Consider the following 110,333-nt stretch of genomic DNA (forward strand, 5'->3'; position numbering starts at 1 on the left):
ATCAAATCAAGCCTTTTCAAATGATACCTCACAAGGCATACTCTGTATAAAACATATCATAATCATATAATGGTGGTGAATTTGTGGGTACGGGGGTCCATGCACAGTGGGCACCATTTGAAAGAAGCCAAACATACTGTTCTTTAGCACTGACGTCACCATGGTGTCTCTTGTATTTACAGCATGAGGGGAGCATGTTAAAGCAAGAGCAACTATACAGGTTGGAAGCAGGGCCGTATTCTCCATTAGGCACAATAGGCACAGTGTCTAGGGCCTATGAAACTTTCAAGGCCTACGGAAAAAAATGTATATATAATTTTTAATTTTTATTTTAAAAACTATTTATTAATAGCTTAAAATCAAATTAGTTATTTCGGTCGGGGGGCCTACGAAGGCAAGTGTGCCTATGGCCTACAAAGGTCTTAAAATGGCCCTGATTGGAAGGTGAGAGGGAGAGCAAAAAAGAGAGGGAGACATATGGGTTGCAGAGCAAAGTGAAAATAGCATGCTCTGTATGATTTTGGTCAGGCTGGAGATTGGATAGGAACAACCTAGCCCAGCTAGCATTACATATGTAATTAGAGAAGCAAGCCTAAGAGGGCATGGATAAGGGTTATGATAGTACCAGGAGAAAAAAACACAAAGATGTGTGCAATCTTCAAAAGCTGATGTCTCCATATTTGAGAGATTGGGGCTGGAAAAAAAAAATCACTGGTCAAAAATGGGACCCGGGGGTTAGATTTTTAAAGGTATTTAGGTGCCTAAAGATGCAGGCAGGTGCCTAAAAGCATTTAGGTGCCTAAAGATGCAGGCAGGGGCCTAAAAGCATTTAGGTGCCTAGGCTAGCTCCCTACAATGAATGTTAAGTGTCTAGGTGCATTTGAAAATCCCACTAGGTGCCAGTCTGCACCTTTAGGCACCTGTATACCTTTAAAAATCTGGACTTAGGTGCCTAGTAGTAGCAAATGGTTTTATATTGGTGCCCATCACTATAGTTTCTGGATGTAATATTGATGGGAGCATCAGCGATGGAAAGCAAGGGGCAAAGAGAGAGAAGAAGAAAGAGAATCAGGAGAAGAAAGGGTTACTCTCTTAGTTTTATTCAGTTGAAGGGAGTTGGCTAGATGGTAGAATGAGATGGAGGGTAACATTTTCAAAAGCTCCTAAGTGATTTAGAAGCCTAAAGTCTCATTTTTCAAAAGCATCAAAGCCATTTACGAGCCTAAATCCAACTGAAAATCAATGAATCTTAGACACTGAAGTGGCTTAAGCACTTCTGAAAAAGCAGTTTAGGCTCCTAAGTAAATTAGGCATTTAGGCTTCTAAACATCGGTACCTAGTGGGATTTTCCAAAGAGCCTATGCAAATTAGGGAGAAAGGGATTAGCTAGATTAGTTAGGGTGGGAATGAGGCATGTAACTTGTTTAGGCTTTTTTGAAGATCTCATGAGGTGCCTATCTGCATCTTTAGATGCTTAAATATCTTTGAAAATATGGTGGCTTTGATGATTTTGAAAATGGAGACTTAAGCTCCTAAGTCACTTAAGCGCTTTTGAAAATGTTACCTGGAAAGAAGTTGGGAAAGAAAAAAAACGACAGAGGGGAATGTGTGACACAGAGACCCTTTGGCAAAGGGTTCTCCTGTTCTTTGCAAACAACCCTCACCTCAGACCTGACAAACCCACTATACTAATCACATGTCTTGCAGGGTATTTATGCATAAGGGGTAGCAATAGTCATAAGTGGATCATATGTCACAGTGATGGCCCATTCAAGCACGAGGGAGTTGTCTACCCTAACCTGGTTAGCTGGTGGTGTAATGCCAGGCTCAGTTGTCTAGCTTTGATCCATCCCAAGACTATCAATGGAAAATCATCAAAGGCAAGTGAAAACAATCAAAACTATGAGGAGGTTAAAAAAAGAAACAGACGGAGGTTTGCCCCATCTATGCGCAGAGACAAAAGACTGTTTCAGTGAGGAAAGGCGCTCTGTATCCATTCACTGAGGAAATATCTTATAGCGCAAGTGTGTTTCATGAAAAATAAGATCCTGGTTCCTGTGAAGCCAGTCAGCTCTGCAACAGACTGCACTTTGGGAGGAAAATCTACTTTATTATATAAGTGTAGGCCCTAGTTCGCTTGTTATGATTTTGTTTTGTATTGTAACCATTTGCTTTCATCAGGCTCTCGTTTCTAGTGGAACCTTTATTGTCTCTTAAATAAACCTTTTATTTTATTATCAATGCTCACAAGTGCTGTGTATTATACAGGAGCAGTGATTTAAGATAAAATTAGTACACTGGGGTACACTGCTCCTTTGGGGGCAGAGGATCTGGGATTTTTGTGAATAGCCAATGTCAGGGGCTGGATATCACAGGGAATGCTTCCAAGGTACTCGGGGACTGGGATGCATACACTTATTGTTAGCCTGTAAAGCAAAAAAGGGCTAATATAGCCCATAAGAGAGTGCTTGAGTGGCTAACAGACTGGTGGTCTTAGGGAGATAATGCCCAACCACCATGAGCAAGGCTACCTCTTGCTATAGGCAAACGGTAACAAGGTGACTCCGAGTCCTGGGTACCCAGAAGACTAAGACAGTATGTTAGAGAAGATTAAATCAAGAATACAACTATATTTGTGGGGTGGCATTAGTAGTGGTGGGGAGGGGGAAAAGAGACAGAAGTAATTAAATTAAAGGCAGAATAGTTGTATGCTTTGTTAGGTTTATGTCAGACCTTAATTTGTGATATGATCACCCTTCACTCTTCAGAAAAGTATCAAGTGAAAATGAAAAGTTTTACCATGGAAAATGACAGTTGAATATACTTTATAAAATGTTTTCAGAGGGTCCAATTAATTTAAAATAAACATTTTTGCAAAGGCTTGAAGTGCTGGAAGAACTACAAGTTACTTTGACAGTGATTTTTTTAAAGTTTTAATAATTACAAAAATGTTTTGATTGTATAAATAACATCTTCCTTCAGCTCTTAAAATCTGAACCTTTGGCCTTTTTTCTTCTGTTTTGAAATCCAGACACTGTTAACATCTTTTTAACGTGTTCAGTTCTGTGAAGAATATTTTAGCATCTGTGATGGAGTACACAGGCTTGGCACCTTAGAACTACTATGGGTGATGTCAGTCAGAACATGGTGGGGGGTGTCTCCCCATTGGGCACCCCCTCACCAGGGCAACCACCTCCTGGGTCCAACTTTGGAGCGTTCAGCACCCTGTTCCACCCTGAGTTCCCTGCAGTGGGACACCTGGGAAAGCCTTACATACCCCCAAAAGGGACCATGCACCTCACCTGGCAGTCAGAAGTGATTCTCAGGAGCTTGGAAATCAGAAGGGTTTATTATTCTTCAGGAACACAGCGTAGAAAAGACCTTGTTAGTACAGGAATCAAGAAGTTACAGCAAAGACCATCTTAGGGAGTTCCAGAGCTGCCATTCCTGGGCTCTTCTCCCTGGGATACCCCATTGGGGACTGACCCCTTCCAGCCACACAACATCAGACATACCTCTCCCGGCCCCCACCCTTGATTTTGTCCTTTTTCCACCCGCCAAGGAGGTCAACTTATCACTCCCCCTCTCTCCAACTCCTCCCGCTGGCCCATTGCAGGGGATGGGCTCCGGCCACTGTCTGTGCACAGACAGCTAGAGTCAGCCATAGCTGCCCTCTAGGGTTCACTACAAAGATCACACACCCTTAACCCAGCACCTAAACACTTGAATAATTCATAGACAAAACTGAGGCTCAAACAGTATTCATTAAGAACATTCCCACTTTGTCACATCATCTTAATGTCCCATTTGGGACTGTAGTTTCAAGCTTTTATTTTATTGATATTTTGTCACATATTATGTCATAAAGGTTTCTAAAAAGTTGGGAAAATCCAACCATATATAAGAATGTTAATGTGATGAATATTAAAAATATTTGAAATGATGTGAAATATATTTACTCAAACCTAAATAAATGTTAATGCAGTTTGAGGTTGTATATACTTTTTTTTTAAATTACCACTTTATATGATAAAATTTCTATCCAAATATGGATTATAGTATGTACAAATGATAAACGATACTTATATTACAATTTGACATTGATCAGTTAGCCATAGTATGCAAACTGTTGCAAAAGAGAGAAAATGAATGCATTAAAAAGAGTTTTGATATACACTATTGCTTAATATTATTTTTCCATCCATGCCTGTTTATGTAAAAATGACCAAGAAGTTCATCCACTGATAAGTATAGGAAAACCTTTGAAATTTAAAAAGCTAACAAAAATATAGCTGATTCAGTTGCTATGATATTTGCATTATTTATCCAGACCATAAATTTCTAACTTGACATTTTGCAAGGTCTGCAAGTGCCATTCATCCCCAGGAACAATATGAATTTTGAATGTCCCAATGAATCTCAGGCTTGATATGTTTTTAGGCTCAAATGGTAAAACCTAATAGAAATCTACAACTGTACAACTTTTCTTTTATATTCATTTTAAAGAAAAGCTGTTCCTTTCCATAGAAGCCATTGTCTTTCTGAATTCTCTGACTTCAGTGGCAACAATGTGGTGAGTGTCCTTGACTAAAATTAACTCTCCCCCAACCAGTGTCATACAATGTAATTGGTGCACAGCCCTCCTGTAGTGAAGTCTGTTAAACAATTAAGAATTCTTCAGGAAGAAAGCTGTTATATACATGGAGACCATGGGCCGTACTCATTGGTATGTTCTGGCAGCTTTGTGCCACCATCCGGTTAAGCTGGGCTTATGCTGCATTGTGTTGTCAGAGTGGCACAAAGCAACTGGAGCATTCTGGTGAATCTGATCCTCTATAAAATAATGGGCCTTATTCACAACGGCATTACTCTGGTGTAACTCCCATTGAAATGGGCTGAAATCAATGGCGTTCCCCTTGCATAAAATGTGAGTAAAACAGATGTGAAGCAAGGCTTATGTTTTGAAAAAAGTACGTCTGGTGCCTACAAAAGACACTTAACCAGCAATTCTGGAGAGAGAAGTCCTCCTATTGGGGCAACAAAATAGTTAATTTCTAATGCACTTTCAGCCTCCAGTTCCAGGGTGCCAAATATAGTGTTAGTGACTGTGGACATTTGTTCTCCAAGACATGCATTGAGACCACCAATTTGTTTCATATATGTCATTAAACCACATTTAGATGGTAACAAAAATGCAATCATTACAGATTAGTCCTGGATTTGAGCAGGGAATCTAGAGACAAAAGATTTCAGAACCTGTTAGTATGCCATGCAGTTCTCCAGCTGTTTTTAATTTTAAAAATTTTCAGAAGGCTTAATTAGGATCCTTGAGTGTGAAGAATTCAACTCACACATGAAGGGCCAGATTTGCATATTGTGCAAAGTACGAAGTTGGTGCAAATTGTTGCCCTTTTGATTTAGTAGCATTTTATCTCCACTTTGCATTTACACAAGGTGCAAGTCAATGGAAAATCGGGTGCACATTTTGGCAAGTTCTATGATGTGTGTTTGTGTAAGGACGGTAAGGACACTGAGGTAAGGAGAAGAGGAAGAATTAAACTAAGGGAAAATTTCAACATCTTTATATCATTAAAAATATATTATGTTGATTTTTTTATGGTCCAATCTTGAAGTATTCAGGAAAAACTCCCAAAAAAATCATAGAATCATAGAATATTAGAGTTGGAAGGGACCTCAGGAGGTCATCTAGTCCAACCCCCTGATCAAAGCAGGACTAACCTCAACTATATCATCACAACCAGGGCTTTGTCAAGCCTCAGCTTAAAAACCTCTAAGGATGGAGATTCCAACACCTCCCTAGGTAACCCATTCCAGTGCTTCACCACCCTCCTACTGAAAAACTTTTTCCTAATGTCCAACCTAGACCTCCCGCCCTGCAACTTGAGACCGTTGCTCCTTGTTCTGTCATCTGCCACCACCGAGAACTGCCTAGCCCCATCCTCCCTGGAACCCCCTTTCAGGTAGTTAAAGGCCGCTATCAAATCCCCCTCACTCTTCTCTTTTACAGACTAAACAAGCCCAGTTCCCTCAGCCTCTCCTCATAAGTCCTGTGCTCCAGCCCCTAATCATTTTGGTTGCCCTCCGCTGCACTCTCTCTAACTTGTCCACATCCTTTTTGTAGTGGGGGGCCCAAAACTAGACACAATATTCTAAATGCGGCCTCACCAATGCCGAATAGAGGGGAATAATCACTTCCCGTGACCTGCTGGCAATGCCCCTCCTAATGCAGCCCAATATGCCATTAGCCTTCTTGACAACCAGGGCACACTGCTGACTCATATCCAGCTTTTTATCCACCGTTACCCCCAGGTCCTTTTCTGCAGAGCTGCTGCCCAGCTCGTCGGTCCCCAGTCTATAGCTGTGCATGGGATTCTTCCTTCCTACAAATCCCATTTGTCTATGCAAGGAATGTGGGATTGGACCCTTAATTTGGTCCATTGGAGCTTATTGGGACCTTTAATCAGGATTCTTTGGAGCTTGATGGCTGCTGATCTCACATTACTCTTTATATTCCTCTATTCAGTGGAAAGGTATAGTCGGGGAAGAGGTAGACATTCAGTATTTTTATTTAACTGTTGTGTTATGTCTAATCACTTTGGGGGAAGCCATTAAAATTCATGACCATCTCACAAGATGTGCTGATAACATAGTCAATTGTTGCTCCATCAGACACTTCTCTGATCTCAGCTGGAAAAAGAAAAGTCTATTTAATAGCAAGCAAGGGTAGTGAGGCTGACTTTTTCTATATATATATTTCAGGCTTGCCCCAATTCCTATTGAAGACGGTGGCAAAACTCCTACTGACTTCAGTGGAAGCAGGATTGGGCCCTTGAATAGTTTATTTCCTTGTCCTATATAAGTATATTTTTTAAAATATTGTTATATTTCCGATGATAAATTAACTTTAACCATAAAAGCTGATGAATACTTTAGAAACATGTCATTTTGAAGGGTATTTTGTTACATTTTTATGCACCAAAATGAACATATATGGCATTTAAGTGGCAACATATCACATTAAACATTCCTGAATTTATTGGTTCCTGAAATTAACCAGATTAATACAGCTAAAACTAAATGTTTATTATAGCTTTTGTCATGTAGGACAGAATTATCCTACTATGTTATCAAAATATGAATATATTGTTAAATTCTTATTCAGACATATTTTTCCTCTTCTGGACTTCGGCTCAGAGAGATTATATATCTAAATTTATCAACATGTGTAGGCCCAGAGTTGTTCCACTCTGCTGGCACAAATCAATCCTGCAGATAGTTTAGTCAAACATGGGGGATTATATGTATTGGAATCCTGAGATGGTCTAGAATTAGCTTCTGCATCACCTCTTCATTGCAACAAGTGTAGGAGGCATAGATACAGAATGGTGGGTGTGATCAGGTCTTCCAGCCCATCCCTTGCTGCTGTGGTTCCCCCTTGAGGCCACTGGCAGTGAGGTAATGTAGTGCTAGGGACCAGCCTGGTACATAGCTGCCCCTGGAACGTGGGAAGCAAAGATGGCAACACCTACCCTCATTGCATCACACCCTCCTTGGCTGCAGCTGAGGACCAGGATCAGAATGTTCATCAAATTTTGTCTCTCTTCCCTTTGAAAGATACAATATCTAGTGACAAAATTAAATTAATGTAATAACTAATAACCTGTCCCTTTTCTCTCCCCCACTTATATTTTAAAAGGAAGAGCTATTCATTCTGAAAAGGGTGCAGCTTATTTCTCCACTTGCACCAGCTCAGCTCAGCTCTGCTGGCTGGCATGATGGAGCAGAGACAAGGTTGCATCCCCTCCCTAGTCGATTAGTAAGAGTCAGGAGTGTACCCCTTGCTGTTCCTCCCCTGTGCCCCAGCTGCGATGCAGGGAGCCCTTCTACAGCAATGCAGAAGGGTGGGAGAGTCTTATTACTTGTTACTCTCCAGCATGGCCATATTAGGGCCAGTTACAACCTGGTCCCAAATTCTTTAAGAATCTTTTGTATCCAGAATTGTAACACAAGTTATATACCTGTTTGTTCATCTGCATTTGCAGACTGCTTTCCAACCCAAGCACGCAAGGTACTTCCTCATCCACTATTTCAAATTCGGTTGGGTAATAGCTCTCCTTAGACATGCCAGAGTAACTTGTATCAGGCTGAACACCCAAAAAGAGGCACACCCAAAATTAGATGAAAAATTTGGCTGAAGAAATGTATCCAAGTTCACTCAGGAAGTTTGTGGTAGGGCTCTAGGGACTAGACTCCAGTCCACCCACACGCACTCCTATTCCTTAAACACAAGACTATTAGGCTTTTATACTTTTAAACAATTCTGTGGTAAATCGTGACATAAACACACGTGAATACTGTTTTTCAAAGATGAATTTGATGCTGAGAGATTCTTTATGCAAACTATAGCTTATGTTGAGAAGGTTCATTTATTTTTGAGTGGGTTATACCCCCAATTACATTTTATCTCTTAGCTGGACTGATAGAATTAGGTATGCTATAGGAAATTGCTTAAATGGAAAATTTTAATGTGGACTTAATACAAATGTATTGAATTTATCACAGGAATAATTTTCCTATGTAACTAAGGAGCCTGAATCCTCTGGCTTTCATACCAGTTTTACCCCATTTTAACTCAATTGGCTTCAGTGGAGTGATGCCCGATTTACCTGTAAATTAGTTTTTATCTGTAAAAGAGATCAGAATCAGGTCCAGTCTCTATAATGAGTACATTACATACTTTTTTGTGCTTTTCTTTGCACTTTATTAGCTGAAAATCACTTGAGATTCTGCTGGAAAAAAGCATTAGCAAATCTAGGGTCTGATGTTGCAGTCTTTAGTCAGGAACTTATTTAGTTTCTTCTCCAATGATTATCTAGTGTGTGCACGGATTTGCATCAGAGTCTTTCACAAAACTGTTAGATTTGAGCTGTTCTCCACATCCCCAGACGAAAAACAGTTTGAGAGCATCTAGCAAGAATTCAAGAGAAAAAAACATTACAGAACTATCGTAATTATTCCAGGCCCAAGCATTACAAACCCAGGAAATTCAAAGATAAGTTTACATTTAAAGAAATCCAAATACAGTCACTCAAACAATCTCTGTAGTGATGTCCGGTAGTAACCATTTGATTATGATTGAGGTATATTAGGGTTTGTGGTCCCAGATTCAATTAAACTGGTTTTAAAGAGACATTATATCTTTCCCTTCTTGGGGTGACTACAGGACAGTTAAGGTTGTTTTGGATGGTAGAAGTGCCATGGGGATCCTTTTAAGCACTGATGACCAAGCTAGCATGCAGCCACAGAACCCTTAAAGAGCAGTTGCAGTTGGGCCAAGTAATCTACCAATGAGAAATCTTGAAATGTGGCAGTCTTCCTCATGTCACTAAGTCATTAAAATCAATAGAATTGATGCATTAAAATTAGCTGTAGAGAAAGGTTGGTGACTGGTTAAGTTAAATGTAATGTCACAGTGGCCCGATTTATGAGTTACCTGAGCTGAGCTGTGACATGACCTGTGTATAGCCCATATAATCCTAACAATTAGATCAACAATTGTTAATAATTTAGTTTAATTACAACCTAATTTCTTCAAATAAAAACTATATGCTCAAGATTTCAATGAATTTTAACTATATTGAAATTTTTAAGAGTCTGAGTTGTTCTGTTACTCAGATAATTTGGGACAAGGAAAAGACTGATACAGATGCTAAATTTCTTAAAGGAGTCAGATTTTAATTAATTGTAAATCAGAAAGCAATTAATGGATTTATTTTTAAATTCTCAAAAAATTCAATCTATGTTGAAAGAGTAAGTGCTGTATGTTTGATGAGGAGACATGATATTTTTAGTACATAAGAAAGAGATTGAATCCCCACTTTTAAGAGCAAATGTAAGGATCTCAACATTAACTATGGAATTGTGACTGGGGCCTCCATAATATATGCATACACACGGATGTGACTGGTGGAGCTGATGGACCCAAAGGGACTAAGGTAGAAACACTCAAGTCTAAGGGCTAAATTAAAGCTCCTACAGTCAGAGAAACTAATTTCTGATTTCATAGAAGGCTGATGCAAGAGTGGGCTAATGGTTTGAATGCCAGGTCAAGGGTAACAGATGTTGTGTTCTCTATGTGTTGACAGTGCCACAGAGAGTCTGGTGTAGATCAGTGAGCATGGGGAAAGCTGAGATACTTTGGTATACTATTTGTTTACTTTTTAACGGTGCTTCTTGTGGTTGGCTACTAAGAAAATGATCCTGTCTTTTTCTCTATGCCTGTACACTAGATAACCATAGGGGGAGAAATTCCCTTTGCTTTGTTTCTCACTGTATTTTTGTTTAAGGTATTAAAATGTGGCTTTCATAAAATAAGGTTTGGTTTAATTAGAGCCAAGTGTTGTTATTGGAATAAATAACTTCAGTTTCCAGATTTGTTAATCTTGCAATTTTCATCAGAACTGAATTTGCTTCACTTAATAATATAGGCTATTGTTACATAAAATGCAATCAAACTTTTTGAACAAAAAGAAAGCAGAACATGTCCTTTTAGCTTGCTGACTTAAAGGAAAACAGAAAACATCTTGATTTTAGTGCAACATTTTGAAATCCATAGCAGCATCTCCTACCTTCTGCTGAAAAAAAAACAAACCAAAACCTGATTCCAAAGACAGCATTATTTATTCATTTATTTATTTTGCCCTACTGACATGCTCTTAGCCTTGCTCAGAATCCAGTATCTATAACTCTAATACTTAAGTATCTGTTTTTCTGGAATGCTATTATCTAGTTCTCTTTGCACACTCATTGCAATTATGACTCCAGGGGTTTATTATGAGCAACAGAAAGGCAATAGGAAGTCTCCACAAGAGCACAGTGTTCCAAATTTTAACCCAAAATAAAGACTCGAAGGTGTAAGCCAGCAGTTTCTATCTAGGCTGCAAAGTCATTTCCAAATTCTTATAGCTTGACAAAGCAGATAATCACTAAAAAGGTGAACAGTTCCTATATTAATGCTGATTAGCAGGGAGCTTTAGATCTAATGTTTGACTGGGTGAGTGCAAGGGAAATATCCACATACTCTTAATGAATGAGTGTACCATATTTCAAGATTCTAGCTCATTGGGAACATGGACTTTAATAGTAACAAGAGAGATGAAAGAAACAGGCTTTCAAGCTTACATACAGCTCTTCAGGCCTATATAAGCTCAAAAGCTTGACCCTCCCCTATAGTGTCCAGGAGAAAGCCTCCATTCAAATGTAGAGGTGACAAGAACTGGTTGGGGGGAAGACAAAAGGAGTGTTTGGTTGGTGAGTCTTGCCCACATGCTCAGGGTTTAACTGATCACCATATTTGGGATTGGGAAGGAATTTTTCCCCCAGGCAGATTGGCATAGGCATAGGCCCTGGGGGTTTTTCGCCTTCTTCTGCAGCATGGGGCACGAGTCACTTGCTGGTGGATTCTCTGTACCTTGAAGTCTTTAAATCATTATTTGAGGACTTCAATAACTCAATCTAAGGTTAGGGGTCTATTACAGGAGTGGATGGGTGAAGTCCTGTAGCCTACATTATGTAGGAAGTCAGAATAGATGATCATAATGGTCCCTTCTGACCTTATAGTCTATGAGTCTGGGAGTAGATTAGGACAAGAATCTGGTGAGAATGGGAGTTGTGTGGGGTGGGAAGACTGGGAGTGGTTCAGCAAGAAGACTGGGAGATGGGCAGAGGGCAGACTGGGCAAAGAAACTGGGAGCAGGGGAGGCTGGGATTGGTTAAATAAGGAGACTGGAAGTGGGAGTTGTTGCACAGGGCTGGTATCAGCAAATAGTGGCAATTTGCCAGTGAGACACGGTAACACCCAATTTGCAGATTGATAATGCAATTTAATGAGAACAGGCTCACTATAGCTAATGCAATACTAATATAATACTATTACAATGCTACATTCACAAAACCCATAGAGATAAAGTCTCAGGGAATAGGCTGTGCACAAGAGTGTTCTTTAGGAGTCTTTGTCAGATGGCCAGTCTGGCAGAATTCCTGCTGTATTTGGGCAGAACACACACCTGACAGCCCAAGAGCATTATTTTTATAGCATATTTGTATACACCACTGTGGTTGGTACATAGCAGCTGATGGCATCTTATGGCTGTTCCTTACGAGTATTCCATGTACTTTTCCAGTGTTCTTCAACTCATCCAATTTTTAACTCATCAATCTTTAATTAGTTACTATTATTTACATTATTCATACTATCAAAACTAAACTATTATCATAAGAACAAACAAAACATAACATTCTTTCTTAGGCTAAAACTATTTGGCTATCATATTACTCATGGGGATATTCAGACTCAAGGTTGCATTTCCTAAACGGTTTTTCTTTTTGATTTAGACGGTATGTAAATGACCAATAGTTAAAAGGCTACTAGCATATAGACTGCAAAATATGCACAGTGCTACAGGACCGAACTAGGCCCATGGCCTACAGAAGCCAGGTGGGGAGAGGAGGCTATGACTGATTGGGCAAAGAGCCTGGGAGTGGCAGCTGGGGTGTGTGATGGAATGGGAATCAGTGATGGAAACAGGGGGAGGTAGCTGGGAGGTAGCTGGGAGCTAGCTGGCAGTGGGGGGAACACAAGTAAGATCAAGTAAGGAGATGGGGAGAGGGGAGCCTGGGACTGGAAGCCAGTGCAGAGGGAAAGACCATGGTGCAGGGAAAGAATTGAGACTGGGTGGGTAAAGAGAGTGCCATAAGGAGCTTGGGTGCACGGAGACTGGGATAAGATAACTGTAACTGTAGTGTATAGGAATTGGATGATATCCCTCTAAATAGTTTGTGAGCCCTTGAATGTTCTTCATTGCCTTCTATGTTTCAGAAGCCACCAGAACCCTGTCAGAATGGCAATGTAGCTAGGTCTTATCTGTTTAGCAAACACAGTTATTTGGATCTCACCATACCTCTGTAGCTCTTTTATATTATGTCTATTGTGCAAAGGGCAAAAGCCACAGCAGTCACAGTGTGGACTGGTGCACTCTGCACCAAGTGGGTTTGATTCTCCTTTCCCACCCAACTCCACTGAAGTTAATGGAGCTAAACCAGTAAAAAGCTGGTGTAAGTGACAAGAGAATCAGGCCCACAGAGAGAGAATCAACATCAGAGTTGCAAACTTACCCCATGCATCTTAATAATGTTTTGAACTGAAAGCATAATTACATTCTCAATTATTTCACCACTGATTACCATACCACACTAATTTGCTTGTCTGACGCAGATACATCTTGGCATTGTATTAAACGGAATAGTCCTTTGAAATAAGTATGCAAAAACAGTGCAATTGGCAGGGCTGCTGTCACTTAGAGCAGCCCATCTGCCTAAGAAGGTGTAGTGGAGCTGTTTCAGCCCCAGAAACAACCCTGGAATGAGGAGGCCACAAAGGTGGCTTAAAAACTGAGGTTTCTGCAAGAGGTATGGTAGTTGCCTGTGTGCAGTTTGTGATCACCTCTGTTAGAACCAGGACTCATGTGCATTTTGCAAATAAACAAAAAATAGCCTGACTCTGCATTATCAGTTTCTCTTCTGATGGAATACTTACCTACAAGGCCCAAAATCTGCTATTGCTTGGCAAAGGGATAACAATATTAATGAAATCAGAGATGGGCAAAAAAAATCGGAAGTAATTTGCTGTGCATTGTTTCAGTGGTTCAAATTGATTTGGAGATTAACAATAAAGGAAAATTCGGATTTTGTTGAAATAGAGAAATTGGTATAAATACACTATATTAGGTTACAGGTGTTTAAGAAATAGATTTATTGGAACTCTGAATATTTATTTCTTAGTTGTGCTGTAAGTCGCAGGTCATATTTTTTCTTCTTTTGGTACCAGATTAAAAACAAAACAGAAAACTCTCACATGATCAAAGGGTGGATCTCCTCTTATCACTTACACTACAGGGACTGGAACAGCATGGAGATCATCACTGAGCTGCTATGGAGATAGTGTGTAGACCTTACAACCTGACCCAGGCCTGATCTTTTTACTTAGATCTTTTCCAAATTCAATGTACACTAAACAAACAGAAAACCTCATAGAATGGGTTGAATTTTGAAAGATTTTGTGTTTATGTATGTGTCAATCTTAAATTGAAAATGATAGTTTGGCCAACCTGCTTATTTGTTTAGTAGTGTTTATTTCATACATTGCTGGTTTTAAACTTATCTGGCAGAGGAGAGGCTGGCAATCAGGAAGAAAACCTATCTACTTTGAAATTTTAATATCAGAGAAACAGAGAAAATAAGACTGGACTATAAATAAAAGTACAATCCTAGTTGTGAAGGAACAGTGCTGTGTGTGGTTAGGGAATTCCCATTCTCAGGGACCAACAATTCTCCAGGGAAGCCTTTAAGTGCCAAAAAGAACCTTTTGTCCCCATTCACTCCCAGAGTACAGAAGAAAACTTCAAGGAGATTTCTAAATTGCTGGAATTTTGAAGAGTTAACTCCCCTCAGTTAAAAACCTGCTACCCTAACCCACAATATGGAAAATTGAGGATTGCCTAAGAAAGAACAGTTAGATATAGAAAGGTAGGGGTTCTCAAGCTTTTTTCATAGTATAGATCAATTTCAAGAGAGGAGAGTGTCCCTTGACATAACATCCCTGTAATGATCACAGCAGCTGCTTACATGGAAAACTAACATTTGAAAATATTTGATGTAGGTTAAGCTGACTTTTAATGCAATTTTGCACCTGGAAACAAGGAGAGTCAGCACCAGCATCTGTGTGTGTGATTGCTATTTGTTGTTACAGTTCACAATGTGTGGGAATTGTTGTATTCCCAGCTAGTGTTAGACAATTATAGCATGGCAGTTTCTATGAAGGCTTCTTTCATCTGGCCAGAAATGTGATTTAGGGCATATATATGAGTGTTTTTATTTGTCCGGGATCTTCCACTTAGACTTATTTTCAGAATCCTATGCTATGCTTTTGTGATAAATGTTTTCAACTGTACATTTTACAACACCAAGTCTCATCAAAGACCTCCAGCTATAAAATTTACTTACTGAGATTAATGAATTCTACCAATCAGATCCAGAGGTGCATATAGCATTTAAAAATACAATCAAATTTATCTCCTCAGTAATGATTTGTATTAGTTAATTGATTATTTTTTTTAAAGCTACTGTTCTCAGGAATAGAAAAGGCTTTCTAGTACTCTTCATCTTCAGTTGGTAAGAGGAGGATATATGAACTCTTGTTCCAATTAATGTATCCCTTTTGCTCAGGTACTGGAAGTATTGATCACAGATTATTGCAGGAAAGCGTAAAATACTGGTTTTGCTTGCTTCCCTCCATTCGGTATGAGAGCAATATGAGCAGATTAGATTAAGGCATAATTCAAAGATCCTGGTAATAACTTTTATTCAGTATACTAAATTATAGTTTAGGCCGTTGAGTCTCTATTAACCACAGTACAACTTTTTTTTTACTGCCTACCAACTTTGCTCTAATGCAAATTGCTTCCATCTCCTACAATGACCTGCCCATGTGCTCTCAAGATCTACATTACAATTTGAGGCAAAGGTGATTCTCCTGCATCTTCTGCCTTTGGTACAGACACCACAATTTTCATCTTAAAGTTAGTTGCTGTATGTAAGTGCTCACTTTTTGATTAACTCCATTTGAACAACCTCATCTGTAGGCAATTCTAGTTCCCGTGCACAGGAAAATTATAGCTAAAATGAAGATTATTCTTCACACAATGACACTTTGTTGTATAAGTTAAATTTCCAGATATTCTAAAGTAAGTTTGAATAAACTGTATTCTGCCATTTGGCTGGCTTGGTTTCCTGCCTACTAATCTAAGTGGATTTAGTTTAGTATTGGCTTGTTGCATATTTAGGATGACCAGATAGCAAGTGTGGAAAAATTAGGACAGAGGGTGGGAAGTAATAGGAGACTACATAAGAAAAAGCCCTGAATATCGGGCTGTTCCTATAGAATCGGGACATAGGGTCTCCCTATGCGTATTACAACTGCTGGCCTGACAAACTGAAGTTAATGCAGCTACCCCTGTGCTTAAAGTTAAGCAGGTGAATGTTTGCAAGTTGGGGGCCTAAATTTGTACTTAGTCAGTTCATAGTTGGCTCTAAATTTGTTTTTTTGTTCACAGAGAACATGGTTAATATTTGGTCAGCAACCGTGGCAGGTAATTGTGTTTTGCCGCAGCTAGCAACCTAGTCTAACACAACATTGTCTTTATGTAATCAGTTTTGCACTCTTTTTTGTCCCTGGTATGTGCAGGACCCCCTAATCAGGCCAGTGTAACCAATTTAGCCAGTTCTGCAGCTCTGTGTAGTAGAACATCCAAAAACACGCAGTCCCATGTGCTACTGATGCTGTTTGCAGCACGGGTGAGTCCTCTTAGCACTCTCTCCTCCGCTGAACCAATATGGAACAACCATCTAGATCTTCCCTAACTGCACTGATACAAACACAATTAGTCAGGTAAGTGTGTATGCACAAGCATGCTTGACACATGATTTTTGTAACCAAGTCACATGAGAGTGTCACAAACTACTAACAAAAACAGGATTATACTTTGTCAAGACAGGGCTGAAATGGTCAACTCTGCACCAGGATATACAATTAACAATCTGAAACAGGAAAATGAAATTTACATGCCTGAGAAATTATCCCCTACAAAGCAGCTAAGAGTGTGCAGCTATTCTTGGGTGAACCAATAGCAATACCAAATAATTACACTATGCTGCCAGGAAGGAGAGGACAGAAGCTAAAAAACACTGGAGAAGCAGGTAATCTCTATATATCCTAACATCTTGGTTCCCTTATTTTAAAGAGATATTGATCCATGTGTGTTCATACTGGAGTTGGACCATGTAAATAAAGTAATTTTGAGATGCCTGTAACTAAGGCTCAGATCCGCAAAAGGACTTAGGTGCCTACGTTACACTTCAGCTCCAAAATCCATGTTAGGCATCACTGAGATCCTCAAAACCACTGCTCAGCTCCTGTCTAACTCAAGTGGTGCCCAAAATCCCTCAGTGCCTAAACTGTTGCTGTAAAAATCCCCTAGCTGTTAAGTTTCTGCCACTGGGCATGCACCTTGGTGTAGAGGTCTGGGTCCTATCTCACACCTAAGCCCCAGTGGGATTCTCAAACCATATGAAGATAGGTGTTCCCCTGCTTATCTTGCTTGATCTGGTAGATGTTCTCAAAGCATACTTGCCTAACTCCACACAAAACAACTGATGGGGAAGGAGGAGGCAGCAGCTGCTTTCCTTATAATCTTTAGCTCAGTTGTTAGGGCACTCACCTGGGAGGTGGGAGACCCCAGTTCAAAAATTCCCCCTCTGCCTGATGAAAAGGGATTGAACATAAGTTTCCCACTTCTCAGATGAGTGCCTTTATCACTGGGCTACAGAATCATTATCTTTATTTGACTCAATGTATATTTAATTATTTATCCAAAGTGGAACAGCTTCAACAGGAGAGGTTAAGAGAGTCCCACATCTGAAGATCCCATCTCCCAGTAGCTGGGCACTCTTGTGAGGAGGAAAACCATGTTCAAATCCCTTCTGATCAGATAGAAGGGGAAATTAAACCAAGGTCTCCCACATTAGTACCCTAACTACTGGGATAAAAGTTATAAGGGGTAGGCATGCACCACCACCATTCTTACAATGAATGGTTTAGGTGACTGATTCTAGAAAAGGGTACCCGGCTGTGTATCCCAGAGATATGTGCCTCCCTCTCACCCAGACATAGGTGCCTACCTCCCTGAGAAGGGCAAGGCTTAGGACACACCATCCCTTTCCTTGACATCTACTATTGGACTTCGGCAGTTCCCACCTAACATGATAACTTTTGTGGATCCCATTCTTAGTTGCCATCCAGACAAGGAAACTTGAGAAGTGTGCTGTTTGCCTGGAGCTAGAATTCAGAATGTGATGGAGAGTCTGCTGAGACTCATCAAGCCCTCGGACCACTACCCTTTCCTACTTTTCCACATGGGCACCAATATACTGCCAAGAATGACCTTCAGCAGATCACTGCAGACTATGTGGCTCTGGGAAGAAGGCTAAAGGCGCTAGTTGTGTTCTTGTCCATACTGCCTGTTGAAGGAAAAGGCCCAGGTAGGGATCATCGAATTGTGGAAGTAAATGCGTGGTTCGCAGGTAGTGATGGAGGGAGGGCTTTCGATTCTTTGACCATGGAATGTTGTTCCAAGAAGAAGGATTGCTAGGAAGAGACGGGATCTACCTAACAAAAAGAGGGAAGAACATCTTTGCAGACAGGCTTGCTAACCTAGTGAAAAGGGCTTTAAATTAGGTTTGCCGGGGGATGGAGACCTAAGTTCTGAGGTAAGTGAGGAAGTGGGATACTCGGAGGCACAAGAAGGAGGATGCAACAGGGGAAGCCTCCTGACCCTTGCTTTGGTTATTGGCTTCTGGTTATTGACCTTAGACTTCAACTCTTGGCTCTGACTTTCCCCATAAAGTCAAACTGCACCTCCTGTTGCTGATACCTATCTGCATCTTTAGGTGCCTAAATACCTTTAAAAATTTGGTCCTTACTACAAATGGGCAGGATAAAAAACACCTCGGTGGAGGAGAATGGGTATGTCTAAGGAGAAAAGGGATGAAGAAAAATTCTCATCTTGCTCAAGCAGCACTTATCCACATGTTCCTTTCTTAGGTCCTATACCTTTTACTTAGCAGGTATCTAGCACCAATGAGGGTCCTAGCATGGGAAGGGACTAAATGTCACAGCTAGACTGTGAATGATCCCTGTGTTGGGATGCAAGGTGGTGATGGGGAAGATCCTGAAGCCCTCCCATTCTTTTGCATGCCTGTGCTGAAACTTATATTTCTGTGCTCATCACTTTGTACCTTCATCTAATCTAATAGGGCAGGACTAAGTCCTAAATGACTTTTGTTAAATTACTTGGAAAGGTGTCATGCTAGCAGCTGTCAAGGCTATAGGTGCTGAAAAAATTGTGGAGTACTTCAAATGCTTTGTCATAGCCTCCTGTCTTTTTCCCCCCACAATTAGGTATTTTTCAATTTTGCAGCTGGGGTGGATAACTTGTAAATATTTAGAAAAGTTATGCTCAGAATGGAGTGAATAAGTCATCATCATGCTTGTTAATGCAATATCCTGAATGTGTTCTGGATCATATTATTAATACTGTGATATTAAAAGAGAAAAGATATGTAAAAGTGCCAGATAAAAGAATTATTCCAAATATTACCACTTTTGCTTAAAGCTAAAACCAATGTGGAGAGAGAGGCAGCCAACAAATTGGGCACTTACATCTCTTACTCATGTAAGAAAACAAACTAGGCAAAAAAAGAACATCCCTGTAGTATTTTAACTCTATAAATTAAAAACACAATTTGTATGTAATAATGCAAAATGATGGTATGCATTGTTTTCTTAGAATTTCATCTAACTCATTTTCTTCATGCTGTTTATTTATTATTAGGCTGAGATGTAATGATGGAACAGAGGTAAACCTTCAGAGTAACAGCTTAATTCTCCTTTTCTTCACTGGAACATGGTAGTAATAATGGAAATTTAGGAAATGCTCTGCTAAAGCCTGCCTGATAAAGAACAACACCAAGGAGAGTCAGTCAATATCAAATATATGTTAAGATTTTTTTTTGCAGGGGGGCAAACTATACATTTAGAAAGAATGAGATTGGACTATGTGTGGGTACTCCTTATTGCATATCAGAGGTGTAGCCAGAACTGATTTTTTGGCAAGGCCTGTAGTTGACAGGGGTGGGCACAACTCTTGGGTCACAAGCGAAACAGCCAGTTTTACAGAGGCTGATAAAAATGCGGGATGAATTGCTCAAAATCTGATGTAGTGGGCCTGCTTTCAAAGTGCCGAAGCTATGCCAAGGATAGCAATTTATCAGATTTACTACAGTTTACAGGTACCTAGGACCCAGTCCTGCACTCCTTCTTCTGTCAAAACTCCCTGGACTTCCGGGAAGGATTGTTTGAGTGGTGTTAGGCGAGGGAAGGGAGAGGAAGGCGGTTAATAACACAATTCTACTATTTAAGCCGCTCTGCGGACAAGGCAGCTCAGAGCCACAAAGCCAGAAGGAAGTGAGGGGCGAAGGCAGGGGCCAAGCTTGCTGTGATTGAGGAGATCGGGCTAGGGAGCTGCCTTGCGGAGGAGATAAGGCGAATCCATGCTCGGTGCCCATCGCTGGGAAACACAGCAGCACCTTCCTTTGGGAAAAGGCCTTTCCAGCCAGTGCCTGGCTCCCCCCTGCCACCCCGACCCAAACCATGCATCCCCCGCTCTCAGCCAGGAGCAAGCCCCACCCCTGCAGCAGGGAGACTGGACAGGCTGCCCCGGGCCTTTGCCTCGATTAGCGGCTTGAGCGGCCAGAGACGCTGGGTGGCGCTACGAGCCCTTGGCCAGGCAGAGGCGAGCTGGTGGCCTCAGGCCGCCCGGGCGCAGGGGAGGTCGCCGCTGGACAGAGGTCGGGCGGGGCGAAGGGGAGGCGGTAGCAAGAGCTGACAGCCGCGCTCGCACCCCTGCAGCCCCGCCCTCCCGGTGCCATGGAAACGGGGCCTGTTGACTTGTCCCCTAGCGAGGCAAGCGGCCTCGGCCTGGCGCCGCACGCGAGGCCCCGGCATGTCCGGCGGCAGCGCGGCCGCGAAAGGCGCCGGCCCGCCCCTCCCCGGGGAGAAGTCCTTGCGGGTCCCGCCGCCTTCCCTGGCCTCGGCCGGGCCCCACGGACTCCTCCAAACCCCCGCCGTGTCTTTCCTCTCCTCCTCGGCAGCGACAGCCGTAGCCCGGGCGCAGGCGCAGGCCGAGGCGCAGCTGCTCTCCGCGGTAGCCAGCGAGCGGGCCATGCGCTGGAGCGAGGTGACTCCACGCCGCCCGCCTCTGCCCGGGGGCGGTAGGCGCGGGTCCGGGATGAGGGGGGGACCCCTCCTCTCGGGGGCTAAGCAGGGCCCGGCTGGGCAGGATAGGAGACCCCGCCCTCTTCTGGGCTAAGCAGCGCCTGGCTGGGTGGGAGATGGGAGCCCACTGTGGTGAGAGGGGCCTTATTCACATTACAGTGGCCGAATCAGCTCTCTAGCAAGAAGTGTTCTTCGTCCCAGAGAAAGTAGCTCAGCCCCATTAAAACTTTGCTGTGGCACTAATTTGTTTGCCTTCCCACTCGCATGGATATTTGTGCTCTGTCCTGTGCTCTCATAGGCTTATCCTGTTGAGCCTGAGACCAGCTTTGTGTTTTGCTTCTCCTTCGACTCATACAAAAGCTCACAGAGACTGTTGCCGGCTTTAGACTTTTTTTTGCCGTTTGTGTTTTGCTTTCAGGTTGTTGAACATTATACAGGACTCCTGAAAACTGTGAGCAAAGAGGAACTTCCCAAAGACTTTGAGGCTGGCCCTTACTATTCACAACTGGTAATTTTAAAGCAGTTTCTCAGGTGGCAAGTAGGATTGCAGTTTTATTGCAAGTCTCCTAATAGTTGCTCCTTAAAATCCCAGCTCCTTAAGTGATGTGATTATGTGAAAATCTCAGCTTTCATTTTTTTTTTAAAGTAAGTTTCTAAGTGTTGTGTTTGCAGAGGACATGTGAACTCTATAGGCTGAATAACCAGAAAGCAAATAAAAATAACCCAGTTTAAAAAAAAAACCAAAAAAAACCCATGATTTTTAATTCAGTCACATGATTTTGGGAGACTTTGCTCATGACTTTTAAACACTCGGGATTGTCAGTACTGGACAAATGTTGTTTTACAAAATGATACAATGTCAGGCTCCAATTCAGCGATCAGATCTTTATGGATGGACCTTTGGATCAGTTGGGCTCTGCATGTGTGCAAGGCTTCACCTGGATCTGGTTGCAGGACTGGAGCCTTCATTTGGATAACACCAACATCTGAATTTTGTAAGCACATGTAACTGAATTACATGTTTGAGCCACTTTATCAGACTGGATTCCAGGGAAAACTGAGAACACACTGTTTAGTCAGATGAAAGAGAGAAGCAGAGTTGTTAGCTTACTGATGAATGGTTGTGCTGGAGAGCACAAGATAGTGGTGGAGATCAGTGCTACAGGCGTGTTATCATCCCCCAATGTTGACATGTCTGGTGGGATGGGCACCAGATAGAGTACTTGGGGGAGAGCTGGTTACATCCTTCAAAAGGTGCAGCAATATTCCTTCAAGTGTTCCCTGGCCATCACTGCTAGGTGCTGCACCTCCTCTCCCACTTCCTGTGCAGGTCTTCCTAGGCATAGGATTAAATTCTGAACCCATTGAAGTCAATGGTAAAATGCCTAATGACTTCACTGGGGCCAGAATTTTACCATGATGTAGCTCTATTTGTCTGTAACATTGGCTCCAGTGTGCAGCTGCCATATGTTTCTACATTGCAACTCAAAATACTTGTCTTTAGAACCCTGAAATAAATTAATGCAGATTGGTTATGCTGTTCAGTTGAGGATTAAAACATTTGCTCTGCATTTGCTCATCCAGGCTTTAGAGACAGCTGCATCTGGCAGAATTTTAGGACAGAGGCAGTTTGCACCTGTTCTTACCTCTGCAGTTTTACGACTGTGTCATTTTCTTAACATGGGACCTGCTTAGTTTTGTGTTCAGTTTGCAGTATTTTAAATTAATTTAGGTGATCTACAAAATATCTCTATTGTAGCTTATTAGAGGGACTACTGACTTTGTAATGTGAACTGTTAATGATATTATAGTTCTCTTCTGGGCAATGTATTTTAATATTCCAGATAATCATTGGAGAGCCAGACCTTCGGCTGATGTAAAAAGGCATAACTCCATTTATTTCAATGAAGTTAAACTAATAATCTGGCCTGAAGTAAATAGTACCTAGGGAGTAGTTAAGGGAGAAATGGTAAAAAGCAGTTTCATCGATTTGAAACAAAAAACCAGGCCTAAACATGTTCATAACCTCAGCGATATTAAAACTTCAAAAATAATTTGAGATTCTGGTTGTGTATTTCAGCTATTTGAAACCTATTATCATTTAGCTGTAGCTTTCCAAAAACAGAATCACCATAAGGAAGCGGTAGAAGAGCTTACTAAAGCCATAGAAGTTGCATCTATCCCTAAGGTAAAACTGAAGTAGTATATATAACATGTAAATTGCATAACGGACACCTTTTTCTTATGTGGGAAGAAAGCTATCTTAAGTTTATTGAATTTTTACATTTTCAATCGATGATTAAATCAAAGAAACATACTTTAAGACATACTGTCCTGTTTCTACTTTATAGTTTTATTATGGTATATTTATTCTAAAGTGAATGACAGCTGCATCTTAGAATTACAGCTACTATACATCAAAATGAGATCATACAATATAATAAACACCACTACATTTGGAGACTCAGATCAGACAGAGCCACAAATAATCCATTTCCTGAATATATTAGGTTATCCTATGCTTGCATATTGCATTAAGCGTATTAGGAATTGACCTGTGAGACATCTTTGAATAAAATTAGAGGGTATTTTAGGTAATGGGAGGGAGGAAGAAGCTGAAATTTCCCATTTTCTACCCCACAGCCTCCAATCATTAGTTTAATCCCAGGTGGTCAATATATTTGAAATTATGGGATGGATCTTGACTGCTGCACGTGTTGGGACCTTTTATAATTATGAATCAGGATGTCCTACCCATATCTAATGCCCATTAAGTTAAGGGCTTGATCCTGGGAGGCCTAAGCACTCCTGTGAGGTGCTATGCTGGAATGTGTGTGAGTTGGTGAATGTCCACAACTCCTAGGATTGAGTCCTATAAAGACAAGTAGCTGTTTCCCTAATGTTGATGTCTGAATTCCATTTCCTAATGTCAGTAGGACATTCTGGATAGGGTGACTAATGTGCTTCTGGGCTATTTACTCATCTGGGGCTCAATCATGAGAAGCGCTAAGCATTCTCAGCTCCTGTTAACTTTGATGGAAATTGCAGCTCCTCAGCACCTTGCAGGAGACACTTAGAATTTATCCGGATCTGACCCTAGGTCTTTGACTTTATGATTTATACCACTCTCAGAGTCATGTAATGAGTGCCTGGGAATCTACCACTTGTCAGAGTTTATTAATTCATAATATTTTTCAAGTAGACTGAGTTTAAAATCACTTGGAAAAAGCAGAAACTTTTTCCGTGAAATAGTTGACTAAATTCTGTTCCATCTGAATATATGGGTCAAAGGACAGTATTTAGATTAATATCTGAGATTTCATGAATACCCTAAAGTCTTTCCAATCTAGAAAATTTTGATGGCAGAATAAATTGTATCTAAGGGAATTGGAAACAGTCTTGCCATGCTAGTCATAATTTTTTTTTAACCACTGGCATTCACAGCAATTGAATTATATTTTAAGGAATAATAATAAATGATTTTGTAAATAGCAAACAATATGAGTAGCATGCAGAAAAATAGTTATAAAATTGATGAGCAAACTGAAAATTAGGCCATTAAAATCCTCTGACACAGTAGGCTCTAAGTTCACTTGCTCTTTGTTCATATAATATTGTATACAAATGGATGCCTGCATTTTTGTTTTGTTTTTGTTTTCAGAATTTATCTGTGTGATACATCTGTACTTTTTGATTAAATACACTTAATGGTAACTGCACATTGGCTTTACAGTTCATGTGCAATCTCATTAAATCCCTTCTTCATTTTTTCCTTCCAAGGAAGTAAATTGATATATATGAGCATGCTGCTAATGTTATAGCTCCTTATCTTAGCTCCTTGGGTTCTAATGTTTTTTAAACTCAGTACGATTATGGGAAATGATACACTGGAATGATGACATAAATCATCCCCATAGGAGTCTGAGCAGTCTGAGGAGTAATCTTATAGAGCCCTGCTGAGGTAAATAAGAACAATAATTTGAAATAAATAAAATACCAATGGTGCTAATGTGGATGGCTCAAGAATGTAATTAAGTTCATAATGACAAGGTTTATTTGGGTAACAGTGCTGGATGTACTGTAAAGTTGCTTTTTAGGTCATAATATTATAGTTCATGTACTATTTTCTCCTCTCCAGTGTGCCTGTCAAGTTGGCTGTGTTTCCAAAACTTTCCTTCATACACCACTATTTGCGAGAAGAGCATATGCACATGTAAAATGTGGTAAGACACCCTAGGTCCGTAGCTTAACTTAAATAAACATTGAAAGTCCAAACGGAGAAAGATTTTTCTGGAATACTTTTTCTGTAATTGCTCTGCCTTGCACTTTTGTTATAATTAGCAGCATGTGGGAAATATTGGGTGAGTCTGGAGATAAATATGCATTCATTTAGCTTTGTAGCCTTCCAGGAAAGATTTATGTGCTGACACCAGGATGGACTTTAAGGGACAGCAGGGGTGCTCAGAGAACTTGCAGTCTCCAAGTAGTCTGAGCACAATGTGACTTTGATAGATGGGGATCCTAATGGCCAGCTGCCTATTTGGTGCACTACTGAGTAGTGAGTACAGATGAGGGCTTCTCCTCTAAACTAGTGGTTGTTGATAGGCTAGCCCCTTCATTCCCTGTGGGCCAGTGGAACAAAAATGCAGGTTTAAGAGGTAAAATGAAAACCGTTAATTTATAAAAGAAATACTTTAAACTTTTGTGAGCATTTATGCATTTTATGTATACAAATGTGATTGAGTAATTAGAGAAAGGAGCATATATGAACTATTGAGAAATATTTTATAATTTTTAGGGACAAAGGGAGAAAACTCTGAAAGACCAATTAAACAGCAAATTTAATTCAAGTTTTACATCATCTACAAAATCCTCTCATTAAAATAAAAGTAAAGCATAAAGGAGCTTCTCTGTGTCAAGTCAGGAAGCTACTGGGGAAAAAAAGAGAGAGAGAGAATTTAACTATCTGGGCTCAAAGCATCAAATCAAGACCTGGGTAATACAAAGGGATCCTGACAGAAGGACCTTCCCCGGGGACCCTTGCTTCCAGTGGCAATTGAGGCAGGCATAAGGGTCCACGTGTGAATCCTTTTGTAGCATCTTGTCTCAAAGAAACCTAAATTCAGCAAGATTTAATAGCATTTTTATTGATACATACATAAAAAATTGAATAAAAAGCTTGTTAATATTACAAAATAGATTTAATAAAATACATCTCTGAAGACAACAGCTGTACTTTTTCGTCAGTGGTGTGTGTGGGGAAAGTGCACTTAAAACAAGTTGCATAACTGAAAGTGTACTCCACATATGCAAAAGCTTAGGTTTTAAAAATGTACATGCTAAATTGCAGACACAATTTTAGGGCCACTTCAGAAAATTTGTCTCTAGTACTTTTCTTAATGATTGCTGAACAAATATTAAAACAAGATGTAAACATGTACCATTTGCAACATGGGTTGTCATGCCATTATTAGAAATGACCACACTTTTCAGCAAATTTTGATTTAGAAAAAGGGTTAGAGTAAAAAAAAATTGTAAAATAAATAGTTAAAACAGTTTCTATAAAAATGATGGCGGGCAAATCTTTGATTTATGTTTGATTTAAAATATCAATAGTAGATTATACAAGGAAATTAAAAAGGACTGAAGCAGTTCCAAAAATTTGCATACAGGTTCTCAACTCATCCCTGCTTTCGACCTACATGGTATCTTTCCAGCTTTGCTTCTCTTTCTCTCTCTCTCTGGCCCAATGACTATTTATGTATTTATCCACAGTGGAACATTCATTGTGGGGAAGGAGCGAGACAAACATGCACATGCATTCAGTCTGTAGTTAGGGCCCCACCTGGGAGGTAGGAGACCCAGCACTTGGTCCCCTTGCTCCTGGTGCTTTTTCTTTATTTATCCCCATGGAACAGCTTGAATAGGACAGAGTGAGGGAGCCTCGCATCAGAATATATCATAGCTCAGTGAGTGCTGTCTTGAAATGTGAGATCCTTGTTCAGGTCCTTTCTTCTCCTCAGGCAGAGATGGGAATCAAACCTGTCTCTCACATCCGAGGCAAGTGCTGTACCTAGTGGGCTAAAAGTTATAAGGTGGGTGGCTGCCTTCCTCCTCCTCCAGTGGTCAGATTTTGAACGGGACCCGTTCTGGTAGGTGGCCTCTGAGCATGCCTACTGGATTAGGTAATGCACACGAATTAGGTGGATAAACACCCATGTTCCCTTGGTTTGGGAATTTTTGGAGGTCTTAGGTGGGAGATAAGCATCCAGATGCCTAGAGGGAGGGAGAAGCGCACATGCCCAGAGGCACAGAAAAACAGGCACAGAGGGAACCTTGAAGATGTAGGTGCTGATGAGTTTAGGCACTTACAGGGTTCGGTGAGAATTTTGTGAATTGCACTGGAGCCACACCTGGGAATTAGGTGCCTAAATCTGGGTTTTAAGTACCTTTGTGTATCTAGGCCAAAGCAATTTGTTAGATGGTTAGCACCACCTATTGAAAATATTACAATCCTGTTGCAAGCCCAGTTAGGCTTGTAATTGATTGTTTTTGTTGAGCAGAACATAGACTTCAAAACAGTGCATAACCTTCACTGTATTTTCAGCTCACTGTGAGCACCAGAATGGTATCAAACAAGTTAGCAGTCTCAGTAGGGTTATGGAGTTGCTTTGTTTGCTAAAAGAAAACTATATAGCAACACATTCACATTCAGATACCCACAGTCACATTCATTGGCTAAATACCCCGTTCTCTTTTGATGCAAACCCAGTGATAGTGAATGCTCTCAGAAATACTTTGAGACTATATGGGTAACTGATTGTCGGGTGGGATCCTGATGAAATGTAAAGGCCGTGATGTCTATTGGTTAGGGCACTGGACCCAATGGGACCTAAAACTGGCTATTACTCACCTGATTCAAGACATGGTGAACCAGTAGAATTCTATTTTTAACATTCTTAGATTTTCAGGACTATGAACTGACTTTTGCTGTCTTTTGTTCAGAAGTTCTTAGCATTTCACTGAACTATGCTGGAACCTCACAGAGGCTTGTTCTGGTAATTCTTGTCCTGTAGCCTGTTAAACCTGTATTTCTGTTCTCAGACCTGCAGTTTGAGCACTGACAGCTGACCTATGGGGTGATAACCAGTTGATTGCATTTCTATCACACTTTCACCTTGGTATCAAAGTAATCAAAAGATTTTAGATTCCATTTCAGACTGATTCAGCCACACTGAAATAGAACAAGGATATAGTTTCCTACTTGCTAGATGCCCAGTTTAAGGCCTTTTTATTTAGTTCTGAGATATCCCACGATGGATGTTCGTGCTGGCTTAGCAGCAGACACCAACATGTTCTGAACCCTTCAGTGGCTCTTGGGGAGACACTGGGACATCAGGCTTACTGCAAAGTTGCAGATGTATAGAACTATGATTTTACATACTTAATTGTAAGTCAATAAAGTGTGAACATTGAGGAAGGCTGAAGAGTGGCAGATTGATTCTTTTTATTGTCGTCTTTATCAGTTGCTCCATATTAAGTGTCAGGACAAGATCAGCAATGAGGATATTCATAGCTGAACCCAGAAACTACTCCCATAAGCACTGGTTCAGTTTTGGCATCTTTCTTGATATGGACATATTATTAGGATGGAACACCAGCGAATTATAAAGTGTATACCAAGGAATGATGTTACATGGTGGGTGATCATGTCACCAAAAGCTTTGGTGTGAGGAGATCACCAGTAATAGACATAATCTGAATATCCAGCCAGACAGTCTGAAGAACTGAGCTAGAGATCTCTCTGGATGTGCTCGATCTGCCAAGAGGCTCTGTCCCTTTGGGATTTGCCTTGATGATGATGATGATGATGTATTTTGATGCTGCAATAGCTGCCACCTTGACATGGGTTCAAGGAAAACATGCAGAGAAGCCAAGAATGGACAGCATGCAATAGAAAGAGAGGGCAGAGAAACCGTTAATTAGCAACCTCTAAAGAAAGTCAGAGTGGATACTAAAAGCATGTGGAGTTACTAAGAGAAGATATGGATAGTTTCTTATCTTCCATCTAATGAAATTCAGTGGAAAGGGAATTATCTTTATATGTATTCGAGACCAGTTTGCCACAGGTAGCTCTTGCTGAAGAGAGGTGAAAACAAAATTCTATCAGACACAAATGGAAAAACAAATTTAAATGTTTCTTTGAAACTCTGCTCATCATTGTACAGTGTGAGATTCCATTTAGTATTGTTTAGGCTATCTGAGATGATCGTAGGTGCAGATAGCTTCTGGAGGATTTAGAAAGCCTTATATTTTTAGGATGTAACTAGCCAGTACTTAAGGTTTTACCTTTAAAAAAATTATCTAAGCACTTCTTTCATTTAGAGTTTGATAGACATTTTCTAGTACATACATTATAATTCTTAAATATCACAAATGGTCTAATCTTCCTTCTAAATTTTGCACTCTATCTCTGAAGGAGTTTAGTATCCTATATGCTGTGATTTTAAAATACTGATAAGAGTGTTACTTCATCTCAAAAAACACATGGGTATTTATTTTTTATTAATTTTGCCTTAAAGCCCAGCTGGAATAAGTATACTGAAGCTATGCAAAAATTGAATAACATCCAAATTAACACTTGGTGTTTAATGAAAATTTAGGGCCAATAATAGTCAGAAAATATGGGGGGAGGGAGACTGTTTTTGTTGCATCTTTAGTTTAGTATTGGTAAACTGCTGCATACCTGGTATTTGTCCTTTTTTAAAAAATGAGTTTGTTCAGTTAAATAGAAGTGAATTGGTTTGTGATAGGTGGAATTGACCTATCACTTCAGCTGTTAGACCACTTCTCTTTAATTTCTTTCTATAGCAGAGAAGGTCAGAGCTGTAAAGATGAGTGCTGAAGCCAAGCTCATGCCTTCAAAACCAGTTCATTACTTTTTAATACATTCTCTTTTTTTCTGAAGGCAGACAGCCCTTGTTCATAAGATGCATTGGAGTAATGTAAATGGAAGAGCTTTAAACTCGTCAGAATTGATTTGAAAATGTTAGATCTGTACAATACCAAAGCATCATTTAATTCTTCTATATATTTTTCTCTTCAGTGCATCTCTCAAGCCCTGTCTGCTGTCCCCTGCAGAAGTCTCCTAAATTCTGCTTAATACTCACTGTCACTCCAAATCCTGTCACCCTTCTCTCACACCCCCTCTTCTCAACTGTTGCCTATTTTGAACTGGAGTGGGTAATCCAGCAGACAGTGGCTAGCTGAGTAGAGACCTTCTTCCCCTGTGCCTGTGTAATACACTGGCAGAGTGTGGGTTGTGTCCCTCTCTGCTGGCTGTTCCATTAGAAGATAACAGCCTTTCAGTGCTCCAGATAGTGGAATTACAACTTTAGTTTATTGACCCTGCACAGTTGTGATCATGGGCATCTGTGACTGCGCATGTGTTGAATACCCAACCAGCCCATTTGAAAATCTTGAACATAATGCATTTCTTGTTTGCACCCAGGATACATGTCTATATCAGGATTTATGCCCACACAAGCTTCTTATTCTTATGTATCTTGTTTGTTCTTATTTACCTATCTCATAGGCGTTTTATGAGGCTTACTGGGTAAATATATGAGACACTTGCCGAGCTTCTAATAGAACCCAGGAGTTCTGGCTCCCAGTTCTGTGCTCTAATAGGTATACAACACTGCCTTTCAAGTGTCCATTTGATATGTGGATCATCATTTTGTTAGCTGATATCCCTGTTACACTTTTAAAAATAAATAGGCTGCATCTATGCTCAGTACTAAGACAAATGTTACTCACCAAACTACCATTAAAAGCCAGAGATGTTAGAAAAGTTTTCCTGACAATCATTTTAGTTTTAAGTACTGGATAATCACCATGTCCCATATATAATAGAATCTAGTGTGTCTCAATATAATCTCACAAATCGTGGCCTCAAGGCCAGAATGACAGCTTCATGTTATTGTAATGTAGTTGCCCACAGGGAATCTGAGTTTTTGTCCTGACTGAGTTCACTGTTGAGTGCTCTGGTGGGCAAGGACAAGAAATGTAATGTGGAGGCAGTGTTCTCAGCCCTTGTGGAGGGATAACCGTCTTGTATCACTCGCTGCTGAGTACGTCTGGTCAACCAAAGGGGTAGCTTTGCACAGTTATTGAAGAAGCCACCACATCAAGCTTACTTCAGCTAAGGCAAAGTCAGAGCAATGCAGGGTCTTTGGAAGGGCATAGAAGAGGAATTCCAGAGGCTCCTGTCTAGAAGATGTCATAATCAACAGTATCAGTGTTACATAATGGTTCTGTGTGAATTTAATGCCTTGGTTTCTTTATGAAATATAGCTGATCATAGAAAAATTATTCCTAAACTTTTACTAAGTGCTTTTTTTTATGCATTATTTCTAGGTAATTTGAAAGAAGCAATAGATGATGCTAACAAGGCTGTCGAGTTAGACCCTTTGAACCCTGTAAGTAATAGTGACATGAACTGCATATTCTGGATCCTAACACACATTGTACTCGGTTTTATTCATATATAATTTTACTCTTTTCTGGGAATTGTGCACAAAGCTAGTCTGTGGCTAACCTATCCCATTCCTGTTACCACATTTTTCCTCTTGAGACTTCGTGCTGACCTGCTTGTCTCATCCACTTGTTATAGCTTGTTTCTTAGGCTGTAAGGCCCAGATTAACAAAGATACTTTGGTGCCTAAACCCAAGATTTAGGCACTGAAGTGCCAGTTTTAGGCTCCACTGAGGTCCACAAAACTTCTGCTCAGCTGCCACCTAGCTCTGTAGGGGTCTAAACTCACTCCGTGCCTAAATTTTCTGGGTAAGAGTTGCCTGTGTTTCTGCCTCTGGGCATGTGCCCTGCTGCCTTCCTCTAGGCATCTGGATACCTATCTCCTGCCTAAGCCACAGAGTGATTCATAAACCAGAGGAAGATAGGCACTCCTCTGCCTGTGTCACCCATGGAACCCAATTTGGTAGATGTGCTCAGAGGCTACTTACTGGATCAGGGCCCATTCCAAATTTGGTGTGTGCATGCACCTGCCTTAAAACTTTTAGCCCAGTGATTAGAGCATTCTCCAGGGGTGTGGGAGACCTGTGTTCAATTCCCTTCTCCTCAAGGAAAGAAAGGATTTGAACAGGGGTCTCACACATCTCTCAGGAAAATACCTTAACCACTGAGCTATTTGGTATTGATTTGAGGCTATCTTAGTGTCTCTTGCTGAAGCTGTTTCACTTTGGATAAATACTTAAATCATCACTGAGAGAGAGGGAGAGAGAGACTCAATAGCTTGGTGGTTAGGGCATCCAGCTGGGAGATGGGAGACCTAGGGTCCAGTTACCCTGCTGCAGTGATTAAGTATTTATCCAGAGTGAAACAGTTTCAGCAAGAGAGATTAAAGGAGACCTACATCAGAATATCCCCAGATAATTTTAAGAACATGTTTTGGAGAGGTGTGGAAGAACCCTGTTTAAATACTTTCTCCCCCTCAGGCAGAGAGGAAAATTAAACCTAGGTGAACCCACATCCTATGTGAGTGTTCTAACCACTGTAATAAAAGTTATAAGGTGTAAGGTAAAGGCAGCACAACTGTTGTCATATCTTCTTCCAGCCATTTTGTGCGGAGAGAGGAAGGCATCTAATTAATTCTCACAAGAAAAAACGTGGGCCTCTAAGCATCAGACTCCAGGGGTGGTTTTCCCAGTTGTGGATCACTACACAGAAATGGGTGCCTCTCTGCAGCCTGGACTTAGGTGCCGGTCTCCAAAAGACGGGTGGGCAAACCTCTTTCCTCAGCATCTCCTGTTGGCTAGTTTAGGCAGCTCCATGCCTACTGTACTAGCTTTTATGGATTGCATTCTTAGGCACCTCTCTCCCCCTATTCATTGTACTAGGAGTCTCAGCACCTAATTCAGGCTTTGTGGATTGCCTTATTATTCCTGTGATTTTCTAGGACCCAAAAAGCTAGGCATTGCATGCTTAAGTCTCTGTGGTACTGGGCCCTAGCTTTTTGGTGTAGGAACTGTCATATGTGACATATACAAAAGAGCCTGCATCTTAGTTTGTGCCTCTACGCAGCACTGCTTTTTAAATAGTGACACTACAATTGGGAGGCATTTGTGTAAAATTTTTAGAATATTTTAAGTGACAAATTGAGCTGTATTTTGGAAGATGTCTATGTACAGCTCAATATTTTAAAACTGAGTTGGAGCAACATCATGTTTATTTAAGCAACAATGGGCCCAATGGTGCAGCTGTTCCACGTACTGTTCTCACAGACTCAAAGTTACTTTGAATAGTACAGAATGCTTCTGAAGGAATATTATTATTGGTTATTTAACATTTATGTGACAGTAGAACCTACAGGCTAAGACATTCTGCTCAGGACAGCCAGAACTGTAAGCCTCTATGCTACCCTTCTTCCTCAGCAAGTGAGAGCTTAGTTGCTGCTAAACTGTGTCAGCACTGTGACACATTAGTCTGTCTGCCTTGCCAGCAAACTCTTTGAGACTGTGCCAATCTAAACCTTGCCTTGCAGGTAACAGTCAGTGAAACTCCAGTTCCTAAGTTCCCCAGAGACATCTCCCTGCAATGTCTAGGCCCTCTCATTGGACATTCACAGAATTATTAAGTTTGCTGCCTCTAAAGAGTTGAAGATTCACACTTTACTTTAATACACAGCACTGACATGGTTTTGAAATAAAACAAGAATAAGTTTATTAAATTACAGAAATTTAAGTGATACTAAACAGGAGAAAAAGAGACCAATATGGTTACAATAAAACAAAATAAAAACATGCTTTCTAGTTGCTAAAACTTAATTTTAGTAAGTTTACCATCTTTGCCTAAGCAGTTTTCTTACTCACATCAAGTTACCAGCATCTCCAGCCCACCAGACTAAGGGATCCAACTTTCACAGGCTCAGAGGATGCTATATCCTATGTTGTATAAGTGATGGATAACTAAGGTGTTTTTTCTTTGCTCCTCTTACATTACACAAAGTCCATTGTCTCTGCCTCAAAAGCCAGGAAGGTGCCCTGGGGTGCAGATTGTCTCCTGGTGTGCTCTCTAAGTTGTCTCTTCTGCTCGTTAGCTTGATTGGTTTGTTTATTTTATATGTAAATGTACTTTTGCTGTCCTGTGTCTGTAATCAAGCCAATAAGACAGGCAAATCCACATTCCTTTGTCTAGGCTTGGTGTAGTTATTGCCTTCCAGCACACACATACAACCTGTACATACATAACACCATAATTTTCAGGACCAGTGCATCACCAGTTTACATATGATTCCTTCCAGGACATCTTTTAGGTACATGTTATGACAGCAGTGTGTTGGGGGTAGTGAGTGTGTCAGGCCTCATATGATTTACAGTATGGTGGGCCTTCTGCCAATGGGCATTGATTAATGTCTAGGCCCTCTCATTGGACATTCACAGAATTATTAAGTTTGCTGCCTCTAAAGAGTTGAAGATTCACACTTTACTTTAATACACAGCACTGACATGGTTTTGAAATAAAACAAGAATAAGTTTATTAAATTACAGACCTGCCTTAACCAAATAGGGCCCCTTTGTGCTAGGTTCTGTACAAATAGCAAATGACAACCCCTGCCCCAAAGAGCATGCAGTCTGAAAGACAAATATAACAACATATGGAAGGAACAAACTCCTCCAGGGAGGATATCAAGGGGAGAAATGGGGTGATAAAAACAGGGTGTGTTAACGCAGACTAGCTCTGTGAATAATTCTTAGCCAATCAATAGCAGTAATCACAACTTTTCACCTTTAATTGTTATCAGATGGCAGTTTCCTATATGGTCCGTTGCTTCTGTATAACTGGCACAGCAAAGCCAGAAGTTTTATTTTTAAAACAGGAGACATTGGTCTTGTGAAAATGTTTTATTACAATTACTTTATTTCTGTTATCTACATGAGTCATTTGCTATGTAATTAATGTATCTGATCAGAGGGTACTGCAATGACTATTGCTGTATCATCATCACTGACCAGCTACATTCTGATTGCTTTAGAGAACAGACCCGGTATGTGTTTTAGCCAGAGATCAGCTATTCATACTTCCCATTTTTAAAACTATAACTTGCTGTTAGTGTGATGGTTTCCAACAATTTTTAAAATAAAACTTTTATCAGTAATGAAGGTGGGTTTAGTACACACTGCATAGTAATATTCAAACAATGGTGACATACATGAAGAAGTGTTGATAAGAACTCTCAGGCTATAGTGCAACTTCTATGCAGTAGTCTGAGTTTAGAGGCTGCATACAAAATTATGCTTCATAGAAGCATAGCCATGCAGAGAATGAAAGGAGTAGGTGCTTTACCTAAGCAAGAGTAACTGTGTGAGGCATAATGCATCCAGAGGTGCTGTGGGGAGTATAGCGTGCAGCTGCTTTTACTGCGCTAGTAAAAAAGGTGCTTCTCATGGTGTTAGCAGAGCATTGCTTCATGCTTCCCCATTCTGCCCAGACATTCACTGTCTGCAGGCAATAACTAACTAGCTGTGCTAGCTCAGACCCCTTAATTACAGAGAAATTGGAAAAAGAGGCCCCTGGTGCTCATTCTTTCCTTTAGTGCAACCATAATTTAGTCCTGAGTGCTCTTCCAGGATATAGCAAACTGAACTTACTGTTACACTTTCTATTTTCCAGGATGTGTACTGTGTTCGAGCTCTTGTGTGGAGCACAGTGAAAGAAAAGAAGAGAGCGCTTTTTGATTTAAACTGTAGTCAGAAGCTAAAGTCTTCTCATATTTGCACTTTGATTTTAAAGGGAACTATTAAAAATTCTCTTATGGCAACAGAGGGTCCGCAGTCTTTAGTGAAGAATAAAGAACATGAAAAGGTAAATGACATAGTCACAGAGCTTCTAGTTTAATTTGCCTGTCTCATATTGTGTTTTAAAAAAAGAGAGAGACTGTGGCTCACACACGGGACCAAAATCAGCTGTAGTTTAAGGAGATGCAGTTCCTATTGATGTCAGTGGTAATTCTGAATTTGGCCCCAAGTAGTTTTGGTTACAGATTTTGCTCTTAATCTAACCTTTCCCTGACATCAAGGACTTTTTCATATTGTTGACTGCGTAAAATAGAGCATCGCCTCTCCCACCTTTCAGTCTTGATTCTACATCTTCTCTGCAGTAACTACTAATACTTGGTTCTAGAAACCAAACCTTATCAAAATGAAATGGTCCACTACCCATGCACATTCTCTCCCTAGGGAGAGGATGAAAGAACAAACATATGACAAATATTAATCATGGTTCTTAATTCAGTAGTGGAAGGTGCTCACATACTGCAACGATGAGCCATGGTATAAGAACTGACAGAGAACAGAACAGGTTACATAAAAAGGAAATACATAAGGGGGATATATTGAATTATCTCATTCCTGGCCACACCTCTTTTTGGGCAGCAACATCCACTTTTTGAACTGCACTTTATTTACAATGGTGTTGTAATATGGGGACTTTGTCTGTTAGTGCCCTCTTATGGCAAAATGGGGAGCTACACCAATCTGGCTCCATCCTCCTTATGCCATCATACCCAATTCCATGTTTGTCCAAGTCCCTGTTATAACCCAACCCTTCCTGGGTGAGTTCTCAGTAGTCTTTGTCCCCTTCAGCATAGTAGGGAGTTAGAGAATCCATGGCTCTAGCAGGGGCTATTCAGCCCTAGATCTTCTGGCTTTAACTTTAGGGCCTTCTTTTCCAGAAGTTACTGGCTGGAGTAGGTAGGGGAACCCAGACCCACCCACTACACTGGGTTCCAGCTCAGGGTCCTTGTTTGGAATTTCCAGAACCTGTCTTTCTCCATCCATGCTGCTCCCTGAACTACTTCCTACCTCTCCTCCTTTATAGGTTTCCTCAGCCTCTTGTCCTGCATCTCCCCCTTTGGAGTGTTGGCTTTTCAAGTACTTTCTCCCCTGTCTACTGGAGAGATTCTCCCTGCAATCTCACTGCCTCTGTAACAAGTGCCCTGCCCTCCTGCTTTGCAACCCTTTTATCCTCACAGCTGCTGTGGAGCTGCCAGTCACCTTTGGGTGGGCCAGCAGGCAGGTGCTTCATTACCCTTTGGCTGCTGATCCAGCCTGGGGTGTATAGACACCATAAAAGATGATATCCTAGTAGGCAACACAAAGAGACGAAAGCTTGACTGAGTTTTTTCCAAGGAGTGGTCAAAATATTTTCTGATGTGGAAGTTATTTCAGTGGTGATAGCAGGAATACTTACAGGAAAGTTGGGAGATAAGAGGACTGAGGATGAATCTAGGTTCCTAAGAATTGGGGGTGAGGCTCAATGCCTGGCAATAGAACTGAACATGATATTTGATTTTTGAAAAGGAGTGAAATGACAGAGTATACACTGAGAGTGTTCTTCTAGAGAATCTGTAGGATATATATATATTTGAAATGTTCAACAGAAGTAAATCATAATGGAACAAAGAAATGATAGGGTTAAGACAGGTTGAAGGTAAACAGCCAAACTGGAAAAGGGATCTGCTATTGGATGTTGTCTGCATGGAAGTGATATTCAGAATTCAGAAAACAGGTGAACAATGGAGAGGAAATATTAAAGAGGAGACCAGGAGATGAATGCTGGACTATTTATAAAAGGAGGAAAAAAGGGAAAGCATAGAAAATATAACATATTTTAAACAAGCATTGCACTGAAAATGGCTAACATTTTTAAATGTAGACTTACATTTACTGAGCATGGTATGTGCAGTTTAATTCATTTAGCAAAATAGCATTAGAGGAAGGTTAAAGATCTTGCTCAAGCCCACAAAGTGAAGGAAATGATCAAGTATCAAACCTGAGTCAGTTTCATCACAGCCTGGCATATTAAGAGACATGCTCTTCTTTGACTTTATAGTTGAGGATTAACCCTTTGCTGATTCCCCCTTCCCCCCCCTTTCTTTAGTGTTGTTAGGACAGAAGCATAGTCTCCTTTCAATCTAATTTGTATTAGGTGTAAATTCTTTGGATGGGGCAGTTTGTATATCTGTTTGTTAAACTTTTGAAATTAAAGTTGGGTCTGTATTCAAATCGAAGGATGAAATTTTCAGAAGTGCCGAAGTCACTTATATGCAGTGTTGTTTTAGCAGTGTCACTCACAGTATTGCCAACTTCAAGAGATCAAAAATCACAAGTTGGACCCACCCAAAAATCGTGAGATTGGCACAAAAATCATGACATTTAAAAAAAAAGATTATATTGTGTTTTTTAGGTCAGTCTCTTGATTTTTGAACTCCCCCTGCCCATCTCCGGGGGGGAGGTGTGGGGTGTGTGTGTGTGTGTGGCCATTAGTGTTTCTCACCTCTCCCACATGTACTGGATAAGGTGATTATTTGCATGTGCTGCAGGAGCTGTCACCTCCACATCTGCCCGTCTCCTGCCGAGCAATTAATCCTGTCCCTCAGTCCCCCATTAGTTCTGTTCCACGACCCCCATCATCACCATCCCATCAGTTTAACCCCTCTACCCCCTTGACCCCTCACCGCTCTCAGTTCACCCTCCTGGCACTCACCCATCTGCTCAGAACCCACCATCAATACAGCCTCCCCTCCCCATCAGCCCTCACCCTCCTCACTTCAGTCCCCAGCCTCAGCTCTGCTCCTTAGGGTTCTTCATCCTCCTCAGGCCTGCAGGGGGCCCTCTCCAACTTCCCAGGCATGGGAGCAGCTGCCCATGCTGACAGCTGGAGCCACAGCCACGCCTGGGGCGGCTGACAGTATTTCTAAGTAAAATTAAGTCTCACTTTTAGAACTGTCAAATGTCAGTATTTTTTTTTCCAGTTGATTCAATTACTTGTTTGAGAGTTGGCAATCCCCTCTTCTATCTCAGATGAAGTTTCTCTTCCCTGCTGGAGTGGAGGTGCCCAGTCTCTTGTTAGCTTGGTAGCTTTGTTTATCTGATGTGTAAATGCATTCTCATTGTCTTTCAAAGTACTTTGGAATTAACTGCCCAGTGGAGAAACCACATTCCTTTGTTTAGAATGGGGTAACTCCTGTTTGACTGAAAGCACCTTCCTGTCCTGGCTGAAAATAAAAATCCTGACATTTGAGATTTCTCTCACGACATCATGAGCGAGGCTTAATTTTACCCAGAAATCACGACTCTCATGAGCAATTTGTGAGAGTTGGCATGTCTGCTCCCAGGATATTGGAGAGACGAGGTGGATGGGGTAATATCTTTTATTGGATTGACTTCTTTTAGTGAGAGAGACAAGCGTTTGATCTTACACAGAGCTCTTCTTCAGGTCTGGGAAAGGTACTCAGGGTTTGTCTACACTTAAAAGGCTGCGGCAGCGCCCCGGTGGCACTCCCGTCAGCATAGGTACTCCACCTCCCCAAGAGGTGGTAGCTATGTCAGCGAGGGAAGCCCTCCTGTCAATGTAGAACTAGCTACACTGGGAGTTAGGTTGGTATAACTGCATCACACAGGAGTGTGGCTTTTCCACACCTCTGTGGGACGTAGTTATACTGAAATAAGTTGCTAGTGTACATCAAGCCTCAGATTGTCACAGCTAAATACAAGATGGAACAGATTGTTTAACATATGTAGAGGCGAAGTGGCCCGTTAACACCCCTCCAGTCAGAGGGAGGAAAGTAAGGGGGGCAGGGAAAGCAGCTGGGGGCATCCTTAGATTGTTGGAATCCATAAATCTAGTCTATAACCCACTAACAACCCCCACCAGCTGTTTCTCCACTGCCTTCCTTTTCTCCCTATGACTGGAGGGGTATTAATGGGCCACTTCACATTGAATGTTCTTTGAAATATGTGTTAACTACTTATGTTAAACAATCTGTTCCATGTTGTATTTAGCTTGGAAGCTCTGAGGCTTGGTCTACACTAGCAGCTTACATCAATATAACTATACCTTGTTCAGGGATGTGGAAAATCCACATCCCTGAGCGACACAGTTACACTGACCTAAATCTGGTGAAGACAGCACTGTGTTGTGGGGAGGGCTTCTTCCATTGATAGAGCGGCTGCTGCTCAGGTAGGTGGAGTACCTATGCCGATAGGAGAAGCACTGTAGATAGTGTCTTCACAGAAGTGCTACAGTGGCGTAGCTGCAGCCCTAAGGGCAGGTCTACACTTAAAACAGTGCATTGGTGTGGCTGCAGTGCAGCTGAGCCACTGTAGCACTTCTCTGAAGATGCTGCTATGCCGACCGGAGAGCTTCTCTCACTGGCGTAGTTAATCCACCTCCGTGAGAGGTGGTAGCTATGTTGACGGGAGAATCCTTTCTGCTGACATAACGCTGTCTACACCCGGACTTAGGTTGGTATAACTACGTCACTCAGGGGTGTGGATTTTTCCCAACCCTGAGCGACGCAGTTATATCAATATAGGTCTTGGTAAGTTTCCTAGACCTGAAAGAGAGCTCTGTGTAAGCTTGAAAGCTTGTCTCTCTCCCCAACAGAAGTTGGTCCAATAAAAGATATTACTTCATCCACTTGGTCTCTCAAAGGGCTTGTCTACAAAATTATGTTGACTTAAGTTATGTCGACGTACAGCCATGCAGTAATTAAATGGCTGTTGTGTGTCCTTGTGCACATCCTGACTAGCAGAACTTGCATCGATGCAGAGAGCATTGCAGGGCATTATTTATGATCAGTGTGAAGTTACCAGTGAGACATGGTGCGCCTGATTTGCAGATCAGTAAGGTTTAATGTGCAGGGATTTCTTAGATAGTTAGTTCAATACAAAGCCAAAAGTTAACTGCAACACATCATACTCACTAGACCCAAAGAGTTATGTGTTCACTCAAGAGGCTATATATAGGAATGGCTTGCTTCAGGCGCCCTGCCAGGGGATCAGGCCAAAAGCATCTCCTGCAGAATCAAGTGGTGGTGAAGCGCGCCTCCTTGCCTGGTGGCTTTTAATATTCTTTTGTACACTGCATCCTTTCATTCACTTATGTTGGGTGACATTCCCATATTTTTTAATTCCTATATACTTTTTTATCTATATTTTGTTCTCACCATGATAATTGGGTCAAAACAACATCTGGTTGTGGGAGAGGCAGTGGGAAAGAATGCACTTCATGTAAAATGTGTAAATTTTTGTCCTCATTCATCTTTATCTATGTGCAACTATAAACTAACGAACTATTTGCTGTGGTGCGCAGAAGCTGAGATACCACAAGGTTACTCAGTACTCCATTTGCCTCTGTCAACCATAAAAAGCAGTCAGGCGGCTGAGGCTATGCATCAAACAATGGTCAAGCAACTCACCAGTGGTCAAGCAACTCAGACCATGTTAGGCCTCCAGCAGAGAGCAGTGTACAGTAGATAGCTATCCTACTATGTAACTAGTGCAAGCTGTTTTGAGAGGGTTTTGCAATGCCTCATGGGTGCAAACGAGTCGTGCAGGGGTATCTGGGAACATAATCTCAACACTCCATAATACAGTGTTCTCCATCCCATAATTTCATCCGCATTCCATAATGTTTCATGCCTCTTTTCAAAAGCCCTGCAAACCTGCGCATCCGCCATCTATGTGAGAAGCACAGAACCTGCACAGCTCTGCTCTGTTATGGTGAGCAGTGTGAGCATGTGGTGGCTGATCCTGCATTTGCAGAACTGCCAGAGGATCTGCAGGGAACATGATGATTCTTTAGAGGCTAGATTGCTGTGGGACATAGAAAGAAGCAATTCAAAGTTGTTGGCAGCTGCAGACAGTGGAGTGCCCGTTATAGACCCGGGAAACAAACACTGACTCGTGGGATCACATTGTCATGCAGATTTGGGATGACAAGCAATGACCTTGAGCATCCAAAAGTTCTGCAGCCATATTCCTGGATTTGTGTGCGATGCTCTCCCCAGCTCTCCAGCTCAGTGACATTAAAATGAGCTGCACTGACAGTGGAGTGACAGTAGTGATCATTGTGTGGAAGCTTGCAACGTCAGATTACTACCAATCAGCCAGGAATCAGTTTGGAGTTGGGAAATACACCATGGGGGTTGCTGTGATGCAAGTGTGCAGGGCCATAAATTGCCTCCTCCTATGAAGAACTGTGACTGAGCAATATGCAGAACATAGTGGATGGTTTTGCAGCAATGGGATTCCTGAACTGCAGCGGGGCAGTAGATGGCACGAATATCCCTATTTTGGCACCAGACCACCTTGCCTCAAAGTACATCAACAGAAAGGGCTACTTTTCTAAGGTATTGTAAGCAATGGTGGATCACCAGGGATGTTTTACTGCAGTGGTGGACCAATTGGGGCGGCAGGAGGGGGCAATGGCCCCCAGGCACTGGCCTGGGAGGGGGCACTGGCTGGGTCCTTCAGAGTTCTGTGGGAGGCACTTACAGACTCTTTCATGCAAACTCCAGCTGCCCGCAGTCAGACCTGCTGGGCACTCCACTGGGAGGGAGGGATGCCTCACTCACAGCTTGATTCCCCCCGGGTGGGGATAGAGGGGGCGGTTTCCCCAGCGGGCCAGTCCAGCACCAGGCTGCCAGCTCTGGAGTGGTGTTGGCGTAAATGCAAGCATTGTCCTTCGGGTGCCAGAGACCCACAGTATGCCACTGTTTTACTGACATGAACGCAGGCTGATCAGGGAAGGTGCATGACACGCATCTTTAAGAACACCGGCTGTTCAGAAAGCTGCAAGCAGGGACTTTCTTTCCAGACCAGAGGATTATCATTGGGGCTGTTGAAATGCCTGTAGTGATCCTGGGAGACCCTACCTACCCCTTACTCCTGTGGCTCATGAAGCCGTACACCTTGACAGCATCAAGGAGCACTTCAACTACAAGTTCAGCAGAGGCAGAATGACAGTTGAATATGCCTTTGGCCATTTGAAAGGCCGCTGGCACAGTCTACTCATGAAATTGGACTTCAGTGAAAAAAGTGTCCTGATGGTTATAGTGGCCTGTTGTGTATTTCAGAATATCTGTGAAGCAAAGGGAGAAAAATTTCCGCCAGGGTGGAGGTGGAACAGCTGCCTGCTGATTTCAAGCAGCCAGATACCAGGGCTATAAAAAGAGATCAACGCAGAGCTATTCGGCTCAGGGAGGCTTTGAAAGACCATTTTAATAGTGAGCCACAGTAATGTGTTTTTTGCTATAATGCGTCGTGCCTGGCATTGCTTTTTTGCACCTGATATGAATCTTGTAATGAGTGCTGCATGTGTAGCAATATAACATTTGCAAATGCACCTATTGCTATTATCTGTGAGTGATGTCAGCCCCAGTCAGCATATGTTGTGAACTAATAAATGTGAATTAAGTTTCCATAAATAGACTTTTATTCCAAATCCATGCAGACACATTTATAACCAAATGACACTTTATAAATACAGGGAGAAGAACTTTTAAAGGGGAAAGAACAGACATTTTAATTTCACAAAAACATATACTGACCTATGAAAGACATGGTTGGTGTATGTGCAGCTGTGATTGCCTGTTTTCTCCTATGGGTGGAGTGGTAGGGGTAGTGTAGTGGCCCCAATGCCATGTGGAATGGAGAGGGTGTAAAGAGGTCCTAGAATGCAGTTCTCTATGGGCTGGTGAGCATGGTGAGCAAGGGACTGTTGAATCTGAAGGTCAACAAGAATCTGTGGCATGTCTGTTTGCTGCTTGAGAAGCGCTAGCATCTCCTGCTGCACATCTCTCTCCTTTTCCTATGCCTTTCTCCTCTCCACTCTATCCTGGTGCATTCTGTCCACGAGGGTGATTCTACAACTCCCATGCTTTGTATCTGACGCAACAGAGTTTTGCAGGAGCTCTTGGAACATGTCATCCCATGTTCTCTTCCTTCTCCTTATGTGGGTGAGTCACTCCACCAGTGTGGTTGGAGAGACCCTCAAGGCCACATTTCCAGTTGCAAAAGATACAGTGCACAGAGTTACTAGTGTGAGTGTATTCACAAGATAAATGAAACTTGGTATACTGAACTCACTCCCCTTGACTTACACAACTGGCAAGCAATACGTTCTCACTTCGGTTTGGGATTCATGGAGCACGGCGGCAGTTCCAGCAAAGATGAGTACGGCTGGTGGGGAGGGAGGGAGTGAGTTTGGACAATAATTATTTGGCATGAGTATATGTGTATGGGGCAGTTGAACTGAATACTGGCACCGTTTTCCACAGGCAATGGTGATTTTGCTGATATCTCACTCCAGGGCCATAACCAGGGTGGGGCAAGTGGGGCAGCTGCCCAGGGCATAAAGCCGTGGGCGTGGAAAAATGGGGCAGAAAAAAAACAGTAGGGGGTGCAAATATGCTTGCTCGCCCCGGGCACTAAAATGCCTAGTTACGGCACTGCCTTACTCCTGAGAGTAGCAGAAGCTAAAAGGGGACAACTCCTGCAGGTGTCCAACTGCAGATCGGCGCCGTATGCTGCTAGCCTGTGTGCTGCATTGGTGCCTGCTGAAATAATTGGTGAGTGGCGTGGGAAAGTGTCCTACTGCGGTAGAATAAGGGAGCCCTCCCCAGAAACCTTAAGCAGAGTATTGCAGACTACTTGCAGGAAAGTTTCCTTGAGGTCTCTATGGAGGATTCAGGGGACATCCCAGTACACATAAATAAACTGTTCTGCAGGGCCCCCTCTGTCTACAGGGGAATGAGAAGCAGATAGCAACTCTGTCTCTGTTGGTTATTTCACTGCCTCTTCTAACAGAAGAAAAAAGGAGTAAATCGACAGATGTATCCCTGCAATTTCAAAGCAAACTGCATACATACTAGAAGTTCCTTCCCCTGCTCACCTGTGCTGGACTGTCCAGGACTCAAAGACTGTCCTGACTTGCTGTGCCACTGGATTCCCCGGTCGCCTGTCCCCCGTACTCCTCCTCCTCATCACTGTTCATGGTGAGGCCTGTGACTCCTGCTCCCACAAAATATCCATGGGACTTTTTGGGGAGTGGGGGTGTCTGCCGAGGATGGCACGCAGCTCTTTGTAAAAGTGACGTATCTGTGGCTCTGCACCAGAGCGACTGTTAGCCTCCCTTTCCTTCTGGTACACCTGCCACAGCTCTTTGGCTTTCACACGGCACTGCTTGTAGCCCTTCTTCTCAGTGCCCTGAGCGATCTGCTTGTAGATATTGGTTTCTACAGCTGGATCAGAGCTGTGCCTGCACAGCCTCTTCTCCCGCAGACCCAAGAGATCCAACACTTCCTGTATGCGCCACACAGGAGCATGGCTGGAGCATGTAGCCGGTATGGTCAGATGGGTAGTTAGGCGTGCTCAAGAGCTAGGTGTGCTCAAGAGTTGCTAGGTTAGCTCTCCATGCCGGACAAACAGGAAACGGAATTTCAAAAATTCACGGGACTTTAAGGGGAAGGCTGTGTACCTGTGTACTTGGCCACTGAGCAGCAGAGTTCAAAACTAACCAGAGCAGTCAAGGTGGGGCATTGTGGGATGCTTCCTGGAGGCCACTAACGTCTATATAAATAATGCAGTGTCTACACCTCTCACACAGGTGGAGTTAAGTCAGCATAGTGGGCAAGTTACATCGGTGAGAGTGATATCTGAGTGTAGACGCTTACAGAGCTAGGCCGATGTAAGCTGCCATAGGTCGAACAAACTCTGTAGTGTAGACCAGGACTAAGTCACTTAGGCAATTTTTGGAAATTTTACCCTAGTTTAATATTCAGACTTGCCAAAGGTTCTACTTTGCTATATGCATAATAAATTATTTAAAATAGTTCTTAAAACCATGAGAAAGCAGTTCATGGCATGCTGCCTGACAGCAGGATAAATCTCTGCTATTTCAAAAAGTACCCTTGGTTCTTTAACATCTGTGCAGAGTAGACAAGATCTCAGTTTTTAAGTCGCCAGTACAAACCCAGACACAGCAAACTGCATGAAATTCAATTTCTCTCTCTTGGGAAGCTGAAGGGTTGAGGTCACTCTGCTGGCTGGGACTGGAACATATGGTTCCAAGGAGTTGTGCTATAACAGGCTTGATAGTTAGACCCCAAAGTAAGGCCCTGCGTAAGCAAGCACTGAAGCACTTACTTGACTTTTAAGCACAAGTGATCCCAATGTGATTTTCTATGTGCTGTAAATTGAATGCGTGTTTATGTGCTTTGTTTGATTAGAGCCTAAACTGTTGGCATCTGAACTTTAACATTTCTCTTTTCCTGTAGAACAAAACAGTTTCTGTTTATTCTTCCATGTTTGTAAATATTTAACGAATTGTTTGTGAGGGGAAGGAAGCACTGTGTGTAAAATCTGTATATGACACGTCTAATTCTTACAATTCAGGTGTTTCAAATTAATTTGCTAGTTTGCTTGTAATCTTGCAAGGCTGCTGTTTGCACTATAAGAATATGTGCTAAATACTATAGAAATTTGTGTACAATTAGTAATAGTAAACAAACACTTTGTTTTAAATGTTTTATGTGAGTGTAGAGTTGGATTATCAGCCCTAGAGAATGCAGGCCCACTTATTGAACAAGTGCAATATAGGTAACAGTAGTGCAAGCTTTCCACTGTCATGTCAATGTACTTCAACCCTGCCCTGGAAGGGCCACATCTGGGAAAGAAAGGGTAGTTCAGTTTCCATGTCTATTTAATCCTTGGTGCCTCTGCTGAGGCTGTCCAAAAGTGCCAATTACAATGGTGATTTGTGTGATGTGTGGATCCACTGGGAACTTGATCTCCACACATGGTAACAACTTTTGATCACTACTGGCTTGGGCTGCATTATAGCTGGCAACCTAGCTGTCCCAGTTTCCTGTGGCTGATTCCTCGCCGTTCACTTCCCCAAATAAATACATTTAAACCAATAATGATTTGTGAAATCCTAACTCCCTTAGCTTCCCTGCCCAGACAAACTTGTTCATGTCTCCCAAAACTTCACTGATTGTGACATTAGACATTTATTTCAATGTTATTGATGATGATCTATCAACAGTTAATTGTTTTTCCTTCTCAATAGGCTTGTAAACTGGACAAAGATAGTAATAATTTCTTTGATGTAGAAGATTTCCATAGTCCTAAAATGGCTGATTTCTATGATAGGTAAGTACCAGTGCACATGGCTACTGCAGGAAGAAGTAAATGACTTGTTTGTATTATGGCTGAAGTGAAGAGGAGCTAATTTCCTTTTCTTATTATTGCTTTACATTTTGCTAAGAAGAGACCCCAACCATCATTCCATTGTGGATTGCCTTTTTCTTTGCACTTGTTCTTAATTTCTTTCCTAGTAGCTGTGTCATCAGAAGCCACAGCCAGTAAGAAGTCCTAATGGCATCAGTTTGGGGGGCTTTTCCACCCAAGATCCACATGTGGATATCCCCCTTCCGGTATTGACCCTTGTTGCACCATATCACCCCCCACAGAGAGGACGCTCCATGGATCAAGGTCCACCTGTGGGGAGATTGCAAAAGTGAGGTTGGGTGACACACATTGTTTCCTGATAACTAATGATAAATGTATTAAAAAGTGCATTCAGCCTGTATTTGCATAGAGCACTCTTCATACTGGTACCTCCCCTCGAAGTGGGGTTCTAAAGACAGCTGCCAGGCAGGGGAAATGCTGCCCAGTTCTTGAAAGAGGGGCAAGAAGACCTGTAGATGGAGCAGACCCACGGGACCTGTTGTAGTAATTGTGCTCTAGCAGGCCTAATTTAATAGTTAGCCTACCTGGTGAAAAGTGGGTAAAAGTTCATGATGTGTCACAATGATCTGTTTAGAAAATTGGTTAAGAAAGGATGTGAGAAGGAGACAGAGACTGAATTTCTTAAACAGGAAGAGTCTACTGATACCACTCAAGGATTGTGTTATGATTATAACTGGTAAACAAGAGGAGTTCAGGGTCAGAAATCAATGAACTAAAACTGGTGTGTCAGAAATTAGGCCTAATTGGTGGACAAAATAATGAGAGGATGGAATATTGCATGCACTGCTTTTGGGGCCCTTAAAACAGACTTTGGGAAAGAAAAAGGGGAAATATTTACCATCACTTCAGCTGCGGTGGAAGGATTGTTGCTGTGACATCAGACTTTGATACTCCAGTGGGATTGTTTGACCATCTATATTGCAGGAGTGAGGACCCCAAGAAGATACATGTGAGATTCTGCTCTGTCTGCCCCTTCCTCATGTGCTCCTTTCTGTCCCCTCCCTATTTCTCTATATTCTCTCTTTCTTTCTCCACCTGATCCTGAAATCAGCTGTACTGCATGGCACCAGCACAGTGGGATGAGACATCCAGCTCTGGTCAGCCTGAGAAGGACCAGGAAAGGACAGGAACCTGACCAGAACAACCAGATGATTTCCCTGACTGGGGAGGCGAGCTGAGATCCAGAACAACTGTTGTTGCGGTGACTTGTCAGCTCAAAGCATCTGTCTGTGACTGACCAGCTGCCCTGTATTCTGAGAACATCAGCAAAAGCCCATCTTTATCATCTTATCTCTTCTCTCCCTTCTGTGTCTATTTGTTTTGCCTAAAGCAAGAAAGTCACTATCATTCCCAAGTCAGAACAACAGAACTTGCCCCTTTCTTCCCCACTATGAAGGACTGTTTCACTGAATATGAGACTTTAACCAATATTCACTGTCTCCAAAAAGGGACTTTAACAGGTTTTGAGTAAGTTTATTTTGCATAATCAGTCAGTTTCAGTGCTCGTTACCTCATTTGATTGTTTTCTTTTTGTGTGTTTCAATCAATACATTTCTAACCTTTGGCATGAATTTTAGTGTATTTGCTCTGGTACTAAGTAGGCTGAGGTCTTTGTATACCAAACCATGAACTTTGTTTAAAACTGTTTAATTTTGTAGGCATTTTTTGGAGATTTCCCCCATAATTAATTAGGCAGGGTGAGCTAGTTGATTTGCAGTGATGTATCATGGTTCTCCCTTTTACAGTCAGTAACACTGGGTGGGGGGAAAATGACAGCCTATTTAAATGTTGGTAAAATGTGATGTTTTAAAAGTTGGTTTGAGTGTACAGTGAGAGTGGCAATGGGACATTTAAACAAAAGCCCTGATTCCTAGAGACAGAAACTCAGATTTGTGCTGTTATATCCCCAAATTGAATATAGATATGGAATCTGTTAATTGTTGCTCACCTGAGATGCAGTAACCCCTGCAAAATCTCTCCTCCCCCCAAAAAAGATTCATTTCAGCTCTGAGGCTGATTTTAGCTGCATATCAATCATTTTTTCAAAGATTTTTGAAAGGGAATATGACATTCTCAAATCATCCAACTAGCTTCTAGGGCTGTGGAAATAAAGCCACAAACAGGAACCATTTTTAAAACTCTCCTTAAACCCAAATAAACCACCTTCAAGGAGAATTATTGTTGCTTAGGTCTAGAGGTTTTTATTTTGAACCAAAAAATATCACCTGTTATTTGGTGTGATGAGTTTTATAAACACTTGTCTGCTAAGACTGAGATGTTGACAATATGCTGTTTTTGAAAACATTGTTTCTTAAACAGCATCCCCGTTACATATGTGCAACATTGACTGCAAATGCACACACACAAAACAGGAGACAGAAAAACCACTCTGTGTAAGTTATGACTTTGTTGATAATCTGCTTCTTTTTCAGGGTCACTGCTCCCTGAATCTTACATAATTCTAGAAAGGGACATACAAATCTAAAGAGTAGTGAAAAAAGGCTTGAGCCGTTTCAGTTCTGCAGTGCACACAAATCAGACCTGATAACTTCTAGCCATTCAAGCACTAAGCACTGTTCCAGGGAATGCTATTGTGTGTCTCATTGTCTGGTTGCAGATGGCTTCTAAGAATTCATATGCTGCAATCCAAGCACATGTTTCAGCTAAAAGCGGTTTAACTAGTGACTTGAAACCAAGCTCTATAAAGTGAAAGGTCTGTGAATTATATAAATGGAGTGGTTCTATAAATGCTGAAGGTGCATTGTGTTATAGCACAACAAACAGGTTCCAGAATGGTGCAATGAATAGTGTATGTACCTAATGAGGGAACTCCTACCAAGAAAAGCAGCAAGTCTGTTACACTTGCAAGGATTAAAAAAATGGGCAGTCTTTCTGTTTAAACCTTCAAATGACAACAGCATATTTGATAAAGATGAATAAAAATTGTTATTCTCTTCTTGTTTCTGTCAGACGGCTTTAAAAAACTGGCTGTTCATTTTATGCTTCAGGAAAAAATGGATATTATTTAAGGGAAAACTCCCACCACTTTGCTCAGTCTAGCATTCTGAAAGTTCATGGTAAAAAAATACATCTGACCCATCTGAATAAACTGTAAAATGGATCCTGGCAAGAATTGTTTTCTGATCTCTTTTGCTAAAAGTGTGAGGAGAGCAGTATCGGAGAAAAAATATGAGACACGGTAAAATTTTCAAAAGTGTCTTAACCCTGGTCTACACTTATCGGGTGATTCGGTGGCTGTTGACAGGAGTTATGCAAGCTACGCAGAGTATCTTGCATAACTCCCGTCAACTGGTATGCTTCCCTTCTGCCCGCCGTCTTCACTGCACTGTGTCGACGGGAACCGTGTTCCCATCGACGCAGCACTACGCCACTTGAGGGGGTGGTTTTACTGCGTCGACTTCTGGATCGACTGAGCAGGTCTTCACTGACCGCTCATCCAGATAGTTGATCTTTGCCGCCGTCAGTGTAGACATACCCTTAGACTCTTAGGAGCCTAAAACTTATTAAAAGTCAGTGAGACTTAGACTCCTAAGTGCCTGAATCACTTTAGAAAATGGGACTTATACTTCTCAGCAACTTAAGCATTTTTTGAAAGTTTTACGGAACTACTTTATGTAATGTTTTCACACTGGCTTAGCCCTTTCATTTCTGATCTTTTTAAAAGTTATTTTAATGGGTGAGAAACAGTACAAACTAGGAGGTGGGCAGATGGGAGATTTCAACAGAGGATAATTTGAGAGCCGTGAAGAAAGAAGATGGAGGGCTTGAGGAAAAGAGGAGTAGAGCAGAGTTGAAGAAGCAGCAAAGATCCCTGGGGCAGAGGTTGATGGAACATAAGTGGCACATGTGGGGAGATGTGGGAATGGGGAAGGAGAAGAAAGAGTTGTTGAGAGGTGATGTTAGAGATGCGCCTGGAAGATGACCACTGGTTTTGAGGCAGGCTACCTGGCAGGGTGAAAAACCACAGCCATTCTACCTGATGCAAACCAGAGGAGCTGGATGATGGAGAAATGTTGCAAACCTTTGATCACAGAATGTACCACAAAGTAACAGATTTACTAATCAGAAGAAAATCTTTAGGGTTAAGTTGGAAGCAGATTCTGGCCTGAAAATTTGGTTAGCAATGTTAGTGGGAACATGGGGTAAGGGATTGCACCTTGAACCAAAGTCTAGTTTATTAACTTACAGCAATAGAAAGTGTTTTATTTTTATTTCTCTTGTAACAATTTCTAACTCTAATGCCTCATAATTGTACTCACTTAAAATCTCTCTCTTTATAATTAGATACATTTGTTTTATTCTTTGATCAAAACTAATACAGTGTTGCAAATTGTGTGGTGACTCCATTTAAAGTAACAAAGTGTCCCTTAGAAGAGCAACAGATCCAAAATATCTGAACTTTCCAGAAGAGGACTGGATAGTGCAGAACACACATTTTTGGGGGAAAATTCAGGACTGAGAGTTTGTTGGGGTCACCCTGCAAGTATTAACCAAGGCTGGTGGAAACCACTGTGTGACTAGAGTGTGCTGGCAGACTACAGCTATACAGACACTCAACGTGTGATCTGCATGCAGTTTGTCTGTTTGTGAGGGGGCCCAGGTTGGAAACTACAGCAGTAAAGCATTGTGAGGTGCCCCAGGATGCAGGGCAAGAGTGACACAGCTCCTCAGTGGTGTGAATTACACGCTGGAATGTCAAGGCCTCACCACCAGTTATAAGTAATATCACTCTTTCTTTTAGCAGGATGGCTGTTAACCAGCAACAGGATCAGAAATACTTTGGCAAGAAACTCCTCCCAGCCCATCTAATCTTTAATCTCCAAGGAAAGCACTGTATCTCAGTTGTTTTGCTTATTACCACTAGTAGTTGTTTGCAGGCCAGATTTGTGATCATTGCAGTAATATATGCAGCGATTCTTTGCAAAATACATGAGTTTGGCTTCTGAATATGACAAGGCTGAGGCACAAATACTTCTTAACCATTGTTTTTTCCCACATTGCCAGCCTGAAATTGTTGCTTATGGCTGATAGTCTTGATTCTGATTGCTCTCTAATTTGATGTCTGGTTGCTATGGTTACTACTTTATCTAGAAACTAGCAATTTTATGAACAGTTACAATACAACTAAATTAAGGAATGAATAATCTGCAGATTTAACGTTGATCTAAACCAGTGTTTCTCAACCTTTTAAGTAGCAAGTACCCCCTAACATCTGAAAATTTTAATAAGTACCCCAACACTCAATTTTCCATGGGATTTTATATTTACAGACTAATGTGAGCCATATGTTGGAAGAAGGGCTGAATATATAAGGCCGTGATATGACAGATGTCAGATCTAGTGTAGGTAGGGTTACCACCTTTACACCAGGGGTGTGCAACTCAAGTATGTACCTGGGCTAGAGGTGATGTTGGTCAAAGCTTGGAGGCTTTGAGCAGCATGCTAATGCTGGGGAATATAAAGTGCCTCACCAAATTTTATGCCATAGAATAAGAGGAGGAAGGGGTAAGAGAGAGACAGGAAAAGAGGTAACTGGTGAAATCTGGGGCTGTCATAGTTGTCAATTTCACTGCTCAGCTAGAGCAATGAAATTGACAAGTTTTCTGGGCACTGGGCTTTGAGTCGGAGGGGGGCTGCCACCTGGGAAGTTGCAGGTGGTTGTCGCTTGGCTGTCAGCCCAGGAGGTAGGTGACTGCCACCCAATCTGAACTGGGACAGAGAAAGCTTCTGCGCCGACTGGAACCCGGGGAGGTGGGCAGGCGGCTGCTGCCCGTCTTCAAGCCGGGTCGCAGGAGGCTGTCCCTCGGCTCGGAGCCAGGGCGCGGGTGGCTGCCACCCAGTTGTGAGGCCAGCTTATGAGACATAGGAAGCTGCCACCAGGCTCCCACCTGGGAGCTGGGACCCGGCAGGAAGCGGGGAGCTGCACCCGCCTTCCCCAGAAGCTAACAGCTGCTGCCCGCCTCCCAGCTGGGAGCTGTGACCAGGTGGGAAGCAGGGAGCTGCCACCCGCCTTCCCCAGAAGCTAGCAGCTGCTGCCCGCCTCCCAGCTGGGAGCTGGGACCAGGTGGGAAGTGGGCGGCTGCTGCCCGGCTTTCCCAGAAGTCGGCAGCTGCCGCCTGCCTCCCCTTCACTCTGTTTTTCCTCGGGTACCCCTTGCCTGTGTCTCGCATACCCCCAGGGGTACACATACCACAGGTTGAGAAACTATGATGTAAACAACAACATAGGGCTCTTGAAATGATACATTGATGTGAGGATCATTTTTTGGTGAACAAACATGCTGTAAAAAGAAATCTCATAATGTTACAGACAGATATAAGTATATCAGACTAATAATAGAAGAGGTATCAAAGAGCTGAAACATTCCTCTTTTCCAGTATAATTGATAATATTGGAATATGATTCTGTAACGCTGGCTGGATTCGGGGGGGAGCATTTATGATCTTGTTTGACATCAGTATGTCAAAATCTTAATAATTCCTGTGATATATGCTATGTCAGGTACTGTTAGGCTGTAATGTGCTAAGTAAGATGATGATGTTTATATTCCTGTGTTATATGTGTAATGGAAGTTATAGATATGTTTGGTATATCAGTATTTCAAATTGTACTGTCTGAGTGGCATCTCAGACAGGATGGCTGCAGAACAATAGCCTGCTTAATGGCCCATTGAGACATTCACAGGTACAAGGAGCCCAGGGGGAGAAGCCAGGGATATACCTGATGAATAACCAGGACTTGCCGATGTGACTCTGGACTCCATTTTGGATCCTGTGAAATTCCACAAGCAGCATGGCAGAGGCCAGAAGATAAAAGGCAGAGGCCTGGGAAGCCATTTTGTCTTTCAGTCAGGATTCAGTTTCAGCTACCAACCCTACCTCTGGATCAGCTCATCCACAACTGAATTGAAGCTGTGAAACAAAGGACTGAGACCCATCCAAGTATTGGATGTATACCAGAGGGACTATACAAGCCTGCAAACTCCACAATTCTTCTAGAAACCTGATCTATATGGACTTTCAAATCATTTGTATGTATCTGATTACTTTAATTCTTTAACATTTCTCTTATGGTTGTTTCTTTCTTTTATAATAAACCTTTAGTTTTAGTTACTAAAGGAATGGCTGGCAGTGTGGTATTTTGGGTAAGATCCAAACTTATATTGATCTGGTACTGTGGCTGACCCTTTGGGGTCAGCGGGAACCTTTTTAGTAAAGAGTATAGAGTTTAAATAACTGGTCTCTTTACTGGACCTAGTGGCTGATTGGGAGCCAGAGACTGGAATGCAGTAAAGGGGGCTGTGTGTATTTGTGTACTGGCTTCTTGATAACCAGTGTGGGGAATCAAAAGCACAGTTTGTGACTGGTTGGGAAGTTTGGCTTCAGTGCCACCCACCAGTACTGGGAGAATCTGCTCTCCTTTTACAGCCTGACCTGACCTTGGCATTCTCAGGTGGCTGCCCTGGGCATGGAAGGCTCACAGTGGCATAGTTTTAGCAGGATCCACAGAACCAGAACATTTGGGTTTTGGATCAGAACATCATGCTATTCCAAATTTTAAAATTTGATATTGAGAGTGCTAAATATTAAAGTTAGTTAAGATGAGTGAGCAGAGATCATATGATGCTATGAACACAAGAGAGCTTAAACAGTTATGTAAGGATAGAAAAATCACTCATAATGGGAATAGCTCGGAGCAGAGAATGAGAGATCTGCTTAAAGAGAACAACCTGAAAACAGGGCCTCCAGCCGATTCTTCCACAGAGGCAGCCGTTGCAGAAGGTCGGCAGCCAGCCTGGGAAGATAGCCGGCATCTTCAGTACGAGAGAGAAATGGCAGAACTTCGATCGCAGGAAAGGCAAAGAAGGGATGAACTGGAAGAAAAAGCTCATCAAAGACAGATGGAGCTGAAAGCCACTGAGGAAAAGACAGATGAGATGGCCGAGAGAGTCCATCAAAGACAGATGGAAGCAGCCAGAATCCAGCTCCAGATTCAGGAAGGGAAAAGGGGTCTGCCACAGCCATCTGAGAATTCTTTGCTTCTCACCATCAAAGACCTGGAAAGTATCTGTCCCATTTACAGAGATAATGAGGATATTGAGGAGGTTTTGTCTATTTTTGAAAGACTCTGTGTGTTATTCACAGGTTCCTAATAAGAAAAGAATGCCTGTTCTTCTCACCAAATTGACTGGAAAAGTCAGGAAGGTATTTAATGAAATGGAGTTAGATGATGCATTAGATTATGTAAAGTTTAAAAAAGCGGTATTGCAAAGGTTTAAAATTACTCCCAAGTCTTATAAGCTGAAATTTAGAAATGTTAAGCTGTCTGATAATGTTACCTATGTTGAAAGTGCTCATAAACTGTTTGGGTATATGAAAAAGTGGATTGAGGGACAAAGGCTGGTAATAGTTATAGCAGAGTTATTGATTTGTTTGCTAGAGAATAGCCTCTCCATGAATGTAGAAGCATTAAATCTTATACTTGACACATTTCAGTATCGAAGGGTCATGTGGCCTTTTTGCACTTATGGAAGAAATACATTCCACTAGGAACTGCAACTAGAAAATAAAAACTCTGGACCAGAGCTCTTTGGGGCAGGACCTGGCCCATACTGGGCCTGGCTATACTACTCATATAGTACCTAATGCAATGTGACACTGATCCTTGATTGGAGGCCTTTGAGCCCTACAGATAATAATAAATAATAAACTTTTCCTTGTTAAATCCCAGAGAGGGGACGAAAGGAAGTTCTGATGTTTTATGTTAGTTCTCTCTGCAGCATGGAGGGGTTTGTAGGTGGTTGGAACATGGTCCACTAAACCTGCACAGCTGGGGGATCCACAGAATACTTTTTACCCAACACCACTGAACCCAGGGCCAGTCACTGACAGCCCACGCGCTATTGGTTAGACCTCTGTAAATGGCAGTGTAGGTCATGGAAGGATTCTGTGGCAAGATGAATGGAAGAGAGGAAAAAGGGACAGCAATGAATTGGCGTGGGCAGGATCAGAGAAGCGAAGGAAACAAAGTGTGATGGAGAAAAGCAGGGTAGGGGACAGGTGCAGAAAACAAGGCAGAAGCAAAAGGAGAGGGAAGACAGTAAAAAGCAAAGCAGTGAAGAAAAAATCCACATCTTCCTCCAGTCCTGCATATCCTTCTTCCTGTACTGTACATATCTCATTCCTATCTGTGGGTGAAACTGGTAGTTCTGAAAGAATCTCCAGAAAAAGGTGGAGACTCAAAATGCATGGCTTCCTGACAATCATTACAAAATTACTGTGCACAAGAGATTAGTGGGGAGGCAGCAGACACCGGCAGCAGCGGATTAGCAGACCCTAACAGGTAGCTGGACACCAGATTCTGGTGAGAAGCCCCATAATGTTCCTAGACTCCCAGCGCTTCTCTTTTATCCCAAACTCAGAATATTTGCAGAGTTTTGAAGATCTGCAGTATCTGCTGGGCTCAGCAGATCCTGCAGCCCTCTTGGCTTCAGAACTGAGTTACCTGAATCATCTGCTGTCTCATATCCATCTTTCCCTGCTCCCCTAAATCCCTATAATGTGAGCATTGGGTCTATGGTTTCTGCTATCCCACAATGGTCTGTAGTAGGTCCTGTGCACTTTAAGTCTGAAACAAAGTGGGAAGGGGAGCAGGAATCAAGGTATGGAGTCTGGCAGAGCTTGGGAGAGGCTGAAAGTAGGGGCAGCTTATTAACAGATATTGTTGTGGATCTGGGAAGCCAGCACTCAGTGGAGTTTCCTGCTACTCCATTTGCCATGCTCTTTGGGGCTTAGCAATTCTGTAGAGTATCCTGTCCCCTGGTTTCCAATACATGTCAATCTTTTAAAATATTTTAAAATAATTAAGAAAAGTCCAGACAAAAAATTTTGTTTAGCTGGTGTTAAGAATAGGAGCAAGTATCAGGGTAAAAGACATGCAGGAATATTGCAATATTGGAAAAATCCACTGTTTGAATCACAGGAAATTCAGCATTAAGGTTAAATTTAAAGAAACCCAAATACTGGACAGTGCAGAAATGCACAGTTAAGGTCATGCAAAACAGTCATAAGAGTGCCCTCCATAATAAAGCCTTGCAAAGAAAACAAACTCTGGTATGTCTACAGTGCAATGCAAGCCTAAGATTAGTGGAACTCAAGTCAGCTGATTCTGCAAAATCCAGGGCTTGAGCCTCTACATTGCTTGTCAGCCCTAAGTTAAGAATTTTCTAACGTGGGCCTGAACCCAGGGTTCCATCATCCCCAATGCAGTACTCAGACCCAAATCCAACCAACCATATCCCAGACTTCCTAATACCTTTCCAAAATGTGGCTGCTCTAGCCCTTTGTTCATGGTTCAGTGTAGGAAAACTTGACTGTCCACAAAGCTTGACTGTCCAGAGGACAAAGAAAGTTAGGGTGGATGATTGTGGAATGCTTTTGGTGGACTCCCAGAGCATGAATCCAGGGGTGACTGTGTCTACAATGCAGAGTAATAAGACTTGAATTCTGGGTCTCAGCTTGACTCAGGCTTGGACCTCCATTGTGGGGGTCCTGGGACCCTGGATTCAAGCTCTGGGTTAGTGCAATTTGTGTGTCAACTGAGAGGATGGGGGAGTTAGGCTTGAGCCTGAGTTCAAACCCTGGGCTTACATTAGTGTATAGACGTACTATCTGTGACAATCGTACCCATAATAAGAATGTTGCTTTAATCGATAATCTCAAAAATTAGAATGCCTTATTCTTAAAAATACAGCAGTTGTTCTGTGAAAAGTCATTGGATGTAGGAGTACTGTGGCAGAAGTTTCTGTGGCGTCTTCAGAAAAAAAATTAAAATAGAGCTTTTTATTGAATAAAATATTTTAAAAAATAATATAATCCCTATGGTAGTCCCAGTATTTTTGTTTTGATGTTAAATTCCATTTACTCTATGTTGTTCTGTACATTCTCATCTTTTGATATGCTATAGATTTATACTGAAAATGCCAGACTACAGTGTAGAGGTTGTCATAGGGGAAGCTGAAGATTTAGTTGGATTGGGGACAGTTGAACTTTTGGCACCTGAGAAGGTGCAGGCAAAAGCATGTGATTGTGGGGTAAGCACATTAGCTGGATATTTCTGCTAGAAATGATCACCAGTGAAACAACTAACAGTGTTGGCACTTCAATTGTTATCTCTAGGTGTTAGAGTTTATACATTGAGATGAATGAGGCAGTTCACACCACTCAGAGCTGTTGTTTCAACCTATCTGCAAACTCAAGAAGACAGCATTGCATTGGTTTACACTTTGTACATGTTTGTGCCATGAGAGCAACATGCTTTTTTATGTTTCAAATGAAAGGAGTACAATTATGTGTCATGGCATGAATTCAATGGCAAATTGTGTGCCCACAGAATCACAGAGGACACAGGGCTCTGTCTAAGAGCCGTGAATAATACAGGTCTTGTCATTAAACAGTTTCTATGCATATGGACCTTTTAGGCATCCATGATGAAACTGTAGCACTTACATGAAAAGAGAAAAAGCTTAGTGTGGTGACACACCTTCACAATTAGTATAGGATACATGCATTATGAAACCATTTATAAAACCAAAGTTATGTGGTACACATTTCTAATAAGTCATCAACAGACAATTCAACTACAGTATCTTCAAATTTTAAGATGTCAACAGCCACAGACCTCTTTATGAAAAATGATTGAGGAAGATGGGGGTGTAACATATTCCATTACAGCTGCTTTCGAAAATAAAAGAGCCCTTAAGGAAAAATCCTTGATCCAAAATGTACACATATTTCAAAGATCATAGAATCATAGAGTTGGAAGGGACCTCAGGAGGTCATCTAGTCCAACTCCCTGCTCAAAGCAGGACTAACCTCAGCTAAATAATCCCAGCAAGGGTTTTGTCAAGCCGCAGCTTAAAAACCTCTAAAGATGGAGATTCTACCACCTCCCTAGGTAACCCATTCCAGTGCTTCACCACCCTCCTAGTGAAAAACTTTTTCCTAATGTCCGACCTAAACCTCTCCCACTGCAACTTGAGACCGTTGCTCCTTGTTCTGTCATCTGCCACCACTGAGAACAGCCTAGCTCCATCCTCCCTGGAACCCCTTTTCAAGTAGTTAAAGGCTGCTATCAAATCCCCCCCCATTATTCTCTTCTGCAGACTAAACAAGCCTAGTTCCCTCAGCCTCTCCTCATAAGTCTTGTACTCCAGCCCCCTAATCATTTTTGTTGCCCTCCGTTGGACTCTCTCCAACTTGTCCACATCCTTTTTGTAGTGGGGGGCCCAGAACTGAACACAATACTCCAAATGCGGCCTCACCAATGCTGAATAGAGGGGAATAATCACTTCCCACGATCTGCTGGCAATGCTCCTACTAATGCAGCCCAATATGTTATTAGCCTTCTTGGCAACCAGGGCACACTGCTGACTCATATCCAGCTTCTTAACCACTGTTACCCCCAGGTCCTTTTCTGCAGAACTGCTGCCTAGCTCATCGGTCCCCAGTCTATAGCTGTGCATGGGATTCTTCCGTCCTAAGTGCAAGACTCTGCACTTGTCCTTGTTGAACCTCATCAGATTTCTTTTGGCCCAATCCTCCAGTTTGTTTAGGTCCTTCTGTATCCTATCCCTACCTTCCAGGGTATCTACCACTTTCCCCATCTTAGTATCATCTGCAAACGTGCTGATGGTACAATCTACCCCATCCTCAACATTAATGAAGATGTAGAACAAAACTGGCCCCAGGACCGACCCCTGGGGCACTCCGCTTGTGACCGGCTGCCAGCTAGACATGGAGCCATTGATCACTACTCGTTGAGTCCTATGCTCTAGCCAGTTCTCTATCCATTCATCCAAACTATATTTATTTAACTTGCTGATAAGAATACTGTGAGAGACCGTTATCAAAAGCTTTGCTAAAGTCAAGGTATATCACGTCCACCGCTTTCCCCACATCCACAGAGCCAGTCACCTTTTCATAGAAAGCAATCAGGTTGGTCAGGCATGACTTTCCCTTGGTGAATCCGTGTTGACTGTTCCTGATCCCCTTCTTCTCTTACAAGTGCCTTAAAATGGATTCCTTGAGGACCTGCTCCATGATTTTTCCAGGGATTGAGGTGAGGCTGACCGGTCAGTAGTTCCCTGGATCCTCTTTCCTCCCTTTCTTGAAGATGGGCACTATATTTGCTTTTTTCCAGTCATCAGGGACCTCCCCCAGTTGCCACGAGCTTTCAAAGATAATAGCCAATGGCTCTGAAATCCCTCAGCACTCTCGGGTGCATTGCATCTGGCCCCATGGACTTGTGTATGTCCAATCTTTCTAAGTAGTCTTGGAGCTGTTCCTTCAGCACTGCAGGATGTTCACCTTCTTCCCATTCTGTACCGCCCAGTGTAGTAGTCTGGGAGCTGACCTTGATGATGATAAAGAAACAAGATGAAAGGTCAGCATAGTGAAGAAAGAGTAAAATTTGTTTGGGTTATCTCAATTTTGCATGTCCATACTTTCAAATGGTTGGATTTCTTTTAACTCTGAATTTCCTGATTTTGTCCTTTTTTTGTTACTACAAAATCCTTGAATTTTTTTTAACCTTTATGTTATTGATGTCTTGCAACCTTAACTCCAATTTAACAAGGTTTTTCATCTTGGAAATAAAAATGAGTATGATTTATGCTGTCTTCTATTTAGCTTAATACAAAAGTTAAGTTAGATGACCACACCAAATATCATATATTAACATTTTCATTCCAGGTACTCCATGATTAAACAGTAAGATTAATTAATTTGAATAGTCAGGATGGAAAGTGCAGCATTTGACATAAACTGCAAGAATTCCTTGATGTAGTAAAGCAGTGGTCTCAAACTGTGGTCTGCAGACCCTTGGGGGTCTGCAGACTATGTCTGTTTTCCAAAGGGGTCTGCACCTCCATTTGAAATTTTTTAGGGGTCTGCAGATGAAAAAAGGTTGAAGGCCACTGTAATAAAACATAAGAATGTTTGTAATCAGGTTAGGTACTCATATTGTAGTTTGATCTTGTTTTCTGTCTGAACTGTGAATCTATTGAATAAACTGTAGGGACAATCCTGCTTCCGCGTGGAAAGAGGCTTGATGACTAATAGGTCTTTTCTCTTTCTAAGTTCTATGATAGGTGACAATTTATTTAATTGCAATCTTTATTTCACTGTAATGTTGGAGCATTGATGTGCATGACACTTAAAACCTGAAGATGACTACCTCCTGAAGAGTTATGTGGGTTTATTCTAAAAAGGTATGTATTAGAGCTGTCCTTTACAAGGCATAGAACTGCATCCAAACACACAAAAATAAATAAAACATGATAAAGAATGCTAAATATATAGAATACTTGTGTTATCGGCTTACAACCTGCTAAGACCTGAAAAGAGAACATAATAAAATAGTATTAATTTATAAATTAATAAAAAAAATCAAAGTAAATATTAATATAACTTTCAGTAGCACTTTATTCTTTTTTTAATAAAAAATATATATAAACTCCATATATCTGAGTTGGCTCTTCTCTGTGTAAAATTAATAACATAATTTGTCTGATTTGGGGACAGCTTGTGGGAGGAAATTGAACCCACATAGTGACAGTAAGGCCTAAGAAAAATGTTAAATGGCTTTTTTCTTTTCTGATAAATATCTTACAGATTCCTGTGGTCCCTCAATGTTCCTCACACAATAATGGAAGTCAACTTGCTGGCTGGAAGTTCATTCATTTCAAAGATACCATTCAATTGTAAGTGCATTGAGAGTGTTTTTAACTACTTTGCGGCAATGACGTGTCTATTGTGCCTTCTGTGTTTAATATTACTCCTCCTACTGCTATCTTGTGAATCTAGTCCTCCTTTCCTATGCTTTTGTCATAATGCCTGAAAATCTATACAAAATTTTTCAGGTTGAAATTAAACATTTCATTTTGACATTAACAAAATATTTCCATTTTTTTTTTTGGTTTGGTCAAAACTATTCAGTGAACTCAACATGAATTCACGAATAGTTTCAGGTGACTAGAAATTACTAATTGTCAGCAAATGAACCATTTGAAAAATGTCACCTAGCTCTAGTTGTAGGGGCCTTTGACATTATTAAAAACACAGTGACATCAAAGATAAAACCAGCAGCATCCTCTTGTGCCCAAACCCCCAAAATTAAAACATTCCCAAAGTTTGTAACCTCCAGATATGGCCTGGCATCCACCCAAAGCAGATGGTTCAAGTCCTGTTGATTTGATCTGCAATATAACATGACATTTTCTCACAATGGGAGGAATTTGTATCAGCCATCAAGCACTAACAGCTCAGTTTAACTAGGCTGGCCATTTCTCAGTTCAAATATGCTGATGATGAAGGGAAAGGAATATTGATTTGCCTCCTTGACACATATGGTATTTGATTTTAAAAGAATATTTATGGTGTCATCAGTCACCATCAGTCACACACACAGATTTTGTACCAGTAAAACTGTGCTAATAAGGGATGTAGGTTTTTGTTTTTGTTTGTTTGTTTTTTAACCAATATAGTTATCCTGGTGCAATCCCTAGTGTGGATGCAGTTATACTGTTATAAGGTGCCTTATACTAATGTAACTTATTTCACTTCCTGTATGGGAATAAGCTGTGTACTGGTATGAGCACATTTATATTTGTATAACTGCATCCACACTAGAGGTTGTACCGCTTTAACTGTACCTGTATAGTTAAAGTGGTACAACTTTTGTGTATACACAAGCCCTATAATAGGAATCACTGTATTTTTAATGGACAATATTTCTTTGTAACGTAACACTATATTTACTTATAGCTAATCATGCAATGAAATTAAAATCTCCCCATAGGTCTCTGATGATCTCTCCCCCAGGTCTATCTCATTACTGCTAAGTATCTGCATTGCTGCCACCTTCATTCCAGATGAGGAGGGCTGGATGAAGCCCCTTTCAGAACTCCTATAAGCAAAGCGTTCTCTGCAGAGAAACATGAAGCATTTCTTACCCATGGCTCAGCATGCTACCTCTGTAGAGCTCTCAGCCTCTACCAGCTTGGCTATTAGAGAACTGACATTGAACCATGGTATATTGCCTGACAATGCACTAGATCCTGTAGCGGGTTAGCAGTGGTTCCTCCCACTCTGGGTTAATGGGAAGCCACTCCACTTCATTATGTCACTGTGTGCTCAGCTGAATGACCAGGGAATTAGCTACTCAGAGGTAGTGTACGGGGCCCTGGCTCTCAGGCAGGGCAGAGCAAAGAAGCAGTCTATGCACTCTGGCCCTCAAGAGGGGCAGAGCACCAAACTGTGTAGGGAGCTCTAGCCCTCAGGCAGGGTGGAGCACCAAACAGTCTATGAGGCTCAGGACCTCAAGTATGTCAGAAGCAGAGCTAGCAACCATTCTAGAGGCTCTGGCCTTTAGGCAGGGCAGAGCCAGCAACCAATCTACGGGTTCTGGCCTGGGGGCAGGGCAGAGTCAGAAATCAGGCTTCCTGGGGTAGCTGCAGGAGGTGGCGTTGGCAGCAGGAGGTAGGGGAACCTGGACCCACCCTATTCCACCAGGTCCCAGCCTGGGGGGTCTGTCACTGGCTCAGTGGGGATCCAGGCGCAACACACCAACCTGCCTTCTGGCAACAATACAGCCTGACTATGATCAGCTGCGCCTGGGTCACTTCTTACCCTTCCCTCAGGGTATCTGGGTCTGTGGCTGTCTTCCTCCTCTCCGGGGTAAATAGGCAGCGATAGTCCCAGCAGCTCCTTGGTGTCTTGGTTGGCATTTGGCTCCAACAGCTCAGGCCAGTCTTCAGCACAGCAGGGGTCCTCTTTGGGCTCCAGCCTCAGGAGCAAGCAGAGGGCGTTTGTCTCCTCCAGCAGCTCCCACTGAACTGAGCTACAGGGCCCTGCTTTTATACTTCCTTAACTTCTGGTGGAAGGGGCGAGCCTGGCTTAGCTCTGGCCACCAGGATTCAGAGAGTGCTCCCTCCCCTTCTGGGTCGGTGGGAGGCCACTCCGCCACATTACAAGGCCCTGACTTCACCACAGAGTATTTACAAATAGTTACAGAAACGTATGTGGACTTAGGCATAAATTGTTTACTTATCTACTGATTCCTTTAAAGTAGTGACTTCTTACAATGAAAAAATTCCAAGTTAAAAAATTTAGTTTAAACTAATCAAGCATCAAATATTTTTTTATTGAAAGATACTGGGCTAGGTTCTTCAGCTCCCTTTGTGTCATCCAGCTGCCACAGAGGGACCAGACACTTCCCATTACTCCCCAGTGGGCATAGAGCCAGTAGATCATCATCTATGCCTCCCTCCCTTGCTGACCCCAGCACCTGATGTGCAGGAATGGAGAAGGGTGAATAGGGGCAGTAGCCAAAGTGCAAAGAATTCTGGCAGTCCCCAGCAAGACTGATGGTCCCTAAGGGGACTTCCATAATAAGCAAACTTCTTCATACTGAGTAAAGATGAAGAAAGTCTTACTTAAGCATCTGTTTCATAAAGAACCATCCATGGCAGTCTTTTTTTAATTATTTGTTTGTTTTGTTTTCTTTTGTTTACTACTGCTACTACTAATAATACATAATTTGTATGTATGTTTTTCTTTCACTGCCTCTCCAGTAGAGGCTTCATGTCAAAGGCCAGAATTTGATATGCCAACCTTACAAATCCTGCACCTGGTATTACCAAATTGTGATGCCAGGGCAAGTTGGGCTGTCCTTTCTAAGTCAGTTTTCCCCACAATGGAACAGGACCACACTTTAAGCAGTGGGGACTATATTCAAACAATAAAAAATAAAGGTCTCCACACACTGTGTCATAATGAAAATCTTTGAGGCCTCACAATACAGAGGATTCTCCAAAGAGATTCTCCTCTCTTTGAAGATAAAACTCTCTCTCTTTCCCCAGAGGACAACCCCTTACTTTATTTAAATTCAGACTTTGCTACTGTGTAAAACTAGTTATCATTATTTCCCCTGTCAGAGTTTTAAGCAACATAACTTTAGACCCTCTTCTGCAAATCAGAACCATTATGAAACTATTTCAAAGAAAAGAGAGAGTGAAAGTTGTATTTTTCAATATACTGGACATTTAAGGTTATTTAAATTCAGACCTTTGTTCTGAATTCACTACGGATTTTATAAGGCAAGTCATGCACTTTTTCAAGAAACATAATTTTAATTCCCAAAATCTTTTCTTCTAAAAACAGTTAAATTATACAACTTCTTGTTTCTTAGAAAGTGTCTTCTTCCCAAATCAGCATTTCACAGGGAGAAGAAAATGGACTTATTTCCCAGGCAGAGGTCTGGGTCCTTTGTCTGTGGCACTCCGACCACTTATGCTGACAACACTGCCTTTGCAAGGAGGGCATCGTATGGAAAGGCTCTGAAGGATTCTGGTCCACAATTGAGTGGTAATAATTATATAGATTGTTACTGGCTAAAAATATCTGCCACCTCCCTCCCCTGGCCTAGTTCTTCTTCCATTAGAACATTCTCTTTTCTTATTTTTATTGTGAAGCATTTATGTGATATTGTAGATGTACATGGTGCTTTATGGAACATAAACCAGAATAACTCTTGGTCTCTGCCCCAAAAGAGCTTTTTAATAGATGAGATGGGAGAAGAAGAAAATGGAAGGGGAGAGAAGAAAATTACAATGGTGGAGATCAGGGGGAGAAAGGTAGATTTGGGAGTAATCAGCATAAAGGATAACAGCTGCAATACTTCGCAGATACGATAGCTGGAAGAGTAGGACAAAAATGATTCTCAGCTTTCTTTCACCCAGGACCATAGTTTATTTCTTGTTGGGGCGCTGGCAGGAAGAAGTGGCTCTCTGTACTAAGTAGAACTGGTGAGAAAGTCCTGTCTTTCCTCGCAGATGTCAAGTTGGTTAAACTGAATTAGAGATATAACTCTTTTTTGTGCTTAAAGAGTGGTCATGATTTTTTTAAGCTCAAAGAGCCAAAGGACAAATGTTTCAGTGGAAATTTTTTTATAAAAAAGGCTCATTTTTATATATTTCTTTTGACCAAAAATACTATAGAAAATTTGAATGGCCCATGATAAGGACTCTGTTACATTTAGAGACTAAGTTCGATTGTTAAAATGTGAAATAGAGGAATTCCCTTAAGTCCTCCCTTAAGTGGAAATCTAAGCTGATTTTTAACTAGGGAGCTCCTCCATAATACTTTTTATCTGTATCTCAATAGTATTTTATTTTTAATAGCAAAATGTAGGGAATTAGAGAAATTTTTTTTGGTATGATTAAATAACGAGTGAACACTTTTAGGAAATTTTAAAAATGTCTGATTCCATTAAGAGAAAAAACTACTTAGCACTACTCAGCGCAAAACAGCGAGAGTAGCAGCAAATGAAAATCTTTGCAACATTTTAGTGCTTCAGAATACGTGGAGACTGAGAATACTGGCGAACTGGTGATGACCAGGGAATGGCTTGGACTGAGCCCTTACAAGAAAATACCCATGTAGGTCCAGGAAACTCAATGAACTTTGCCTTCCAGAGTTGCCCTGAATTCTTCCTTTGAGAGATAGGCTTTACCCCAGTATGGAACAAACAGGGTAAAGCCCACAATACCATGAATCTCCAAGATCTGTGCTGATCCTCCAGGCCACAGGAGCCTCTGAATCAACCCTGGGTTCCCTGTATCTCTGCCCCAGCTTCAGTCGACCTGCACTGCAAGGGACTCCCTAGCTGGCCTATCACTGCCCGCTCTTTAAGGGTCTGTCTATATGTCCAAAGTTAAACACCTGAGGCTGACCCATGTCAGCTGATTAGGGCTTGTGGGCTTGGGCTAAAGAGCTGTTTAATTTAATTGCAGTACAGATGTTTGGGCTTGGGCTGGAGCCCAGGCTCTGGGACCCTCCTCTCTTGCTGGGTCCTAGAACCCAGTTAAATAGCCCCTTAGCCCAAACCCCATGAGCCTGAGTCAGCTGACATGGGCCAAGCGCAGGTTTTTAAATTGCAGCGTAAAGATACCCTAAGTGATTTACTTATCACTCAGGAGGTGCTGCAGGACAGCTAATAAAGGCTCTGGCTGTATTAACTGTCTTCCGCTTTTGTCACAGTGTGCCTGGAAGCCTAGGTGTGATGTGTGTGTTCATGTTTATCCACAAACCCAGTTCCCCTCCTGTTCACTTCCCACCCATCCTCATGGATTCCTGAAACAGTAAAGACGTTGAGTCCATGAGAAGGGGGAAAATACTGTTGTGGCAGCAGCTGACCCTTTTTTGCACGGAGAGGGATTGATCCATGTGCAGATGGTCCTTATGATCTGGCCCCATTTTACCTGCAGATAACAGCTAGACTAAAAATGCTTCACAGGGAGATTTTGAACAGATCTCAAGCTGCCTGTAAGAGTTAAGATTCAGAATCAACATGCCAGTTTTTTTAGATTATAATTTCATCTCTGAAGCAAATGTGAAGGACTTTGCCTAGAACAGTGGGAAGCAAACTTGCCTTCATACTATTGTTGTAACAGTGCTATCACCAATACATGTCATGGGGTTTATATTTAGATTAGATTAGGAAACATATATTCATATAAATACAATTGGAGCTTTAATTTGCACAAAAATAGCTGTGTTCTATGAAAATTAGTCATCAGAAAAATGTTACAGTTTAGCTCAGAAGTTGAACACATACAGAATTATATGAAAAAATTCAGAAAACACTGCAACTAACATGTCGCAAATGCTAAACCAATGCTGAGTTCCAAAAGTGAGCTGAATCCTGCACATGGTTATATATTCCTTAGACAGCGAGATTTCAGAGAGGATTCTAAGAATTACAAGGGCAGCTTCAGAATGGTCAGAAAAAATGACATCCAGTAGATCTGTGAAGAAAGGATCAGAGTCAGCAGTAGCATCAACATCTGGAACCCCTGCATGGTAAAAATAATCCCTTGTCTGTGAATGTGAAGTATGATTAAATACCTCTGTGGGCAAATGCAAATTGATTAAAGTGCTACTTCTATTTTGTGTGTGCGCGTGTGCGTGTGTGTGCCCGCAAGACTTTGTGGGGGATTCTTGTCTTAAACATAGAGAGATTTTCATATATATATCTCAAGTGCTTTATGAAGCAAGGTTGATATCATTATTTTCAGTTCCCAGAGGGGAAAATGAGGCAGTGAGGTGCAATAACTTGCCCCTGGTCACATAACAGAGCCTGGAATAGATTAATAGAGTTTAAGATCAGAAGGGACTACCAGATCATCTAGTCTGACCTCCTGTGTATCACAGGTCACCAACACCACCCAGCACCCCCACACTAAACCCATAAACCAAAATGAGACCAAAGTATTACAGTCCACAGGAGACTAGACTATTATATGTCACAGGCAGGAATAGGAGAAACTGAGATGCACCAGTGCTTGAGGCCCCGACAATGGCAGGGAAATGATTAAGTGAGAAATACCCAGATAATCTTGGTCAGTGACATGCTACAGAGGAAGGCAAAAAATCCGCAAGGTCGCTGCCAATCTGACCTGGGGGAAAATTCCTTCCCAACTCCACATATGGTGATTAGTTAGACTCTGAGCATGTGAGCAAGAACCAGCCAACCAACCACCGGAAAGAATAGAATTCAGATCTTTTTTTCCAGCCCATTGGCCTGCTCGCTAGACCTGGCTGCCTGTTGTAACAAATTCTCCCCTGTCGTATATGAACAAAACTCCCATTGAGTTGAATGTGGTGGTTGAAGAGGAGACTGGGCCCATTTTATTGACATTGCATAAGAAGTGATGGAGGACAATGTTCTCCCTTCTGCTGCGTGGTGCAGACGAGAGCAGAATTCCAGAAAAATCACCAAAATTTGGTCAGGGAAGGTTGGCTAAGGAGAAGAGTAGCAATATTCTTTCCTGATGTTTAAATATTTTCAGACTCAGAGGCTTCAAGCCGATGCAAACTACAGGCCTCAGAAGTAGTAAACAGCAGATCAAGAGAAGAATGGCCAGCTGGACCAGGATGAAGTTGGGGAGGAGTAACTTTTTGTGTCATATTCCTCTCAAGGCAGCTTACATTATAATACAATTTACTTCTGTGGCTTTATTATACTACAGAAGGGCTGGCTAGAAGTGCATGGCAAGTGGCTGTGTAGCCAGTGGCAGCACAGAAGACAGGCTGTCATGCTATGCTGGAGCCTGGAAACGTGGATGGGCCAAAATCCATCAATGTCCATCCCGCTGTCCTACTGGACACTTGACCACTAGGGACTAAACAGAGACCACCAGCCCCTTTCACATAAAATGCAAACTGAGTTTTGACCCAGTCTAATTGTAAGACTATTTATAAACAAATTGATAAACAAGGAATATGAACACTAAAAATATCCAGTTAGCTAAATGGCAGAACAAGGAGCAATGGTCTCAAGTTGCAGTGGGGGAGGTCTAGGTTGGACATTAGGAAAAAGTTTTTCACTAGGAGGGTGGTGAAGCACTGGAATGGGTTACCTAGGGAGGTGGTGGAATCTCCATCTTTAGAGGTTTTTAAGCTGCGGCTTCACAAAGCCCTGGCTGGGATGATTTAGCTAAGGTTAGTCCTGCTTTGAGCAAGGGGTTAGACTAGATGACCTCCTGAGGTCCCTTCCAACTCTAATCTTCTATGATTCTAAATATGTGATTAAGGGAGAGGGGTTGTGTTTAAACTCAAATTTTAAGTAAAGTCTATAAAGTAAATTTGGATTTTTAAGACATACTCCGAAGTTTGTTGTGTGGTTGCTTACTTGCCATGTGCCTGCTTGATTGATGTTTATAGTGTGGTCTGTTTGGAGGGCTGTGTGCTGAGCCTAGCAGACCTTCCCAGCAAGGATCTAGTATCCTTTGATCGCTAGTCCTTTTAGGATCCTTTGACAAGGGGGTGGGGCTAACTCAGGGAGAACAGGAGTTTAAAAAGCAGCTCCTAAATGACCAATGGAGCTAAAGAACGGGGAAGTTTTGCGAGGGAGATTAATGCCAGATACACCTAAAAAAATTATCTAAACACAGGACAGTAAGCCCCCGTCCCAGAAAAATCAAACAAAAACCCCCAAAGAACAAACAAGTAAAAAACATGGAAGAGTAAAAATAGTGCAGGCAGAAGTCCAGCAGCAGGGTGGGGGCTACCCAGTTTATTGCCCTGAATGCAATATGTATAATTACCTGCCTTGTGGCATATGTGTGCGAGCAACTCACAGCTCTGAGACTGAGGGCTTGTCTTCTCGTACAGCTGCACAGCACTACAGCCGTGCAGCTGCACCAGAGTTATGCTGCTGTAGTGCTTTAATGAAGGTGCTACTACTGTGAAGTTAATCCATCTCCCTGAGAGGCGATAGCTATGTCGGCAGGAGAAGCTCACCTGTCAACATAGTGCTCTGTGTGTGTGTGTGTGTGTGTGTGTTAGGTCAGTATAACTTCGTTGCTCAGGGGTGTGGATTTTTTCACTGATATAGGTCTGTAGTGTAGATCTAGTGGCTGAACTGGATGAGCTAAGAGAGTCAAAGAGGTACAGAGATGAGACTTTTCAAGACACAGTAGAGCAGTCTCATTCCCAGCCTGATATCCTCTGTGCTGTTGAGGAAGATGAAAGTCTCGGGGAAGGAGAACATCAAACTGCAGCAGAGGGAAATGATCCCATAGTTGGGACCGTCCTTCCAGATGATGTCATGGAATCCTCTTGCACTGAGGAGACCCTTCTGAGGGGAGGGTACCTCAGTTATTAGGAAGAGACATATAATAGCAATGGGCAATTTGATTATTAGAAATATTAATAGTTGGCTTTATGATGACCAGGAGAACCACATGATGAATTGCCTGCTGAGTGCAAGGTTGTGGACCTCTTGAGATATCTAGATAGACTTTTGTGTAGTGCTGAGGAGGAACCAGTAGTCGTGGCACATGTAGGTACCGATGACATAGGGCAGCAGTTCTCAAACTGAGGGTTGGGACCCCAAAGTGGGTCACGACCCCGGTTCTAACGGGGTCTCCAGCGCTGGCATTAGACTTGCTGGCGCCTGGGGCTTAAGCCAAAGCCTGAGCCCCACCACTCAGGGCTGAGGCTGAAGCCTGAGGGCTTCTGCCCTGGGCAGCTGGGTTCAGATTATAGCTCCCCTCAAGTAGGGATGAAGCCCTTAGGCTTTGGTCCCCCTTCCTGTGATCATGTAGGAATTTTTGCTGTCTGAAGAGGGTTGCGGTGCAATGAAGTTTGAGAATTGTAGAAGAGAGCTCCTGGTGGCCAAATTTAGACTGCTAGGTAAGAGATTAAAGTCCAGGACTTCCATGGTAGCACTCTCTGAAATGTTTCCAGTTCCATGTTCAGAGCCAATTAGACAGGCAGAACTGCAGGGTCTGAATGCATGGATGAGACGATGGTGCTGGGAGGAGGGATTTAAGTTTAATAGGAACTAGGGAACTTTTTCAGAAAGGAGGAGCCTATACAGGAAGGATGGGCTCCACCTAAACCAGAACCAGACTGCATTTAAAATTAAAAAGGTCACAGAGGAGTTTTTAAACTAAGCTCTAGGAGAAAGAGGTGCAGAGGAATACACAGTTCAGCCAGAGATGTTCCTTAGGGGAAGATTTATTAAAGGGGGTTCTCTATATCTTAGTAAAGAGAAGAGAATAGAAGTTGATAAAGCACATGTAGGAACTGAACAGAAACAGTCAAATGAAAAAGAGATCTATTCAATCACATCACATGAAGACAAACAACTAAATATTGAACAATTTTATAAGTGCTTGTATACAATTCAAGAAGTCTAAATACAAATATGGGTGAATTTGAGTGCCTGGTATTAAGTAGGGATATTGATACGATAAGTGTCACAGAAACTTGGTGGAATGATGATAATCAGTGGGACATAGTAATAGCAGAGTACAAAATATATAGGAATGACAGAGTAGGTCGTGCTGGTGGGGGACAGGCACCATAGGTGAAAAAAAGCATAGAGACAAATATAGTAAAAATCTTAAATTAATCAAACTGTACCATAGAATCTCTATGGACAGAAATTCCATGCTTGAATAATAAAAGTATTGCAGTAGGAATAGACTTCTGACCACCTGACCAGAATGATCATGATGATTGTGAATGCCCAGGGAGATTAGAGAGGATATAAAAATAGAAAACTCAATAATAATAATGGGGAATTTCAGCTAGCCCCATATTAACTGGGTATGTATCACCTCAGAATAGAAATACAAAGATAAAATTTCTAGATCCCATCAGTGATTACTTCTTGGAGCAGGTAGTCTTAAAATCCACAAGAGGAGAGGTAATTCTTGATTTAGTCCTAAGTGGAGCACAGGATTTGGTCCAAGAGGTGAATTTAGCTGAACCACTCAATAATGGCATCTATAATATAATTATATTTAACATCCTTATAGAGGAGAAAATACCAAATAAACCCACCACAGTATCATTTAATGTCAAAAAGGGCAACTACACAAAAATGAGGACGCTAGTTAAATGGAAATTAAAAGGATCGGTCACAAAAGTGAAATGCCTGAAAGCTGCATGGAAACTTTAAAAATACCATAATAAAGGCTCAAATTAAATGTACACCTGAAATTAAAAAAAAACAAACAAACAGTAAGAGGACAATAAAAATGCCACCATGGCTAAACAACAGAGTAAAAGCGGCAGTTATAGGCAAAAGATATCCTTTAAAAATCAAGACGACTGTCATTATGCAAAAGAATAAATGGACACAAATCAGACATAAAAATGGTAACATCCATAAGCTAGTAGGAGAGCACTTCAATCTCCCAGGACACTCTGTAGCTGACTTGAAAGTTGCCATACTTCAACAAAAAAACTTCAAAAACAGACTTCAGCAAGAAACTGCAGAGCTGGAATTCATATGCAAACTTGACACAATCGGACTGGGTCTGAATACGGACTTGGAATGGTTATCTCATTACAAGAAGTAATTGTCACCGTTCACACATTCTCACCTTCTGATCAAAGGTTGTGAAGAGGCCTCATCTACCCTAACTGAATTGACTTTGTTAGTACTTGCCTCCCCATTGTTATGTTTCTTACCCTTATATGTATATATATACCTCCTATCTGTGATTTCCACTTCATGCATCTGACGAATTGTGTTGCAGCCCATGAAAGCTTATGCCCGCAGAAATCTGTTAGTTTTTAAGGTGCTACAGGACTCTCGTTGTTTTTGCTGTATACAGACTAACACGGCTACCCCTCTGGAACTTTAAAAATCAAAAGTCAAGTCCTACGGAGGAAAATAGAAAGGAGCATAAACTCTGGCAAGTCAAGTGTAAAAGTATATTTAGTTAGGCAAAAAAAAATTTGAAGAGCAACTAGCAAAAGACACAAAAAATAACAGAAATGTTTAAGTACGTCTGAAGCAGGAAGCTACCCTCCAAACAATCGGGGCCACTGAACAATCAAGGTGCTAACGGAACACTGAAAGAAGACAATGCCGTTACGGAGAAGCTAAATGAATTCTTGTCACGGTCTTCTCTACAGAAGATGAGAGGGAGATTCCCACACCTGAGCCATTCTTTTTAGGTGACAAATCTGAGGAACTGTTCCAGATTGCGGTGTCAGTCAAGGAGGTTTTGGAACAAATTGATAAAGAGTAATAAGTCCCAGGATGAGATGGTATTCACTGCAGAGTTCTGAAGGAATTCGTATATGAAATTGCAGAACTACTAACTATGGTATGTAATCTATCACTTAAATCAGTCTCTGTACCAGATGACTAGAGGATAGCTAATGGAGTGCTGATTTTTTAAAAAGGCTCCAGAGTTGATCCTGGCAATTACAGACTCATAAACCTAACTTCATTACCAGGCAAATTGATTGAAACTATAGTAAAGAACAGAATCATCAGACACATAAATGAATACAATATGTTGGAGAAGAGTCAACATGGCTTTAGTAAAGGGAAATCATGCCTCACCAATCTATTAGAATTCTTTGAGAGTGTCAGCAAAGTTGGACATGAGTGATCCAGTGACTATCATGTACTTGGACTTTCAGAAAGCCTTTTATAAGGTCCCTCACCAAAGGCTCATAAGCAGCCATGAGATAAGAGGGAAGGTCCTCTCATGGATCAGTAACTGGTTAAAAGATAAGAAACAAAGGGGAGGAATAAATGCTCAGTTTTCAAGTGGACTGAGGTAAATAGTGGGGTCCCCAAAAGATCTGTACTTGGACCCATTCTGTTTAACAAATTCATAAATGATCTGGAAAAAGGTGTGGCAAAGGGTTGCAGATGATACAAATTTACTCAAGATAGTTAAGTCCAAAGCTGACTGCGAAGAGATCTCACAGAACTGGGTGTCCAGGCAACAAAGTGGCAGATGAAATTCAGAGTTGAGCAATGCAAAGCAATGCATACTGGAAAACATAATCCCAATTATACCTACAAAATGACGGGGTCTAAAACAGCTGTAACCACTGAAAAAAGAAATCTTGGAGTCATTGTAGATAGTTCTCTGAAAACATCTGCTCAATGTTCAGCGACAGTCGAAAAAGCTAGCAGAATGTTAGGAACCATTAGGAAAGGGATAGAAAATATAATGCCACTATACAAATCCATGATACACCCACACCTTGAATACTGTTTGCAGTTCTTGATGCCCCATCTCAAAAAAGATACATTAAAGTGGAAAAAGTACAGAGAAGGGCAACAAATGTGATTAGGAGTATGGAACAGCTTCCAACTGAGGAGAGATTAAAAAGACTGGGACTGTTCAATTTAGAAGAGACAAGGGAGAATATAATAGAGGTCTGTGCAATCATGAATGGTGTGGAGAAAGTGAATAAGGAAATGTTATTTACCCTTTCATATAATACAAGAACCATTGAAATTAACAGTCAGGAGGTTTAAACAAACATAAGGAAGTACTTTTTCACAAAATGCACAGTCAGTCTGTGGCACTCATTGCCAGGGGATGTTGTGAAGGCCAAAAATATAACTGGTTTAAAAAAGTTAGGTAAGTTCATAGAGGATAGGTCCATCAGTGTCTATTAGCCAAGATGGTCAGGAATGCAACACTAGAAAATATGGTACAGGAGATGGAAGAATGAGGACTGCATAAAAGAAGAAAATAGATGAGCTGTAAGGAGAAGGGACGCAAGAAAGACATGAAGCAACTTATAAAGGAAGGGATCACTGATAATTCCTCAAGAAGTCTGAGTAGTAGGGCTTTAAAAATCTGGAAGCTGCATTAATATTGTAGAGATCCTTCTCAGTGGGAACTGAAAAGCATCATGACTTGGCTCCACTTTTTGAACAGCTTCAGAATATCTTTTTTCAGCTTCCTTAACCACAGCTTCAAAGCAAGTATTGAACTTGATATTTCAGACTTCCCTCCCATAATGGAATCCTGGATCTTCTTTATAAACAGGCTCCTCAACTCTATATTTGACCTTAATAGTGCCATTTCCTACTCCAGGGGTAAAAGAACACTAATTTCCTGCTCTCAGTGTTCCTTCAAATTTACAAGAAAGCCCCTTGAAGAAGTATTATTTCTATTTTCTCGGTTTCCGGGTTGTTATGTGAAGAATCCAGTAAATTCTAACCATTCACTCAGCTTTTCTCCCTAGCATACTAATCCATCTGGGCATGTCTAAATTAACATGGAATCATAGAATCACAGAAATGTAGAACTGAAAGGGACCTTGATAGATCATCTAGTCCAGTCCCCTACACAGAGGCAGGACTCAGTATTATCTAGACCATACCTGACAGGTATCTAACCTGTACATAAAAACCTCCAATGATGGAGATTCCACAATCTCCCTTGGTAATTTTTTTCCAGTGCTTAACTAGCTTTATAGTTAGGAATTTTTTCCTAATATCTAACTTAAATCTCCCTTGCTGCAATTCAAGCCCATTACTTCTTGTCCTAGCCTCAGAGGTTAACAAGAACATTTTCTCTCTCCTCCTTGTAACAACCTTTTATGTACTTGAAGACTGTTGTCATGGCCCCCCTCAGTCTTCTCTTCTCCAGACCAAACAAACCCAATTTTTTCCATCTTTCCTCAAAGGTCATGTTTTCTAGATTTTTAATCATTTTTGTTGCTCTCCTCTGGACTTTCTCCATTTTGTCTAAATCTTTTCCGGAGCGTGGTGCCCAGAACTGGACACAATACTCAAGTTTAGGCCTTATCAGAGCTGAGTAGAGTGAAAGAATTACTTCTTGTGTCTTGCTTACACACTCCTGCTAATACATCCCAGAATAATGTTCACATTTTTTGCAACAGTATTACATTTTTGAGTCATATTTAGTTTGTGATATACCAGTGGTTTTCAACCTTTTTTCATTTGCGGACCCCTAAAAAATTTTAAATGGAGGTGCAGACCCCTTTGGAGATCTTAGACATAGTCTGTGGACAGCCAGGAGTCTGTGGACCACAGGTGGAAAACCACTATGATACTCTATAACCCCCAGATCCTTTTCTGCATTACTCCTTCCTAATGAGTCATTTCCCATTTTGTATTTGTGCAACTGATTATTCCTTTCTAAGTGTAATACTTTGCATTTGTTATTATTGAATTTCATGCTATTTAATTCAGACCATCTCTCCAGTTTGTCAAGATCATTTTGAATTCTAATCCCGTCCTCCAAAGTGCTTGCAACCCCTTCCATTTTGGTATCATCCACAAACTTTATAAGTTTACTCTCTATGCCATTAATCTAAATCATTAATGAAGATACTGAATAGAACCAGACCCAGGACAGATCCCTGCAGGCCCCGACTCAATATGCCCTTCCAGCTCCATTGTGAGTCATTGATAGCTACTCTTTGAGTACAGTTTTCCAGCCAGTTGAGCATCTAGCTTATGGTAGGTTTGTCCAGGCTATATTTCTTTAGTTTGTTTATGAGCAAGTCATGTGAGACAGTATCAACAGCCTTACTAAAGTTGAGATATATTGCATTTACTGTTTCCCCTCTCCACCCCCCATTTACTCTGTTACCCAGAGAAGGATATTAGGTTGGTTTGACTTATTATTTTATTTTCTTCTAGGTGCTTACAAATTGATTATTTGATTATTTGCTCCATTATCTTTCCGAGTACCAAAGTTAAGCTGACTGGTCTATAATTCCCCTTTTATAGATGGGTACTATATTTGCCCTTTTGCAGTAATTGGGAGGAATTTGTTAGGCTGTGTGGTGTGTTGGGGAGCAAAACTACTACGTTGGAGGACATTGAGAAAGTGGGGGCTTTTGAGAATTTGCTGGATTTACCAATGGAAAATGAATGGGGTAAAATAGAGCACAATAAGAGAATGGGTTGGGCCTCAACAACTTTTATTTCTTTAGAGAGGCAGGAAATAACTGAGGCTGGAACCAAGTTTTTAAAATTCATTTTGGGAATTGAGAGGGAAGTAGCTAACTGCTTCTTAAAGTGGAGGGGCTTCATGAGTAGTTAGAGGGAGGGAGGGGATGTAATGTATATATGTCTCCCCAACCCCAAAACTGCTACCAGCAGCCATCCCCACCATTTCATTTTCCTCCAGGTTTACCTCTCAGTTGAGGCTGTAAAATCTTTCCTGACTCCACCTGAATCCAACTGCAGGTTGTTTGCGCACCCTTCAGGAGATGACTTCAGGTTTCTGGGGGCAGTAATTGCTTGTCTTGTTTGATGGAACTTTGTGTTGGGTGCCTCTTAGCTGCTCAGACGGAACAGAGAGAACTCCCTTGACTTGTGCACGTACTACATTTACACAAACACACACACAAAACGTATCACTTTCCTACCAAGAATTTTTTTTCTTTTAACAAAAAAACAAAAGTGCCCCATTCTATGAGAGGCAAGACTTTGGAGTTCATTAGGCATAGAAAAAACTACATGTGGTCCCTAAACTTAGCTCATAGTCACTTAAACGTCTCCTTTGTCTTCTACTGTAACGGTGAAACTAAGAAATGTCATATGATATTTTAAGCATGAGAATAACATTTCCTTGTCATTTTGATATCAAAGTGTAACACAGTGCAATAAAAAGATAAATGCTGTGACTGTTGAGTTAATAATTGACAGGTGAAAATGACATATGGCACTTTCTATTCCATTTCTCTAGCAAGAAGAAGCCAGAGCAAAAGAAATGTGAAGCTAGCAAGACCAAAGCCAAGAAGTAAGGCTTCTCTGTAAGTGTAGTTGCAAACAATGCCCACACTCTGCCTTTCCCATTTAATAAGATCGGGTGTGATATTTTCCATGGGACACAGGTATAAAAATGAGCTTTTCCCTTTCACAAAATTAGCTCCAGTGGTAACTTGATGAGATTCCAGTGCTAACTTGATGAGATTCTGTCATTTTTCTTTCCCATTTTAATCTGTTGTATGTGTATTGAAGGCCCCTTGTGCCCATATTTCACAGAGGAAAGCATCTAGAATGAAACTGGCAAACATTTGGCTATTTGGCCAGTCCACTTGTGGAGAAATCACTGGCTTTTTGTGAAAATGTTGTCACCAAGATCTTCAGCGCCTCCTACTCCCCAACTCCTTAGGCTGCCTATGCCCCTGCTTGCCCTGATGCACTGAATGCAGCTCTGGTGCACTTGGAGATTTGGCACTTTCTATTTTAACCAGGTTCTTCACCCTATACTACGTAATTGTGGTAGGGAATAAGGAAACCAATTCAAAATTGTTCCATAACTAGCTGAAACGATGAAAAGGCTTCCCGTTACAGTATATTCTATGTGAGACCTGTCTACTGTGTTACTCCAGTGGTAAGAGTAACTCAGTGACTCTTTACTGTGCAGCTTAGTCCAATGAAATTTATTTGTATTTACATTTTTTTAATATTTAAAAGTTGCTAAAAGCAGTTCTTGTTAATACAAATCATCCCAGCCTACCTCCAACTCCAAATGGTCTGCTCCATTAAGCAGAAAAACTGTAGGAACCGTGGTCTTTACTTCTGAAGCCTAGGCTGGAAGGACATCGTCATTAAAATAAATATATCTCAGGACAGGCCTCACTCACACCTATGGTGCTACTCCTGAGTCCTACTTTTCCATCTGCTGGGACAGAGCATCTTTCCTTCCAGTTTTCTTGTGAGTGCCCATAAAAAGTTATGTCGTGCATTCCTCTCAGACACCAGTGCTCAAGCCACCTCAAACAGTAGTTTCCTGGAGCACCTGACTGAAGTTTTGTTTGATGAGGCAGTATCACCAGTGTGAATTAGAAGGGGCGGTGGGCTTCTCAGACTCCTTTCTTTTAAAAAATTAATTTAAAAATATTAGGCATAATGTTCAACATGCTGAAAAGTGTAGCTGTCAAAATATTCTAAAGTGAGACAGTAATTGTTATACATCATAGCTGTTATGAGTCAACAACAGCTCAAGAGCATGACATATGGGAGGCTGTTCAGTTTGTTATGTGGGCTAGAATATCCTTATTCTCATAATTTACTTTGGGGTCCTAAACTAGGCAGAATTAAAATTTCTTTCTTTCCAGTATAGCATCCATATCCAAGCACAAACTTTTCTTTCCATGCATTTAGTGGATGGGTACCAAACAAGAAGATGCCACCCCCAGCCTTTTCTTAGGCTTTAAAGTTTGGTTTTGTTCTGAAAAGTGACTGTAAAAGTGGCACTGCCTTATTCGGAATCTCTGCTATCTGAATTCAGAAGCAAAGTTGTTTTCTTCAGTGACAAAAATAATATTTTATTAATCTTGTTATCTCTGCAGGGATAAACACGGCTGAGAATGTGAATCGATACAGATTCTTGTGTATCGATACAGATTTACTCAGTTCCAATTACAGAAAAGTCTACTCAGTTCCAATTTTGGGACCAATCAGTTACATGCATGCAAATCCAGTGAAGGCAACAGCATTGCACAGTTGTAGCTGAGGACATAATTGGGCTTGCAAAATCTATACTGTTGATGATACAGGACAAGAAAAGAACCCAGTTTGCCTTTCAGTTCCCAGGTTAAGTCTACAGGGCTACTATTAGAACTCCTTCTGCCCCCCATCATTTTACTTGTAATGTGAGCAGATTTTATCTGGAAGTCACTGAGACTTTCTCTTCCACTTGTGAACTAGGTTAAACGTTGTCCTGGGTTGAGTTAAAACTTCCTTCTTTTTCAAATAATGTCCCTATTGGTGATCCACTTGAAGTGTGCATGCCCCCATGAGCTTTCGATTGGAGATTTTCAGCAGCAGTGGCCATTTGGTCTCTGCATGCACCCTAGCTATTCTTTTGCCCATACCAACGATATATAGGGCTGTGACAGACAGACCATCCATAGTTCCTTATCAACTGCCTCGGCCTGAGACAGTTCAGCCTGCACAGCTGCTTACCTTGTTTGTTCTTTGTAGTTTAGTTTAGTTTGCTTTCTCTACTAATTTAGTCTTTATCGTTCAGTTGTTTATTTTTGTCAGGAGGAGCTTGATAAACTGAGGCTTTTAGCTTTCCCCCAGTTGAGAGAAGAACTTTCCTGGTTTTGTAATCTTAAACTATTCATTCTCTTACTACAAGTGCTATGTTTGTCAGCCACTGTTTTTACTGAGCTGATTCTAATGTTTTGTATTCTTAAGGTGACATATTGTTCTTGTAAAACCTGAGCCACCAAGTACCATCTTTGCAACACAGCTGTCTTAATCTATGCTTTGTCAAAAAAAAAAAAAAAAAAAAACTTTTCACATTCAAAATGTATCCAAAGTTCCCTCCATCAAAATCTCAGAAAAACAGAAGTGCAAGTGGAGGACAAGGAAGAGAGAGAGAGGGAGAAGCAGTATCAGTAGCAGAGGAAGAAGGAAAGCCTAAGCCAAGAAAAGTATAGACAGTTACAACATGGAGCATCTGAACCCAAACCCCAGCCCATATCCCGGCTTAGATGACAGGGGCTCTCGTGTCCAGGGGCTGTGCCCAAACCTTTGTAAAACCTGCTTAAAGGGTGTAAGTTCTTGTACAAAAGGCAGCGCGTCCTGCTTTTCCTTGGGGATATTTCTAAGCTGTGTTTTCATAAACATTTTCCCCAATAAAACACAAACAACAATTACACTAAAACTTACTATATATATATATATCAGCTCCTGAAAGAGCAACAAGAAACTCCTATATCCTTCAGAGTCTGTCTGGTTAGCCAAGAAAACAAACAAACAAGTACACAAGAACAAACAAATTTTCAGATCTTCTTCTATATTGCCAAGCTTATTAAAGCCGGCGGTGTACACACCAGTTTTTACAATAATCGTGGGATACTGCTATCCTCCCCACTTTTGCAATTCTCCACCAAAATGTTATACTTGTAAAAGAAAAGACTAGCAGGATCTTATTCAGAGGGACAAGGCAATATGCCACGTTTATTGTACATGTAAGAATATCAAAAAGCAGTCACATTCACACACACATTCATAAAGTTCTGCAAGCGGTGTGATATAATTACCAGTCCTTTTATGCATTGCTCGAGCCAACCTAGTGGCCACTAGGTTGGGCACAAGGAGGGAGCCAGGTCTCTGTCAGAGGTGAATCTGATGCTCCAAGATGACAATTGCAGAATGAGACCCAAAGTTTCCATGTTTTTACCCATCTTTTATACTTGCTGGCTCTCATGTAAGTCTATGGGCCTTGCTGTGTCATGCTGCCTCTGGGTTCAGTATAGTTGTTAATCACCAGCTAATTGAAGCATGACTATTCTCTTATTTCTATACTTTGTTGCCAGGATGGATCCTTCTGTACTTTAGGGTTGTTTATTTGTACTTTAGGATCGTTGATAGGTATTCGTCGGGTATACCGACGTTGATAAGTATTCAGGGTTGATCGTTGATAGGTAGTCAGGATTAGGATGGCAGTTGGTGTCTTTACTCCTCTTTCTGTTGTTAGAGCAGTTTAGGTTGGTGTCTCTTTATGGCCTGCACATACATTCCTCACTCACACAAAGGGAATTTATCAAGATATTTTTAGGTTCAGTAGTACAAGTTTCAGGAAAGAGCGTACTTCAAGAAACTAACAAGATGAAGTCCACTTATGTCACACTAAGCAGTACTATACCATTATTATAACAGTAAAGGAAAAATCTATATCTACCTCTATCTCTCTCATACAATAGAACAAGGAATCTACATCTGATTTGTTTGCACAGCTCCTAGGGAGGGCTCACAAGCTCCCAGGCCCAAAGTTTCTATTGAACTTGTTCTAATGCAGTGCTGTTCACTTATATAGGGAGCAGGAGAACAGCATAAGACTTTCTGGTTAGGAATCGGGGATGTTTTTTTGATCCAAAAAAGATACAGGTTGTACTACATTGATTCAGCACAAGATTGATACTGGGGGGAAACAGCCCATTAAACCACCACTTTACCAGTTTCTAGTAGCAAAAAGGGAAGAAACACTGCAGGCCATCAAGACAATGTATAAGGAAGGCACACTTTTCAACCAATCCTTGGCCCTTAACCATGGTTCTGGTTAAGAAAAAGGATGACAGCACTAGATTCTGTGTTAACTGTAGAAAACTAAATGAAGTCATCTTAAACTGAGGATTCTGATCCATTTCCATTAGCATGAATAGACCGTACCCTGGATGTTGTAGCAGATTCAGTCTAGTTTTCCACATTGAATCTTAAAAGTGGGTAATGGCAAGTGAAAGTGGATCCAAAAGACAGGGAAAGCCTGCTTTCACAGCAGGAAAAGACTTGTGGCAATTTAAAGTGAGGGCTTTTGGGAAGCTAACGGAGTGTATTATATGGCACGTTCCCCCTCAGCCTGTGTATATACCTAGACAATATTCTGGGCCATGCTAAAACAATTCAGCAGGAACTAAAACATTTTCAAATGGTCGATAAACTGAAGGTGGTCACTTTGAAACTGTTTCTAAAAGAGTTAATTGGGCATACAATTAGTGTGGAGGGAATTTCCACTGACAAAAAAAAATTGAAGCTATACAGAGCCAGCCAACACCCCAGACAGTCACAAATATGCACAGATTTATAGGGCTCTGCTCCTATTACAGAAGGTTCATTTGTGGATTTGCAAGTATTGCTGAACGGCTGCATAGGTTGGGTGAGAAAGAGAAACCATTTCAGTGAACAGCAGGGCATGGTGTTGCATTTTGAGAGTTGAAAAAGGCTCTTGTGTCTGCTCCTGTCTTGGCCTATCCATGTTTCAAAACCCCTTTCAGATTGGACACAGATGCTAATGCTTATGGTTTGGGGGCAGTGTTGACACAATGATACAGGGGACTTGAGAGGGTAGCTGCTTATTATAGCAAAAGTCTAAATTCTCTTGAGATAAATTACTGCACCACCCCTGCATACCCACAAGCTGACTGAATGGTGGAAAGATTCAGTAGGACTTTGGGAGTTCAGCTGGCTAGCTTTGTGGCACCAACATATCCCATTCCTTTTGATGGCTAATAGAGTACAAAGTCTATGCCGGAACTCCATATGTTTGGGCATGAGCTAAGGATCCCAGCAAATCTTTTGTGTGGAGTTCCTAAAGAGGAACAGAGGGACTTGAATCATTTGGATTATGTAGAAACCCTACAATCTAAAACTGAAAATATTCACGCCTTTGGCAGGGAAAATTCGAGGATAGTCTCTGACAAAATGAAAAGGCAGTATAATGTAAGGTCACATGGGGGAAATTGTTAAAAGAGGGGATCTGGTCTAGTTCCACAATCCTAGAAGAAAGAAGAGTAGGAGCCCTAAACTGTATAAGCCTTGGGAGGGAGCCTGGACTATACCGACACAAATCAATGAAGTGGTGTACAGGATATACTTGGGTTCAAAGACTAAACCCAAAATTAGCCATAAGAACCATTTTAGGGGGACAAGATTTCATCTTGGGTGTCCCCGGAATCTGAGAATGTAGCTGGAGAAGTTGAGGCTGGAAAAGTTGTGAAAGTAATGCATGTCCTACTCAGATAGAATGGGCAGGGTCTGCATCAGCCAGCAAATTCCTCAGAAGCAACAGGTATTCCTCAGGAGTTAATTGACAGGGCGCTTCTTTGGTAGTTGAAAGAAAGTCCATCAGAGAGAGAAAAGCCCCAAAGAGATTTGGGTGGGAATAAAATTTTTATGTTGGTGGTGTGGAACTATCATGCCAGATAGACACTGTATATATGTAAACAGTTTAGACTGTATCATTTGTAATTTGTTCATTTATGTCTTTTCTTTCTGTTTGAGATGGATTGTAGGGTGTCACCATTTTAGGCCTAATAGAGATGATGGACGAAGCTAAAATGGAGGGGAGGGTTGTTGGGAACTTAGTTAAACCTTGTTATAGGCTGAGTTCAAACCTCAGTCAAGCTGATGTGTGAACTTGTTCTTCTCTTAAGATAGTTGTAAGACACTCTTAAGGGGCTACACCTAAAACAAGGCCTAATAGAGTCTCTCCAGAAACTAGGACCATGTGTGTTGGGAGTTCCACTGGTTATTGTGTCCAGGTGTTTGAGTGGTGGGGATGAAAGACAACGCACAGAAATTGAGGACAGACAGAACACAAAGAGAGAGAGACAGAGGCAAAAAGCAAGAAAGCCAAGCTGTAGCCTGTGAGTACAATGTGATTCTAGGAAAGGTGAGAGAGAAAGCTTTTGGTTCTGTTGGGGCTTGGGGCTGGTAAGCTAAGAAATTGTTTCTTTTGATTTTGGTTCCTCTTGTGTTTGGAGGAGCAAGACTTTATACATTTTCTGTAAATAAACAAGATGGCATCAAAGATAAAACCAGACTGTCAACTTCTGCTTCCAACTGGAACATCCCCAGGCAGGGCTGGATTAACGCAGGGGCTTTAGGGGCTGTAGCCCAGGGCCTTGGGCTAAGGGGGGACCCGCAAAAATATATCCCTGCTCTTCTCCCACGTGACGTGGGCTCAGCGCCCTGGCCAGGAGCTGCTTTCAGCCCTAAAGCACCGCCGCATGGCGGTAGCTCTGCTCTCATAGCCTCGCCCCTTCCCTCCTGTCCCTCTCCCACATGACGTGGGCCCAGCATGAGTGTGAGTGCCGTTCAAAATTATCTCACGTGCCACGTTTAGCACACGTCATTGGTTGCCAACTCATGTTCTACATGTTTTAAGATTGAAATGTAACCACAGAACGGCTTTATGTTAATTAAAAGACAAGTTTTGTAGAGCGTTAATAGTTTCGATGACATAATTGTGATAATTTTGTTCTAAATTAGGAAAAGGACTTGTATACAGGAGCCCCACAAAATCTAATAGCTCCAGGCCCACAGGAGAGTTAATCTGGCCCTGTACCAAGGGCCCCAAAATTTAACTAGCTGCTCAAAGTGAAAAGGAGCAATAATACTGTGAAATTTATCTGTTCACCTGTAGAGGAGGTTTGGTATATTTCTAGTGATGAATAACAAATTTATAGCACAAATTCCTGAACAAAAATGGTTGGATTCTCCACACTATTACTCCAGATTTATACAGTGTAACTCCACTGAAGTAAGTCAAGTTATATTGGTATAAAACTTGTTTAACATAGTGGAGAATCAGACCCTATAGCCACATTCTTTGTGCAGCGGTAGCTGTAAATGACCTTTCCACTCCCCTGATCTTGAGGCCACTAGTGGATGAAATGTCCCCTGGTATAACTTTATGGCAGCTGCAATGGTCCCACAGAAATCTTCAAAAGGAGCTGAGATTGCTCAGAACCTCACAGGGTGTGTCTTGGGTGGTTAACCCATGACATTTGCAGGTACTATTCACGTAAATCAAGAGTACATGCATTCAGATTAACTTGTTAAATCCATGCACATTTTATGTGGGATCAACTATTTAAAGAAAATAAAAAACCCTCTAGAGCTATTAGAAATGTACCAACATTGATTGAATTATACCTTTATTACTAAAGAACTGCTTTTGCCAGCTGGTAAGCGGAGTGTCTAGGACTCTGCCTATTGCTCTTTCACAGCATGGTGACAACCTCATAATGAAATCAGAAATTCATAGAGGCATAAACACAGCTGTTTATGCCCATAAAATAAGTGGTTTACAAGAAAAGGCATAATCAGTAGTATCGAGTATTTTGTCAATTACATTAACAGCAGAGAAATAGAAAATGATGCCTATTTGACAAGAGACCATTTTCAAGATATTAAATTTGCATAATACTAGTTTTCTTATACCATGAAAAGCAATGAGACATCATAAAAAAGATGTATCCATTATTCATGAATTTAAATAGTCTGACTTGCATGATAAAATAAGGCTGAGACAGATTTTATATTTGTAGACTTATCTTCTCCTTAAAAAAATTACAGGCAATTATTGTTGTTGGTGTTTTAACTAATACTGTTTCTTGAATTACTAATATTCCATTTAATAGGATCTTGCAGTTAGTAAATTAAATATTTTCTTATTAACATCAAAGTAATTGACACCTTACTATGAGTCAGGGCTGAAACAGTAAACGTCTATGACAGAATCATACCATCACATCTGTTGGGCAGATTAAACATAAGCATAAATCATGAGAATTTAGATTTGTTGTAGTACACATGGTTTCTTCAGATGCTTCCATACTCCAGACAGGGATATCAACAGCCTGCTCACCAAGTCCATGTTGATACCATCAGATCTCTAAAAGGAGACGTGGTTTGGCCAAAAAAGAGGGCACATTTTTCCATCAATCAGTCTAGGTTTCTATATTAGGCTCTTTCATCTTAGGATAGAAATGGTGAGGGGAATAACTAGAATGATGAATGGAAGAAGCACAGATCAGATGTGTCCATTTCCTTTCACCTCACTGACGTGCAATCCAACACAAGCTTCATTTCCCCTAGTGCTACTAATTTGAATTCTACTGTCCCAGCTTCAGAAAATAGATTCAGCAGGTCTTGCAGAATGAACAGTCTGTAACTCTGGGTGCGAGGAGCAAGTTCCAAAGTAGAACACCCCTCATCAGAAATTTCCTGTTGCCACCCTCTTCCTATTTAAATGAAGGAGGTGTTGGCTTGGGCATCTCAGCTGATTTCAGTGGCCAAGGTACCACCGAGAAGAAAAGCAGTCTCCAAGGCAGACCCTAAGGCCCCCTTTAGAGCAGAGATTCCCAAGATGAACTATGGTCCATTGGTAGTGGACAGAGATGGAATAACTACCCACTAGGGAAGTTTCCTCCTAATCCCCACCAGTGAGTGGCCTGTATAGGCCCTGAAGTATGGGAGTTTATAGTTCTTACACATTTTTATCCTTTCTAAAGTAAATGCAGATGTTCTCATTATCCATATAATATATAATCCTTCTTTAAAACCTACTAAGCTCTTAGTTTCAAAATTATAATGTGGCAATGAGTTCCACAGGTGAACTATGCACTTCGTAAAAGAATATTTCCTTTTATCAGTTTTAATTTGTTCCCTTTCAGTTTCATTGAGGCTGAGATTATCATCCCTACCTAAGAGATTTGGATGCCCAATTCCTATTCAAATTATTTTGAAAATCCCACCCGGAATGTTCCCTAGTTTTTCTTTGAAAGCTTATCCACAGGGATTTTACTGCTGGTGTGCATGAGCCCCATGCATGCAAGATTGGATTATTTTGGCCATCCATATTTGTTGGGGCCATGAATGAGACCTGGTGCAGCTCCCCCTTGTTGACCAATCTGCTGTGTTTAGATCCCAAGCATTGGATCTGTAAGCTTTTCAACTCCCTGGGGTCTGGCCAGGCTCCAGGCAATGTCTTTCTGGTGTCAAGGCTCACTCCCTGGGCATAGACTGTTTGTTTGGTATTTCTAGAGAATGAGACACACTGTTCTAAGCCTCCAAGACCAGTGCTGACTACTCAAGGTCCACCAGTAATTTTAACACACACCCCTCAGAAGTCTGCCCTCATCAGTGCTCTTCCGGGAACATGATAAAAGAAACAAATAAAACACAGGCCTTGCAGAGGGATTTCTAAACCCCTCACTCTACTTTGAGACAGCACTAGAAATATGCAGATCCATCCAAAATAAGAAACACTGGTACACCATTACCTGTCTCAGTTGCCTCACCAATCTTGCTCATTCTTTGAGATTTGGTCAGTGACCTTTCAGGTCTCATGTCTCTTTTGGACCTCAGTCCTCCAACTCAGGCTTCTTGTCCAGATCATGGAGTCTGCTTTCACTCCTGCCTCAAGCTCCCTTTGTGTTTCTGACCCTCCCAGACTCTGTGTTCTTAACAATTAGCACTACCATCTTAGTTCATTGTTCCTTCTCTTGTTTTTTTCCTTTCTCTGCTCCCCAGCAGACAAGTTGGCTGTCTCTGGTTTGATCTTTCTAGATAGACTGCAGCCACCCAATTGTTCTGCTTATTGAGTTGTTGATGGTACTTAATGGCCATCCATCCCAAGGCTGATGCCCAGGGGCCACTCTCCCTTCCCCAAATCCGCACAGTATAGTTACTAGTTCTTTGGTTCCAGCCATTGGCAATAAATAAATACATAAAATTAAAAAAATAGATTGATTAGGGTACCAGGCCCCCAGCCATGCTTGCTGAATAAAATCTCTGAGATTTAAAACTTTCCCCTTTTGTGAGGCTGCTATCCTGCTCAGTGATAGGCACTCACTCTATATGCCTCTTTTGCCTCAATGAAGAACCCAACACTGAGAGATGCTCGATCTGTTGCTCCTTCTACAAAAAGACACAGAAAGTGAAGAAGGTCTACCTCAAGCTTTCTCTACTGGAGCTCTTAGTGAGGGCCTCCTCAGATCTGGAGACAAAAGATCCCAGTAAGCCTGAACAGTCATTTTTGACTAGTGCTCCTGTGAGCTGCAGCTCTACTCTGAACTCCTAGGTTCATTTTTCTTCAAAGAGATTGACCTATAGACTACATAGTCCAGTAGAATAATCAAGACTTTCTCTGCCCAGTCATCATCACAAGAAGGTAAGAAAGAGCATCTCTCCCAGAGCGGGCATAGACTTTCTTTGGTGCCTAGTAAAACAAGACAGAAGACCCATCATGTTTCTGTTTAATTGGAGGGCAACACATAACTCTGATCAAATCTCTCTGATGCCTCAGCACAGGCTGATCCCCAGGTACTCATGGTTCTGCCTGAAACTGTACACTTCTCCCGATATTAACTCCTCAGTACCTATGCTCTAGGTACCAACCTGCATAGTGCCTGCATCAACCTCCATAGTGTAGGTGTTTCTTGTGCTGACTTTCTCAGTACCAAAGATGATCTTGCTTCAGAGTGATCTCTGGGTGACTGCACAATCAGTCACCCTTGCTGTCCTTATCTGCTGTTCTAACCCGCCCATGTAGAAGTGCTACTATCTTGGTACTTCTCATTAATACTACACTGGTACTGAGAAGCTCTCCTGTTTAAGTTGTGAGTGGTATTTAAGAGCTCCTTAGCACATCAGGTGGGGTAGCTCCCCCATGAAAGAAGTATATTTGTTTTTTTTCCCCTCCTCTTCCAAACATAGCAGGGAGATATCCTTCATCCATACGCCTCATTCTACTTCATATGAGCTGTTCTAGTTTGGTGGGGTATCCAGCAATCACCATTACAAACCAGACCTTAGGGATCTAATGGGAAATAATCATTCTGGTTTCCACTGCCATGATCCTCATTCCTTTACACTTTCAACATACAGTCTTGACCAAATTGTATTCCTTAGAGTGTGCAACCAATTAGGAATCTTTCCATTACTGCCTCTGCTCCAGAGTTAGTGCTCCCTCCCCTACAAGATATCATAGTTCTACTCAAGAGAGTTTATTGAGTACTAACTCATGCATGTGAGCAATGAAGAGCATCAAGAGGAGGTAGAAGATCAGTTGATTCCAACAGCAGTATCTTCTTCCTGCTCCTAAAGAGGCAGTAATCTCTTCTACTAGCCAGCAGGATGATTTTGGGGTCTTCCCAGATCTCTTGTGATACATGGCAGACATCTTGGAGATTTCTGGTTGAGATAGTGCAAGAAAAATCACACAAATTACTGCTATTAAATTATTCTGCACACCACCTCAGTCTCCCACCTCATAGGCTTGTTATCAATGCAGGGTTGCTGGAACTAGCTAAGTTTCTGTATCAGACTCCAGCATCCATGGCACCCACATCCAAGAAAGCTGACAGACATTATCAAGTTCTCTCTAAAGTATTTCAGTATTTGTACTTCCACCCGGTCCCAGGATCACTGCTGGTGGTAGAAGTGCATGAAAGATCTAAACAGCAAGAGCCTCAAAAGATGACCCAAGGAAGAAGGACTGTAAGAAACGTGACTTATTCAGCAGAGAGGTCTACTTTTCCATTAGTCTTCAGATGTGCCTTTTGAATTATCAGTCACTTCTGTCAAAATAGTGACTAGCTGAAGTGTGACAAGGTGTCACAATTCATAGAGGACTTTCAGAGGAACATAGAGAAGAGCTGAAGTCTCTAGTGTCTGAAGGAGAGTTAGTGGCCTGAACATTTCTCCATTGTGACATACAGGGCTTCATAGCTCCCCTCTTCTAGCATACTCAGTGAGATGCAAATGACCATTGCGGACCTGCCACTCGTAGGTTACGAACCATTTTATGCGCAAACCAATGAAGCACTTCATTTGTTACAGGATTCAAGAGCCAATCTCAACTTGTTGAATATATACACTCTACTCTTGAGGAGGAAGCAAGCTAAACCCAAAGCTTCACCAGCCAGAGGCCCTCTACTTCTTTTTCTTAATACCCAGAGAGGACAGTTGGAACCACCAAAGAAGAAGATTCCAATGCAAAAGGACTCTGCTCTTCCTCCTGTTTCAGCTTGGGAGGCAAAGGGAAATTCAGGTCCACCTTACACAGCCTTTCATAAAGATAAGGTTCCTCTTAGGCCTCACCCCAAGTTTTTGCCTAGGTTGTTTCTGATTTTCATTTAAATCAGTTGAGTCGCCTCCCAGTTTTCTTCCCCACGTCCCACTCAAAAGGGGAAGCCAAGCTGCATGCTCTTGACATGGACAGGACTCTTTCATACTCCCTGGAAAGGAGAAGACCCTTCAGGAGCTCCCCCAAGCTGTTTGTAGCCTTTGCAGCTAGAATTATGGGTGAAGCCATTTCTACTAACATAACTCTAAAGGTCCTGCAGGATTGTATATGCTAAGAACACTGCTATATCCCCATAACCATAACTTCATCATAACAAAGTGTTAGGCTTGTAATTATGCAGCATGTTAAACATTTTATACCTTTCTGCGAATATTATTAAGTTAGAAAAAAAACCTGTCATTCTCACTCAGAAAAAATGGGCTTTGAGGTTTTATGGCTTACATGTTAAATCAGAGCTTGAAGATTCTGATTCCAAATAATTCTGCTAATACAACATCCAGCTTTATAGTCTCAGATGAATGATTTGAAATTCAGTGTCTGTAAGTGTCTCTATTAAAATATCATTATTGACTCAGTAAACAATATTATCAGAGGAAGCTTTGCTTTATCCAAATTCATTTATATATAATTGTAAGATGGAACAAATTGAATCTGGAGTTTGGTAACCAAATGCTGATACTCCCTTATTCCAACATAAGGCCCTGATCTTGCACACACTTATGCTCTAAAAGCAGTATTTACATGCTTAAAGTTGTTAAAGGATGAGGCCAAAGAATGTTCCTTCATACTGTAAATGTATTGTCCACAGTTATTCTGTTTGTAATGATTTACTTGGAAGATGAGTGTTTTCTCTTTTCGCTCAAGTATGTGATGAATCAGCATTAGAAATTTTGATCCCTCTAATAAATTTTACAATGAAGACATTTGTTGCAAATTCAAGCACTTTGAAACACTGCACATTTAGGCCCAGTCAGGCTCCCATTTAAATCAGCAACAAAATGCTATTTGACTTCTATGGATATGGGATTTGGCCCAGACGCTGTTTGTGTTATGGAAAAATTGGTCTCTATGTTTGCACCTTTTTAATATTTTGAGCGCAGAAATGGTAATTGACTTATCTTTGGGAAATGTCATCTACCAAAAGGAAATCTTTTCTCCATTATCACTGCATAGATTTTGCATAATATGGCTTCATTTTCACAATTAGATAATGCTCTTGGAAACTCATTTATTCTATTTACTTTTGGTTTAGATAGATCTGATTTGTTTTCTAGGTGAAGTACAGAACTTGTGAACACTTGTGAGATATGAAATCAATAACCAGCGAAGTAATATTAGTTAATTGTCATGTAACTTTTCAAGATAACCCACTCAGCAGGCCGGTGTGGAACAGTTGGTGAGCAAAAGATTTTGTTCAAGTTATGCATTTCTATATTTTAACGTTCAGTCTCATACCCGGTAAAATTGTCACTTGTCATTAATGAGAAAATAAAACACTGTTTCTGTATTTACCTATGTTGATCAGTTTATTCTCTGTATAGCAGAATAGGCTGTTTGTATTTTGTCATGTTTATATTCTCAGTGGACCCAAATGATCCTAATTTCCCCCAGAGTCTGAGGGTAGTTACTGGGTTTCTGGCCTCTAATTTTATATTGGGCAGTACCCAAAGCGTGGATCTGAACACATTCAAACTTCATGGAAGTTAAGATCTGAACTTTCTGTCTTAGGCTGATCTTTAGGCCTGAACCTGTGAGATGTGGAGCACTTTCAATTAATCACAGTTAAGGGCATTTAATATCTTGTAAAATTGGACTCCCAAGTTTCTATCTATATATTTAGAAGTCAGATTGTTTTCCCCACCTATGACATGGTGGCTTATTATCATGTAGCTAAGTGAGTATTGCTGTATTTTTGAGTCTTATCCTTTGTCTTCCAGTTCAGTAGCAGCATGTCTCTGTTTTGGTCTAATCTAATACTGTTGGTGGTTTAGAACCTCTCCATCTTGATAGTAATTTTAATTTAAAACTTCAGACAATTACACATTCCAGAGTGATCATCAGTAAACATCTAATTACATTACGTATTGGAGATGGAAACAGGCTGAAAAAAGACAACGTCTATCTTCAACAGGTCTAACAGATTTGTATCTCCAGCAGTTATCAGTTTCAGTGGTGCTCTGACAGGTCGTCTTAACTAGAGATTAATCTAAAGTTCATCCAGTCACTAGTGTGTCTGTGTCACTCCCACAGATGTCTGAGATATCAGAGGGCATTTCAGTGGAAATTTGTCATCACATTAAGGCTTTCTAAATAGACCATTTTTTTCACTAAGAAGTAAATATTTGAACCTGTTTGTTTCTAGTCATTTTGAAATATTTAATGTTAGGCTGTTTCTAATGGCTTTCCTATTATGATGATGATGTGATGTACTGTTTTGCATAGTTTTATTATGAACACAACAGAATGGATGTATGAGTTCACATTTGTTTTGCATTATTTTATCTTTTACTACATTTTTAGAATTTTAATATCTATATTCTGTTTCTTTTTTACGATATAAAAAGTGATTAAATAAAAAAAGTTAATTTACCAGAAATATCGTCTATTACAATGTTGAGTTTTGTGCTCTCTTTCTTGTTTCCTTGATTTCATTTAATTGAAGACATTTTTCTGATATTGTTTGTTAGGAAAACCGTCTCATTCACAGAGCTAACTGTCCCTGCCTTTTTTATGTCTAATAAGATTGAAAATCTTTTCTTTGTAAGTTTTGCTTATAAAAAGGTAAGGCATCTGGTGATTGCATTGGTGCTGTCTGTGTTCTACATAGAGGTCAGAGATGATTGGATTTGTTCATATGAATCATATCAGAAAATATACCCATTGTGCTTGCATTTCACTAATCCTTGGGGCAGCACATTCATCTGTGATGACACAAAACAAATGGTGACATGTATCTTGTTTTACTAGTTGTGGTTGCAGCTAGGGTGACCAGATAGCAAGTGTGAAAAATCAGGACAGGGGGTGGAGGGCAGTAGACACCTATATAAGGAAAAGCCCTGAATACTGGGATTGTCCCCATAAAATCAGGATCTCTGGTCACCCTAGTTGCAACATAATTCAGTAAAGTCTAGTGGTGATCAGTTCTGCACCTGCAGAAAGTCATCAATGGAAAATAATATTGTGGGACTGGAAAACGGGCCATAGAAATAAAATTACCTTTTTTTTTGGTATTTTTATTTTGACTGCTTTACTGATTCAGATGATACCTGGTTACTGATTTTTATTTTAAATCATTGCTTTCCTTCATTCTAGCACATGCACCAGTTTCATATAACTACACACACTGCAGAGCCATAATAGGTAGGGGAAAAGAGGGTTGAATTGAAGATATGACATACTTCACTCTGAATATTTTGGCTTTTGTAAGTACCTCAACATTGGCAGACGAATAACATTGTTTTAATGCATTTTTAGTGTTTAGTTTCTTTCTTTTTTTTAGCATCAGTAAAGCTTTATCTTGAAAGTTTTATTTGGTTATATTTAAAGTACTCTCAGACTTTAATCCAAATTGCTGTAGCATCATGATTTCATAGCATAACACCATTCTCAAGAGCCCTTTACAGACTTCCTTTGGAATTCCTTTTATATTTTAATCATATTTCTTAGCATGTAATGCCAGTTTTTTCCAACTGGGGGTATCTAAAGATAAGCACCTATGTAAGTGGCCTGCTTCTCAATGGTGCTGAACACCTGCGGTGCCTGTTGTAGTCCAGGACTACAAAGTTTGCAGCTGGTGTTCAGAACCTGGGTTTAACAGACTTATCAGACCAGAAAGCTTCCAGAGCTCTTCGGGCAAAACTAAGCTTATTATTATTATACATAAAAGAAAAAGCAGATGTGAAGCTAAGGGCAGCCAGTGTCATAGTAACTTTGTCTGGGTGACTACAAGATATCAGAAAATGCAATACACAGGGGAATCATTTGACCAGTTTCTTTAGCTGGCCTAGACTGTTAGTCTTTACTGGTCATTTTTGCAACATTATTTTATTTTCTAATACAAGGATTCACTGTACTTTGGTTTGGTTTGAAAACTGAAAACCTGTTTTTCACAAGAGTAGTAATGATAGGCTATGGATGGTGGAGAGGGGAAAGGCATACCTTTTGTGTAGGGACTGCTCAGTGCAACAAAAATAACACTTTACTCACAGCACTGCAAACTGGAGAACTTACTGCTTTATTCATCTGCATTACAGACAAACTGAGTGTGTGTAAGGGGGGAACTTCCACTGACAAACAGGGAGAATGTCTCCATCCCCTAATACTCTGAGTAACCCAGTTAACACCATGATAACCACTTTACTATAATATCCACAGGGTCAAATTTTCCAAGATGGCCTCCTGTTTTTTAATCCCCACAAAATGAATTTATATCACACTGGCCGGTTTGTTTAAAAAGGAGTGTTTTCCACCTGTGGTTGGTTCAAATGCAGAAATAAAAAATGGTGAATGAAAATTAAGGTGCATAAGCTAAAGCAAAATTAGGCAGTAGAGGGCTGTCAACTTAATGAGGCATTACTGTGAGAAAAAACATAAGGGGAGAAATCCTGGTCCCACTGAAATCCATGGAAACGTTGCCATTGGCTATTGTGGGACCAAGATTTAGCCCACCATTTCCAGACAACTATCAACAGCACAGGAATTGTACACTGGCACTGCACTCATAATGGCTTCAGGCACTGCTGCTTCTATGTAGCAACATTGTTTTTAAAGAATGTATATTTGAATACTAATGGGAATGTCTAAATACTCAGATATGTTTATATATAAATATATACACACTCTAAGATGCAAATTCTCCTATCAGAGAATGGTAGAGCTTCGCTGACATACTGGTCAATCTACATATAAAAAGCTCTTGATGACATTAATAGCGCCATTCAAGACCCCTTGTGAAGCTTCCCATAGCCTCTTTTCTCTGCCATTGTTACTACTCTCATCCACCTTCTCATTTGCTTCTTGCAGAGTCATCTTCATGCCTTCTTTCCTATGGCCTGCCATGTACCATGTGATCTCGCTGAGTTCGCCCATTAAGCCTTTACCCTGCCAACATGTAAGTCCCTCTTAAAAACCCACTACTGTCATGCTTCCTATATTAAGTCTTGTTAACTTGTATAAAACTTCTTATTTTCCTCTTCCCTTAACCCCTGTTTACCTTGTCTGTTTGTCTGTAGACTATGAGCTTCTTGGAGTAAGGACTGTCCTCTTCTGAATGCTTGGAAAGCACCTAGTGCATGGTGGGCACTGCCATAAACCATAATGATAGAAAGAGCTCTGCCACATGGGTCACTTTTTATATGTCAGAGGCTGGAGGACCCTTGGTGCCAAAACGTGGCAATTTCCAAAATGGTGGGATTGAAAAGCTTTGATTGGGGAAAAGAAGAAGACAGGCCCATATTCAGCTTTCTCCAACACTCATTCTGCATGGGATAGGAGTGGCTTATGGAAGGAGCTTAGCAGTACTATGGGACCTCCTGCTATGTACAGTTTCAATGTGACTCACTTTCTTTAAAGATACAATATTTTTCATGTCTATCTATATAATGTCTATTTATCATATATTCACAGTGCATACTAGGGCCATCGACTAGGAAAACCAAATAATCTATCTATCACCAATGTAACATAAGTTCACCTGAGGCAATACAAGAATGAGTCCGTCACTCAAAAACTGGCCTTTGATACTAGCAAATGACAGCACAGCTTGGAAAAGAAGCCAAGCAGAGGTGAGAACCAGCTGATTTTAGAGCAGCTGTCTCAGTCCTTTCCTTACTCTGCCCCACCCTGCTCACTTAGGATTCTTTGGGAGCCAGGTTGTTGTCTCCACAAGCTGATTTGGGGAGGTTGGAAGTGTGGCCAGCTTGGAGGCTTACAGGCGGACGAACTCATTGTGCTTTAAATAGGGATCTAGTCTCTTTAGGCTTACCTGCTTTTCTTTGGGGGATTATCGATTGAGTAGGTCAGGGCTTGACGTGATTACACCTGTTGTCTGCAGGATATTTTGCATTGTGAGATGTGTTTGATCCTAGCAGAGACCAACACCTTGCCTGCTTTTCTTATTAATTGGACTGAAACACAGGATGTTAAGTCCTTTAGTCTTGTTATAAAACAAACTGAGCATGACTGAGGATCTAGTTTTTTTTCCTCCTTGTGATTGGCATGCATAAGCAGCTCAAAAATTCAAAATGGAGCATTTCTAGAAATTACATTAAAAATTGTATCACCGATAGAGAAATGAGAGCTTTACTGAAGCTTTAAGACATTGTTATTAGCTCTTCAGCAGAGCTATGGTAGACAACTAGAGAGAGAGAGACAGTGAGAGCAAGAGGGAGCTATATGGAGAAAGTAACGTATCTAAACAATGTCACAAAGTACCACTACTATTAATATTAAATATTTGCTGGGTGGGTGATACCAAAATGCAGATTAAAGTGAATTTGGGTCAGTAACTACACTGGCAAAAATAACACCTCTTTTCCTGCTGATGGACTCTGAATTTATGGGGCCTTCTGAGGAAAAAGACTTGGGGAGTTTGCTGCATAGTCCAATGTAACTTCTACCTTGCTCTCACAGAGTGTCCTTCATAGTTTTCCTATGGGAAAGTGAGAAGGAAGCTGGAATTATAGCCCCCTAACACACACACGCACACCTCACCTGTGGGAGTAGCATCTGGTTTGGTCCATGGGTGGGCTGTTCTGGTCCTGATGGATAAACAGAGGTATAGGGCCAACTAAGAAGAGGCCTCTTTGCTTCTTCATGCCTCCTTTGGTCCCTGAGTAAGATGGTCCCGCTTGCAAGACCTTTTGTGTTTCCAGGGGCTCCTAGTCAGCTGTGGCCATAGGACACATCGCCCAGGGGAGGGGAGGGAGGAATAGAGAGGAAAATGGGAACATTAATGCTGATTATAGAGATGTTCAGTATTGGATTCATCATATTTAAACTCCCTCCCCCAGACTAAGTAATGTCTATGTTAGTGTTAGTGGATAGCAATGAACTAAGGTCATCATTTTCAAACGCAATGCCATGTAGAAAAAGTACAGATGAAACACAATCTGATTAGTACAGTATAACCTCAAATACTTTCTGTGCTGATCTGAAGAGCAGAGAGGATATCAAAGGCAATCCATTTTACGACTGTTTATTATGATGAGCTAAAACTCCACAAATAATTTAAGCCTAAATTCGCACACTTGTGTGCTCAAAGTTAGGCACTTAAAAACATGGTCTGATTTTTGGAAGTGCTACAGCTCCCATTGATTGAGAAAGTACTGATTACATTTGTAAACTGAGAGCCATTTAAAGAAATACTAATGGCATCTAGTATTTAATCTATTCATTATACTGCATAAGATATGTCTGAACATAGACAGATGCAAATGTCCTATTTAGCCATAAAACTAGCTTTCCCTCACTCTTATACACACACAAAACTGTGTCCTAACAAGACAGCTTTGTGCTGGAAGGTTAGGGGGATCTTGCTGGTAGCAAAATCTATTCAGAGCATAAACAGAAGAGAACAGCAAAATCCCATTTAGTCTGACATGGCAGGGAGAGATAAACAGACCCCCTTCTGACTAATGAATTCAGGAGCAGCTTTGACTCAGTGCAATTACTAAAGACTCATTTTTAGCCAAGATATTGAAGACTTAATAGCAGTGCAATTTACCTTATCAGCTTTACCAGACCGTGTCATTTACTTCAGAAAGGTCTGTATCTGTGACTGAGCTTTATTTACCTCACTGTAGTGAATTGTTGTATCTTTAAAAAGGAAAAAATGCAGAATGCCACAATAACAAGTAGGTTCACTTGGGATGTGCTGCACCAGCTCACTAGGACACCTCTTCTTGAAATGAATGTATTCTCAGGGTCAATCTAATCTGCTTTGCTTGACAACACAGAGCAATTGTCAAATCCCTGCCTTCAGTTAGATATATATTGGTTTGGACTATAGTTCAAGTGTCAGTGATATATTTTGTGTCTAATGGCCAAAAAAGATACAGGTTTTGTAGGCAATTTAAACCACTGTCAGATACTGAGGCAATGTGTTCTAGCAGATTAGACCAGGGAGTGGAACTTGGGAGTCCTGAGTCCTACACCTTCTTCTGCTACTGAGTCACTTGACTGTGAGTTTCACCATCTTTAAAATGGTGATAATAAAACTACTATGAGATATAGCTGCCTGGTCCCCTTCACAGGTGCTTAGGTTGCATGGGAGATGGAAAAGGGAGAATGGCTGAGGGAAAGCAGGGACCCAGAACCAGGCCAAGGAGTTTTCTCTTATTATTTGTTTACGTTAACTTGTTTTTGATTTCTGGTACTGTGTTATCCATTGAGGAAAATCTCTAGCTGACGGCACCCATTTTGTTTCTGCTGTGTCATTTCACTGGTTTACATTTCTTGCCTCACAAGGGTGTTTTGAAGATTTCTTAACTTTGCAAAGCATGTCAAGGATGTAATATGCTATATAAATGCTTGAAAGTGACATTTTGATTATTATTTTTACACTAGCTAATTTCCTTCAACAAAGCAGTAATTTGGATATGACAATCTTGGGTTAAACCCTATCTGCTGGGTGGTTTCTCTGCAGATTGTTTTTTTAAATATCTTTATATACAATGCTCCCATGACACACAGCTTGTGCCAGGCAAGATAGTAAATATTGTGTAAACTAAGTCGGGGAATAAACATCATACTAATCACACTGTACTAAATCAGTAATAGAGTCAGGTTGCCATTAAGAGTAAGCAGTACATGTCTCTATTTGCTATTGGGATGACGCCTGGAGGTCTTTACTCAGTCCTTACTCAGGAAAGCTCCCTCTTCAGGAGTTTGCTCGCTGAATAGGCTCAGGATTTGGCTTACAGTGAGTGGCACAAGACTAAAGGTAGTTCTGTGGTTTACCATCTTTTTTGATGTTTTCTGACAAGAGTGGGCTTTTCCCAGCCTGGTGAGATGTCCAAGTGTCTCCTTCAAAGGCTGAGGACCCTCAACTCTCAATGGGCCAAAGAGTGTGGTCCTCAGCTTTTCTTGAGGCAACGGGAGTTTGATTAACAACTGAGTAAGGACCTCAGGATTTGACTAGTTCACTGACATTAATGGCTGTTGAAGGTGCTCAGCACCTTGAAGAATCAAGCCCATGTAATTGAAGGCACTGTTAGGTTTTCACTCTTCCTTTAATAGGCTTGATCCCATGCCAGTAAAATGAATGGGAGTTTTGTCATTGACTTCTGTGGTGCAGGATTGAATCTATACTGCCAAATATTTTCCCTATCAGTGGAAAATGGTGGGCCATATAGCTGCTGTAAATATATATATTTTCTAGTAACAACACTATTTTTCTGGGCATAACAGAGCTGAGGAAGAATATACGGGAAGGGCTTTGAGTTTCTAACAGTGGTGATGTGTCTGTTTGAGGACAGACAAAATTGTAACCCTCATTTTTGGAAAAAAGTAGGAATACATGGGCTAGTATCTAAAAGATGTGTAGTTCCAAGGTAATGCCGCCGTCTGAAGAATCACAAGATGTTTCTGTGAAATCATTTTGCAACACTGATTAGAGGACTTCAATGAGGATGTTTGGTGTGAATTAGATTTTATTTAGAATTAGACACTGTACCGCTCTTGGCAAGAAATTAGCTTGTAAATTAAAATGTCATGTAATGTAATTACATAGCCTCGTAATATGAATCATTTTAGAAATTGAAACACTGATTTGAATAAGGAATAAAGGTTTATTAAAAAGAAGCTGAGAAATTAACACAGATGACATTCAGGGAATAGCACAGGTGTACAAATAAAGGGCAGTAGCGATGTTTTGGTTAGATCTAAGGAGGTATTTAATTCTAAGCCCATTTTCAGGTGCTTAATCTTCCATTGCCAGGTTTTCAGTTATTTGAGTATTGGAAGATATTTTTAAGGCTTAAATGTTTTTTATTTTAACACTTCTTTACTTGGACAAATCAAGTGGCTTCATATTAAAAATTCATACTTGCCACAGGCTTAGTCCTCAGTTATGCCATGTTTGAAAAGTGTACTTTAGATGGAACAAAGTTGTAAATGTTGGAAGCTTGTGGGCTGTGCATGAGATTCTCTTCTAAATGTTTAATGACACACAGGGCATAGCTCTCATTAGGTACGCTCTACACACACACTGAAATAAACACATGGCCAGTAGTGCATTTACTAAAGTAAACCACCCACTCTAGGTTTGGCTTGCTTCCCAAAGTGAATGTCATGCTTTTGAAAAGAGAGGAATTGACAGCCCTGGAGACCAAAGTCCTGGATTTATCCACAGAACAGTAATGCTAGTGTAAGCTTACCCAGATGGCCCCCAGATTGGGCCTTCACTCAGACTTGACTGGGTAACCTCTAGGGGTGGGCAAGAGTCTCTGTGCATATTCAGTCTGTGGCCTCTGGCAGCCTAGACAACAAGGAAGCTAGGGTACTCCTAGTTTGATCAGGGTGGGGAAGGTATATATAGCAGAAGCTCTGAAAAATCAAGCCTCATATGTCTACCTCTCGCCATGAAACTCTGGCTGTGCATTGAACTATTGCTAGAGAAGCCATTCCATGCAGAGAAGGACACGTTCTTTCAGTGGAGAGGATTAGCTTAGTCAATGAGCTGGTGGGTTGGATAACAGCAAGTCATGCTCTGCACTAGAAGTTAAAGGACAGTGATCATCAGCATCAGCAAAGTGTATCTCCATTAAAAGTGATACAGATAGATAGGCAATGGTAACAAATGGGCTAGGGAAGCAAACAGGGAACTAGGAATTGTTGAGTTCGAAGCATGGCTCTAAAACTGGCATTGAGAGTCACTTAAACTACCTGAGCCAAACTCAGGCTTGGCATAAGCAGGGTTAAGTTCAGTAAATTGAATGGTATTGCACCCACTTACCCCAGGACTATGTTCATTTCTCTGTGCTCTATTTCCTCTTCCCTACAACAGGCATAATACTTCAGAAAGGGATTATGAGCTTTAACTAATGTCTGTCAAGTGCTTCAGTGCTGCACTATACAGTAAGTGCCAAGCGCTATTATAAACCCAAGTAGCCAGCTATTACTCTGAACTTGCATATAATTGGGAAATAAAATGGTAACTGTGTACATAACGTGCCATCACTTATGAGGGTGGGCCAGATTTTGATGAGTGTCTGTCCCGGAGCTGTTAGTTACCTTCTGAGGTGGTGGAAGTGCAGGGTTACAGCAGGGAAGGAAGCCAATTGGCCATGCTAAAATACAGTGTGTGTGTGTGTGGTGGCTGGAGTTATCTTACAAATTTAATTATGTGTAATATAAATAACTATTCACATCATTTCTCAACTGGGCTAAAGTCATCTTTGGTGTAACCTCAGTGAAGTCAACAGAGCAGTTACGTCAGGGATGGATTTGGCCAAGTGCCTTTACATGCTGATTATTCTGAAGGTGTTGTTAGCACAGACCAGCACACTGTAGTATCAGTCCCCAAAGCAACACCAGCGGACAGCTGCTAGGCGCACACATGCTGTGTCACACTAGCGAGGAAGCTGAGTGTCAGTTGTGTAGTATTATTAATCATCAGATGAAATGGATATGATTAATTAAAATGCTAATTCAAGCTAAAATGATGGGCTTTTCATAGCGTGTATCTGTAAAATGCCAATGGAGAGGAAAGCATAAGTATTTTGGTGCTTGACTTTGAGTGCGTGGTTCGGGAAAGAGAGAACGAAATACCAGCAGTAATTTAATATTTTCTGAAATTAGATTAGTCTTGATGCTGGGGGCTCTTTCTGGGCTGGAGAATCTCATCAACAACAGCCTACTAAAGCTAATTGTGATATTTAACTCCCCACTTGCTGCCATTCCACACATACATGGTTTCCTGGGATGAAAGGAAGGTAAGTAAACTTTCACATGCTCCTGCCTAAAACAGGAGGCCAATACAGGACTGAATTGACTGTACAGAGAGACAATCTGTTTCTAGCACTGTTTCCTGCCCTGAATACTGGTGAATTTATTGCTTCCCTTGACCGAACTTTGAAGATATGCTGTGAAAAAGGGAAAGAAGACTCCTGGTTCTCAGCTACCACAGGGAGGAGTGCAATGGAAATGTCTAGATAAGTAGATGGTGCATGGATGAGCCAATTCACTGAAACTTCATCCAGATCAGCCAGAGATGATGCTGGCAAACTGGGAGCCCTGGCCAGGTTATCTCCTCTTTGTTTGGGGTGTTTGCTGGTCAGCTGTCACTCAGGCGCACAACCAGGGGACACTGTCGGGTCTCTAGTTGCTGTTAGATGCTCACACAGCAGCAGTACCCAGGAAGGCTTTTCCTCAGAGTGCCTGGCCAGAAAAGTGCAACTGTTTCTTTCAGAAGTGGTCCATGCTGTTGTGATCCACGTTCCCCACCACCTCAAGGTCTAGCATACTGCAGGGTGCTCTGCATGAGGAACAACCCTTCACTTTGATCTGGAAATGTAGGATGATGCAGAACAGAGCAGCTGCTTGTTACGTGGGGGCTCTCTGTGGCAGCATAAGATCCAGAGCTCTGAGACCAACAATGGCCACCCATTGGTTTCTAGGTGGAGTTTAAGGTTGTTGGTTTTTACCTCCAAAGCCTAAGGGCCAGATTTTTAAGGGTATTTAGGTACCTATTGATGCAGATAGGCACCTAAGGCTAGAGTCCCAAAAGTACATAGACATTGCTCTACTCAGCATCACAATGCCTACCTCCTAGGCACCCTGCCCCCCAGTGCAGCCTCTCCAGACAACGTGTGGGGAGAGTTAGGTGTCTCAGAAAGGGTTTCTCAGAAGCCAGCACACTGAGGGGGATCTGCCTGTTAGTCAGGAGGAAATGCTAAGGCGAAGGGAAGCAGTTAGGGCTTAGACCCTCAAAGTTATTTAGGCACCTACGTCCACTCAGGATTCACATACATGAACCCACAGCTAGAGTTAGGCACGTAGGCCAGGTCATCCTTTTCTCATGAAAAATGAGAGCGAGAGAGAAGATACCCGTACTGCGATAGCCAGTAGCTCAGTGGTTAGTATACTCATCTGGGATGTAGGAGTCAAGTTTAAGTCCCTGTTCTAATAAATATTTATACAATGTGGAACATCTTCAGTAAGAGAAATTGAGGGACTATCTCCCCACTCCCCCCCACACACCCCAGCCTAGAGTAACCAATAGTCTAGTGGTTTGGGAACTATAGGAGATGTAGGTTCAAGTTCATACTATGAATCAGGCAGAGCAGAGATTTGAATCTTGGTGTCCCAGCTGAGTGCCCTAACCACTGACTATTGCTCAGAGCATGCCTACCAGATTGGACCTTGCAAGTGAAATAAGCAGGGAGTGCCTAGTTTGTGAATCCCACCAGGAGTTAGGTGCTGAGCCACTTGGTGGTGCCAGGACTCAGGTGGCTGTGTGCATGGCCAGTGGCAGAAACTGAGGTGCCCAAGGGTCTTTAGGCACCTGCAGGGTTAAGAGACAGCTGAGAGGTGGGTTTTGTAAATGCCAGTAAATGCTGGACTTGGACACCTAGAGTGGCAGTTAGACACCTAGCCCCCCCTCTTGTGAAGCTAGTCCTTAGTGAGTGGGTTTTAAGCTACAGTGACTGGTGATCAGATGATGTGCAGCAGGAAGAAGGGCTGCTCTTCTGGTTTATTTTTGTTTTACATTGCCTGTCTTCTTGTATTTTTAAATGTATGTCATAGGTGCCCTTTGGCGTGAAGTTTGCATAAAGCTGAAATATAAATAACACAATAACCTGTTATCATAGGGTAGGCTGGTTAACAAAAATGCATTATAGGTTGTCAAAGCAAATATCCTGAATTTTGTGGCTATGGAATAAAAAAGCTATATACTTGCTACGGAATTAAACCCTTGATAATTTGCTAAACATGAATGACGTGTCCATTACTACTGAATGTCAATAGTCCTATACATTAGATGATATTCTGATAATCAAAGTCATTCTGAACACTTTAAAACCTAAACAGCCAGAACTAGGGATTGTATCGTTATGTGAAACTTGACATGTGGAGTTCAGAATTTTACTCAGAAGAAACAAAAACATAAGTGAAAGATGGATGAGCTAGCGTGATCTAAGAACTGACAGCCCAATGCCTAGTGATAGAATGACTTTCCTTTTTTGTGATCTAAGAATGTGTCTGATACAAAGACACAGCATGAGTAACTAACATAGCTTGTAAATATCCTAAAACCCTTGGAAATTATAAAGGACAGCAGCTGTAACTGACGAACAAAAGAAGTGATAAACATGGAGAGCGTTTTTAAGTACTGACTCATGAGAGAATAAAATGTATTGTTGGTTATACTCACTGGTGTAGTAGATTGACCCAGCATTATGGGTGCAATTTTGATAATTTCTATGTTAATAGAGTGACTCTCTTAAAGTCTAATGTGGGCTTGAAACCTTTGTTTTCCCATTGGCCAAAATAAGAGTACAATCAATAATAATTTGACAGTCTATGATTCTGAGACTTTTTTAACTGGTTGGCAGATATCTTAAAGGAAATTGACCTCAAATGCATAAGAAATAATACTCCTCTATTATGCTTTAAAAAGTAAGGCAAGAACATTATATACAATTGAGTCAGCATCCTGCTAAATGGCACTCCTCACTGTGGGCCACCTCCTACTTTCAGAAAAGTCAATCATTTCCAGGGACCAGGCTGACTGTTCCATGCTGTAATATCTTATGTCTCTAGGGGATTTCATTATGCACAGCAATAATGATTCTCTGTTTGTTCAGAGCCCCCTTTGTCTTCATGATAACCATGGAACTGTCACTGGTGGGTTCAAACTCAGTTCACACTGTTGTGCAACCTTTGGAACTTGTGTTTGGGATGGGTCTCAAGTTTGGGACTTTGTATGTAACACCTTTGTCACAGGCAGGTTGCAAACTTTTTAGTGGAGCTACCACATCTCTGCTGTTTTGTATTAATGTGGCCAACTGGTGGGAACTTTGATGGCAGCAGCTTGTCATGCTATCCCAGAGCAACTGAGATTGGAGTCACTTTCTTATTGCTGTTTTCTCAAAATCTGATGTGGTGCTGGCAGATCATTCTAGCAGAGAATTCCAGGTAAGTACTAGCTACAGATATTTTTAAAAACCCCCACCAACTTGTGTTTCTAAATAACTAAATTGTCTAACTTGCATGGAACAGTGTCTAGCATTTCTATAATTGCAAGGAGAGCATTCCCAACTCCTCCTCCTCCTATATTTTTGCCTCACCCCTGCCCTACCCGTTCCTACTTTTACTTGGCTACTTACAGGTACAATTATAATGCAGCAATGTTTTAGAAACTAAGTGAAAGCCACTAACAACCATGCATTGTTTTTCGCTATGTCCCTTAGCAATCTGTCCTCAAAGAAATCATCATGTCTCTTGTCGCAGCTGTTCCTGTGGGTCTGCAAATACAAAAGATCGTGTGTCCTGTATTTGCAATATTCATGAAAATAGGGCAGAGCTCTGCAGGCTCCATTCTTCTGTCAGTGATAGAGGACTCAAAAAGTGCTTTGCACGTTTGTGGGACTTTTTTTTTTTTTTTTAAAGGTGCAAAAGTTATGGAATACGCATGGCATTATGGGATGGAGACAGTTGCATGCAGGGAACATGATCCCTAGCTCCCACAGATCTCTGGGTGAGTAATTTTTAGCCCACAACAAATTGCAAATATTTCCAAAAAGGCATCGTGCTGGATGGCAGTGTGTGGTAAACTGGGATATGTATTTGTGGTGCATCGTGCTTTGCATCAACACAAGTACTTCTGCTGTGAGTACACACAGCGTCGACGTAAGCAGCCAAGTATGCAAGCATGCGAGCGATATACTAACTTCAGTGGCTGTATGCTAATGTAACTTGCAGCATGGCCTGAGTTGCCCTAGAAGAAATAGGTATGTCTACACTGAGGGCAGCATTGTCAGCAGTGCAGGATCGATTCTGCAGGATCGACTGAGCAGCAGTGGAGACCCGCTCAATCGAACCTGGCAGGCGACGCCATTATTCCACCCCTGCAAGAAGAGTAACACTGCATCCACCGGAGGGCATTTCCCATCAGCGCAGCTTGCTCTACGTAGCTTGCGTATCTCCCATTGACCGCTGCCAAAATCCATCAGCAGTGTAGACCAAGCCATAGATTACAATGATAGTGTTGGGTCTCTGTGATGCAAGTCCCCTTTAGAGAGCCCAAGAGAAATGAATAGCTTAGCTCCTTCATAAATTTATATTGAAACTGAACTTTTTATTTATTTTTTTTCAAAAGGAGACATGAGATGTCTTTAAGCTTTAAACTACAGGTGAGGAATCGATAGGTTATAGTGAATGACATTAAAATCTCAGCATTTGCCATTCCATAGTAACTAGAGTGATGCAATGTCTCCTACATTTTGAAAGTTAACGTGACTTTTTACCATGTTTCAAGGTAAATGCTGAATTTGTAATGGGGTCCACTGTATAGTGAGAGACTTTATACCTACTCTGTATTTCATAAAAATAAACAAAAAAAGCCAAACAAACCAGAAGCCCAGATACAACACACACAGAAGCTTTGGGACAATATTGATCTGCTTCAGTTAAAGAGGCTAAAACAAAAAACAGCTGAGGGTATCACAGCAGATGGAAAGAGTAGCAGGTGAATGGTACATCAGAAGCTAGTGATAAAACAGCTGGGAGAAAAATACCCCCTATGCATATTAGCTGATGGACCCGGGGGGAAGGTGGGGGAAAGATACCTTGAAGAGGGCCTTTAAGTCACTGAAAGCATTTTAAGTTAGTGAAGACATATGGTTAGGGGAAGTATACTGGAGCACAGTTATGCCCCATTAATTGTAGAGATTTGCTAATATTGGTCAAGCAGGCTAATGTAAAATAGAGAAAATACAAGACTATTTAGCACAGACCTAACCTACATAACTGTAAAATACTGGCATATATAAACTTATCTAGAGCTTTGAAATATTGCCATCAGATGTCTTCCTAAACAACACTGAGACTTTTCTTTTTAAAGAATGCCGATTCCTCACTTCACCCAGTCAAAAGGCCTGACATAAATTGGCCTATATAACCACTTGCTAAATCTCTCCTCACTTAAACTCTTAACTAGGTAACCCTTGTCTTAGGGATTGTCTACATGGTCGGTTTATGAGGGGCCATCTGGGATGTAAATCTACAGTGCACTAGCCTGCCCTATGCAAAGTGGCCACGTGGACCCTGCCATTGTGCAGCGGTAGTGCACTGTAACATACTGCTGTTTCAAACCCTGCTACTGCCCACTAGTGTTTCAAACAGCAGTAGGTCAAAGTGCACTCCAGTACTTTTAGTACATGGTAGCAGGGTCCATAGGGTGAGTTAGCATATGGCCAGGCTAATGTGTTGAACATTCACATGCTGGCTTGCTGTGCGCCAAGTCTGTGCAGACAAGCCCTTTAGCACTTACAAGGCAAAACTTACATCTAAACATCATGGCAAAGCTTGGAATTAAATTACATTCTACTCCCAGGGGTACCAAGATACCAAATCAGATACTTGGCACATGGTGCAGGGCTTTGTGTTTAAGCTTGTAAAACATCATTTTATTAGTAGCACAATTAACTCTGAAGGTGAATGAATAATGCATTGTTCCTAGTTATTGGAACAATTCCTCTCTGCAGTGAGCAGTCATTTTTGTTTTCTCTTTACCATGTAGTGTGGGGTTAGGTATGTGTGGAGCAGAGGTGGGAGCAAAGACTCTTGATTCTGCTACCTACTCATCGTGTGACCTTTGGAAGGTCCATAACCAATCTGCACCTCGATTTATCCTTCTATAAAATGGACATCATTTACCTGCCTTACAGCTATGTTATGAGTCTGGATTTTATATATGGAAAGTACTATATAGATTGCTTTAAGAGCCATTTGCCTATGTAATATTAGGAAGTAGGGTAGAGCCTGAAATGCATGAAGGCATGATTTGTGCCCCTTTGCTGGCACAAAGCAGCCCCTGGAGGACTTCTTTAGGTAAAGGGAAATCTCAAGAGCCATCAGAAGCAGATCCTGTGTCTCCTCCCTCAATAGCCAGCACGAAGGTTGTGGACAGGATGTCCTTAAGTGCAATGGATCATCAGCCTTGGGGGACTCAGCTGTGGTGAGGAAGAGATGGGACAGGACACGCTGGCTCGGTTCAGCTGTATCTAGGATTGGGAGAACACAAAGATAGCTTAAATCTACAACTGCACCCCTCCCAAACTGTATCAATCTCTCTTTGGCCACAGCTCATGTTCTAGTCCTTTGATCATTTTTTGTTTTTCTACTTCCTCCTCCTATAGTTCCTGCCCCCCCCCACAGCGAAGAACTTTGTAACCTTTACTTAAGGATAAGCTCTTCAACTTCTGGTTGTAAAGCAGAAAGAAGCGTTAGGGCTTTCAGCCATGTAATTGTAATTTGCCACTCCCCCCCCCCATCTCTTAATGCATCTGTCTTATGCATTTATAATGCATCCAGCATCCTTGTACCTAGGGGCCCTATACACAATTTATAAAGCAGCATTCATTCAAAAAGTTTATTCTCCTTTATCCTTCCCAAGATGCTGTTGCTCTCTAAACAGGGCCATTCTTTTGTTTGCAGGAGAGGCACAGGGACCTGTCCCATTAGTGCCCCTATTGCAAGAAAGTTTGTTCAAAGGCTGGAGCCTGGCACCCTCACAGTGACAGCACTCAGGCTCACACTGAGCACTGACTGTAGGGCGCCCTGCCTGCCCGTCTTTCCCAACAGTTTGTCTGAGCTGTCAGCTTCAGCATTGTCATGACGTGTAGCTGTCTGGGCAAGCGCAGCAAGGTGTTTTTTGGGGGAACAAACCAAGACGCTGATGTCTTTAAAGATTAACTTCAGGATTATCTTGAAGTGGATTCTTCACTGGTTGGGATGGCAGTGTAGCACACTGGAGGATGCATTCCTACCTGTAGGCTACTACTGTCTAACAGAAAGATGGAGCTTCTCCCTTCATTTCAGAGAACGAATGCTAGAGTAGTCTAGCCTATAGTTGACGAATACTTGATTACCATGCCTCTGTCTGCATCTAAGGGAGTGCAGCCTCCCAGCCCCCTGAATGTGACATGGATCACAATGACTGAGGCATGTCTCACGTTTGCTTGTTAAGCACTCAGATAACTTACCCTTGTCCCTGCAATTGTTCACTACTTTTGCTTGTCCTATTAATTTCTTAAAATTTCTTTTGAGCCCTTCATGCTGGGAGCAGATTTTCCTGCTACAGTGTATATCATCAAGAAGATGGCCAATGTTATCAGCGAAAGAGCTATCACATTCAGTTCCTGCATTGCTGCAGCCATTCTGTGAGACCTTAGGCAAGTGACTTAGTCTCTCCATACCTCAGTTTCCCAAATGCAACACAGGAATAATACTTCCCCACGAGCCAGGGGTGTTGCAAGCATAAATTGTTAAAGAGCATAAGGTGCTCAG

At 41.4% G+C, this 110,333-nt stretch overlaps 1 protein-coding gene across 8 annotated transcripts; it reads left to right on the forward strand.

The window, feature by feature from the left end:
- The first annotated feature begins 20,447 nt into the window (after positions 1-20,447).
- On the forward strand, positions 20,448-93,391 carry LOC137163844 (uncharacterized). 8 transcript variants are annotated; one of them, XM_067564224.1, is made up of 12 exons: positions 20,448-20,930; positions 21,387-21,476; positions 23,049-23,156; positions 25,107-25,191; positions 31,388-31,449; positions 35,661-35,852; positions 46,905-46,987; positions 61,780-61,868; positions 65,380-65,532; positions 67,896-68,028; positions 78,174-78,240; positions 92,096-93,389. In XM_067564224.1, exons 1-11 carry the CDS (start codon positions 20,697-20,699, stop codon positions 78,229-78,231), a joined length of 1,287 nt encoding a protein of 428 aa, XP_067420325.1. In that variant the 5' UTR covers positions 20,448-20,696; the 3' UTR covers positions 78,232-78,240; positions 92,096-93,389. The 8 variants fall into 8 exon arrangements, with proteins under 8 accessions (XP_067420325.1, XP_067420327.1, XP_067420326.1 ...); XM_067564226.1 differs by having other exon boundaries at positions 78,174-78,227; XM_067564225.1 differs by lacking the exon at positions 92,096-93,389 and adding an exon at positions 80,639-81,088.
- Positions 93,392-110,333: the final 16,942 nt, after the last annotated feature.

The sequence above is a fragment of the Emydura macquarii genome, unplaced genomic scaffold (assembly GCF_026122565.2).
Source record: "Emydura macquarii macquarii isolate MOO-44397 ecotype Brisbane River unplaced genomic scaffold, CSIRO-AGI_Emac_v2 contig_2636, whole genome shotgun sequence".
In the NCBI taxonomy this organism is placed as follows: Eukaryota; Metazoa; Chordata; order Testudines; family Chelidae; genus Emydura; species Emydura macquarii.

Coding starts and splice junctions, on each gene's coding strand:
- LOC137163844 (XM_067564224.1), top strand. CDS start 20,697: ATGTCCGGCGGCAGCGCGGCCGCGAAAGGCGCCGGCCCGCCCCTCCCC. Junction 23,157..25,106: donor AAGTTGCATCTATCCCTAAG/GTAAAACTGAAG, acceptor TCTCCTCTCCAG/TGTGCCTGTCAAGTTGGCTG. Junction 31,450..35,660: donor AGTTAGACCCTTTGAACCCT/GTAAGTAATAGT, acceptor TCTATTTTCCAG/GATGTGTACTGTGTTCGAGC.